Raw genomic sequence first — 144,179 nt, forward strand, 5'->3', positions numbered from 1 at the left:
CCCATGGAGAACAGAGAAAAGCAAGGTATGATGACAGCCCACCAAGGGGTGACACAGAGCCAAAGGAACCTCCCCTGTCCAGGGAAGTGTTGAGTGAATGTGCAACCCCAAAAATCCATGTTTCTCCCATGGATCTTTGAAACCCTTGGGTCAGGAGATGCCCCAGTGAACTCGCTCCACCAGGGCCTTCAGTCTGATACACAGAGCTATGTGGAGTCTTGGCAGAGCAGCTGCTGAGGCACATGAGGAAACCCAGGAGCTTTAGATAATCCAGCTCCAGGCTTCCTGGAAAAAGTAACTGTACTTTAGCCAGGTGTGGTGGCTCATGCCTGTAATCCCAGCACTTTGAGAGGCAGAGGTGGGCAGATCACCTGAGGTCAGGAGTTCGAGACCAGCTTGGCCAACATGGCAAAACCCCATCTCTACTAAAAACACAAAAAAATTAGCCAGGCGTGGTGGCACGCACCTGTAATCCCAGCTACTCGGGAGGCTAAGACAGGAGAATCCCCTGAACCCAGGAGGTGGAGGTTGCAGTGAGTTGAGATCATGCCACTGTACTCCAGCCTGGGAGACAGAGAAAGACTCTGTCAAGAAAGAAAGAAAGAGAGAGAGAGAGAGAGAGAGAGAGAGAGAGAGAGAGACAGAAAGAAAGAAAGAAAGAAAGAAAGAAAGAAAGAAAGAAAGAAAGAAGGAGAAAGGAAGCAAGGAAGGAAGGAAGGAAGGAAGGAAGGGAGGGAGGGAGGAAGGAAGGAAGGAAGGAAAGAAAGAAAGAAAGAACAAAGAGTAGGTGTAACTCCAGCAAAGTGGGAGGTTAAACATCCATACTTACCCCTAGGAAAGAGGCTGAATTCAGGGGACTGAGCAGCAATGGTGTTTAGGGCCCATATCCATGGCACCTCACAGGATAAGACCCACTCGCTTGGAATTCTTGCCAACCACAAGTAGTGATGTCTACCTGCCTGTGACAGAGCTCCCAGGGAGAGGGATGGGCTGTCATCTTTGCTGTTTAGGCAAGATAGTCATTCCAGCATGCAGGCTTTGGAAAGTGCAAACCAAACAGGGATGGAAGAGATCTCCTTGTACAGCGCAGCTGCTCCACCAAAATATGGCCAAACTGCTCCTTTAAACAGGTCCCCTATCTATTCCTCCTCACTGGGCAGGACCTCCCAACCAGGACCTCCAGCCACCCTCACCGGTATTCTCTGGCCCATAGAGATTTGAAAACTCCCTAGGACAGAGCTCCCAGAAGAAGGAGCAGGCCACCATCTTTGCTGTTTGGGTGACTTAGCAGTTCCAGTCTGCAGGCTTTTGAGAGCCCAAGTCAGCCAGGGCAGAAGTGGTACCTAGCACAACACAGTTGCTCTATGAAAGTGTGGCCACACTGCTTCTTTAAGTGGGTCCCCAATTCCTTTCCTCCTCACTAGGTAGGAACTCCTAACTGGGGTCTCTACCCACCCTCAACAGTGTTCTTTGGCCTACAGACATTTGAAAATTCCCTAGGTCAGAACTCCCAGAGGGATGGGTAGGCTTCTATCTTTGGTGTTTGTGTAGCTTGATAGTTGCAGCCCTCAGGCTTTGGAGAGCCCAAGCCAACTGGGGTGAAAGCAGTACCCCAGCACAGCACAGCACAGTGACCCCACACAAACATGGCCAGACTGCTTTTTAAAGTAGGTCCCTAAACTCATTCCTCATCATCAGGTGATCAGGTGGAGTCTCCCAACCAGAATCTCTGGCTACCCTCACCAGTGTTCACCAGCTGATAGAGGTTTCAGGCCTCCCTGGGATGGCGCTCCCAGGAGGAAGTTCAGGCTGTCATGTTGGCTGTTTGGGCGACTTAGCCATTCCAGCTTTCGGACTTCAGAGTGTCTGAGATGACCAGGGGCTGAAGTGAACCCATGGCACAGCACAACTGCTCATGAAGATATGGTCAGATTACTTTTCTAACTGAGTACTTGATCCCATTTCTCCTGGCGGAGCAAGACCTCTCATCTAGGGTCTCCAGCCACCTACAGCAGACGTACTTTGGCCAGCAACAGGTCCATACCTTCCTTGGATGGAGCTCCCATAAGAAGGAGCAGGCTGCCATCTTTGCTGTTTTGCAGGTGATACCTTCACTGGTGATACCACCAGGTACTGGAAAATCCAAGATTATTAGATACGGGTAAGATGGCCAGCATACCACAGCAGCCCTGTGGAAAAGTGGCCAGACTGTTAAAACAAATAAACAAATACCATCCAAAGGTAGGTAAGTCCACTAAGTTAAGAAAGAATCAGCATGAGAACACTGAACACTCAAAATGTCTGAGTGCCTTTTTTCCTACAAATGACTGCACCACCACTTCAGCAAGGGTTTAGAACTGGGTTGAGGCTGAGAGGACTGAAATAACAGAAGTAGAATTCAAAATATGGATAGGAATGCAGTTCACTGAGCTAAAGGAATAGGTTGTGACCAAATGCAAGGAAGCTAAAAATTTTAATAAAATATTGCAGGAGCTGACAGACAAAATAGCCAGTATAGAGAAAAATGTAACCAACCTGATAGAGCTGAAAAACACAGTACAAGAATTTTATAATGCAATCACAACTATACTAGCAGAATAGACTAAACACAGGAAAGAATCTCAGAGCTTGAAGATGACCTTTCTGAAATAAGATAGATAAGAATATAGAAAAAAGATTAAAAAGGAATGAACAGAACATCCAAGAAATATGGGATTATGTAAAGAGTCCAAATCTATGGGTGTTTGGTGTACCTAAAAGATGTGGGGAGAATGGAACCAACATTGAAAACAAATTTCAGGATATCATTCATAAGAACTTCCTCAACCTAGCTAGAGAGGCCAACATTCAATTTCAGGAAGTGCAGGGAACCCCAGTGATATGGTTTGGCTGTGTCCCCACCCAAATCTCATCTTGAATTCCCAAGTGTTGTGGGAGGGACCCTGTGGGAGATAATTGAATCATTGGGGCACATATTTCCCATGCTGTTCTCATGATAGTGAATACCGCTCATGAGATCTGATCATATTATAAAGGGGAGTTTTCCTGTACAAGTTCTTTCTCCTTGCCCACTGTAGGATGTAATTTGTAGGATGTAATTTGCTCCTCCTTGCTTTCTGCCATGATTGTGAGGCCCCCCTGGCAACCTGGAACTGTAAGCCCAATAAACCTCTTTCTTTTGTAAATTGCCCAGACTCAGGCATGTCTTTATCAGGAGTGTGAAAATGAACTAATACACCCAGTAAGATACTCCATGAGAAAATCCTCACCAGGACACATAACCACCAGATTCTCAAACATTGAAATGGAACAAAAAAATGTTAAAGGCAGCCAGCAAGAAAGGCCAGGTCACCTGCACAACTGAAAGACCATCAGACTAACAGTGGATCTCTCAGCTGAAACCTTACAAGGCAGAAGAAATCAGAGGCCAATATTCAACATTTTTAAGAATAAATAAATCCAACCCAGAATTTAATATTTGGCCAAAGTAAACTTCCTAAGCAAGGAGAAATAAGATCGTTTTCAGACAAGCAAATGATGAGGGAGTTCGTTACCACCAGACCTACCTTATGATAAAGGAAATACTTCCTGAAGGAAGCACTAAACATTGAAAGAAAAGACCATTACCAGTCACTACAAAAGCACACTGAAGCACACAGACCAGTGACACTATAAAGCAACCACATAAATAAGTCTGCAAAATAACCAGATAACATTATGATGACAGGATCAAATGTACATGTATCAATACTAACCTTAAATGTAAATGGGCTAAATGTCCCAATTAAAAGACACAGACTAGTAAGCTGGATAAAGAACCAAGACCCATCTCACATGCAGTGACACATATAGGCTCAATATAAAGGGATGGAGTAAAATCTACCAAAGAAATGGTAAACAGGAAAAAAATGGGGATTTCAATCCTAATTTCTGACAAAACAGAATTTAAACAAACAGATTTAAAAAAAGACAAAGAAAAGAATTACCTAATGGTAAAGGATCCAATTCAGTAAGAAGATCTAACTATCATAAATATACATCCACTGAAAGTAGGAGCACCCACATTCATAAAGTAAGTTCTTAGAGAACTTAAAAATTAACTTAGACTCTCATACAATAATAGTGGGAGACTTTAACACCCCACTGAAAATATTAGACATATCATTGAGACAGAAAGTTAACAAAGATATTCAGGTCCTGAACTAGGCATTGGATCAAATGCACCTCATAGATATTTACATAACTCCCCACACCAAAATAACAGAATATACATTCTTCTCATTGCTACATGGCACTTACTCTAAAATTGGTCACATATTCAGAAGTAAAACTTCTCAGCATATGCAAAAGAAGTGAAATAATAGCAAACAGTCTCTCAGACTACAGCATAATCAAATTCAAAATCAAGACTAAGAAATTCACTCAAAATTATACAACTACATGGAAATTGAATAACGTGCTCCTGACTGACTTTTGGATAAATAATGAAATTAAGGCAGAAATCAAGTTCTTTGAAACTAATGAGAAAAAAGATATACCAGAATCTCTGGGACACAGCTAAGACAGTGTTAAGAGGAAAATTTAGAGCACTAAATGCCCGCACAAAATCTTAGAAAGATCTCAAGTTTAAAGCCTACCATCACAACCAAAAGACTAGAGAACCAAGAGCAAAGAAATCCCAAAGCCAGCAAAAGATAATAAATAAATAAAATCATAAAATCAGAGTAGACTTGAAGAATATACAGACAAAAAAAAATTCAAAAGATCAACAAATCCAGGAGCTGTTTTTGAAAAAAAAAAAATAGTAAAAATAGATAGCTAGACTAATAAAAAAAAAAGAGAGGAGATTCAAATAAACACAATTAGAAATTAAAAAGGGACTATTACCTCCAACCCCACAGAAATATAAACAACTATCAGAGAATATTATGAACACCTCTATGCATGTGAACTAGAAAATCAAGAATAAGTGGATAAATTACTGGACATATATTCCCTTCCAAAGCTGAATCAGGAAAAAATTGAACAGACCAATGATGTTTTGAAATGGAGGCAGTAATGAATAGCCTACCAATGAAAAAAAATCCTTAGACCAGACCAATTTACAGCTGAATTCTACCAGATGTAGAAGGAAGAGCTGGTACCATTCCTACTGAAGCTATTCCAAAAAACTGAGAAGGAATTCCTCTCTAATGCATTGTATGAGGCCAGCATCATCCTGATACCACAACCTGGCAAACAACAAAGAAGAAAACTTCAGGCCAATATCTTTGATGAACATCGATGCAAAAATCCTCACCAAATACTGGCAAACCAAATCCACTAGCACATCAAAATGCTAATCACCATCAACAAGTAGGCTTCATTCCTGGGATGCAAGGTTGGTTAACATACTCAAATCAATAAATGTGATTTATCACATAAACAGAACTGAAGGCAAAAACCACATAATTGTCTCAATAGAAACAGAAAGGGCTTTTGATAAAATTCACCATTCATTCATGCCAAAAACTCTCAATAAACTAGATATTGAAGGGAACACACCTCAAACTAATGAGAGCTATATATAACAACCACATGGCCAGCATCATACTGAATGGGAAAAGCTGAAAGCATTCCCCTGAAAACTGGCACAAGACAAGGGTGCCCTCTCTCACCACTCCTATTTAACATAGCATTGGAAGTTCTGGCCAGACCAATCAGGCAAGAGAAATAAATAAATGACATTCAAATCGGAAGAGAGGAGGTCAAACTATCCCTATTTGAAAATGACATGATCCTACATATAGAAAACCCCACAGTCTTAGCACAAAAGCTTCTTAAGCTGATAAACAACTTCAGCAAAGTCTCAGGATACAAAATCAGTGTGCATGACCAACTACCATTCCTATACCCCAACAACAGTCAAGTTGAGAGTCAAATTAGGAACGAACTCCTATTCACAATTTCCAGGAAGAGAATAAAATACCTAGGAACACAGCTCACTAGGTAGGTGAAAGATCTCTACAAGGTGAACTACAAACTACTGCTCAAAGAAATCACAGATGACACAAACAAATGAAAAAAAAAATCATGCTCATGGATAGCAAGAATCAATATCATGAAAATAGCCATACTGCCCAAAGGAATTTATAGATTCAACGTTATTCCTATTAAACTACTATTGACAGTCTTCACAGAACTAGAGAAAACTATTTTAAAATTCATATAGAACTAAAAAGAAAAAGAGTCCGAATAGTCAAGGCAATCTTAAGCAAAAAGAACAAACCTAGAGGCATCATACTACCTGACAGCAAGCTATACTACAGTAACCAAAACAGCATAGAACTGGTACAAAAACAGACACATAGACCGATGGAACAGAATAGAGAACTCCGTAATAAGACCACACACCTACAACTATTTGATCTTTGACAGGATTCCCTATTCAATAAATGGTGCTGGGAGAACTGGCTAGCCAGCCATATGCAGAAGATTGAAACTGGATCCCTTCTTTACACCATATACAAAAATTAACTCAAGATAGATTAAGTACTTGAATGTAAGACCCAAAACTATAAAAACCTCAGAAGACAACTTAATCAATGTCATTCAGCACATAGGCACAGGCAAAGATTTCATAATGAAGATGCCAATAGCAATTGCAACAAAAGTAAAAATTGACAAATGGGATCTAATTAAACTAAAGAGCTTCTGCACAGCAAAATAAACTTTCAACAGAATGAACAGACACCCTACAGAATGGGAGAAATGTTTTGCAAACTATGCACCCAATGAAGGTCTGTTATACAGCACCTATAAGGAATTCAAATAAATTTACAATAAAAAAATCCAATAAAAAGGTGGGCAAAGGACATGAACAGATACTTCAAAAGATGACATACATGTGGCCAATAAGCATATGAAAGAAAGCTCAAGGTCACCGATCATTACAGAAATGTACTCCCAGCACTTTGGGAGGCCGAGACGGGCAGATCACAAGGTCAGGAGATCGAGACCATCCTGGCTAACACGGTGAAACTCCGTCTCTACTAAAAAATACAAAAAACTAGCCAGGCGAGGTGGTGGGCACCTATAGTCCCAGCTACTCAGGAGGCTGAGGCAGGAGAATGGCGTAAACCCAGGAGCCAGAGCTTGCAGTGAGCTGAGATCCGGCCACTGCACCCCAGCCTGGGCGACAGAGAGAGACTCAAAAAAAAAAAAACACACACACACAATAAGTTAACATCTCATGCCAGTCAGAGTGGCTATTTGAAAGGTCAGAAAATAATGGATACTGACAAGGTTATGGAGAAAAAGGAATGCTTATACACTGTTGGTGGGAGTGTAAGTTAGTTCAGCTATTGTGGAAGGCAGTGTGGTGATTCTTGAAAGACCTAAAGACAGAAATACCATTTGACCCAGCAGTCCCATTACTGAGAATGTACCTAAAGGAATATAATCATCCAGTTACAAAGATACATGCACATGTCTCCTCATTGCAGCAATGTTCACAATAGCAAGACATGGACTCAACCCAAATGCCCATCAATGATAGATTGGATAAGGAAATGTGGTGCATATACATTATGGAATACTATGAAGCTGTTAAAAAGAATGAGATCATGTCCTTTGCAGGGCCATGGATGGAGCTGGAGGCCATTATCCTTTGCAATTAACACAGGAACGGAAAACCAAATACTGCATGTTCTCATTTCTAAGTGGGAGAAAAATGATGAAAACACATGGACACAACGAGGGGAACAACAGACAATTGGGACTACTTGAGAGTGAAGGGAAGGAAGAGAGAGAGGATTAGGAAAAATAACTAATGGGTACCAGGCTTAATACCTGGCTGATGAAATAATCTGTACAACAAACCCCCATGACACAAGTTTACCTGTGTAACAAAACTGCATTTAGGCCCCTGACATTAAAATAAAAGTTGTAAAAAATGATGTACATTTCTTTATTTTTGGAAAAGTTCACTGGTAAACTTACCTGAGACTGGCTAATTCTTTGTAATGCTGATTCTTTAGTGTCTTTCATGTTTATCGCAAATGTCAGCTAGTATCTTGTTCAATAAACTTATCAAAATTGTCAAATTTCTTTGCAAAAAGTTGCTCCTTCCAAAAATTGTATAGGCTCTGTTATGGTGTTCTCTTTTCGTGTCCGCTATTGTTTTATCTCATGTTTTCATAAATTTTTAAACTTTTATATTTCAAAGTGTATTCAATTCATTAAATTTTGCTTTCATTTATTTTCAATATTTTTCTTTTGTTCATATTTTATTGTTTCTTCTCCTAGTTTTATTATGGCTATATTTCTAATTTTCTCAGACTTAATATGTTATTTTCCTGATTTCTTGACAAGAAAAGTTAAATCATTTTTTTTTCAGTATTTTTTTAACGTATATAAATGGCTATATATTTTCCTTAAACCACTGCTTTAGTTTAATCCTATGGTATTTACATATGTTGTGCATACTTAAACCTTAGTTAAAAAAATTCTGGTTTCCATTTTGATTTCTTCTTCACCTGTATATTAATTAGAAATGGAATCTGTCATTTCCAAGGAATTGGAAGCATTATCTTTAAAACTGTTGACTTACCACTTAATCTTATTGTAGACAGAAAAAACATTATTCATCATTTCAAGCTTACAAAATTTATTGAGACATATTTTGGCTCAATACATTGTTTATTGCATTAAACAGACCATATGAAGTTGAACTAAAGTGAGTTTTGTCTGTTTGTGGCACACTGATACGCCATATATGATCAAGTTCACAACTGTGAATACACACACGTGAAGGGTCTTCAAAAAGTTCATAAAAATTTGTGTTTTGAAAAAACTATGCATGGATTTCAAGATTGTTTGCACTAAAATACACTCTCATTAACTTGTTAGAACATGCCTTAACAGGATCTAGTTTGTAGCAATAAGACATCAGTATGTAAAGAGCCTCTATCAGGCCAACATGAATTCTGATAAAATTGAAGCAAGAATAAACTTCCAATTTATTGTGAAGCTTGAGTGTAAAAATGGTGAAATAATTGATGCTTTGTGAAAAGTTTATGGGGATGATGTCTTAAATATATCAACAGTTTACAAGTGGGCAAATGTATTTTAAGAAGGGAAAAGATGATGTAGAAGATGAAGCCCACAGCAGCAGACCATCCACATCAGTTTGCACGGAAAAATACCTCATTTTGTCCGTGCCCTAATTGAAAAGTATCAATGATTAACAGCAGAAAAAATAGCAAGCACTATAGACATCTCACTTTGTGCAGCTTATGCAAATCTGACTCAAACATTAAAACTGAGGAAATTTTACACTCCACTCAATGGCTGCCAAAACCATTGCATCCAGATGAACTGCAGACAAGAGCAGAACTTCCAATGGAAATTTGAAACAAAAAGAATGAAGAACCTGAAGCATTTTTTTGAATAATTGTAACAGAAGATGAAACAGTTTTACCAGTGTGATCCTGAAGACAAAGCACAAATCACTGGCTACCAAGAAGTGGAAGTGGTCCTGTCAAAGCAAAAGCAGATTGGTCAAGAGCAAAGGCCATGGCAATGGTTTTTCATTTTTTTCATTTTTTTTATTTTCGGAGTTGCTCAAGTCATTTTGCTTGTTGACCTTTTGTAGGGCCAAAGAACAATAGCATCTGCTTATTATGAGAGTGTTTTAATAAAGTTAGCCAAGACCTTAGCAGCAAACAACATCCAGAATAACTTCACCACAGAGTCCTTCTCCACCATGACAATGCTTTTACTCATTCTCATCGAACAAGGGCAAATTTCTGACAGTTTCAATAAGAAAGTTAGGCATCTACCTTATAGTCCTGATATGACTTCTACTGACTTGTTTTTGTTTCCTAATATTAACAAAATATTTAAGTGACACCCATTTTTCCTTCAGTTAATAATGTAAAACAGATTGCATTGACATGGTTAAAATCTCAGGACCTTCTGTTCTTTAGGGATGGACCACATGGCTGTTATCATCACTTACAAAACTGTCTTGACCTTGACAGAGCTTATGTTGAGAAATGAAGTTTATAATTTTTATCTTTTTATTCCATTTTCTGTGAACATTTTGGAGTCTTTTTGGACTATATATATAAGATGATCAAGTTTACAATTATATATTGAAGATCTCTTCTTGAGAGATTTTTGTCTGCTTCTTCAATCACTGTCGAGGTAGTGGGTTAAAAGTCTTCCTCGCTATGACTGTGGATTTGTCTATTTCCAAGTTTTCCTTATATGTTTTAAAGTTATGTTTGTAGATAAATACAGTAGACCTAGTTTGTCCACATGGGATATGTTCCAAAAGCCCCAGTGGGTGCCTGAAGTGGGGAAAGTATGGACCCAGGTATATACTATGTTTTTTTTTCCCTGTATGTATATACCTATAATAGTTTTAATGTATAAGTTACCACACTAACAGGTTGACAATAACAACTAATAATAAAATAGAACATTTTAACAATACGCTGTAATAAAAATTATGTGACTGTGGTCTCTTTCTCTCTCTCTCAAAATATCTTCTTACAATGTACTCATCTTTCTTCACCTGGTTAATGGTGGGTGAATGAATCACAGAAAGCAAAACCACAGAAAGTGACATATTGCAACATATTTTCTTACTTCTATTCTTACTTCTTTCCAAAAATTCTTTATTATCTAATATTAGTAGAACTCCATCTTCTTATGGTTAAAATTTGCAGGGCATAAAAATTTCCATACTCTACGTGCTCTGTGTCACTATTTTAAAATTGCATCTCTTACAAGCAGCAAAATTCTAGCATACTTACTTCATTGTGAAATATCTCAAAATTGTTTGCTTTATTTAGTCTATTTTACGTAGGTCTTATATCTACCAGTTATGTTTGCTTATTTTTACAAATGTATTGTTTGGTTCCCTTCTTTCTTGCCTGTATTTATAGTCATCAAATATTTATTATAATTTTTCTGTTTCTTATATTTATATTTTTTATTATTTTAATGGTCACAATTAGAAATTGAATCATGCATCCTCACATTAATATAATGTAATATATATCATGAATTCACCATTTCTTATTACTACTGGAAACTTAGAACCTTTTGTCTACTTACATGCCTCCCAACTTTTGTGGTATTTTGCTTTTTTTTTTAAATTTATTTATTATTATTATACTTTAAGTTGTAGGGTACATGTGCATAATGTGCAGGTTTGTTACATATGTATACTTGTTTTGTATATGTTTTAGAATCTGCAAGATACTATTAATATTGATTTTTGAAGGTAATTTTTATTACATATACCCACACATTTACTCTACTTTGTGTACTTCATTGCCACCTTCACGTTCACATTTCTTGATGATGTCTTGCTCTTTTTTTTTTTTTTCTTTTTTAAAATTTATTTATTATTATTATACTTTAAGTTGTAGGGTACATGTGCATAACATGCAGGTTTGTTACATATGTATTCTTGTGCCATGTTAGTCTGCTGCACCCATCAACTCGTCATTTACATCAGGTATAACTCCCAATGCAATCCCTCCCCCCTCCCCCCTCCCCATGATAGGCCCCGGTGTGTGATGTTCCCCTTCCTGAGTCCAAGTGATCTCGTTGTTCAGTTCCCACCTATGAGTGAGAACATGCGGTGTTTGGTTTTCTGTTCTTGTGATAGTTTGCTAAGAATGATGGTTTCCAGCTGCATCCATGTCCCTACAAAGGACGCAAACTCATCCTTTTTTATGGCTGCATAGTATTCCATGGTGTATATGTGCCACATTTTCTTAATCCAATCTGTCACTGATGGACAATTGGGTTGATTCCAAGTCTTTGCTATTGTGAATAGTGCTGCAATAAACATACGTGTGCATGTGTCTTTATAGCAGCATAATTTATAATCCTTTGGGTATATCCCCAGTAATGGGATGGCTGGGTCATATGGTACATCTAGTTCTAGATCCTTGAGGAATCTCCATACTGTTTTCCATAATGGTTGAACTAGTTTACAATCCCACCAACAGTGTAAAAGTGTTCCTATTTCTCCACATCCTCTCCAGCACCTGTTGTTTCCTGACTTTTTAATGATCGCCATTCTAACTGGTGTGAGATGGTATCTCATTGTGGTTTTGATTTGCATTTCTCTGATGGCCAGTGATGATGAGCATTTTTTCATATGTCTGTTGGCTGTATGAATGTCCTCTTTTGAGAAATGTCTGTTCATATCCTTTGCCCACTTTTTGATGGGGTTGTTTGTTTTTTTCTTGTAAATTTGTTGGAGTTCTTTGTAGGTTCTGGATATTAGCCCTTTGTCAGATGAGTAGATTGCAAAAATTTTCTCCCATTCTGTAGGTTGCCTGTTCGCTCTGATGGTAGTTTCTTTTGCTGTGCAGAAGCTCTTTAGTTTAATTAGATCCCATTTGTCAATTTTAGCTTTTGCTGCCGTTGCTTTTGGTGTTTTAGACATGAAGTCTTTGCCCATGCCTATGTCCTGAATGGTACTACCTAGGTTTTCCTCTAGGATTTTTATGGTATTAGGTCTAACATTTAAGTCTCTAATCCATCTTGAATTAATTTTCGTATAAGGAGTAAGGAAAGGATCCAGTTTCAGCTTTCTACTTATGGCTAGCCAATTTTCCCAGCACCATTTATTAAATAGGGAATCCTTTCCCCATTTCTTGTTTTTCTCAGGTTTGTCAAAGATCAGATGGCTGTAGATGTGTGGTATTATTTCTGAGGACTCTGTTCTGTTCCATTGGTCTATATCTCTATTTTGGTACCAGTACCATGCTGTTTTGGTTACTGTAGCCTTGTAGTATAGTTTGAAGTCAGGTAGCGTGATGTCTTGCTCTTAAATATAACTGCTGACCTAGTTACTTATTCTACCTGAAGAACAAGTAACTAGGTCAACAGTCCATATTTACGGCAAAAAATTGTTATTTTGTTGTCTTCTGCACTTCATTTTTTGAGGCCACCCATCAATCTTATTGTACTTTCTTTTAAAATATTGGCCTTCTTTCTATGCCTGCTCTTAAGGTTTCTCGGTGTCTCTGGTTTTCAACAGTCTTACTATGACCAGGTGTGTTTTCTTTGTGTTTATCCTATTGGAATTCAGTGAGCTGCTTGAATGGGATGATATCATTCCATACTTTTAGAAAATTCTCAGCCATTGTATGTTTTTATATAACTTTTATTCCATTCTCTTTCTTTTCCACAAATAGGTCCCTATTTTATGGGTTTTAGGTTTTTTAATATGGTGTAATTATTACTTATACTATTTTTTAAATGTTTTGTTCTCTACGTCAGTTGAGATGTTTATCATTATCTCTTCTTCTAGTTAACTAATCCAGTATTTTTAACTATGAGGTCTATAATTCAAACAATTTACTGATTTCTTTACATATTTTGTTATCAAATGTATACATAGCAAGTGAAATCTATAGAATCAAATTTTCTTGTGAAATGAATCTATCTCCCCTCATGTAGTTTGTGCATTTTTCTTTCATTTTCTCTAATAGTGGGATTTTTGTGTGTGTTATCAACTTTTCGACTCTCTAGATCATCTCTTAGCTTCTGGCTTCTTTTTCCAACTTCATTGTTTTTAATTTGTGTTATTGTCCATAACTTTTTGCTTTTGCTGTGTATAGTTTTTATTTTATACTTTATGTTAAATTTAATAAAGCAGTAGAAGCTTTGGGTGGTATTGCTTTCGACTTAGGAAGTTTCCATCTTATGTTTTGAAAATGGGCTGAGTAATTGAGAACTTCCGTACATTTTAAATTAAATTAGGCAAAAAAAGTGTAGTTTTAGTAAGACTCAGATACTCTACAGTATTTCTCTCAGGAGCCAGAATACCTCTATTCTCTCAGCTTTGAAAGACAATAAGTGATTGATTTCTGATACTCAGAGCTTCAAATCTCAGTCCTCTAGCCTATGTCCCAAGCTCATTCAAAACCAGGTAAATGTTTTAAAGGGGAGGCAGTACATGTGCTTGAGACAAACCTTCTTTCAATTCGATTTTTGTTTCCCAAGTACAACATGATTATAGAAATTTCTGCCTTAAGAGCTTCACCCTGCCTCCTCAGCCTCCCTCAAAGGATGTAAACTCAACAAATGTGGCATAAGAAAAACTGATATTGTTTGATATCCATAAATTTAAAATTTATCAATCTAATCTTGTCTAGGCACTAAGGGGTCTTCAGGTTTCTCTTTTCTCAATAGGAGAACTCTAACTGGGTTGGCCAAGACTGATATTTAACTTGTATTCAGAAACATCAGGTGTTCCAAGGAAAGAAAGTGCTGATAGTTCAGAATTGTTTTCCCTTCTCTGCAATTATGACGCCTTCTAAGTTCAGAATTGCTTTCCCTTCTCTGCAATTATGATGCCTTCTACTTTTCAATTAAATGCTCCCTCATCCATTTAAAATAATTTTTAATTGATTTGGCATGGTATAGTTTTCCCCTTAGGAGAATCACTTGCCTTTCTAGAGTTACTACAGTCTACTTAAAATATAAGTACCTTATTTATTTTATTTATTTATTTATTTATTTATTTATTTATTTATATCTTTCATTTTAGATTCAAGGGGTACATGTGCAGGTTTATGACATGGGTACATTGCATGATGCTGAGATTTGGGATATGATTGAACCTGTCATGCAGGTAGTGTGTATAATACCCAATAGGTAGTTTTTCAACTCTTGCCTTTCTTCCTCACTCCTTCCCCTTCTAGTCCCATGTCTTGTTCTCCACTTTGTGTGTACCCAATGTTTAGCTCCCACTTATAAGTGATAACATGCAATATTTGGTTTTCTTTTTTTGTATAAATTCACATAGAATAATGGCCTCCAACTGCATTCATGTGGCTGCAAAGGACATGACCTTGGTATTTTATATGGCTGTATATTATTCCATGGGGCATATTCAAAACATTTTTCTTTATCCATTTGTGATGGTTAATACTGAGTGTCAACTTGATCACATTGAAGGATACAAAGTATTCATCCTGGGTGTGTCTCTCAGAGTGTTGCCAAAGGAGATTAACACTTGAATCAGAGGGCTGGGAAAGGCAGAACCACCCTTAATCTGGGTGGACGCAATCTAATCAGCTGGCAGCATGGCTGGAATACAAGCAAGCAGAAAAATGTGAAAAGAGAGATTGGTCTAGCCTCCTAGCCTATATCTTTCTCCCATGCTGAATGCTTTCTGCCCTTGAACACCAGACTCCAGGTTCTTCAGTTTTGGAGTTCAGACTGGCTCTCCTTGCTCCTCAATCTGCAGACTGACCAATGTGGGACCTTGTGAATGTATGCCTTAATACTTAATAAACTCCCATATAAGTGTGATATATATGTGTGTGTGTATCTATCTATCTATCTATCTATCTATCTATCCATCCATCTGATATATATAGGAATATACATATATATAAAATGGAATATATATTCCATTAGTTCTGTTCTTCTAGAGAACCCTAACTAATATAGATTTTGGTACCAGAAGGGGTTCTAGAAGAACATAATATGATGGATGGAGTTCTTTCATTGGTTTGGGGGTTTCTGGACTTCACTGCTTAATATGATTAGATCCAAAAATGCTAAGGACTCTACTTGTAATAGTAGGGAGAACACTGATAGTCCTTGTCATGAACTGTTTAGAGAATTATGGAAAATAAATGCTGTGGCATTCTTGATTCATCACTTGTGAAAGGCGAGGAATTAGTGACACAATAACTTTGACCATATGTGGAGCACCAAGGAACATAATGATGTTGACTGGTTGCTCCTAAGTTCAGTGGACAAAGTGATGAAAGAAAATGATGAACTCAGAGATTTTATCTCCCAGCTTCAGTAGGGAAAGAGCTGCAATTATGGAACAACAAACACAAGTTCTTATCATGTAAGTGACTGACCTGCAATGAAAGGTGGATGCACAGCCTCACCAGGTGTCTACTGTTAAAGTGAGAGCATTGATTAGAAAAGAATGGGACCCTGCAACTTGGAATAAGAATGTGTAGGAGGACCACGTGGAAGCTGGGAACACTGAGTGTAAACTCTGATGAACACTTTTTGTCATAAGAAACAGCTTCCCTATCCTCAGTAGTGGCAACATCCCCTCTCCAACCCGTGCTGGCATCAGCTTTTTCACCTTTGTCTGAGGAGATAAACTCTGTGCTGCTTGAGGCAACAGTGGTGGCCTCCTCTGAGGCAGTTGCCAGGCAAGATAATGTTGATTCTCCTCAGGAGCCACTCCCAACACTCCTGTTTGCTTCTAGACCTATAACTAGACTAAAGTCCTGAAAGACTCCTAGAGGTGAGGTTAGAGTGTGACCCATGAGGAGGTGTGCTATACTTGAAAAGACCCGCTTGAGTTCTCTAATTTATATAAACAGAAACCTGGAGAACGGGCATGGGAATGGATATCAAGGGTGTGAAATAATGGTGGAAGGAACATAGAGTTGGATTAGGCTGAATTTATTTATTAATTTGGGCTCACTAAGCTGGGACTCTGCATTCAATGCTGCAGCTTGGGGAGTTAAAAAAAATTCTAATAGCTTATTTGTTTGGTGAGCTGAAACAGGGATTAAAAGATGGCCCACTGTAAGCAAGCTGGAAATGCCTGATCTCCCTTGGTTTAATGTGGAGGAAAGTATCCAAAGACTTATGGAGATTGAAATGGTGGAATGGATTAGTCACTTTAGATCTACTCATCCCAGCTGGGAGGATCCAGGAGACATACCCTTAACCGATGCCTTGTGATATAGATTTGTAAGGACAGCAGCTGCATCTTTGAAGTGCCCTGTAATTGCTCTTTTCTGTATGTCAGATCTAACAGTGGGAACTGCAGTCACTCAACTACAAAATTTAAATACAATGGGAATAAATGGATCCCGAGGTGCCAGGGGCCAAAATGTGGCACTCAACCATCATAGGCAAGGTGAGCATAGCTACCATAATGGACAGGAGAGACAAAACAGCAATCAGAATAGTCTGACTTGTGTAGAGCTCTAGCTTTGGCTAATTAATCATGGTGTTCCTAGAAGTGAAACTGATAGGAAACTTACTGCATTCCTACTTAATTTATATAAGCAGAAAATTTCTAGGTAGAAGGGATGAAAGAGTAATTTGAATTATAAAAACAGAGAATCATGGCCCCAATCAATTTCCAGACTCGGGGTTCCTGTTTACAGACCCGGAACCCCTTGAACGAAGGGGAGCCTGGGTCCCCTTGAGGAAAGGTCCCACTACATTACTGACAATTATTGCAGTGAATCTTTCTCCAATCATTTCCCAAGGAGACCTTCAATCATTTACCAGGGTAACTGTGCATTGGAGAATGGGAAGTGTTCAGACATTTTGAAGACTACTGGACACTGGCTCTGAGTTGACGTTGGTTCTGAGGGGTCCGCAAACGTCATTGTGGTCCTCCAGTTAAAGTACGGGCTCATGGAAGTCAGGTAATTAATGGAGTTTTAGCTCAGGTCCAACTTACAGTGGGTCCAGTGGGTCCCCAGACTCATCCTGTGGTCATTTCCCGAGTACCAGAATGCATAATTGGCATAGATATACTTAGCAGCTGGCAGAACCCCCACATTGACTCCCTGACTGGTAGAGTAAATTATATTATAGTTGAAAAGGCCATTAGAGCTTCTACCTAGAAAAATAGTAAATCAAAAACAATAACGCATCCCTGTAGGGATTGTGGAGATTAGCACCACCATCAAGGACTTGAAAGTCGCAGGGGTGGGGATTCCCAACACATCCCCATTCAACTCTCCTATTTGGCCTGTGCAGAAGACAGATGGATGTTGGAGAATCAGAGTGGATTATGGTAAGCTTAACCAAGTCGTGATTCCAACTGCAGCTGCTGTGCCAGATGTGGTTTCATTGCTTGAGAAAATTAAAACATCTCCTTGCTGGAAACAAGCCCTAAGCCTGTCATAAACAGGCCTTAAAGAAACTGGCCAAAAACAGGATTTCTGCAACAATGTGACATGCTCATGGTGGCTATCACGCACACTGCTAGAAGTGGTTGGTTTACTGGAGCAGGGCAAGGAACACCTGGCCCGCCCAGAACAGAAAACTACTCAAACTACAAACAATAGCAGGAGCAGCCTGTGCCTTAAAAATGTATTTTTGCTGCAGATAATCAGCCAGAGCCTCTCTAAGAATGCTTTGTTTCCCATAAGGAATGCTTTCAGTTAATCTATAATCTATACAAGCAATGCTTATCACTGCCTTGCTGTCAATAAATATGTGGGTCAAACTCTGTTCATGGCTCTCAGCTCTGAAGGCTGTCAGCCCCCTGATTCCACTTTGCACTCTATTTCTGCATCTTTGTCTTTAATTCCTTTAGCACCGCTGGTTTGGGGTCTCCACAACTGAACTGGTCTTGGTAAGTGGCATCCAACGATGCTCTGGAGCATCGCCAGAGCAATGGTTGGAGAACGTGGAACTATTCTGGAGGACACTCAAGTACTCTTAAGCAATCCCCATGGTGAGTAAGAAGGGGAGCTTGGAAGCATCAGGGTAACAATGGGACGAGGGTTGAGCAGACACAAGGCTTACTTGAGTCTGCTTCAGCAGCTCCTCAGAAAAGGGGAAGTGAAGGTTAGCACTAGCCGATTTATGCAACTTTTTAGTGCAGTAGAGAAATATTGCCCCTGGTTTCCGAAACTGAGGAACTATGAATGTAGCGGTCTGGGAAAATGTAGATAGCACACTGAAAAAGGCATATAAGGATGGTGCTGAGGATATTCCTATAACTATCTGGTCAGTGTGGGCCCTGGTTCATTCCACTTTGGAGCCTTTCCACACAGATGACAAGGAGAAGGAATCAGAGGAAGAAGGAGAGTATAACGAAGTTCCAGAGCAGGTTTGCTTGGCAGCTAAAGCGGCAAAGGAAGGAGAGGTTTGTCCCTACCCCTCTGCACACCCTCATTATTTTGAAGAAAAGGAGTGGTCTGACCCTCCAGATCTTTCTGTTCCAGAGGACACTGGACAGCAAGTAATTGTCCTAGTGACTGTTCGAGCAGTGCCTTGAGCGACCGCTCTCAATTCCATTCAGGTAGGAATCCAGCAAGTTAGACAAGAGGGTTATATGGATGTTTGACAGTTCCCTGTTAGAATACACAGACCTGATCAACAGGGGAATATTATAGTTAAGTTTGAGCCTTTTCCTTTTAAGATACTTCAATAATTTAAACAAGCTATTAATCTATATGGACCAGGTTCTCCTTTTGTAATGAGACTGTTGAAGAATGCTGCTGTCTCCAGTTGGATGATTCCTACAGACTGGGGTGCTCTTACTCAAGCTTGTCTAAGTCCTGCTCAGTTCTTACAATTTAAAACTTGGTTGGCAGATGAAGATTCCACTCAGGCTGCTCACAATGCCCAGGTCCAACCTCAAATTAATGTAACTGCAGACCAACTTTTGGGGGTCGGTAGTTGGGCTGGTTTAGATGCACAAGTGGTCGTGCAGGATGATGCCATAGAGCACCTTAGAATAGTGTGCATTAGAGCTTGGAAAAAAATCACTTCAGGAGGAGAACAATACTCTTCCTTTAGTGCTGTCAAACAGAGACCAAAAGAACCATATGCAGGTTTTATAGCCAGGTTACAGGAGTCTCTTAAAAAGGTGATTGCAGATTCAGCTGCTCAGGATATAGTGTTGCGGTTATTAGCTTTCGACAATGCCGATCCTGAGTGCCAAGCCACTCTGCAACCTGTTAGAGGAAAAGCTACATTTAGTTCACTGCATTAAAGTTTGTGATGATATTGGAGGTAATCTGCATTAAGGCTACTCTGCTAGCCTAGGCAATGGAAGGACTGAGAATGGGTAAAGGAAATACTCTGTTTCCTGGAGCTTGTTTTAACTGTGGGAAGCATGGTCATACTAAAAAAGAAAGTAGAAAAAAATCAGTAAGTCAGGCCGCCAACTGGGGGAAAAAAGAAAACTGCTGAGTCTGAACTATGTCCAAAATGTAGAAAAGGAAAACACTAGACTAATCAGTGTCACTCTAAGTTTGATAAAGAAGGGAACCCAATTTCAGGAAACACCATGAGGGGCCCGTCCGGGCCCCGTTTCAAACCCAGGGATTCCCAACTCAGGCCATTCCCTCACCCGGTACGATGCCTGTCCCCTGTCACTACCAGTAGTGTTGCAGTAGATTTATGCTGTGCAAAAGCTGTGAGCCTTCTGCCTGGGGAATCTCATCAAAATGTGCCAACAGGAGTCCACGGACCCTTGCCAGCAGGCACAGTAGGATTACTTCTAGGCAGGTCTAGTTTAAATTTAAAAGGGGTACAAGTACAAACAGGAGTCACTGATTCAGATTACATTGGGGAAATTTAGATTGTTATATCTACTTCTGTTCCCTGGAAAGCAGAGCCAGGAGAGCATATAACACAGCTCCAGATTGTGCCGTATGTTGAAATGGGGAAAAGTGAAACTAAATGAACAGGAGGATTTGGAAGCACTAATAAACAAGGCAAACCAGCTTATTGGGTAAATCAAATTACTGATAAACATCCTACCTGTGAAATAACTATTTAGGGAAAAAAATTAAAGGATTGGTAGATACAGGAGCGGACATTTCAATCATTTCTCTACAGCACTGGCCGTCCGCGTGGCCATTTCAACCCGCTTGATTTAACATAGTTGGAGTTGGCAAAGCCCCTGAAGTATATCAAAGCAGTTGTACTTTGCATTGTAAAGGACCCAATGGACAATCTGGGACTATGCAACCAATTGTAATTTCTGTACCTATAAATTTATGAGGAAGAGATTTATTACAGCAATGGGGAGCACAAGTGTTAATTCCAGAACAACTATATAGCCCTCAAAGTCAACATATGATGCATGAAATGGGGTATGTTCCTGGCATGTGATTAGGAAAAAATTTACAAGGATTAAAGAAACCACTTCAAGCAGAAGGGCAGAATTCTCATCAAGGTTTAGGATATCATTTTTGATGGAAGCCATTGTTAAGCCTCCAGAACCTATACCTTTAAAATGGTTAACAGATAAGCCAATTTGAACGAAACAATGGCCACTGAGTAAACAGAAACTGGAGGCTTTAGAGGACTTAGTTACTGAACAATTTAAAAAAGGACACATAGCTCCAACATTTTGCCCCTGGAATTCTCCAGTCTTTGTTATTTAAAAAAAAAAAAAAAAAATTAGGTAAATGGAGAATGTTGACAAATCTTAACGCCATTAATTCAATGATACAACCTACAGGCGCATTGCAGCCAGAATTGCCTTCTCTTGCTATTATTCCAAAAAATTGGCCTTTAATGGTTATAGATTTAAAATATTGTTTCCTTACTATCCCTTAGCTGAGCAAAACTGTGAATGGTTTGCATTTACAATTCCTGCAGTAAACAACTTGCAGTCTGATAAGCATTTTCACTGGAAAGTGTTGCCACAAGGCTTGTTAAACAGTCCAACAATTTGTCAGACTTATGTAGGACAAGCAATTGAACCTACTCATAAAAAATTTTCAGTGTTACATTATTCATTATGTAGATAATATTTTTTGTGCTGCCTCCACTCGGGAAATATTACTCCAATGTTATAACCACTTGCAAAACTCGATTTCCCATGATGGTTTAATTATAGCTGTTGACAAAATTCAGATTACTACCCCTTACTCCTACTTGGGGACCTTAGTAAATGGCACTACCATTGTGCCACAGAAAGTAACCATACATAGGGATCAATTGAAAACATTAAATGACTTTCAAAAATTACTAGGGGACATTAATTGGATACAATCTGCTGTAGGCATTCCTACCTATGCCATAAGTAATCTATTTTCTGTCCTTAGAGGAGATCCTTGTCTCACTAGCCCTTGGCAATTAAAGTAGGCTCAGGCAGAGTTATAGCTGATTGAGATGTGAGTGAATAAAGCTCAAATAAACAGAATAGATCCAGAAAAGACTTCAGACTTATTGATTTTTCCAACTCAGCATTCACCTACTGGTGTTACTGTCCAAGAGCAGGACTTCTTTTTCTTCCACATACTAATTCACAGACTCTAACTCCTTATTTGGATCAAATTGCTACTCTGATAGGAAATGGGAGTACTCGAATTGTTAAATTACATGAATATGACCATGGAAAAATTATTGACCATGGAAAAATTATGTCCCTCTTATGAAGGCACACATATACAACAGGGCTTTATAAATAGTCTTACTTGGCAAACCCATCTAGCTGATTTCTTAGGTGTTCTTGATAATCAGTTTCCGAAAACAAAATTATTTCAATTTTTGAAATTAACTAATTGGATTCTCCCTAGAATAATTAAATTTAAATCAATTGAAGGTGCTGAAAATGTTTTTACAGATGGGTCTAGTAATGGTAAAGCTTCTTATTCTGGGTCAAAAAGTAAAGTTTTCCAGACACTCTAAACTTCAGCTCAAAAAGCAGAGCTTGTAGCTGTAATTGAGGTGCTGACTGCTTTTGAGATATCTGTCAATGTAATTTCTGATTCTTCATATGTGGCTCATTCTACACAGTTAGTTGAAAATGCTCAGCAACAATTCGACACAGATGAGCAACTGATGACTTTATTTGCCCAATTTCAAACAGCAGTTAGGAGAAGAATGCACCCTTTTACATCACTCACATTACGGCTCATACACCTCTTCCAGGAACTTTGACTGCAGGGAATCAAGTAGCTGATCACCTAGTTACTATTGCATTATCTAATCCTAAATACTTTCACAATTTAACTCATGTTAACACCTCTGGTCTCAAATGCAGATACAGCATAACCTGGAAATAAGCTAAAGCTATTATCTAATGATGCCCAACTTGCCAAATGGTGCATTCCTCATCTTTTACAGGAGGAATTAATCCTCGAGGATTGGAACCTAATTCTCTTTGGCAAATGGATGTCACTTATGTTCCTTCTTTTGGTAAATTGGCTAATGTTCATATATGTATACATACATTTTCTCACTTTGTTTGGGCTCCTGTCAAATGGGAATCTTCTGCCTATGTTAAATGGCATCTTCTGCAATGCTTCACAGTTATGGGCATTCCAGATTCAGTTAAAATGGACAATGCCCCAGGCTATAGTAGCCAAGCTCTAGCTACGTTTTTCTCTGTTTGGAATATTAAACACATTACTGGCATCCCATATAATTCACAAGGATAAACCATTGTGGAAAGAATGAATCTCTCCCTAAAACAGCAGTTACAAAAACAAAAAGGGGGAAACAGTGACTATGGGATTCCACATATGCAACTGAATCTAGTATTATTGACTTTAAATTTTTTGAGCCTGCCTATAGGCAAGATGCTGAACGACATCTACAGAAACCAGTGCAAAGACAGAAGCAGAACAACTGGTTTGGTGGAGAGATCCAATAACAAAAACTTGGGAAATAGGTAAAATAATAACATGAGGTAGAGGCTATGCTTGTGTTTCTCCAGGCCAAAACCAGCGGCCAATTTGGATACCATCAATACACCTAAAACCTTATCATGAGCCAGATGCTGAGGAAGAGATTTTGGGAGGCACCCGAAGACTCCCCAGTTGCAGCCATGTCGAGACTGACAATAAGTCCCCTTTCCTGCTTGTAGTGGGTAATTCAAAACTTGATCTCCCTAATCATCATATTACTTGTCAATAATGTATATTGTCTTCTTGTGTGAATTCTTCCTTGTATAATACTGATCATTCTATTTTAGTGGTAAGAGCCCTAGAAGGAGTATGGATACCTGTAAGGCTTTCCCATCCTTGGGAAGCCTCTCCTTCTGTGCATATTATTACTGAAATTCTTCAAAAGATTTTGAGGCACTTTTGGTGTTTCATTGCTACTTTAATTTTAATCATTATGTGATTGATTGCTGTCACAGCTACTGCCACGATAGCTGGAGTTTCTTTGCATTCCACAGTACAAACAGCAGACTATGTAAATAATTGGCAGAAAAATTCTACTCTGCTGTGGAATTCCCAAACTAATATAGATCAGAAATTAGCTAATCAAATCAATGATCTCCGACAAATTATAATATGGCTAGGAGATCAAGTAACTAGTTTAGAATTTAGAATGCTGTTACAATGTGACTGGAATACTTCTGATTTTTTCATTACTCCTCATTTGTATAATGAAACAGAGCATGAGTGAGACAGAGTTGAGACATTTAAAGGGTCATACTGGAAGTTTATCTTTGGATATTGCAAAACTGAAGGAACAAGTATTTCAAGCCTCTCAGGCACATTGACACTAACGCCAGGAACTGAAGTGCTTGAAGAAGCTTCAGATGGATTACCTCCTATTAAAATGGATCAAGACACTTGGAGGCTCTGTGATTTCAGTGATGATTGTGCTTTTAATTGGTGTTGTCTTTGTGTAGTCTGCAGATGCGGATCCCGAATTCTGTGAGAAGTAGCCCACTGTAAAAAAAGCTGCCTTTGCCTTTATTGCTTTGCAAAAACAGAAAGGGAGACATGCAGGGAACAATCCCTAAGCCTGCCATAAACAGGCCTTAAAGAAACTGGCCATAAACAGGATTTCTGCAGCAATGTGACATGCTTATCGTGGCTATCATGCACACTACTAGAAGTTGTTGGTTTACTGGAGCAGGACAAGGAACATCTGGCCCTCCAGGAGTTGAAAACTGCTCAAAACACAAACAATAGTAGGAGTGGCCTGCACCTTAACAATATGTTTTTGCTGTAGATAATCTGCCAGAACTTGTTTCTCTGCTCCTCACTGAGAATGCTTTGTTTCCCATAAGGAATGCTTTCAGTTAATCTATAATCTACAGAAGCAATGCTTATCACTACCTTGCTGTCAATAAATATGTGGGTCAAACTCTGTTCGTGGCTTTCAGCTCTGAAGGCCGTTAGCTTCTGACTCCCACTTTGGACTCTATTTCTGTGTTTTTGTCTTCAATTCCTCTAGTGCTGCTGGGTTGGGGTCTCCATGACCGAGCTGGTCTTGGTGTCTCCTGGTACCTGATATGCAGCCATTGAATTGGCAAAATTGTTTTCTCCATTCCTGTCCAAAGCCCCATGAGAAGCAATTTGACTTCAGTTGGCGAGGCTCACAATATACCTTTACTATTATACCTAAGGGGTATATCAACTCTACAGCTTTATGTCATAATCTTATTTGGAGAGACCTTGATCACTTTTCACTCCCACAAGATATTGCACTGGAAAATTGCATTGGTGACATTATGCTGATTGGAGCGAGTGAGCAGGAAGTAGCAAACACATTGGACTTATTAGTGAGATATTTGCATGCCAGAGAATGGGAAATTAATCTAACTAAAATTCAGGGACCTTCTACCTCAGTAAAATTTCTAGGGGTCCTGTGGTGTTGGAACTGTCGAGATAACCCTTCCAAGGTGAAGGATAGGTTGCTGCATTTGGCCCCTCCTGCTATCAAAAAAGAGGCACCAAACCTAGTGGGCCTATTTGGATTTTGGAGGCATCGCATTCCTCATTTGGGTGTGTTACTCCAGCGTGCATTTATCAAGTGACCCGAAAAACTGCGTGTTTTAAGTGGGTTCCAGAACAGGAGAAGGTTCTGCAAGAGATCCTTGAAAAATGATGAAAGCTGCTCTGCCACTTGGGCCATATGACCCCACAGATCCAATGGTGCTTGAGGTGTCAGGGGCTGATCGGGATGCTGTTCGCAGCCTTTGGCAGGCGCCCATAGGTGAATCAGAGCAGAGGCCCCTAGGATTTTGGAACAAGGCCCTGCCATCTTCTGCAGATAACTACTCTTCTTTTGAGAGACAGCTCTTGGCCTGTTACTGGGCTTTGGTGGAAATTGAATGTTTGACTATGGGTCAGCAAGTCACCATGTGACCTGAACTGCCTTTCATGAGCTGGGTGTTTCCTGACCCATTTAGCCATAAATTAGGTCATGCACAGCAGCATTCCATTATCAAATGAAACTGGTATTTACGTGATCAGGCTCGAGTAGGTCCTGAAGGTGCAAGTAAGTTGCAAGAGGAAGTGGCTCAAATGCCCATGGTCTCCACTGTGGCAACCCTGCCTTCTCTTAACCAGCCTGCACCAATGGCCTCATGAGGAGTTATCTATGATCAGTCGACAGAGGAAGAGAAGACTAGGGCCTGATTCACAGATGGTTCTTTATGATATGCAAGCATCACTGGAAAGTGGACAGCTGCAGCACTACAAACCCTTTCTAGGACATCTCTGAAGGACAGGCGTGAAGGGAAATCTTCATTCCCGGTGCAGAGAACTTTGAGCAATGCACCTGGTTGTGCACTTTGCATAGAAGGAGAAATGGCCAGATGTGCAATTCTATACTAATTCACGGCTATAGCCAATGGTTTGGCTAGATGGTCTGGGACTTGGTACAAGTATGATTGAAAAATCAGTGACAAAGAATTTTGGGGAAGAGGTATGTGGATGGAACTCACTGAGTGGTCAAAAACTGTGAAGATATTTGTATTCCATGTGAGTGCTCACCAATAGGTGACCTCAGCAGAGGAAGATTTTAATAATCAAGTGGATAAGATTATCTTTTCTGTGGATACCACTCAGCCTCTTTCCCCAGCCACCCCATCATCACCCAGTGGGCCTATGAATAAATGGCCATGGTGGCAGGGACAGAAGTTATGCATGGGCTCAGCAACATGGACTTCCATTCACCAAGGCTGATTTGGCTAAGGCCACTGCTGGGTGCCCAGTTTGCCAGCAGCAGAGACCAAAACTGAGCCCTTGATTTAGCACCATTCTTCAGGGTAATCAGTCAGTGACCTGGTGGCATGTTGATTATATTGGACCTATTCCATCATGGGAAGAGTAGAGGTTTGCCCTCACTGAAATAGACACTTAATCTGGATATGGGTTTGCCTATCCTGCATGCAATGCTTCTGCCAGACTACCATCTGTGGACTCACAGAATGCCTTATCCACCATCATGGTATTCCACTCAGCATTGCCTCAGGCCAAGGCACTTACTTTACAGCTAAAGAAGGGTAGCAGTGGGCTCATGTTTATGGAATTCACTGGTCTTACCACGTTCCCCATCATTCTGAAGCAGCTGGATTGATAGAATGGTTGAATGGCCTTTTGAAGTCACAATTACAATGCCAACTAGGTGACTATACTTTTCGTGGTTGGGGCAAAGTTCTCTACAAGGCGGTATATGCTCTGAATCAGCATCTGATATAGGGTACTGTTACTCCCATAGCCAGGATTCATGGCTCCAGGGATCAAGGGGTGGAAGTGACACCAATCATCATTACCCATAGTGATCCACTAGCAACATTTTTGCTTCCTTCTTCCATGACATTATGTTCTGCTGGCCTAGAGGTCTTAGTTCCAGAGGGAGGAATGCTGGCACCAGGATACACAACAATGATTCCATGAAACTGGAAGTTAAGATTGCCACCTGGACACTTTGTGCTCCTCATACCTTTAAGTCAACAGGCTAAGAAGGGAGTTACAGTGTTCTCTGGGGTGATTTACCCAGATTATTAAGATGAAATCAGTCTATTACTCCACAAGGTAAGGAAGAGTATGCATGGAATACAGGGCATCCCTTAGTGTTGCCATGCCCTGTGATAAAGGTAAATGGGAAACTACAACAGCCCAATCCAGGCAAGACTACAAATGATCCAGACCCTTCAGGAATGAAGCTTTGGGTCACTCCACCAGGAGAAAAAAAAAAAGGACCTGCCGAGGTGCTTGCTGAAGGCAAAGGGAATACAGAATGGGTAGTAGAAGGTAATCATCAATACTAGCCATGACCACGTGATCAGCTGCAGAAACGAGGACTGAAATTGTCATCAGTATTTCCTCCTTCTTTTGTTAAAAACATTTTTGTGCATGTATACACTTGCACTAAGAAAATATCTTCATTTTATCTCCTTTCTCATTTATCATGTAACTAGATTTATTGACTTCATATCAGCATTTAAGTATTGTTAATTTTATGTAATAGTATTTGGGTTGGAGATTGGTGAGTTTCCAGTTGTACGAAGGATAGTTGTATTATTTTAGGCATAATCATGACCGTATTATTGTCTTTATTTGAAGATTATGCATGATCTCAGGAGAGGCGTATGGGTTCAAGTTGACAGAGGGTGGACTTGCGATGGTTAATATTGAGTGTCAGCTTGATTGGATTGAAGGATACAAAGTATTGATTCTGGGTGTGTCTGTGTGGGTGTGGCCAAAGGAGATTAACATTTGAGTCAGTGGGCTGGGAAAGGCAGACCCACCCTTAAACTGGGTTGCCACAATCTAATCAGCTGCCAGCACAGCTAGAATATATGCAGGCAGAAAAATGTGAAAAAGGAGACTGACCTAGCCTCCCAGTCTACGTCTTTCTCCTATGCTGGATGCTTCTTGCCTTCAAACATCAGACTCCAAGTTATTCAGTTTTGGAACTCGGACTGGCTTTCTTTGCTCCACAACCTGTAGATGGCCTATTGTGGAACCTTGTGATTGTGTGAGTTAATACTTAATAAACTCCCCTTTCGCTCTCTCTCTCTGTGTGGTGTGGGGTGTGTGTGTGTGTGTGTTTGTATTCTAGTAGTTCTGTCCCTCTAGAGAATCCTAATACACCATTTCACCATTGATGGGCACCTAGGTTGATTCCATGTCTTTGCTGCTGTGAATAGTGCTGTGCTTCATCTCATTTTATAACCAGAGGAACCCAGATGTTGAAAGAGAACTATTATTATTATCCCACCTTATTTTGAAGTAAACTGTCTATAAGTTTAAGTAATTTTCCAGAGACAGTGAAGGGCAATGGTAAAAAACAAACAAACAAACAAACAAAAACTCTGAAAATTAAAAGTAAATTAAAAAAATAAAGCATATGATGCCGCCTCACTTCTGCTTCATCCATGGCATCAAGATTAGTACTATAACAGAGCTCAGTCAGAAAAAGGGAAACCATATGAGTGATTTTGGAGGGATATAATTAAATATAAGTAATTGGGTAAACAGCAGTTGAAGAACAGAACAAGTTAAGGTAGACACCATGCTACTAATTGGCTATTAAATATGAACTACTAATTGCAAAAAAATGGTTACATTCATGAAGCTAAGTAGCAAGTGGAAAAGATTGGGGTTAGTTGAACCTAGAAGATGGTAGGACTGACCCAACGGATCTCATACTCAGAATTCTAACAATAGGTATTTCTCAGCTGGTGCTAGAAGTTTGGGACATTTGTATAGAGCTCAAAGAACTGAAATCCAGAACCCTGAGTGTAACACACCAGACAGCAGACAACGAAGTTTTTCTGGAGTGTGTTTTAAAAAAGTAGGGGAATATTAAAACCAAGTATTGTTACCAGTGTAAAATCTATTATTCAGGAAACACTGATAAACAGGAAGAAAAGAGATCTCCCAGATTTCTAATTTCCTATTCTTTCTCCCTGTTGCAAATCCCTATGGGATGAGGGCTGGTTTAGCAGAAATATGGTTCCTGCAAAGTAGAACGAAAGAGAAGAAAGGATTTGGAAGCTGAAAAACAACAAGTTAAAAATTGGTATGCCACACATATGCCATGGTTTTTTAAGGAAATATAAAGTGGCAAGGTTTTCAGAAAAATAAACTTTCAAATTATTTAAAACAATGAAGAGTAAGTAGAAACATACTAGGAATTATTTTTTTAATGTACCTTTTCCAGATACAGATTTTGGAAATGGTACTGATTGCTTTGGTTTCCCACTTTGACTCCGGGAAGGTGTCATATGAGGTTGACTCTGGGAGGGTGTCACCCAAGGTTGGCTCTGGGAGGGTGTCACAGGACGCTGACTCTGGGAAGGTGTCAACTGAGGTTGCCTCTGGGAGGGCATCACAGGAGGTTGACTCTGAGAAGGCATCACCCGAGGTTGACTCTGGGAGGGTGTCACAGGAGGTTGACTCTGGGAAGACGTCACAGGAGGTTGACGCTGGGAGGGTGTCACAGGAGGTTGACTCTGGGAAGATGTCACAGGAGGTTGACTCTGGGAAGGTAACTCATGAGGTGGATGCAGAATTTTTTCCTCTTCTTTTGCAGATCGAGTTTGAACATCTTGCTGCTTTTTTATTGGCTTATTTTTTTTACAAAGTCGATAAAGACAATATAATAAGATAAACAAAACAATAAGCAACAATAAACACAGATAACAAAACTTCTTTTTCTTCTTTCTCTTAGGGGGTGGGCCACTGTCAATACTACCTCCATAGCCTTGTATCAGGCAGTTGGGAGGGTCCCACAAATAATTGCAATGGCAGTGATGTTTATTGTTACAGATGCCCCTCTTGTTACAAAATGCAGGTGAGCAATTACTATTCAAGATGGTTATATGGACACAGTGCCTGTGGATGCATATATGATCTATCCCACACTCTGTTCCATCTTTCACTTCACCAATATCAGGTCCCTTCATCCCCAAATGGTAATCAGTACTCCAGCACATTATATCATTGAAGCGAGCCCAATGAATAGTAGTATGATCACTCAAACTGGGAATCTCTGTCACATTCTCACACTGAATTCTTCCACACTGGACATCTGAGATATTACACTTGATATATGAAGCATTTTTGATACCACAGTGACCAACACGTTCACCTAAGGTGTTCAATTGTTTGTAGCAAGTCTGACTCGCGGTATTTGCCCCTGCACCAAAAATCCTCCTACACTGTTCATTGCGGTCATGACAACTCTTTTCATAGCAGTAGGACCTCTCCTTACAGGGAATTCCGTCTTCCACATAAACGTCATCTGGGCACTTATGGGAAGTACCATTGCACCACTCTGGAAGATCACATTCATTGGCCTCCTTTCTACACACTTCCCCTGATGGTAGGAACTTGCAGTCTTTGCAACAAAGCCCAAAAGCACAAGTAGAACCATCGGTCAGAGTGCAGTTTGACAGACAGCAGGGATCTTTTGCACAATGCTTTAAAGGGCCACAGTCACACTCCTCTCCTTCTTCAACAACACCATTCCCACAGCGCTTCCTATTAAAGATGTCCTTTGTGTGTAGATTTTCAAGCAAACACTTTGTCTTCTCTACAGTGTGTGCCCAAAAATCACCATAACTACAATTGCTAAATTTAGTTATTGGTGGGTTAACTTCATGCATTATGCATAGATATTGTGAACAACGACATGTACCATAATCATGATTCATGCCCAAATTATGACCTAGATGATGAGCCACTGCAATTGAGAAAGTGCCCAAAGTTTTGTTCATGAAAGTAACAATTGCACAACTGCGGTCTAGTGTACACATTCCGCTAACAGCTCCTATGCCACTTAACCCTCTTAATCCTCGACTTGTGAAAATATGGGAGGTGTCATGTCGTAACCGGGGAGTCATGTTGTCCAACTTCCACTTGCAATATAGGTGCAAAGACTTCCTTACATCATCTATTACAATGAAGTTTTTATTAGTCCAGATCTCCAAACCAAATAATAACACCTTAACACCAATTACATCAAAAATGGAATCCACTATATTAAAAATAACATATAGATCCTCCAGCAACTGTGAGTCATTCCTTTTATAACGAATGTATAGATAATTATCAATGACAACTACCATTTCAATAATTCTAAAATGAATCCACCAGCCTACGTAAGAACTTTGCTTCAGAGTGGAATTATCAATTTCTTCAAATTCCATTCGGCATGTTATTTCATTTTGCATAAATCCGGATCTCATGGTTGAAAATTGTTTCTCCTGACTGTCCATCTTATATACCAGATGTTCAAATGTGGTAGAAAATGCTAAGGGCTTGATTTCATAAGCAATGTCATTTATCTGTAATATTCCTTGAAAGCCCCCAAAACAGGTACTGAGGGAAACCAGGGATTCTGGGTCCCCTTCCACATAACCATGATAGTAGCAGTTATTCTGGACAAAAGGTTGGTCCTCAAGGATAGCACCCTGGTCTGTGTAAGTGAACACAGGGAGGTGTTTGGAGAACAAAAACTTCTTGACCTTTATGTGGATAATGTGTTTCTGACCTCCAAAGGGAAGGATATAGGAGAGCCAGCCTGGAGGTTTCATGCCTCTGGCAGTGCCAGTTATCCTCACAGGAATCACCACATCCGGAGGGCTGTGATATTGGGGGTGCTCAACCTGGATGTGTCCAGAACAGGACAGAAACACCCCAAGCCAATGCAGCAGGAGTAACACCTTCATGTTCAACAGGGTTTCAAATCACAGTGATTTTGAAGTCCCTGTTATGGAAACACTGGTCCGGAGCAGAAGTCAGGGCTGGAGTCACAGGTGGTGCGGCTCCTTCTTCTGAGTTGGTCAGTGTGTAGTGCTAATCATTAAAGATCCATCTTCTGGGAGAATTGAACCATCAGAGCTGCAGCACTATAAATAAAATGAAAAGCAGCATGTGGATGAGTGTACAGAAATTTTTCTTATAAGAGAATCCAGTGGGGAAGAGCAGAAAGAGAAAAAAACATGAGATAAAAGTGATTAGTGCTTTGATCAAGAAATGACTCAAGAAATTGCCTAGAATTTCCTCTTAAATATTGACAGGGAAAAGGGAATAGGGAGTGTACAGAAAATAAAACTTGGCCATACACAGATAGTTATTGAATATAAGTGATGGGAAATGGATCCACTATACATTTCTTTAAATATGTAATTATTTGCAAATATTTCCACAATAATTAAAACAAAAAGTTTTAAGGGTAAGTTGAACTTATATGTTAAGTTTCTGAGACAGTTTCAATTTATACATGTTAAATTGTCATAAACATTAATAGCTTTTCTATTTGATTTCAGATGATAAATTAGTTGAAAACATTATCTAAGAGACATTTTAAAAAACCATTCTTATGTTATTTTAAATTTTTTTGGACTTACTGTATACCTTTCTGTGGCATGATATTTATTTAATTTTCTGTTTCTTCCCTAACTTCCTCTTCTTACTAGACTAGTCAGCAGAAAGATCCTCAACAGCATCATTTCAGTCTTTCACAAATATTAGTATCTCATATAATGCCTGGCTTAATTCTTTATGTAATAAATAATGGTTGACTTGAAGCTGATTGTTCTTGGAGTGAAATAAATATTACCCAAAATATGTTTACACTTTATTATGTTTTTAAAGAAGAACATTATTCAACATCTATGGTAAATGCATGCTCTGGAACAAAGTTGTATAGTTTCAGTTTTTCCTGATCTTTCCTTCTAAATACAATTTAATACTCTGAAACAAGTCAATGGAAAAAATAAAAAGATTCTGAAAACTCATGGATATAGAGAATAGAAGGATGGTTGATAAAAAGAAAAACTCTGACTAGTGACCTTTGGACTTGAGGAAGGTCAGTTATCTGAGTTTCTTCTTATCTTTCATGTATATCCCAAACTGGATTCTGGACAGATCTTTAACCCCAAACCTCCAACAGGCACAGACAATCAATCAATCAATCAATCAATCAATCACTAAGAGGTTTCCCTTTCTGGCCAAATGACTAAGAATGGAAAAGCTGAGCAAAGACATGGTGAAGTGCTCCAGCCCCTTTGTTAGAGTCAGGGAGTCGGGACACATGTGTGTGTTGATTCACCCACAGTGGCTGTTTCAGACTTGGCAGACCCACCAAAAACACACTCCATATTCAGTGCACTGGTGGGCTGTCCGTTCCACACATATTGGCAACATCACAGCACCGGATGACTAACTTAACCCTCATTCAATAACCAGGTAACTAGCTAACTGATCTGCCTTCAGAAGCATCAGTGAAGCCCTACCTCGCTGATATAACACTGCTGTAGAATTAGGCCAGTGAAATGGAGCCTGAATGAGCCACAGAAGTATTATCCATAAAGCCTGATATTTCCTAGCCCTCTGTCCAATGACACAGGAAGACCAAAGCCTGGTGGTTTCTGCTCCTTCCATCTTCAGGAGTGAAAGTGGCCCAGTGACATGAATGGCCTAGAAAGGGCCTTTTGTCCCAGACGGCACCAGCAATGATTGAGCTGAAACTCCTTCAGAATCAAAAAAGCAAAGTAAAGTATAATAATATTGAGAGAGCTATCAAAATTAAACATTTCTGGAACTCAGCCCACAAAAGCACACCAGAATATACACTCTAAACATAGAAAGGCAACTATCTTTTAAAATAGAAAATTTAAAAAGGATCAAGCATCTCCTACAGAGTGACATCAGCAAAATGGCAGAGTGGGTAGTTCTGCACCATCCTACTCCCCAGAACATATTTCAACAACAATTTTTGAACACATTATCTTTGTAAGAAATTCTGAAGCTAATTGAACGACTACCACACCCTGGGAAAAAGAAAAATCAGAGTTACCAAAGTTGGCAGGGAGATTCAGAATACCCTCTCAGTGGAGTCCCTGTCCTCAGTGTACTGCCATACAATCAGAAAGAGAACCCCTAGTGCCCAGCTTCACCCAGTCATTGGAAGAGATTGATTTGTGTCCAGTACTCCAAACTTTTTGAAGAGCCTTTATACACGAATTACTTATGTCAGTTGGAGCTCTGACTGGTCTACCACAATCTAGCTTTCTGCAGAGGATGGAGATGATGGTTTCATCTGGTGGATGCCACAGACCCCTGCTCCTAACCCAATTTCTTGGCATTGAGTAAGCAAATAAGAAATCCCAGCTTTCAGCTTCCTGCTATGGAGGAAGAGCACTGATCTTTGTATCTGACACTACAACTTTTTAATGGCTGCCTAAAGATCTAGCAGCTATCTAACTAGTTTTGGAGGTCAAATGGGTCTGGCACAGTCTAGACACCTGTGGGAGAATGGAGATGCAGCTCGAGCCAGTAGACAGCATAGATCCTCCCTACTTCTCAGTACTTAGAGAGCAGGCAAAAAATTCCAGCTTTCAACTTTCTCCTGGGATTGGGGAGGGTGTGGAAGACTTGATTAGTGCATGCAATGCCCAAATTTCTCCAGGGCTCTCCAAAGAACTGGCATCTTACTAACCAGTCTTAGGGCTCTGAGAGGCCTATCACAGTCTAGCTCCCAGGGAGGAAAATAGATGGAGGCTAGTGCTGGTGGACACCATAGATCCTCCCTCCTACTCAGCACAGAGCAAGCAGAAAAAACATCCAAAGTCTCAGCTTTCTTCTAGAGAAGAAAAGAATTGATCATGTGCCCAGGATCCAACCTCTCCAGGACTACAGAAAGAACTGGTATGAGACTTGCCACTCTTGGATTTCTGATGAGTCTGGTACAGTCTAGACACCTGGGATAAAATATTAATAGAAATGGTAGTTTGAACTGGTTGATACAATAGTTTCCCACCCCAGGTCAGCACAGAGGAGTAGACAAAAATCACACCTGTTTCTTTTCATGGAGAGAGAGAGAGTTATTAGAAGGACTAGAATCTCTGGCTTTGTTGGTTGGTGGAGATCTCCTCCTATACAAGAATAGTATGTAAAGACTGAGAGAGGGCTTTCTGTGTCTAATGTGCAAATATCAACACAGATAACTAAGGAAAATGTAGACACAGGCAAAGATGTTCCAAACAAAGAAGAGAGAAATCTTCAGAAACCAACCCTAATGAAACATCATTATATAATTTACCTGATTTAGAATGCAAAATATGATACACAGATGTTTATGGAGGTCAAGAAAACAACACAGAAACAAAGTTAGAATTTCAACAAAGCAATAGAAAATATTTTTAAAGTACCAAAACAGAAATCTTGAAGCTGAGGAATGCAATAACTGAATTAAATTATTTAATAGAGAGCTTCAACAATGGACTAGGAGAAGGAGAAGAAACAATCAGTGAACTTGAAAACATATCATTGGAAATGATTCAGTCAGTAGAGTAGAAAGAACAAAAATGAGAGGAGAAAACTTAAGAAACTGATAGGACCTCTTCAAGGACACCAATATAAGCATTAAGGAAGTGTCAGAGGAGAAAAAGGAAGGGGCCAGAAAGCCTATTTAAAGAAATAATGGCTGAACACTTCCCAAATCTGAGGAAGGCAATAGACTATCAGATCCATGAAGCCCAAAAGTTTCCAAATAAGATGAACTCAAATAAATCAACATTGTGGCACATTGTAATCAAATTGTAAAAAGTCAAAAACAAAGTGTATTTTGAGATAAAGAGAAAAGTGACTTGTCACATAAAAGAAAATGTCCATGAAACTATTTGTGAATTTTTCAGCATCAACTTTGCAGGCCACAGGGAGTGGGATGATACATTCAAAGTTCTAAAAGAAAAGAAACTGCCAACCAAGAACACTATACCTGGCCTTTAATAGTGGAGGAGAGATACAGACTATTTAAAATAAACAAAAGCTGAGAGAGATCATCACCAATAGCATATTACCTGCCTTAGAAAAATGTTAAAAGGAGTTCTTCAAGTTGAAATGATAGGATACTAAACTGCAACACCATAGCATAAGAAAGTACGAAACTTGATAATAAAAGTAAGTATAGGGACAGATACAGATATTGTATTACTGCAAAAGTGATGTATAAATGACTATTATTTTTTATTCATTACAAATATGTTATTGTATATATTTAAGGTATACAACATGATGTTTTCATATACATATACATAATAAAATGATTACTACAGTAATAATGACTTTTAATTCTAGTATAAAAGTCAAAAGACAAAAATATTAAAAAACTAAATAAAATATGTTAAAAGATACACAATATGAATAGATGTAAACTGCAGCAACAATAAAACAAAGTGTGGGGTAGGGTGTTAGAGCTCCTGTGTGTGACTGCAGAGATTATTCTAGAGTTTCTGTGTGCTATTGAACTTATCAGCTTAAACTAGACTATTAAGTAGTTTTTAAAATAAAGAGAAGCAAAATTAATAAACTTTGGCTAGACAAAGAAAAAGAGAAGACTGAATATCAGAAATGAAAGAGGCAACATCAATACAGATGCCACAGAAATAAAATGCAGCATAAGATAACACTATGAAAGGGATTTTCAGGGAATGTTTTGGCAACAATATAGATTTTAATACTACCATAGCATGCTTATTTTTCTTTTAGCTTTTCTGTTAGTTTCCTATGGCTGCTGTAACAAATTACCACAATCGCAGTGTCTTAAAGCAACACAAATGTATTACCTTATAGTTCTGCAGTTCTGAAGGCTAAAATGAGTTTCATTGGCCAAAACGAAAGTGTCAGCAGGACTGAGTTTCTTTTTGGAGGTTAAAAGGGAAAAATCTGTTTCTCATTCCCTTCCATCTTCTAGAAGCCACCCACATTAATGGCTCATAGACTTACTCCTTCAATTTTCAAGGGTGTTTAGAGGTAGCAGGTCAAATCATACTCATATCACTTCATTTTGACTCTGCCTCTTCTGCTTCCCTCCTTCACTTATAAGAACCTTTGGAATTGAATTGGACTCACAGCATAATACAGGGAAATCTCCTTATTTTAAGGTCATCTGATTAGCAACCTTGATTCCATCTGCAACCTTGATTACCTTTACCATGTAAATTGGAATCCTTGTCGGTTTCAGGGATTACGACAGGAACATTTCTGGGAGACAGTTATACCACCCACTTCATCCTGTTTATTGTATTCATCTTCCTAATAACTAATCCTATTGTCTTTTAATCAGTGTATATTGTTTTTTTGTGAATTTTTCTTCCAGGAATGTAGAGTCCATATATTTTTCTCTTGTACCTATCAAGGTGTTGTAATATAAACATGATATCATTTACAGTCAGTGAGGATGTGAGGAGACAGGTGCCTTCTAACACAGAATATAGAATGATAAATCAAGCCCCAGGCTGCAGAGAAAATGTGGCAAAATGGTCAAGATCCAGAGTTTCCTTTTAAGAAATTAATCAAGAGTAATATTAAGTAATTTAATCAAATATTTCAGTTTCTGTTAAGATTTTAGGTATTTGATAGCAAAATTATTCTGGGAAGAAATAACTTGTGAGTATTAAATCAGAAGGAAAGGCCATGAAATGAAGACATTCCAAGTAGTGGGTGTCTGTACTGGAGAAACCATATCTGTAGTGGAGAAAGCATATCAGTTTATGTGATTGTTTCATCTTAACCACCCAACAATTCAGTGTTGGTTTATGAAAATCAATAAGCATTAAATGAGTCCAAGCAGTTTCATGACAGGACTTAATTCTAGAGAACTGCATTACCTTCTTGGATGAGCCAAACTGTTTTAATACATAGGGATTGCATATAAATTGCTCTAGTTGCTACCAAACTCAGGAAATATCCAGTGCTTTTCCTTTCATACCATTTCTTGCTGTATGCAATGTTTCCCCTTTCATCATCAAATGCATTAAGGCGAGTCAAAAGCTTTTGAAGGAAATTAGCACATTTTGAAATATTACAGAGTTTTAAAGGATGTGAATTAAATGAAGCAATATATGAGAGCCTCTTTGTGAACAACTTAACAAATTTTGGAAAATAGCAAAAGAGGATAGACAGAATATAAATTAAGTATTCAGATATGTTTCTTAGAAACTCCAAGTACTAAAGCTAATTCAGGTAACCACCAAGTACCAAAGTTAATTCAGGTATTACTTTATTATTATTATTAAAGTAATAGTAATAATAAAATGAAAAGAAGAGATTATAAAAGAAAAATCTGGTTACCACAATGAGATGAACAAACTTACGTATACATTTAATTAGAATGTTGAGAGAATAAAATGAGAAAAATAAATTAACAGTTTGAAGCCCCTTTGATTCACTATTTCAAAACTTCAGATATGTGTTTCTGATTGAAAACAAACTCAAAAAGTGTTAGAAGTTCCATGGCTTTATTGAATTATCTTAGAAAGAGGTGAAGCTGCAATATGTTTTAATAAGGGAGGCACTAGCAAACTCATACAAATGCAAGCTAGCACAATTAAATTTTCTATGCAAATATGTACACAAAGTGTTTAGATGGGCAATATATACTGGAAAACATACATACAGGATTATATGAGCAGGTACACTGCCAGTTTGAACTGAAAGACAAAGTGATTACATGAAATGAAGGAAGGCTCTTGGATTTCTATTTTTTAGGACTGAATTATTTTGCTATTCTGCTACAAATATATGCTATTCTTCAAGAGAATGGAAGAATTATCCCAAAGGCAATTCAAAGATCATTTGGGATGCCTCTTTGGTCTCAAAGAGTGAGGGACATGACCTTGACTAACCCAGACCAGGTACTAGGCCCCATAAATCCTTGAGGGTATGACCCATGACCAGCAGAGCCATGGAGGCAGAAGTGCTGCCCCAGTGCTTCTGAAAGGCAGAGCATCAAACCAGACAGGATCAGCATGTTAATATTTAATGATATTTGCCTTGCTAGGTTTTGGACTATCTTGAGATAAATTATCATTCCTTTCTTCAGATTTTTACCTTTGGAATAGGATGTGTATCCTACTCCTGTCCCATATCTGTATTTTGAAATTGTATACCTTATCTAGTTTCACAGTTTCATAGCTGGAGGGATATTTAGTTTCAGGGTGGATTTTACTTGGAGTCTCACCTATATCTGATTTTTAAAAATGCTTAGAAGAGGCTTTGAATTTTAGACTTCAGAGTTGATGCTGAAATGAAATAAGGCTCTTAGGGCTGTTAAAATGGAATGAATATGCAGTCAGCCTTCCATATCTGTGGGTTCCACGTCCACAGATTCAACCAACTGTGAATCAAACATATTTGGAAAAAAAATTGCGTCTGTACTGAACATGGGCAGATTCGGTTTTCTTGTCATTTACTCCCTAAACAATACAGGACAGCAAATATTTACACAGTAGTTACATTGCATTAGGTAATACAAGTAATCTAGAGATGATATGAAAGGACCTGCATAAGTTATATGCAAATATTACACCATTTTAGAAACTTGAACTTCTGGGTTTTGGTATCTGCAAGAGGTCCTGGGACCTCCTTGGATATCAAGGGATGACTGCATTTTGCTTTTGAGAAAGACATGAATTTGTTGTACTAGGGCCCAATGCTATGGACCGAATTGTGTACCCACTCATTCATATGTTGAAGCCCTAATCTTCATTGTAACATTATTTGGAGTGGAGTCTGTGGATGTTAATCAGGTTTAAATGAGGTCATGAGAGCAAGGCCCCCATGATGAGATTCATGCCTTTATAAGAGGATGAAGACACCACATCTCTCTTCCTCTGAAATACGGACACAGAAAGACGGCAGTCGTAGGCAAACCATTTTTTTAAGAGCCAAAAAGGGCTCCCAACAGACATCAAATCTGCTGCTGCCTCTATCTTGGTATTTCAAGGCTCCATAATCACATGAGCCAGTTTCTTATAATTAACCTCATGTTTCTTACAATCATATATAGGTAGGTAGGTAGGTAGGTAGGTAGGTAGGTAGGTAGGTAGATAGATAGATAGATGATAGATAGATAGATAGATAGATAGATAGATAGATAGATAGATAGAGCTTGATGTGGTTTCTCCCCATGAAAACTCATATAAAAATTTGATCCCCGATGTAGTAGTATTGGAAAGTGGGGCCTGGTATGTGATGTTTAGGTCATGGGGGTAGACCTCTTACGAATATATTCATGCACTTATTTGGGGGAGTGAGTTCTCACTGTTGAGAGAATGGGTTATTTCTCATGAGAGCTGGTTGTTCAAAAAGAATCTGGCTTCCTTGGTTTCTCTCTCTGCTGCTTCCTCCCTTACCCTCTGATCTTTTTGCACCCTTCTGCTTTCTGCCACGAGAGGAAGCAGCATGAGGGAGTCCCTCACAAGATCTAGAATCATGAACCAAATAAACCTTTTTCTTTATAAAACATCCAGCCTCAAGTATTCTGTTATAGCAACACTAAATGGACTAATACATATATATAGTCCTCTTTTTCTCTGTAAAATGATTATTAAATATTTTGGTGGTGTGAGTCAGTAGCTAATAATTGCTAGAGTTGGCTCTAGAATCCAGTTCTCTTTGACTTTCATAAACCACCACCTCCTGTTCATTGATTTTCTGTGTTTTTTATTTTATTTTTTGCCTACTCACCTGGCCAAACACTTATGAACATGTACATAAAGAATTTTGCAAATACAAGAAACATTTCATAAATCATCTTTTAAAAAATAAGGTACCCATAATCTTGTGGTTAAATTCAACTTTCTATGTTGAGTTTTACTTGTACATATTTATATTTAATTTTTAATTAAATTTCTTAATTTATCTGACCCCCTGCATTCCATAAACTCAATTTTAACAAGGTACAGTACTGTATCAATGCATTTAAAGTTTGTCCTTGAGAATGTAAGATCTAGTCCAAAAAATATTAGTTACATAGTAAAATATTTTTAGTAAAATAGATAGATTATGGTCTCCTAAGAATCTGTTCTAATTTTCTTCATGTTTCATATTTTCTTAATTATTTTGAGGTTTCTTATCTTTACGCTTCTGTACTGTCTGCAATGCTGTGTTAGTTTAGAAGGGCTGCCAAAACGAAAGTATATTATCACAGACTGAGTGGCTTAAACAATTTATTTTCTCAGTTATGGTATCTAGAAGTCTGAGATCAAACTGTTGGCAGGTTTGGTTTCTCTTGGAACCTTCCCACTTGGCTTGTAGATGGCTGTCTTCTGACTGGGGCCTTATATGTTTTTTTCTCTGTACATATAATCTTTGATGCCTCTTGTGTGTACTAATTTTCTCTTCTTACAAGGACACTGGTCAAATTGGATTCGAGCCCACCCTAATTACTTCATTTAATCTTAATCATCTCTTTATAGAACCTATCTCCAAATGCAGTCACATTGTCAAGTACTGGGGGTTGGGCCTTCAAAACATACATAATTTATAGAAAAAAAATATTATCCTAGATGATACTATATTTAATCAACAAATGATCCATTAATGGAGTCAGAAAAGACAGATTAAGAGGAAATATAAATAAGATCAAACTATGTTTAAATTAACATTTACTAGGCCAGGCGCAGTGGGTCATGCCTGTAATCCCAGCACTTTGGGAGGCTGAGGTGGGCAGATCATGAGGTCAGAAGTTCGAGACCAGCCTGGAAACCCCATCTCTACTAAAAATGCAAAACTTAGCTGGGTGCGATGGTGGGCACCTATAATCCCAGCTACTCGAAGGCTGAGGCAGGAGAATTGCTTGAACCCAGGAGGCAGAAGTTGCAGTGAGCCGAGATTCTGCCACTGCACTCCAGCCTGGGTGACGGAGCAAGATTCCATCTCAGAAAAAAAATAAAAATAAACAACTTTTACTATTTGTTCTTCAACTTTTTCATTCTGCTTCTGTCAGTGAAAATATTATACTTTACAAAATTTTAATAAAACTTAAAATACGTATTTAAAGCAGTGAAGAAAGTACAGTGAATCTCTTTATTTCCCAACTTATCAGGATTTTGCTACATGTGGTTTATATGCCTCCCTTCATCGTTTTTTTGCTAAGGCCTTTAAAGCAAATTCCACATGTCATTTTACCACTGAATCTCTGAACAGAGGACACAGTCTTACTTAATAGTAAATACAGTATTTTTCAAGTAAAATTATCAAGTGTTTCCTTTATGTAAATTTACACCTCATCAAGAATCAAATTTGTCTGATATCATAAAAATTACACCATTTGTTTATGTGAATCAGGATCCATAAAGACCACCTATTGCATTTGTATTCGAGTGTGTCTCTTAAGTTTCTTGCAGTCTAGATTTGTCCCCCTCACCCTGTTAGCAGTCCATTTGAATGTACCATATCCTAACGTGTCTATTTTTTTAGTTGCATTTATATTTTTTCCTTTATTATGTGTTTTCCCACGTAAATGGAAGTTAATTTTAGAATTTTGATTAGATTCAGGGCAAGTATTTTAATGAGACTATCTCATAGACTGTCCTATGTACTTCATACTGAATTTCATCTGGAAGCACAAAACACTAATTGTCTTACTTTTTGAGATGCTAAAATTTTTCAGTGGATTCGGTTGGTAACAGCTTCATTTTTTCATTTGTAGAGTTTTCTAAAAATTTTTCATGCTATGTCATTGATAATTCATGCTTGACTCAATTATCAACACTAAATTACTCTTCACTATACTAGGAAATCATGATTAATTAATAAAAACAAATGTTGAATCCAGTAATTCAAAGTTTTTCTTTTACTTTCAAATTCATTTTTTCACCGACATGTACAAATGTATGTATTTACTGTGTACATCATGATGTTTTGAAGTACATATATATTGTGGGATGGTTAAATCTAGTTATTTAACAAATGTATAAACTAACATAGTTATCATGTTTGTGGTAAAAACACTTAAAATCCACTCTAGCATTTTCTGAGATTACAGCATATTGTCATTAATAATAGTCGTCACCCTGATGTACAATACCTTGAAAGTACTCCTACTCTCTAACTGTAAATCTTTTCCTTTTCTTTTTTTTTTTTTTTTTTTTTTTTGAGACGGAGTCTCGCTTTGTCTCCCAGGCTAGAGTGCAGTGGTGCAAACTCCGGCTCACTGCAAACTCCGGCTCACTGCAAACTCCAGCTCACTGCAAACTCTGATGCCGCTTCACGCCATTCTCCCTCCACAGCCTCCCGAGTAGCTGGGACTACAGGTGCCCGTCACCACGCCCAGCTAAATTTTTTTGGTATTTTTAGTAGAGACGGGGTTTCACCGTGTTAGCCAGGATGGTCTGGATCTCCCGACGGCAAGTTCTGCCGGCCTCGGCCTCCCAAAGTGCTGGGATTACAGGCGTGAGCCACCGCGCCCGGCCTCTAACTGTAAATCTTTTTAACATGATAGCTATAGAAAACATGAATTGATAATTTCAGATGCAAACTTTACATATGAAGTTAATAATCAGTATTTACTTTAAAAGTTTATGCAAATTTTACATATGAAGCTAATCAGTATTTACTTTAAAAGTTTACATATCAAATTATTAATTACTTTTATTTTATTTCTTTGTCTTTCTATTACAACATACGTACTACTTGCTATGAATGTTTCTATAAAAATGGCACCAGCTAAAATACAATAATTAATACAAAGAAAAAATACAGAACACTATATAATTCTTAATTGGAGAAGGTCATGATAGTTTTTAAAGAGAGAAAGTGTCTGAAGGAAAGATGAAGAAGCCAGTGAAATCTTTATGGAGTTGACAAGGTTTAAGCAAAGTGTGTGCTCTGACTGGATAGGCTGTATGGTAATACAGTAATCCCAAATTCATTATGATAATTAAAACAAGATAGAATTGTTGTTAGCATATAACTTATTTGAAAGCCAGTGATAAAAAAATATTTTTCTAATTCTTGTTTTATTTCTTATTATGAAATGGTTTAGGTCTTTTTTTCTTTGGTATGTTTGTCTTAAATTTGGAATGTGTCTAATGTAGTAATAACGAAAAATGATTTTTAAATATTTCTTTACAACTTAGTTTTTAAATTTTTAGCTTGGTATGGAATCTTTCTCATTTATACTAATGAGCACGAAATGATTGCTAAAGGCATTAGAATCACAAGATAGTCAAATGTAACTAATGTGGGTCATTATAATTTTAGACTTACTTCTTACTTCCTTATAATGAGTCATTAACTAAACCTGCAGTATAAAGTTTCATTGCGTAAACTCTCATATTTAATATTATCAATAATATATCAACTATATAACATATAATATATATTACAGATAAATATATGATAATATCAAGATTAGCTTCAGAGTAAAATGTATTACTAGATGTAAAAAGGGATATTTTCTAGCAATATAATGAGAAGTTTATTTTAAAAATCCATCACAAATATATCAAAGACAAAATTACAACTAATTTAACATAAAGATATAATTATTTTTTACTTTTAATTCTGGAATCTGGCACACCTCATTTTATAAAACAGAATGAATATTCCACAGAGCATGCCAGAATGGTTGGTTTTTGTAAGGTAGGAGCAAGAAGGGAGAACAATTTTAAAAAGCAGATTGGTTAACATCAAGTTACTACAGGTAACTTTTCTTGTAAGGCTGAAGCAAAGGAGGCATTTCTTATCACACTGACTCAGGTAGACTGGGCTCTTTTTGATTGGTTGCTATGAATCTCCTGTCTTCAGGGAAAACTGGTCTATTTGGGGATCTACCTACTTCCTTGCACATAGTATAAGTTATACCATTTTGGTTCGGCCTGGTTTTCTGGGACTTAGTTCAGGAAGTTAGTGCAAAACAATGCCCTCCTGTAAACCTTGTTTAACAAATATGTTTACACTTAATAACAGAGCTTCAAAATGCGCAAGAAAGATATTGAAAGAATCAAAGAGGCAGTCCAAAACAGCAGACGTGGAGATTTTAGCACTTCTTACAAAGCATCTGATAGAGCAATTAGAAAAAAAACTACTAAAGATGTAGGTATGCTTAGGTCCCTTCTCGTCCAGAATGATTTAATTGAGAATGGTGGAACGATATACCTAAAAAATACAGAAAACTCAATGCACATGATATATACACAGAGTTCACATAAGAAAAATCAAACAAATCTAAATATTTTTTTAAAAACTGAAATTATACAGTGAATATACTTTGATAATAATTAAATTAAATTTGTCATAAGTAATAAGATATTATAAGACTTAAAATTTGGAGATTAAACAACTTCTAAATAATCCATAATGATTGGAAGAATCACAAAGAAAATTAGTAATTATTTCATACTAAAAAGTGATGAAAATAATTAACAGACCAAAGTTTATTATTTCCAGCACCAGGAAAAGTGATAGTAGCCTGGGTATATTATTCAGGAAAAAACACTTAGTGAGCAAAAAATTATCAATATCAAGTATAGGATTATCACTATAAATCATACAGACACTTGAATGTTAATAAGAAAATATTATAAACAACTTAACACCTTTATGAATACTTAGGTGAAATGATAATTTAAAAAAAAAAAAACACATCACCAAACTCACAAAATAAAAAACAGAAAATGTTAATAGTCTTTTATTGGATTCATTGTAAAAATCATTGTTACAAAGAAAACTCAGCCCCAGGTAGTTTTCACACTGAATTCTATAAAATCACATAAGAACTATATAAACTGAATCTTACACCAACTACTTCAGGATGCACTGACATGGATACATTAAGAAACAGTAAAAAATAAAATGCAGAAAATTTTCTTAAAGCAACAGAAATGAATGTATTTAATGAACTTATCGGTAAACTCAACACTATTAAGAAAATAATAAATAAAGTTAGGGGCAATCTTGAAGATAGAAATTTACTGATTGAAGTACAAAGAGAAGAAAAAGATTTTTAAAAACAAATATTCAGGAACTGTGGAGAAATATTAAAAATTTATAAGAAAACACTAGAGAAAAAAGTAAACAAGAACTAAAATGGCCATGAACTTTACAAAATTAATAACAGCCACTAATCCACAAACCAAGAAGCTGAGAAAACAGCAAGCAGGGTAAATATTACATTCAGACACACACACACACACACACACACACACACAGTCTTTCTCATACACACAAAACACAATAAGAATATTTTATTTCAATTTCAGTAAAGCAAAAAAAAGGTCTTGAAGGAAGCTAGTAAGGGGCACCTTACTTACAGAAGACTTAGGCTTAGAATTACAGCTGACTTCTCCCCTAAAATAATGAAAACAAGAAGATTATCAAATCTCTAATGTATTGAGGGGGAATAAAAAATCCCTGCCAACCCAGAATTCTATATCCAGAAAAATTATTCTTCAAAAATAAAGGAGAAGTGATATTCTCAGACCAAAACTAATGGCATTCACAGCAGAACTAGCATACAGGAAACGTTAAAAGAAGTGTTTCTGGAAGAAGAAAACATTATATAAGTCAGAATCTTGAATCTACACTTTTAAAAGGGCATCAAAAAAGGAATAAAGAAAAATATTTTGTCTTATTTTTAACTGATCTAACAGTTAGTTGTTTAAAGCAAAAGTAATCACAATATACTTAAGTAATTCAAGAATATAAGTGAGTAAAATAATGACAACAACATCAGAAGTGACAGATGGGAGAATGTGGAACACTGTGTTACAAGGTACCTATACTACAAATAAAATATAGTTTGTTATTTGAAGCTGAACTAACTTTGTTTAACAATACATATTATAAAATCCAGTTCACCTACAGATATGTAAAAAACAAAGTGTAACTATTGCGCCAAATAAAATGGAATAGTATAAAGCAATTAAAACAAAAAAGGTAGAAAGAGAGGTAGAGACTAGTAACAAAGAACAAATGAAAGAAAGCAGTTACAAATATATTACATTTTAACACAAATATATGAGTAATCACCTTAGATATGTCTGATGACATCGGTAAAATAGCAATAATTATTACCTTAGATAAATTATAAGCCCCAGCTATATGCTGTCAGGAAGAAATTCGTTTTAAATGTAAAGATTATGACAAATTAAAGGAATGGAGGAAGATAGAATACTATCACTAACAGAAAGAAAGCCAAAGTATATTTCAGACAAGAAGACGTCAGGAAAGAGGAAATAAAAAGGGTAACTACATAATGATAAAAAAGGTCAATTCTCCAAGAAAACAACCCTAACTGGTATGTACCTAGCAACACAGTATCAAAATATTTGAGGGAAAACCTGATAGAACTGAAAAGAGAAAGGGACAAATTTGCTATTATAGTTGGATAATTCCCCACCTCCCTCATCAGTAATTGACATTGAGCAAGCAAAAAATCAATAAGGATATGGTTGAAACAAAGAGCAGTACTGATCCATTTTATCAAATTGACATTTATAGAACACTCTATTTAAAAACAGCAAAACACATATTCAAGCTTACACAGAATATTTACTAAGGTAGATCACATCGTGGATCTAGCTTAACAAATTTAAAAGAATATAAATCATACAATATATTTTCTCAGACGGCAATAGAATTAAACTATAACAGAAAGATAACTAGAAAATCTTCAAACATCTAGAATACTGGCAAAGCTGTGATCCACAAGCAGTGAATCTTGTAAAATCAAAAGCTCATAAAATGATATCCAGGCATCATCACCAAATGCCTTTTCAAAATATACAGAAACAAATATCTCACATTTTAAATCTTGTCCATTTAAATTCAGGTCAATTTAAACTCATTCTGATCTAATTATAGTTGTAGTAAGATAGATTCATATTAATTATAATACAGAGAGACTGAAAAATTCCAAAAATAACTCATAAGAAGTGTAAGAAAATAAATGTTGTGGGTACCCAAACAGTCCACTACCTATTAAAAATATTAATTAGCTGCCTGAATCTTCAGTGTAGGTATTTTCTTTTCACTAAGTTTCAGTTTAGATAAAGCAGAGAGCAGACCCAGAGTAGGAACTTGTTAGGGTTGCTTTATTTCTTATTCCTAGATAAACAGAAACTGGTGCAACAACTAATTTATTAACAGTTTGCCCCTGAAATGGTAAGTTTTAGAGCAGATGAACACTACAACTTAAAGCAGAAGGAGGAATCAGTTTAGCCATTAAAATTTGTGTGATTTTTAGCCAACTGGGTACAGGTCAGTGAGTGAAGAGGTAAAAGCTAACGTACCCAGATAAGAGTAACAGGAGGCAGTGAAATAAAACAATACCATTTGCAATAATATAATACTTAGCATTAAGCTCATTGCAGAGTGAATATTCGATAAATGTTGATTAATCTATATTTTGAAGGTATTCATAACACAAAAGAATAAACAGAACCGAAGTGAGGAAAGTTCTTTCATTGAACTGTTTGTCCAGATGTTGAGAGGGTCCTTGCCTTTCCTATAGCGTAAATGCAATTCATCTGGTGCTAATTTTAACTGTCATATATGAAGCAATTGTTGCTTTTATGTTTCATTGTTACTGATTTATAAAAGAAAATGGTTTAAGTATTATTTGCATGTTCGGATGCATGCAAAGAATGATAAAAATAACTTCAGGAAATAAACACTGAAAAGTGGATCAGTCTTTCATATTTGACTATGCTGATTTACAAAGCATTATGTTACATGTATGGAACAATGATTTCTAGGAATTGGACAGTTTATTTCCTGAAAAATTTGCTTATAGAAGCTTGAATGAGTAATTAATAAAATCAGCTATTTATGGAGAGTGCATAGTGTGATAACTATATAATCTACAGCCTGATATCCTAGGCTAATTACCGAGGACCTGTATGCAGCAGAGGTTTCATCTGTGTAATAGAGACGGTATGAGAATTCAGAGTTAACACATGAAGCATGCTCAGTGCAATGGCCAGAACAAATAAGTGTTTTCTGTTGCCAGAACTACTAATACTACCACCACAATGATTATATGCAAAGCACTGACAATACTGAGCACAAAGCCATGGTATGAGGGGAGTGATTCTATAGCTCTTATTTGTTACTCTTTTTTTTCCCTCTCTCTCTCACAAACACACACACACACACACACACACACACACCCTTTTTTAAAACAGGAATTTGAAGATATAGATATGGACATTTTTCATAGTTAGGGCTTATATGCCACAGCCACAATGAATAAAATTATCTCTAGAAATTTTGAATAAATATTTACTAAAAAATTTAACAGAAACACAAGTATAGATACATTAATGAAATTAAATTGATTATTGAATGGAATTTGTACAGATGTTGAGGAAGGGACAATCAAACAATGTAGCTGCAAAGAATTTCATGGAATGGGAAAGGTATGTGCTTAAGTTTGACAGATGGAATGCATTTTAAGGAATGAGATACCAAATATGGATGAGGAAGAAGATGGAAGAAAGTGTCTCAGTAAGAGATATGACTTCAAGTACCAAAGGGATAATGAAGAGAATGCTAAGGCTATTTTAGAGGTAACTGGCCATATAGCGTGAGGCTAGATTATTATGTGTCTTAATACATTTAGACAAAACTTATAGTCGAAAACATATAGTCTGTCCTGAGCACAATAGGAAAGAATGTAATGTTTTTAAGTAGAGGGTATTATAATCACAATGTATCTTACGGAAGTTCAGTTAGGCAATTACGTCTAACTTCAACTGTTGATTTGAAAATTGAAGGAAGGAAACCAATAAAGATGATGGTAGAATAATCAATTTCTGAAGTCAAAGCTTCCTCCTTTTGGCAATTTCCAAGGAAATTGTATATGGAAGGGTAGGAAATAAAGGGCTAGAAAAAGCTTATAATGAATTAAGTTTAACCTTTAGCTTTTGCAAATTTATACCTGATATACATATTTGATCTTTTCTCTTTTCATAAAGTACGTGCAGAATAAAATTGATCTGGGATCTTAAAATAAGTGTAATTACAAAATAGGACAATTTACAATGCATATCAAATTTTGAGATCTTATACAGCTGAAATTTTGAGTATTTATTTTTCTGTTTAACTTTACATTTGCTTTACTTTATTGCCCCTAATAATTTAAGAATATTTAAACATCTCAATAAAGCAGAACAATTGTTTTTTGACAGCAATAATAAGCTGATGAAAGCTACAATATTTATCTCCCCAAATCCTCTTTCCAGCCATATAATAACTGTGTGTCAGAGTATCCTCTCATATTCAAATATGAAAGAGTCTAGTGTTTTTTTTGTTTTGTTTTGTTTTTTATTCATGTCTTCTTCTTTTTAAAATCTTCCTAATAACACAGGATATGAATTATTTTAGGTCAGGAGTAGGGGTTGTTTTCTTCTCCTTTCCTGATCAGACAATTCATGATTCAATAAGCCAGATATTTGACATATTCAGCTCAAAAATATATCATACGATTTCATACCTTGTTTTTGGATTCATGTTTACAATAGCAGTTGTTTGCCAGATAAGCAAGACAACTTAGTTCTATTACTTAAGATATCTCTGATACTACATTTTGAAAAAAAAAATGCATTTAATACTATTACTAACATACATTTTATTAGTTTTATTTTCTGCCTTTTATTTTTTCATTTGAAATCTTTATGAAAGTAATCTAAAACATATGAATGAAATAGAAAATGCATCTCTACTGTCATATATTATGTGATTATAAAAAATGACTTATTTTTACTTTAAGTTTTCAAATAAGAGGAAAATTTCAGAATATACTAGAAATAGAGCATTTAAAAATAAACAGGCATAGGAGCAAAATGATTACATTCAATCCAAGCCCATTCATTCATTCATAAATATAAATATGTAACCTACCTGAGATGGATGATCATTTCAGTTTTTACAGCCACTACAGATCCAATCTTAGTTACTTACCTTTCTGACTGCCTGAGGTTTCAACTTGTTCTACAAATTAGTAGACTCTGAGTTTGGCATCAACTGGACATACACGTATGTATGCACGTACGTATGTATGTATGTTTTATTCTTAGGGATAACCACTTTTATATTGCAATACTTTCTCCTACCTGCTGTGAGCACTGGTTCTTTAACTTTTCTTTATCAACCATTGATCGTTTTCAATAAGCTTTCTTCTCTGAAGAAATTTTTTAAAATTTAAATTCGGTCTACTAATAGCATCTTCCCCCCACCCAGTTATTTAATGTTTTGTGTGGACATATTAAGTATGTAATAAATCCATAATGATATACAATAAATAGGTATTTGTTTTAATAGTGTGTGTTTTTAGCATGCCCTAAGTAAATGTCTTCAGTGACAGAGTCTACAACTTGCCTTGAAAGCTATTCTCTGAACTAAAGACCACTTTCTAACAGCTTAGTGAAACAAAATAGTTATTCAAATGTACAGGGTGCTTTGTCAAACAATGAGCAAAGACCCTGCCGGGCATGGTGGCTCACGCCTGTAATCCCAGCACTTTGGGAGGCCGAGGCGGGTGTATCACGAGGTCAGGAGATCGATACCATCCCGGCTAACACAGTGAAACCCCGTGTCTACTAAAAATACAAAAAACTAGCCAGGCGAGGTGGCAGCGCCTGTGGTCCCAGCTACTCCGGAAGCTGAGGCAGGAGAATGGCGGGAACCCGGGAAGCGGAGCTTACAGTGAACCGGAGATCGCGCCACTGCACTCCAGCCTGGGCGACAGAGTGAGACTCTGTCTCAAAAAAAAAAAAAAAAGAATCTAAGTCCCAACACAAAACAGTGTCAGGTTTACTGGAGAATTTATATATTTATATTTGACATTTGGATTGAATTGTCAAGAATAAACATCTGTTTCTAAAGTAAATTCTGGCCAGGCGTGGTGGTTCACGCCTGTAGTCCCAGCACTTTGGGAGACCGAGGCAGGTGGATCACGAGGTCAGGAGATTGAGACCATCCTGGTGAACACGGTGAAACCCCATCTCTATTAAAAATACAAAAAATTAGCCGGGCGTGGTGGCGGCGCCTGTAGTCCCAGCTACTCGGGAGGCTGAGGCAGGAGAATGGCGGGAACCTGGGAGGCGGAGCTTGCAGTGAGCCGAGATCGCTCCACTGCGCTCCAGCCTGGGCGACAGAGTGAGACTCCATCTCAAAAAAAATAAATAAATAAATAAATAAAAATAAAAATAAATTAGCTAGTGTGTGGTGCTGCGTGCCTGTAATTCCAGCTATTTGGGAGACTGAGGCAGGAGAATCGCTTGAACCCAAGAGGCAGAGTTTGCAGTGAGCCAAGATCGCACGACTGCACTCCAGCCTGGGCAACACAGTGAGACTCTGGCTGAAAAAAAAAAAAAAAAAAAGCAGTTCTGACATTCTGATTTGCAGAACTTTACTATTTTAACCCTACACAAATGAGAAATATGCTATGATTATGTATTTAATTGTTACAGAATATTTGAAATTTCAACATTATATTTTTCAAATGAGCTCCATTTTCATGTAGACATCTGTGAACTATAAAGTACAGTTTTTTAAATTTATAATTTTAAAATTTTCATAAAAGCTTGATTCTTCTTTAATTGCTACAAACACTTTGGAAAACTGGCAATATCTAATAAAGCTAAGTAAAAGCATGAATAATCACTTACATTCCTAGATTTATACCCAACAGAAATAAGCATATATGTTCACCAATGTACTAATATGCTCAGATCTGCACCATTCTTAATAACTCCACAAAAGAAAATTGCTTAAATGTCCATCAATGGTAGAATTAATAACAATAAACTGCGGTATAGTCACAAAATGTAATTAATACTATACAAAAAATGAAAATTAATCATTTGCTACTATGTAGAACAATGCATTAAATATCGAAAGAAGCCAGATACAAAACAGTGCATACTGTAAGATTATATTTACATAAAATACAAACTAGATAAAACTATCTATGCTGTTAAATGTCAGGAAACTGGTTACTCATAGTTGAGTAGTAACTAAATGAAGGGCAGAGACTTCTAGGATTCTGGTAAAGTTCAGTTCCTTGATGGGAGTACTGGTTACCATGATATATTCAGTTTGTGAAAATGTATTCTGTTGAACACATATATGAACATATCTGTATGTGTGTTATACTCCCATAAGAGTTTTTACAATTTTATGTGTAAATGGGGAAATTTGTTTCTCTTGATACTAGAGTGTTATCTTCCCAAATTAATTTTAATCTTCAACCAAAGTAATTTTAAACAGCTATGTTAGTCATCTTGGGCTGCCATAACAAAATACCATTGAATGGATTGGCTAAACAACAAAAACATACTTCTCATAGCTGTGTAAATAGAAAAGTCCAAGATCAGAGTCTCTCTTGCTGGTTTATAGATGGCCCCTTTCTTGCTGTGTCCTCATGTGGCACAGAGAGAAAGCAAAAGCACAGGTAGATATGGTTCCTTGTGGGGACCCTCTTCTTAGTTTGCAGACAGTTTCCCGTTCATTGTCTGGTCACATGGCAGATAAAGTGACCCCTGGTTTCTTCATTTCATTATAAGGGCATGAATTCCATGGTGGGGGTATCCCATCTGTGACTTCATTTAATTCTATTTGCCTTCCAAAGATCCCACCTCTAAATACCATCATATCGGGAATTAGGCTAAAACATATGAATTTAGGGGGACACAGTAATTCAGTGCATAGTACTCCTAGTGTTTTCACAGGCAAGTAAAAATTGAAATAAGACCAATAGTATATGTAAAATGTGAAGCACAGTGCCTGGCACTTAGTAATCACTCCTGTAGTGCCAAGAGTGTGAATTTACAAGCGTAACAGGGAGTGTGGAAAAGAAAAAGTCTAATTAACTATGTGTGTTCTAGAAGGACATATGTATGTTAAGGAAATTGAATAAGTAGACTATGCTTTAAATATATTATGTACTTTTGATTTGATTAAATGAAATTCAGGCATAGATAAGGTTTACCAACAAGAAAATGTCTAGAATACTTCTAATTTTACTCATGATAAGTTACTGTATGATGTTTAGAAAAAGCTTTTTTTGGAATTTTAAAAAAATTAGCTATTATATTTTAAAACTTTTTAATATACAGATTTTTTTTAAAATCAAGTGTCTATTCTACATGTGGTTACTCAGATAAAAATGAATTCATAGCAGTTTTGTGCCTGTTCTCCAAATTAAAACACTCTTCTACATGTAAAAAGTGTGTATAAGAAATATTTTATTTTATTTTAATTTTTTGACGAAGTGTCGCTCTGTCACCCAGGCTGGAGGGCAGTGGCGCGATCTCAGCTCACTGCAAGCTCCGCCTCCCAGGTTCCCGCCATTCTCCTGCCTCAGCCTCCCTCCCGAGTAGCTGGGACTACAGGCGCCGCCACCACGCCCGGCTAATTTTTAGTATTTTTAGTAGAGACGGGATTTCACCGTGTTAGCCAGGATGGTCTCGATCTCCTGACCACGTGATCTGCCCACCTCGGCCTCCCAAAGTGCTGGGATTATAGGCGTAAGCCACCGCGCCTGGCCCAAGAAGTATTTTTTAATTTTATAATCCAAATCCACAGAGATTTTTGTGGAGGCTTTTGGGTGTTTTTGTTGTTTTGTACAAGTTACAGAACTTCTCTATCATATAGTTAGGGTAATGGACTAGATGTTCTTCAGTTTTCACACAACTTTATATTTATTTTCATATATAAGAAATACATAGTCACCATAGTCAAGAAGCTTACAGATGCCTGAAGAACTTAGTAAATGCAAAATAGAGTATTAACTATAGGTTAGATAGTGAACTATAATCTAGAGATAGAAAAGAGCTCTACGATCTGTATTCTTTTAAGAACACAAGTGATAATCTGGCTAAAAAGTAAACTAACAATCAAAATGCAATGTAATTAGTGATGTCGTGCCCCCGGATTTTTCCCCTAAATTATTTATTTTATTTTACTTTATTATTATTTGTTTAAATTCAAGGTCTCTCTCTGTCACTCAGTGGCATGGTCATAACTCACGGCAGCCTCAGTCTCCTGGGCTCAAGGGATCCTCCTGATTCAGCCTCCTGAGTAGCTTGAACTACACTTGCATGTCCCAGCTAATTTTTTTTTTTTTTTTTTTTTTTTTTGTAAAGACAGGGTCTCTCTATGTTGCCCATACTGGTCTTGACCTCTTGGCCTTAAACAAAAATCCTCCCACCAAGGCTCAGCGCCTGGCCCAGATTTTCTATATAGGAGAAACTTAGGTTGGAAACAGGTGGTGGTGGGGAGCTAGGATACTCGTTTTAAGTGGCATTTCCCTAGTCATTGTGCACCTTTTTGTAGATTGTATTTGCTTTGGAATATTTTTGGATGCTAAGAGAATTTATTAAGATTCACTGACTGCCCGACCATCAACAAGCCACAATTCATCAAAATAGGAAACATACCATCATGAAAACAAACTTTATCAAAGAGAGTTATAGAGAACTTCAAAAGATATAAAGGTGACTTGTGTCCTAAAGTATGTGTAGAAGTGAATCACAAGAACCATGGTACCTCAATGGGCTTGGCACATGGAGAGCCACCATTATATGTTGATTGGTTTGATGAGTGAGGGAGAAGTAGAAGGAAGATTGAGTCATGCAGAGACAGCATGGTGTAGAAATCCAAGAGATATACGAAAATGTGCCACATTCTGCATTGAGTTTATGTTAGCGTTTGTATAGAAGTGGGAAAATATAAAGCCAGAATGTAGCTTGTGTGTGTTAGAAAGTTTACATTTTATTTCAAAGCCTATGAGAAAAAGTTGAGGGATTTTAAAGGGAGACGAGTTACATGAGCAGATTTATACTTTTACAATGTATGATTCTAGCCGTAGTAAAGAATAGACTGAGGATACTGAAGCCTGGAACAGAGATATGTGTAAAAGGCTAATGCAGTGACTCAGGTGTTAAATGAAAGGCAGAACAAGCTTGATAAAGTAACGGGAACGTGAATGCTTACAATTTCAATAACTGTTTCAATATGAAGGCAAAAGGAATTAAAAAATATATATATAAGACCATGTTTCTGTCTTACGGATAATTAGATAGACTTGGTGGTCACTTGCTGGAATACAATATTGAAAGTTTGGAGAAATATTGAGAAAAAAAAAAAAACCTCAATTTTAGCCTTAATGAGAATAAAGTATACCTGGAAAACTTCAGTGGAGAGACATCACAGTGTTAAAAATAAAATTATTGGATTCAAACATGTGTCTGGGTTGAAGATAAAAATCATTTGGCATCTTCAAAATATAAATGACAAAGATATGGGATTTGAGACAATACAGGAAATGAGAGGGAAAGGGACTGATGACAAGAATTTAGGGAATGGCAAGATCTAATATGAAATGAAGAAGCAATGATCATCTCAAGATAAATACAGAGGTATTTCAAAGAATGCATTTAAGGGTATATTGGGGCCATATTTTGAAATCCGTGGTGAGAATTTTATATTTTAAGATGGATTTTGAAAATGAGGGAAAGTTATATAATGGCAGAAAGGAAATGACAGCTGAAATGACATGATATAATAAAGATGGGGGCCAGGTATGGTGGCTCATGCCTGTAATCCTAGCACTTTGGGAGGTTGAGGCAGGAGGAGGATCATTGGAGGTCAGAAGTTCGAGTCTGACCTGAAAAACATGGTGAAACCGTGTCTCTACTAAAAATACAATAAAATTAGCTGGGCATGGTGGTGCATGCCTACAGTCCCAGCTACTCAGGAGGCTGAGGCAGAAGAATAGCTTGAACCCAGGAGTGGAGGTTGCAGTCAGTCTAGACTGTGCCACGGAACTCCAGCCTGGGTGACAGAGAAAAACCCCATCTCAGAAAAAAATATAATAAATAAAAAGGATGGGTCATAATGTACCTATTTTCCCTGCATATAAACTTTATTAAAATAAATATTTGTATTGTGTGTTTTAAAATATACTCTAAGTAATCTTCCAAAACAGTAATATACTAGGGAATAGGTCTAAAGTTTTGTTCTTTGAATGCTGTATATTTGGGCCAGTTTTGTGTCTTTATATTATGTGACTTTTAGCTATGAGTTTCGTGCTTTGTGTTGTTAGAAAATCTTTTGAAATCTGTAGGATATGAAAATTGAACAAATATCTGCTATTTTTGCTTATTTTATTCCAGGCCCTTTCATTCAATGAACCCAGTGAGTATTAAAGAAAATAGTATACTTTAGTAAAGAATAATTTCTTGAAAAGTAAGTAAAAGTAAACGTCTATTCACTAAGATATCAATTAACATATTAGCCTTTTTTTTTTTTTTTTAGATGGAGTCTCGCTCTGTTGCTCAGGCTGGAGTGCAGTGGTGTGATCTAGGCTCACTGCAAGCTCTGCCTCCTGGGTTCATGCCATTCTCCTGTCTCAGCTCTCAGGTTCCCAAGTAGCGCCAGCTACCACGCCTGACTAATCTTTTGTATTTTTAATAAAGACGGCGTTTCATCGTGTCAGTCAGGATGGTCTCAATCTCCTGACCTCATGATCCACCCTCCTTGGCCTCCCAAAGTGCTGGGATTACAGACCTGAGCCACCACGCCCGGCCTAGCATTCTTAATAATAAAATTGTTCAGTTATTTGCAACTACTGTTACAAATTTAGCACTGAAACTAGTTTTCATTCTTTAAAATAGCATTCAAGTGAAGTTTTTGAATCATATGTTTAACAGAACCAGAAAATGTTCAGCTTATCACTCAGATTATATTAAGATTATATTAATATTTTGCCCGCAGGTACTATACCCAGGGTAGTTGTCCTGACTCCATCTGCAGACAGTCTTTACACACTGCTCCTTAGTTCTAATCTGAAGCCTCTGTTTCCCATTCACACTGGAGGTGAATGACAGGATACCAGAAACGCATGTACAGATACTCAGTTTACATATTCTCATTTTGATTTCACCTCCCACTCTTTTTTTCTCTTTAAAATTTTCTGAAACTCGGAATGAAGTGTAGTTTCCATTGCCCATCTAGACTATTCCTATGGAAGATATGGTTGTAATATGATTCTAAAGGTGTTATTTAAAAATGATATTAACTGGATATCTGAAATCTTCTGGTCCTGACTAAGAGTACTGTTTCAAATATATTCTCACATGTTAGTATATACTGATATTCCCTTTACTTTGGGAAAGGTCTCAGTCATCCATTTTAAACTGCTGTAATTAAGGGGTGTGTGTGTGTGTGTGTGTGTGTGTGTGGTGGTTGCACTGTCATACTAAATTTTGACCTTCATGAGGGGAGAGACATATGTGACTTGTGGATTGTAACAGCCATCGTCGCAGAAGCTAGGAATAGAGATAAAGTTATCCAGGAAGAATCTGTGGAGAGCCCTCATGTCAAATGTTGGTTCTCTTGACATTCCAAAAGAAGTCAACAAGATTGTTTTCTTTTTAATTAATAAGTTAAAATGCATATATTTTTGTTACACAGTATGATGTTTTAATACATGTAGATACCATGGAATGGCTAAATCAAGCTAATTAGCATATGCATTACTTCACATACTTATCGTATTTATGTGGTAAAAACACTTAAAATCTACTCTCTTGGAAATTTTCAAGCATACAATATGTTGTTATTAATTCTAGTCACCATGATGCACAATAGATTTCTTGAACCAATTGCTCTTATCTAGCCGAAATTTTGCATCCTTTAACCAACATCTCTCCAAGCCCTTTGAAATAAAGGGGACAAATGTGGGATGAAATGAATAAAGACTTTCAGACTTCTGGGATTCTATAAGCAGGGAAAAGGCTACTCAAAAGGCATGAACATCACTGAAACACTGCTGATGGTTGAGAGCACAAGGCCCCTCAACAATATGATACTGCCTGTTTCCGAACCCCTCAGCTAATCATCCACTTTCTCTGCTCATTCAAAGCTTATTGTGTGCCTGGTATTACCTGTGCTCTTGATATATAAAGTAAGTGACATTAACACATACTATTGAACAGATTTTAAACATAGTTGCAAATACAATTTCATGCCTAAACAGGAATAATGTACAACTCGCCTCAAGTTGTGAAACATCATTTCAAACAAATAAACCATTATATAAAAGACTTCCTAAGAAAGAACATATTCATTCTTTGCTTTGAAACATACATAGGAATTTCCTAGTTAAATAATCAGAGAAGTTTATTTCTAAAGGAGAGATAACAAAATGCTCAAATGGAAAGAAGTGTGAAATAAGAAGTATCTTTAAAGAATAATTATCAATGCTATTTAGAACTGGCATATGTTTTGAAGAAAAGAATGGTAGGAAATACTGTCTGTGAAATAGATTAGAGTCAGGACAGCCCATCTCTTCATACAAAATGACCTGAGTGGAGACATTGACCAGTGGATAGAAACATTTTGGGTATCAAGTATTTTTCAAAACTCTAAGGAAATCTGTAATACATTTACCACCACAGGTGCGTATGTTTGTGTGTGGAGTATTGTATTACTCCATTTTCACACTACTATAAAGAACTACCTAAGACTGGGTAAATTATGAAGAAAAGAAGTTTAATCAACTCACAGTTCTTCAGGCTATACAGGAAGCATGGCTGGGCGGCCTCAGGAAACTTACAATCATGGTGAAAGGCAAAGGGGAAGCAAGCATGTCTTACCATGGTGGGGCAGGAGAGGGAGACAAAGAGAGAAAGAGGGAAGAGAAGGGGGAAGTGCTACACACTTTCCAACAATCGGATCTCATGAGAACTCTATCACACAAACAGAAGGCGGATGTCTGCCCCCATGATGTGGTCACTCACTTCCCACTAGGCCCCTCCTTCAACACTGAAGACTGCAATTCAGCATCAGATTTGGGTGGGAACAGAGATAAACCACATCAAGTATGTATATATACACATGCATGTGTGCATGATTTATAGTTCTAGAAGGACTTTTTATAGCTTATGAAATCTATGTTTATAGTCTTTTAAATTATGCACTTTAAATCATTACTTGTAAGCAATGTGTATGGAAGTTTTTTCAGAAATTCACATTAGAAGTGATATATAGCAATACTTATAAGAATGGAAAAGAGAAAGGATAGTCAATATAGGGTAAAAATGAATTTACTTATGTCTAATAGATAAGTCAGAGAATTCAAAAGTTTCTAGACTTATACTGGGAGACCAGGTTGTTAGTTATGCCACTAACAATATATAGGATTCTAGGTCTGAATGGAAACTTGCCAGGGAGAAGATGAGTTTAGTGTTGAATGCTTTAGTTGTAAGTCCTATGAGTTTCTCATACTGGAGACTTCCACTAAGTTGTGAAACATTCTATTCTGGTGCTTACCTATAAAGAATGGAATTGAGAGACATGAACATACAAATGATATTTAAATCATGGGCATGGAGGGGGGAATCAAAGGAGGGATAGGTAAAGAAAAGAAGAAGTTTGAAGAGAGAATCCTGGTAAAATCAATACTTATTTTATTTGTTTGCTTATTTGTTACTTATTAAAGGCTATGGTCACAGAATGAGATACTGACACTTTTAAGTTTCGAAGTTGAATATATCCAAGATAGGTTATTGGTTAAGTCATCCACAGTTATTCTGTGTTTTTTTAAACTCTCAAGAAAAATTTGGGGTTTATATATAGGAAATGTTAATAATCCATGGATAAGGATTTTAACAAATATGGGGAGTGATAATAAAGGACTATAATAAAGATGGGAAATTGAGGGAAAAGGGCAGGAAAGTGAGGGGAAAAGGATTAATTGTTTTAATTCAATTATTTTAAATGGGGATGGATGGATTTTTACATGAGGTGCAAGGATAATGTTGGTTCAGAAACAGAAATAGGAAAGGATTCAAGATGGCTGACTAGTTGCAGCCAGGAGGAACATCTCCCGCCAAGGGACTGTGATATGGGGCAGACTGGCATCCTACAAGCAGATCTTCAGAGGGAAGGAATTGAGAGTGGATGGGGTGGTGGGGCACAAATGCTGGGCTGAATGGGGAGAAAGCTGAGAACCGTGCATGGGGTGAATAAGCACCAGGACTCATTCCTGGCCCCCAGTGACTCCTGGGAAAGGAGTAATTCGAACAGGTGAGGAGTGGCCTACACTTATCATGGACCTCTGGAATCCTAGCAGAAGAAGACCTCATGACCCCCACAGACACTTGAGCTGGCGGAAAGATCTGCTTAGAGAAATGACAGGGCAGGGCTCTAGCCTGTGTGGTTCAGAGGATTTGGCATGGGAATGGCTTCAGTGGAGCATGGTTAGTGATGCTCATCCCCCAACGCTTGCCATGCTCCTCTAGGAACTCTAGGAGACTTTAATCTCAGGGTGACTGTAGGACCTGGACAGAGCAGAGCAGTCATGCCCATGGGATGAGGGCATGACTGAGTGCCCCTCCATCTACTGTCATCTCCTGGGGTCCCAGACTGACCATGCGGTGCAGCCTCGGTTGCCCAACCAGGGCAGTTCCTGGGGGCTCATGTTATAGCTCCTTTGCCAGAAGACCATGCCTGACTGTTGGAAAGCTCCAGCAGACGGACCCTTACCAATGCACAGCAGCCCACCCAGTTTCCTCTCGCTGAAGACTCCCCATGCTGCTTTTCCAGCATGCACTCACTCATGGCCTCCTTACCACTTTGCCAGCACAAGCTGACCCAGCCACCCCCTCCTTGTGATGCTGCTTTGCCGTCGCCAATGTGAACTCATGCACAGTTGCCAGGAAACTCATCCCCACAGTGCCATCACCACTGCTGGTACAAACTGTGCACAGGTGCCAACAACCTCAGCTCTGTCAGTGTCCCCATCACCACTGCCACCACCAGCACAAGTGCTAGCAAAGAGGCTGACAACCCTACCACTCTAGATGTCCTTGCCCAGTCAACGTGCATGCACCCCACCATGCTGCTGCAGCTGCTGGCACATGTGAACAAGCACAGACCCCAGTGCCTCTGTTCCAACAAAGCACTTTGGCTGGCAGCTCCTGAAAATTGGAGTGTTGTGGCTAATGTACCGGGAAAACTTCAGGCCCTTGAGTGCACCAGGTTCATAACCTCAAGGGGCCAAAAATCAAGCTGGAGGGCTCAATACCAGCTGATCAGAGTTAGAGCATCCATCCCAGGAGTGCCAAGTTGAGCTTTGGACTCCTAAAATCTTCCAGAAGTGAAGTCAGTGGACTGAACCCACCTTCTGCCACAATCAAACTCCAAGAGCATCAAAGAAGATAAAAGAAAAATACCCCATCCAGAGGCCAGTAGCTTCAAAGATGGAAGGGTCATCAGCCCAGACAGATAAGAAAGAACCAGCATGAGAACCTTGTGAACTCAAAAAGCCAGAGTGTCTTCTTACCTTCAGTTGATTGCAGTAGTTCCCAGCAATGGTTCTTAACCAAGCTGAAATGCTGAAATGACAGATACAGAATTCAGAAGGTAGATGGATCATCAAGATTTAGGAGGAAGTGCAAGCCCAAACAAGGAACCACAGGAATAAAAACAAACTACACAGGAAGTAAAAGATGAAATGTCCATCTTAAAAGTTAACTAAACTGATCTGATACAGCTGGAAAACTCACTTCAAGAATGTCATAATATGGTCATATATATTAACATCAAGATAGATAAACTGAGGAAAGAATCCCAGAGCTCAAAGACTAGTTCTCCAAATTGGCTCTGTCAGACAAAAATACGAAGAGACTTAGACAACTACACAATAACAGTGGGAAACTTCACACCCCAACTGACAGTATTAGACAGACCATAGAGGCAGAAAACTAACAAAGTTATTCAGGATATGATCTTGGTATGTGACCAAATGGACCTAACAAACATCTAGAGAACTCTCTACCCAAGTACAATACAGTGTATATTATTCTCATCTGCATATGGCACACACTCTAATATTGATCATACAATCAGCCATAAAATAATTCTCAGAAAATTAAAAAAATATATCATACTAACTATACTCTCGAATCACAACACAATAAAAATAGAAATCAATAGTAAGAAGATTGCTCAAAACCATACAATTACGAGGGATTTAAACAACCTGTTTCTGAATAGCTTTTGGGTAAACAATGAAATTAAGGCAGAAATTACTTGAAATGAATGAAAACTATGATACAACATACCGGAATCTCTGGACACAGCTAAAGCAGTGTTAAGGGAAAAGTTTTTAGTGCTACATGCCCACACCTAAAAGTTAGAAAGATCTCAAATTAGCAACCAACATGTTATCTAGAGGAACTAGGAAAATAACAGCAAACCAACCCCAAAGCTAGCAGAAGACAAGAAATAATCAAAATCAGAGTTGAACTGAGAGAGATTGAGAGATCCAAATAAGCCCAATGAGAAATGACAAAAGGGAAATTACCATTGACATCATAGAAATATGTAAAACCCTCAGAGACCATTAAAAACATCTCTATGCATACAAGATAGAAAACCCAGAAGAAATGTATAAACTGCTGAAAACATTCAACATCCCAAGACTGAACCAGGAAGAAATGGAACCCCTGAACAGACCAATAATAAGTTCCAAAATTGAATCAGTAATAAAAAGCCTACCAACCAGAAAAAGCTCAGGACCACAAAGAATTATGGACAAATTCTACCAGATGTATCATGAACAGCTGGTACCATTTCTAATGAAACTATTCCAAAAAAACTGAGGAGGGACTCCACCCTAACTCATTCTATGAGACCAGCATCTTCCTGATACCAAAACCTGGAAGATATACCACAAAAAAAGAAAACTTCAGGCCAATATCCTTGATGAATACACAATGCAAAAATCCTCAACAAAATACTAAGAACCATCTTTAAAAACCCATAGCCAGTATCACAGTGAATGGGCAAAACCTGGAAGCATTCCCCTTGAAAATCAGAAAAAGACAAGGATACCCTCTCTCACCAATTTCATTCTGACAAGGTACTGGAAGTCCTAGCTAGAGCAATCAGGCAAGTGAAAGAAATAAAGGGAATCTAAATAGCAAAAAAGGAAGTGAAATTATCTCACTTTACAGACAATATAATTCTATAACTAGAAAGCCCCACAGTCTCTGCCCCAAAGCTCCTAGATCTAATACAGTACTTAAGCAAAGTTTCAGGATACAAAACGGAGTACAAAAATCAATATCATTTCTATACAACAGCAGTGTCCTAGCTGAGAGCCAAATCAAGAACATAATCCCGTTCATAATAGCCACAAAAAGTATAAAGTATAAAATACCTAGTGATACAGCTAATGAGGGAGGTAAAATATCTCTTCGATGAGAATTACATAACACTGCTGAAAGAAGTAAAAAATGACACAAACAGATGGAAAAGTTTTCTGTGCTCATGAAGAGAAAGAATCGATATTCTTAAAATGGTCATACTACCCAAAGCAAAGTTCAGATTCAATGCTATTCCAATCAAACCACCAACGACATTCTTTACATAACTAGAAAAAAGGTTTTGAAAAATTCATATGGAATCAAAAAAGGCTCAAATAGTCAAGGCAATTCTAAGCAAAAAGAATAAATCTGAGGCATCATACTACCTGACTTCCAAATATACTACAAGACTACAGTAACAAAAATGGCATGGTACTGGTGCAAAAACAGACACATAGATTAAAGAAATGGAACAGAGCACTCAGAAATAAAGCCACACATGTAGGACCATCTGATCTTCAACAAAGCTGGCAAAAACAAGCAATAGGTAAATGACTCCCTATTCAATAAATGCTGCTGGAATTCTGGCTAGTCATATGCAGCATATTGAAACTGGTCCCCTTCCTTACACCATATACAAAAATCAACTCAAGATAGACTAAATAATTAAATGTAAAGCCTAAAACTATAAAAACCCTGGAAGATAACCTAGAAAACACAGTTCTAGACATAAGAATGGACAAAGATTTCATGATGAAGATGCCAAAAGAAATTGCAACAAAAATTGACAATTGGGACCAATGTAAACAAAAGACTTCTGCACAGCAAAAGAAACTATCAACAAAGTAAATTTTTAAGACAACCTACAGAAGGGGAGAAAATATTTGCAAACTATGCATCTGACAAAGGTCTAACATCCAGAATCTATATGGAAAGTAAGTAAATTAGCAAGTAAAAACAAACAACCCATTTAAAAGTGTGCAAATGACAAGAGCAGACACCTTTCAAAAGAAAACATACGTGTGGATAACAAGCATATGAAACACAGTTCAACAACACTAATTAGAAAAATGCAAATCAAAACCACAATAAGATACTGTATTCAGATTGGCTATTATTCAAAAGTAAAATAATAATAATAACAGATGCTGTCAAGGTTGTGAAGAAAAGGGAATGCTTATACATGTCTCATGGGATTGTAAATTAATTCTGGCATTGTGGAAAGCAGTTTTGCAAAACTACCACTTAATCCAGCAATCCTATTGGCTATATACTCATAGGAATATAAATTGTTCCACCATAGAAACACATGTACATGTATTTTCATCACAGCAATGTTCACCATAGCAAAGAATCAACTCAAGTACCCATGAATGACAGATTGGATAAAGAAAATGTGGTACATATACACCATGGAATACTATGCAGCCATTAAAAAGAACAAGATTATGTCCTTTGAGAACACATAGGCAGAGCTGGAGGCTATTATCCTTAGCAAACTAACACAGAAATAAAAAACAAAATACTACATGTTCTCACTTATAAGTGGGAGCTAAACATTGAGTACACATGGACACAAAGGATAGAACAACAGACATGAGGGCCTACTTGAGGGTGAAAGGTGGGAGAAGGATAAAGATTGAAAAACTACCTATCAGTTACTATGCTTACTACTTGAGTGACTAAATAATTGGTACATCAAACCCCCATAATACACAGTTTGCCTATATAACAAACTTACATGTGGGTCCCTGAAGCTAAAGAAAAGTTTAATTTACAAAAATCGAAATAAGGACACTAGAATGCTGACATTTCCTAACCATGTTTTGCATATGAAATGAAAATAAAACAAAAAGAAAAAAATAACACTCCACCCATGCATGGAAAGAAATGAAAGGACCTCAACAACTTGGGGAGTGAGATGGCAGAGTGCTGATTTTATTAGTTTACAAAAACAATTTAATTTTTTTAAACTATCTTTCCTTTCTTCCAATTCAGATTTTTGTTCTTAGGTTTTATTTCTTGAAATGAATGTGTTGCCGGGCGCGGTGGCTCACGCCTGTAATCCCAGCACTTTGGGAGGCCGAGGTGGGCGGATCACAAGGTCAGGAGATCGAGACCACGGTGAAACCCCGTTTCTACTAAAAATACAAAAAATTAGCCGGGCGCGGTGGCGGGCGCCTGTAGTCCCAGCTACTCAGGAGGCTGAGGCAGGAGAATGGCGTGAACCCGGGAGGCAGAGCTTGCAGTGAGCCGAGATCGCGCCACTGCACTCCAGCCTGGGCGACAGAGCGAGAATCTGTCTCAAAAAAAAAAAAAAAAAAGAAATGAATGTGTTTACTTCTTGAGATGGGTGATTTCTTTTTTTTTCTATTGCATGCCATTATACACATTTTGTTCTAAGTTCAACTTTAGCTGTATCTCATGATTTCTATGTGATATCTTATATTTCAAAATCTTTCAAACTTTTGCTATTAGTTTTTGATTCAGCATTATTTATAACTAAGTTAATTATAATTTTATATTAAGCAATATATAATTTATAATTGTATTTATAATTTTTTTTTCCTTGTTAATTGGCATTTTAATTAGTTATATGTTCTTTAGAAATAAACATTTTAAAAGGTAAATACTGGATGCATTACAAGTTATACAGTGAGAAATTTCAACGAAAGCCTGGCATACTAGTATATCTATATTTAGTCTGTACAAAGACTTTTGCATTTATTTTAAATTTCCTACCTGCCCATATGGTTTTTTTCCCTGAAACCCAAGACACTTTAAAAGGTAAAATTTTTCAAAAAATTATTTTAAGAAAAGATTCATTTTAGTTCATTTCATTTAGTAAATAATGTTAAAATGAGTTGTTCCATTTGCAACTTTATTTTAATAATTTTAATGTATTTATATTTACATGGCTGCTCATAATGTATATATTCTTGTTTAAACCTCATTATGTTTTTAATTGTTTTATCTTTGCTATTTCCACAGTTTCTTTCTGCATGTGTTAAATCTGGAGGTTTTGCCAAATGAAAAACCAAATAAAGAGAATGAGGTATATCAATTACAAAAAGAGTAATTAGTTTGTATATTTGTGCTGTGTGTAATTATCTATATTTTTTTAACGCTTCCTTGAAAATGCTGCTATATATTTTTTTTTCTTTTTTCATTTTTTTTTTTATTTATTTATTATTATTATACTTTAAGTTGTAGGGTACATGTGCATAATGTGCAGATTTGTTACATATGTGTTCTTGTGCCATGTTGGTGTGCTGCACCCATCAACTCGTCATTTACATCAGGTATAACTCCCAATGCAATCCCTCCCCCCTCCCCATAGGCCCCGGTGTGTGATGTTCCCCTTCCTGAGTCCAAGTGATCTCATTGTTCAGTTCCCACCTATGAGTGAGAACATGCGGTGTTTGGTTTTCTGTTCTTGTGATAGTTTGCTAAGAATGATGGTTTCCAGCTGCATCCATGTCCCTACAAAGGACACAAACTCATCCTTTTTTATGGCTGCATAGTATTCCATGGTGTATATGTGCCACATTTTCTTCATCCAGTCTGTCACTGATGGACATTTGGGTTGATTCCAAGTCTTTGCTATTGTGAATAGTGCCGCAATAAACATACGTGTGCATGTGTCTTTATAGCAGCATGATTTATAATCCTTTGGGTATATACCCAGTAATGGGATGGCTGAGTCATATGGTACATCTAGTTCTAGATCCTTGAGGAATCGCCATACTGTTTTCCATAATGGTTGAACTAGTTTACAATCCCACCAACAGTGTAAAAGTGTTCCTATTTCTCCACATCCTCTCCAGCACCTGTTGTTTCCTGACTTTTTAATGATCACCATTCTAACTGGTGTGAGATGGTATCTCATTGTGGTTTTGATTTGCATTTCTCTGATGGCCAGTGATGATGAGCATTTTTTCATGTGTCTGTTGGCTGTATGAATGTCTTCTTTTGAGAAATGTCTGTTCATATCCTTTGCCCACTTTTTGATGGGGTTGTTTGTTTTTTTCTTGTAAATTTGTTGGAGTTCTTTGTAGGTTCTGGATATTAGCCCTTTGTCAGATGAGTAGATTGCAAAAATTTTCTCCCATTCTGTAGGTTGCCTGTTCACTCTGATGGTAGTTTCTTTTGCTGTGCACAAGCTCTTTAGTTTAATGAGATCCCATTTGTCAATTTTGGTTTTTGCTGCCGTTGCTTTTGGAGGGGAAGGGGGAGGGATTGCATTGGGAGTTATACCTGATGTAAATGACGAGTTGATGGGTGCTGACGAGTTGATGGGTGCAGCACAGCAATATGGCACAAGTATACATATGTAACAAACCTGCACGTTATGCACATGTACCCTAGAACTTAAAGTATAATAATAATAAAAAATTTAAATTTTTTTTTTTTTTAAAAAAAAAAAGTGGCTAAATAAGCTGATGTGAACAAATCCTTGACCAGAGGAGGTACTGAGAAAGCAAAACTAGTATCTTGTTCTTCCACCATGAGGTGTGATCATGCACTTACTTCACTTCCCACAGCCCTGGAAGAAAACTAACCACCTTACCCTGAGATATTAAAAACAAGAGCAAAAACAGTGTACCTTGAAATATACTCTCTAACCATATGAAATCTATGCTTTATATATGTTTCTGATTCCTCAATAAAAGAAGGAGGGACGGAAGCAAGAATGGAGGGAGAAAGGTAGGAAGGTAAGGAGGGAAGGAAGGAAGGAGAGAGGAAGGGAGGGAGGAAAGAAGGAAGAGAGGGAGAAAAAGAAAAGATTATATTCATAAAATTTGCAACACTGACTTGTGATCAGACTTGTGTTTCTGATAATCATGTGAGAATAAGGCTATTTTTCCACCAGTTAACTATAAACTTGGTAGCCTCAGCCTTGTTTTTTTCTTTCCATCTAAATGCATATTGTGTCTTTTATTTGGATAATCCATCCTTGTGAAGTCTGATCTGCCTTTCAAGCTTTTGTAGTAGGTAAACTTTATTTTTTCCATGAGGTCCTGATTTTAGGAAATGTAAACAACTGTTGAACGTAACTCAAAATGAAATAATGATAAATTATTTTACATCTCTCAATTCTAATGAACAATTGCCAAAACCCATTTATTTTATTATTTTCATTCAAAGGTATGTGATAAAAATAATTTCTAAATTGTTTAAAAATGAAAATGACATTTATTTGCAAGTGTTGCCTTGGAGTGAAATCTATACTTGAAATATCAAAGGGGAAAATATCCAGTCATTTGATGATTCATTTCTCTGTCCTATTTTTAGAATATTCAAACCATAATAATAAAACTTTGACTATTTATTCTAGATGACTTCTGGAGTAGGTAATTAAAGTCTCTTCTCAGCCAACATCAGTACTTCATGAACTAGATGGTGTTTTGAGGTGGGCTCTTAGAAAAGCAAATGGAAAAGGAAGCATATATTTATGAGTACTATGATCAAAAAAAGAAGTGCTACTATCTGTGGTGGATTGGATGGTGGCTCCCAAAAAGATACGTCCCATGTCCTAACCCCAGGAACCTGTGAATGTTCTCTTATTTGGAAGAAAGACTCTTTGCAGATAAATAAGTTAAGGACTTGAGATGAGATCTTCCTGGATTATGGTGTGCCCTAAATCTAATGACAAGCACCTTTATCAGAAAGGAGAAGGAGAGAAGACACAGTCATTAATAGAGAAGGCCATGTGGAGACCCACATAACCATGGAGACAAAGACTGCAGTAATGCTGCCACAAGCCAAGGAATTCCCTGAGCCACCAAAAACTCAAAAGATTCAAAGAAGGATTCTGCCCCAGAGTCTCTTCAGAGGGAGCTTTTCCCTGCCAAAACCTGGATTTTAGACACTTCGAATCCAACATTTTGGGAGGATGAAATTTTGTTGTTTTAAGCCACCAATTTGTGGTGATTGTAATGGGAGTCCTAATAAAACATTATACCAACGATCCCCTGTTTTCTTATCCTGAGCCCAGTCAAGATATTCAGATGATCTCATGATCATCTTGTAATTCATATTTGGTACAAGCATCTCTTAAAACAAGGTCATCTGAGTAGCATAAGTTTATCTTTGTTTTGCTGTATATTTTATGAAAACATTATTTTATGAAACCTAAGCAAAGTCTGAATGTTTAAAAAAGGAAAGAAACATATAGCACTGTTGTATATACAGAATTTTTTCCTCCTCTTTCATAAAAATGAGATTATTACAAATAAAACCTTAAGAAACCACCATGCGTCCCTTTACTCTCAATTCTTCTTAATTGCTCATCTACTTCTCTAATATTTTGGTTTAGGGTAGCATTACTGGACTTAAGAACAGTATTTTCACATTCCATTCCATTTCCCTCTGTTTCATCCTTAGTTAACTTTCCCAAATTCTGTAGTTTTATATCTTACACGTAATTCATTCTACCTAGTAGACTTCTTGCCCCGCCACAAGATTTCTTGGTTTTTCAATATTTAAATCTTCCTTCTTATTTGTTATCTCCACTTTGAATTTTCCTTGTGGCCACATCCACATGCTGAAATGTTCATTTATATTTTGAGACCCTTCAAATAATCTATTGTCCCCGATGTCTTTTCAGATATAGCTATTTCCTCATATTCTTCGGTTGCAATCGTGAAAATCTTTTATCATCTCTAATACCTTTTATTGTCACAAGACCATGCAGCTGCCACCACACTTTTGTTGGACTACAAACAATGAAATATCATTAATTTCTGAAAAACTTGCCCTAACCTGTATCACTTGCTTCTTTCACTCCTGGCTTTTAACATTGCAATTTGTCATAATGTTTTAATACCTTATTCAAGTGGTGTGGAAGGCACTAATTAATTGCTATTCTGAGATCCTTCTTATGTGAAAAGTATAAAATGTGATTTGGATGAAGAATAGGAACTGCTTCAATCCGAGGCTCAGAAAATGCTTTCTGAGAAGAAAAATATTCTGAAATTTGAAATGCTTAGGAACTAGCCAGGTGAATAGGGTACGTAAAGAAATGAGGTAGCAGCATGTATGAACACATTCAGAGGAAAGGAAATATGATCTGTTTGAGAACCTTAAAGAATACTGCAGTTTTTGGTATAGAAATTCTGGTGAGTAATCACCTGATAAAATGGGAGAGATGAGTTGGTCTGACTACAGAGGATTAGGTTTATAAAAGGTTATTTTCACAATATAAAAGTCAGATGCTTTTGAACTTTGACAACTGAAAAAGAGTAAAATAACTTAGGATTCAACCGAAAGAATCTTTACAAATATATCAAAGTAATATGATTTTTTGAAATAGAATGGAAAATTGACGATAGCTGAGAAAATAGGAGTGTTTATAAATGAATACATCGTCATTTGCATAACTCTCTTTGGTGGCCTTCATGATGGCTAATGGCTTGACACAATTCATTCTAGCTTTAGGATGTGAAGTGAAGGAATTAGTGACCTCTTTCACTGAGGAAGAAGGCTCTATGGAAATTATTTGCAAATTGTGAGTAAAGATTTTACTGGTTCTCTACATAATGCAACAAGTAAGTATCAATGTGTACTGCATGACATCTATTTAATGTGTGTTTTATTATAATAGAAATTAAAACTCCCTTGCACTAAGAAGTGAAATTAATTTACCTGTAGTAACAGATTGTTTATTTTCAGAGGAAAGAACCTGGCATCGATTCTTGTTCCTGCTGTTCAGGAAAGTCACATTTTCTGGAATAAGAGGAACTCATATTTAAAATATTATCATAGATGATAAATCCTCATTGTTCCATATTGGCATAAAAATGTTCCTTTAAACTGAAAAAAATCACTCTCCAAAACATTTTCTCCTCCTAGGATAACATTTAGTGATATGAGCGTAATTGAAAAACAAATATAAGGATATCATGCTCGTGTCTTTTTGGTGATATGACATGAACTTTACGCTTCAACAGAAGGTAAATTTTAGTTGTAATGTGGGATAACAACGAAAAAAATGGTACTGTTTAGGAGGCTTTATTTTATCCTTGCCATTCAAATACAAGTGGGAGCAACTTAAAATAAATACATAGGTAGTTTTTAACTGCAATGTTTTGTCAATAAAATAAAATAACTTTTAAAAGTTATAATGAGTTGCCAGGGCAGGGGAGGAGTGAGGGTGAAGTTTACAGTGGAACATAAACTAAGTAAATTTAGGAGATGGTATATTCTGCTAAAGTAGTAAACTTTGTAAAATGTTGTTCCAAAAAAAAAAAAAAAAAACTGTCAATAAGTAACAAATTTATCTTTGTTAAGTAAAAATTAAGATAAATTAAAAATAATATTTTTTGACATTTCAAAATCTCATTTAGTTACTTTGCTCTACATGTTAAAAAAAACTGCTCAAAACCTTCTCTCACTTTTTTTCTTTTATTTGGGAATACAAGTCAAAATTACATTAATGTTGTAGAGACAGAATTTCCACAATGCAAGTTGATTTCTGGGCTTAGACTATCTACTCTCAGAGGAACACAATGAAAGAGACTGAGCTGCTGTTATTCAGGGTCTGCAATGTCATTATTTATTAAATTGACCTGCATCCCAATTTTGCCCTGGGCTGTTGTGGTTTGTACCGGTTGTCCTAGTGTACTTATTAATATTGACCTCGTTTTATTCTCAAAAGTATCCAGATTGGACAATAAGTTATATGGTCACTCTATTTAGTTAATATTTGAGGCATACTTTTTATATTTCTACCAGTGCAAACATAATTCTTGTAAGCAAACTTATAAAAGAAGTGCCCATTTTTCAAACGAAGAAACTAAGCCTTCACATCAATAAGTGATTCATGCAATCCAGGAGCAAACCCCAAATTGTTGACTCAGAAGTCTACATCTTTCTATTCACAGAGCCACACAGACTTTTCAGTAATTGCTAAACGAATAATGAAGTGAAACACTGTGTTAGGTATTTGAATGAAAGAGTAAATGGTAGGACTGCAGCACTGTGAATCTATTGAATCAAAACTTCTAAATAAATTAAGTCAACCAGATTAACTTGCCTATTTCATAAATATGGATAATTTTTGTATTGCTTCCTAAATACCTAAGCCTCAACTATATCAGAAAGCAGCAAAAGGCATAACAAAAAACAAACAAAATAAACAAACAAAAAAAATCTTTCTAGATGTTCACTATGAGTGGGGTAGTAGGTTTACTTTAAGATAGAACATTTTAACTCCATGAAGATCTCCAAGAATGGTTCCGTGTTCCCCAACCTCATAGTGTCCCAAAAGTGTCCTCTGTATACATGGGCTTATTGAGTTTATGTTGTTTTTCTTATTTACATATTTTAATCTAACAATAAATTCTGAATTCTACATGGGAAAGTACCTTGAGATTTAATAAGCATTGAATGCAATTCTAATGACATATCCTGTATTATATGTAAACCCTTCTATTGTTATATAACTTCATTTTATTTGAGAACTGACAACATAGAGATGTTATCTAAGGAGGCTGACTGGTTTTCCAGACAAGGACTCCTCAATTCTAAAACTAAGGCATTTCAGTAAAAAATCTGTAACACTGGCAGCTCACGCTCCTGATAGCTATGATACCTATAATATATGAACACAGGTACAACAATATGTACTATGTCTTTATCTCTATTCATTATCTATCTATCTATCTATCTATCTATCTATCTATCTATCTATCATCTGTGTATCCATTTTTCTTTCTATCTAGTCATTCAGGTAATATAACATGAACTAAAAGTACTAATTTTGCTTTAGTTCAGAGCTCTCTAAGAGACTAGAGAATTGTTTATATCTCTTTTAACCTATCTTTTTGCATCTACTTATAATATCAGGAAAGGTAGCTGTGGGCCAAATTGAAAGTCCCATTTCAGATTAAAAGACTTACTAGACAAAAGACTGACAGACCCTGAAAAGTTAACTACAACAGTGGTTTTCAATTCCATCTGTGCATCAGCATCTCCTGCAGAAGATGGGAAACCCCAGACCAGAGCCAGAATCTCTGGGAGGAAGCTCTGATATATTACCTTTAAATATATCACAACAGACATGTGGCTCATAGTGAAAAACTAATAAGATAAATTGAAAAAGAAGAGTTTTGGCTATAGAAAATTAAACTGCAGTATCAGCATTAAAATTTGTATCAAGTAAGATTATGATTGTAATCGACACCAGAAACGCCCAAGTAAGTGTTTTGAACTATAAGATTATACATTAAAAAATAGAAATAAAAACACAAAGAAAGAAAATGGTAAATATGGAGGAAATAGAGATTAAAATTAAAACTATTTGAGATTTTTGATATTGAAATTATCAGAAAATGAGAAACTACAAACTTTATGATATATGAATTATATCATAATAATGCTGGTATATCAAAGAGAAATATAAGGTAATAAACTTCATAATTAATTCACTAATGATATTTAAAAATAGACTGGGCATATGAAAAAAAGCTCAAAATTACTGATCATTAGAGAAATGCAAATCAAAACCACAATGAGATACCATCTCACACCAGTGAGAATGGCTACTATTAAAAAGTCAAAAAATAACAGATGCTGGCGATGTTGCAGAGAAAAAAAAACATTGTTGGTGGGAATGGAAATTAGTTCAACTATTGTGGAAAGCAGTGTGGCAACTCCTCAAAGAGCTAAAAACAGAAGCACCATTCAATCTAGCAGTCTTATTACTGGGTATATCCCCAGAGGAATATAAATCATTCTCCTATAAAGACACATGCACACCTATGTTCACTACAGCACTATTCACAATAGTAGAGACACAGAATTAACCTAAATGCCCATCAGTGGTAAACTGGATAAAGAAAATGTGGTACCTATGCACCATGGAATACTGTGCAGCCATAACAAAGAAAGAGATCATGTCTTTTGCAGGAACATGGATGGAGCAGGAGGCCATCATCCTTAGCAAATTAACACAGAAACAGAAAACCAAATACTGCATGTTCACAATTATAAGTTGGAGCTTAACGGTGAGAACATACGGACACAAAAAGGGAACAACAAACACTGGGGCCTCCTTAAGGATGGAGGAAGGAAGGAGGGAGAGGATTAGGAGAACTATTGGGTACTAGGCTTAATACTGGGGCGATGAAATATTCTGTACAACAAACTCTTGTCACATGAATTTACCTATATAGCATACCTGCTCATGTACCCCTGAACCTAACAGGTTAAAAAAAAAAATAGAGCTTGGTAGGCGTGTAACTTCTTGATTTTTCTATGATTTAACATATCACAAAAGCTCCTTTTCCACCTCATGTTAGATAGTCATAAGCAATTCAAGTTAAACTCAATTATTTCAGTATTCTTTGTCACTTCAAGTTTATGCTTAGGGAGATCAAGAAGTTTGCCTTTCACTTCTCTATAGAATTTTCTTTTCTAAGAGGTTGTATGACCGCTATATATAAGGAGAAAGGAGCAAAGCCCCTGGCCTGTGGATGTGCTCTGTCCTCTGCTGAGATCCTATTCTCCAAACTTTCAGGCAGAGAGCTTCTTGTTACCCCAAACCCCATTCTGGTCACTAGCTTTATGGTCCAATCTAATTTCTTCTCTAGATTCTTCTAATCACAATTATAAAACATCCTCAGAGCCATTTGCTTTCTGTTCCTTAACTTCCACTCTCTGCCAGTTAAGGAAATAGGAGATTGCTCCTCTTATCTGACCTATCTGTGAGGACATTCCAAATCTATGTTCCTTGCCCTAGGAGATTTGGGGAGATTTTTAGGTTTCCTAGATGATCAGGTATGAACACACAATAAGTCTTTCTTTGGTTCCTGACATCCTTTCTTTTCATTGCTCCATACTGTGGCTAATTTTGAGACGAAAGAGCTGCTTTGCCAGATCTCATTAGTGTCTAGCCCTTTGGTTTCCTCCTCAGACTTTCCCCATGTTTCACTGCAAAATTTTCATTTAGTTTGGACAAAGGGGAAAAGAAGGATGGGAAAAAATAGTCCCACTTCCTAAAAGATCATTCAAAATCTTTACTTGGTTTATACTATGGTCTGAATGTATGTGTCCCCCCCAAAATTCATATGTTGAAACTTAAACCCCAATGTGATAATATTAAGAGGTGTGACCTTTGGGGGTGATTGGGTCCTAAGGGCTGTGGCCCGATGAATGGGATTAATGTCTTTGTAAAAGAGGCCTGAGGGAGCTTGTGAGGCCTTCCTTTTTACCATGTGAGGATGCAGACTTGGTTACAGCAGCCCAAATAGACTGAGGTAGCTTACCACTAGATCTTAACATTTGAAGTTATAAACCAATAATTGTTACATCTTTAATCTCTGATTGTACTTTCTCACCATTCAGGAAAACATATATTGCCATTCCTTTTTAATTTTTTTTTCTTTTTTAAGACAGAGTTTCACTCTTGTCACCCAGGCTGGAGTGCAATGGCACGATCTTGGCTCACTGCAACCTCCACCTCCCGGGTTCAAGTGATTCTCCTGCCTCAGCCTCTCAAGTAGCTGGGATTACAAGTATGCACCACCACACCTAATTTTGAATTTTTAGTAGAGATGGGTTTCACCATGTTGATCAGGCTGGTCTCGAACTCCTGACCTCAAATGATCTACCTGCCTTGCCCTCCCAAAGTGCTGGCATTAGCCACCACACCTAGCCTCATGTATTGTCATTTCAATAAAAATAAACGTGGAAAAATATTTCATTTCAAAGAAAGTAAATATGAAAATTTAAATAAAATACAAATGAGAAAAATACATTACAGTTAATTAACCAAAACATTCAAAACAGTCTCTCCCACTCTCTCTCTCACTGTGCATATGTATGCATGTGTGCGTGTGTGTGTGTGTGTGACAGAGAGCGAGAGACAGAGAGAGAGAGAGACGGAGACTGGGTATAAATTATGGTAGGTACTAACCAGAAAGTTTTTTATTAATGAAAATAGAGACAGAATTAATTACAAAGTTTAAAAAATTAGCTTTTAAGGTATTCTCAGTGTAACACTGAATATGTGTGTGATCTTGGTTATGCCTGGTTGGTGGAAATACAATGTAAGAAATTAGTAGATATGCACAAACAATTTTTGTTAATAGAAAGTTATGTTTCTATCAACAAGATATTTGGAGACTCTGGAATGGAAAATATATAGATTCATGTGGCTACAAGAAAAAGGGAGAATCTGGTGCTGAGTTTGGGAGACATTTATCTAAAGGATATATTCGATAGAAGAGTTTGAATTTTGAATCACAAAGAAATTCAATGAATCTGAAAATTAACATTCAAAACCTTATTTTGAAATTGAGATATGCCTTTTGTTTTTAATTTGGATATGATAAGACCTAGTTCAATAAACCAAAAATGTATTTATCCACATTTTTTCACTTCTCACGCTTGTTGGCATTGCTGTTTAGAAGTAAATCTAGAGTAGAAAACGTCTGCACACATGCCAGTGTTGGCATTTCAGTGAGTCTGGTTTGGTGATGCTTTTGTGCCTCTGCTTGTTTTACCTGCTCCTTCCCACAGCGAAAGAGGTCTGATTCCACGCAAAGAGGACTGGATGGGGGCTCGATCAAATCTGTTTTCTTACTGATGGTTATACGATCACAGGACTATTGAAGAGTTATGCACTGGGGGTTTTCACTTCAGTTTTTGTTCACAAATCGTGAGACTGCAGGGAGAACATGTTTTGTACTCTACCTGAAATGAGAAATGAAGACTGTGAACTGCTGAAGAATATTGGAGGAGGAAATCAGACAGATAAAGCTTAAATTCAGCAGTTTGATGAACTAAAACTTGATAACTACACACAAAAAGGGAAGTCTGAAAAAAAATCCATAGCTTTCTGAAGAACATGGAAAAATAGTCAAGAGAAATGTGAATGCATAAATATAAAATTTCCCAGAAGAAAATAATTTTTTTTACAACAAAATTGTCAGTGTGTTAGTGGTCTATTTGAATTGTTAAATCTAGAGTACATTTTCAAAGTACAATTTCTGATTCTAGGAGAAAAGAAACCATTTTTAAAAAAGAATTGGCCATTTGTGAAAAACAAAATTAATAGTTGAAGGAAAACAGACATGGATACCTTTTAAACATAAAAACTGAAGCTTTTAATTCTTATGTAAATTTAATTTTTAAAGTCTTTAATATGTTATTCCAAGTTTTGATTAAAAATTGCTACTTTTCTGGAAAAATAACTTTGCTTTATAAAATATTATTACTCATCCACTTGTTCATTAAATTATCAGTAAGCAGCTGCCAGACAAGGTGCTAGGGACTTTTTCACAAGATGAATGAACTCAAGTTATTCAGAGACAAGAATGAAGAGAGATATATTATTAAAATTTTAACACAATGTGAAAATTGCTTTCATTATTCAATTTAAAGTATTTTTGAGTGCTTATTTAGCTTCAAGCTTTATATCAGTGGGGATAGAGTTTGATATATAGATATGTATGAGAGAGGCCGGGAGCAGTGGCTCACACCTGTAATCCCAGCACTTTGGGAGGGCGAAGTGGGCCGATTACTTGAGGTCAGGAGTTCAAGGCCAGCCTGGCCAACATAGTGAAAACCCATCTCTATAAAAATAAAAAAATTAGCCAGATGTGGTAGCATGCGCCTGTAATTCCAGTTCCTTGGGAGGGTGAGACAGAAGAATCGCTTGAAACCAGGAGACAGAGATTGCAGTGAACTGGGATCGCGCCACTGCACTCCATCCTGGGCAACAGAGTGAGACTCTGTCTCAACAACGACAACAAAATAAAAAATAAAAAAGAGAGAGATGTGCGAAAGAGTGAAGGAGAGATGTATAAACAATGAAATTACGTAAATCCTATGCAAAAATGAGGCAGGTGGGAAGGACTCCTTGGAAAAACTCCAGCTGACCTGCGCACCGGGTGGAGACTCAGCAAGTTCCCGTGGATTTTGCAGCAGGGAGGAGCCTGGCCCCTCCTCTTCCTGTGTGGAAGCTGGGATTCAAACTGCGAGGCGGGAATTGCACCAGCAGGGACTCTGGCTTTGTGGAGAGTCTATGTTTCCCCCCTTTTTTACTTTTTTTCCCCCAATAAATCCCATTTTTCTCACTCCTCAAATCATCTGCTAGCCTAACTCTGGCTGGTTTTTTGGGGTTTTTTTGTTTTTTTCCTTTTTTTTTTTTTTGGCAGTATGACTAGAGCACATGACAGGGAATTTGTAGAGACCGTAATGTTAGGGTCACCCCAACCAGACTGTTCCCTCTCCCTTCCCATGGGTCTTACAATGCAGCCCTTTGTGACATCCACACAGCTCTCCCAGGGCTAAAGACAAACCCCCATTCACTGACCCCTCCAGTAACTGTCCAGTTACAGGATGCGGTTAACATGTCTGTTCACCTCGCAAAACAAAGCTGGCAAAAAACTTCAGGATGCGGTCAAGACACCTGCACACCCAACTCAGCTCCTCGACCCTGACCCTGTTCCTCGCCCTATAAAGCCCTGCAATAGTCTGTAAGCAGGGCTGCCTCCTCTGCTTTTGTCAGGAGGTAGCCCGGCAGGACTGACAATAAATCAGCTTGCCTGAACTCGGCTGTCCTTCCAATTATCCCTTACAGGTAAAATCCAGAAAATCAAGGTTTTTGTATACCCTTAGGGGAAACGTTTTAAGCAGGGAAGAGGAAGACATACTGATCTGGAATCCTAGGACTGGAGGATAACCAAATTATAATGGCAGTTTGTCTTATATGCCCCCAACGAACAGACGAAGGCCACACAGGCCAAGTGTTTCCCAGCCCATAATCTAGCAAAAGAAGGTGGCTCAGAAAGGATTAAGCCTCCCTTGGATCAAATGCAAGTCCCTCCGAAAATACCAAGCAAGATTCCACCAGCAAGAGGAATCAATCAGGACCCAGTAAACAGAGGGGCCAGTAGAAGCACTCTCCCACTAGGCTCATCCTGAAACCCTACTCCCACATCCAGGAATACCCAGGTAGCTGTGCACCAACCAGCAAGGGGGACCTCACCATAACAGGTGCACAGCTACCTGAGTATTTCTGGATGTGGGGGTGGGGTTTCAGGATGTAGACTAGACCAAGAAATATATTATAAAATACTCCTAGAACCAGTAAGTGAGTTCACCAAGGCTGCGGGTTACAAGATCAACAAACAAAACTTAATCACAATTTGTATGCTAACAAGGAATATTTAGAAATTGAAATTAAAACTCAGCTACCATTTACAATCATTCCAAAGAAAATTTACTACTTAGATATTAATATAACAAAACATGTACAGAATTGGCATGGTGAAAACTACAAAATGTTAATAAGATAAATTTTTAAAAATCAAATACTGATAGATTAAAACATTCAACATAGTAAAGGTGCCAATTCTCCCCAAATTATTTTATATTAGTTCGCTGCAAAAGTCATTGCAGTTTTTACCATTAAAAGTAATGCCATTAAAAAAAAAAAACAAACAAAAGCGCAATTACTTTTGCACCAATAGGTGTAAGCTACTATAAATATTGATATGCAGGTTTTTGCATAAACATAAGTTTTTAGTTGTACAAACACCTAAAAGTAGAGTGGCTGGGTCGATAGTGAGTGTATAATGAACTGCCAAATAGTCCACATGGGCTGTACTATTTCCTAACACCTGTATTTGAATGTTCCAGTTTGTCTGCATTCTTGCCAGCACTTGGTATTTTGAGTAGTTTTTAGCCACTCTAAGAGATTTGTTGTGGTATCTAGTTGAGTTTAATTTGCATTTCACTAATGACTAATAATATTGAATATCTTTGATAAGCATATTTGACATTTATGTATATTCTTCGGTGGAATGTCTGCTGAAATATTTTGCCTAGTTTGTATTGTTTTTTGTATTTTTTACTGAATTTTAAGAGTTCTCAATATATGCCAAATACAAGTCAGAGAGAATTCATAAAGATAATAGAACTATTTATTAAAAAGGTGATAGCCATATAGATAGCATTGTAAAACTGCAAATGAGGATTTTTACATAATACAAATTGAAACTGGAGAAACAGTATTATCTTTTGTTGTTATGTTGCATTTTTTTTTTTTTTTTTTTTTTTTTGGATATGGTCTTGCTTTGTCACCTAGGCCAGAGAGCAGTGGTGTGATCATACCTCAGCCTCCTGAGTAGCAGGGATTATAGGCTTGCACCATGATACTCGCTAATGGTTTTTAATTTATTTGGTAAGATAGAGTCTCACTATATTGCCCAACCTGGTCTCGAACTCCTAGCTTCAAGCAATCCTCCCCTGTCAGCCTCCCAAATGTTGTTTTTAATACTGTTTTAGAGTGTCAATACTCTGAGTTTAAAAACTAGTATTTTAATGGAAAACATAACTCATCTGTCCTTATACTTTTACCTTATTAAATCTTCATAGTTAAATATATATCTTATTTTTAGAACTTGAGATAATTAAATAATATTTATATAATTTAATAATATTGACAACTAGGAGAAGTTTCTTTAGGCTAAGTAAACTTGTGTACTTATGACTAGAAGGCAGGGAAATGGTCTGAGCATCAGTCTGAAGCATCATCGATATGGTTTCTTCTTTCGTAAAATGGGAATGATAATAGTAATGTCTACCTCATATGGTGGTTTGGGAAGTTAAGTAGGATAAACCAGGTTAAATATTTAGGGTAATGACTACCATTTTTTTACTTATTTAATACATAATTGTTATTATCATTATTTTACAATACTTTAAGATACTTCAATGGTTTTGCAAATCTCCACTTTATCTGTATAAAGATCCATACTCCTTTTTTTACAACAAATAGGAAATAAAGGATATAATTTAAAAAAATGATTTGAGGGAAAGCTGACTTTCATTAGAGTGTGTCTGAAGCAGTGTTGTTATTGTGTGATCCCAAATCAGAAGCATCTGTACCTGATACTTTGTTTCTATTTGTCTTTCAGCAAGCAAGGAAAACAGAAAGCACCCACTGTGGTTTTCTAGTTATTTTTCTAAGCCTTCTCAAACAATTATTATCATCGATTTTCATCTAGCATCTTATATTCTGTCTGGTCCACTTCTTTGTTTCTCAGGAGCACAAGTCTTTACGTAACCACGTGGGTAGCCACTTCCTTTTTCCTTTGAAATGGATCCTTCTCCTGGCGTCTTAATTTTGGCACAAGTATAAGAGTTATGCAGACTCTCAGATTTAATAATGTAAAACAAATTCTGTCAGACAACATTTGAATTGGATGGTTCTGAAAGGGAAAACTGCATAGTTTAAAGTGACTTCCTCTATCACATTGTAAGGTATTTCCTTTCTTCCTTTCTTTAATAAAAGAACCATTTAATTACTCCTCTATGTCTTAGCCATGGAGGCGTGGCTATATGACAGAAGAGGCAGATGGTCATGACATTTTAAATATTTTTAACATAAACTTTGTTTTTTAAAAGCATTTTAATTTACAGAAAAAAAATGCAAAGATAGCACAGCGTTTCCATATATCTCCATACCCAGTTTCTCCTATTAGAAACATCTTACATTATATAATACATGTTTCACAATGAAAGAACCAATATTCACAACTCGTTATTAAATGCATGAATTTTGTCAGATTTCCTTAATTTTTTCCTAATGTCTATTTGTGGTTCCAAGGTCCCAGCCAGGACACCACATTACAATTAGTCATGTCTTGAATTTTCAGTTTCTTTGGCTACGACAGTTTTGCCCTTTCCTTGTTTTTAACGACCGTGACAATCTTGAGGAGCATTGGGAAGGTGTTTTGTAGAATGTTCCTCAATTAGTCTTTGAGGTTGCCTTTTTGCAATTTTTTATGGTTAGAATAATTTACACATATTTGGAAGGCCACAAAGGTAAAGTGCCTTTTATCATATCAAGGCAACTGCTATCAACATTCCTAGTCACAGTTAATGTTGGCCTTCATCATCGGGCTTAGGTAGTGTTTGTCCATTTCTCTAATGTAAAGTTACTCTTTCCGTTTTCCACATTGTAGCCTTTGAAAGGGTGTCACCTTGCATAGCCCACATGGAAGAAGTGGAGAATTATGCTTCTCCAGACTCCTAACATACAACAGTCTTTCAATGGTCTTTTAACTGCCTTTCTAAAATCTCATATAATTGAAATGATATACCAAGTAGACTTTTCAGACTGGCTTTTTTCACCTACTTAAGTTTCATCCATGTCTTTTGCACTTAAGTTTCATCCATGTCTTTTCATTGCTTAATGGTTCATTTCTTTTTATCACTAAACAGGATCCATTGTACTGATATATCATAGTTTGTTTATTCATTAGCATACTGAAACCCATCTTGTGACTTACACTTTCTGATGATTATGAATAAAGCTGCTATATACACTAACATGCAGGTTTTTGTGTAGACATAAGTTTTCAAATCAGTGCCATTAATATCCAAGAGTATAATTTCTGGATGTTGAGGTAAGACTATGTCTAACTTTGTAAGTAACTCCCAAGCTGTCTTCCAAAACTAGCGATGAATGAGAGTTCCTGTTGCACTGCATCCTTACCAGATATTGATATTGTCCAATTTTTTAAATGTTAACCTCTTTAGCAAGTGTGTAGCAGCATCTTGTCTTAACTTGCAATTTCCTAATGACAAATGTCTTGATAATATTTTCCTATGCTTATTTGCCATCTGTACATGTTCTTTGATGACGTGTCTGTCAGGTATGTTGCTCATTTTTCAATTGAGTTGTTAAGTATGATTTACAATAAAGTCATTTATTTTGTATGTTGCATATTTCCCTCAGTCTGTGACTACTTTGTTCATTCTCTTAACGGTATCTTCTATCCTGAAAATGAAGAAAATTGCCTTCTTCTCACAGAAGATTGAGCTCAAAGAATTCATGAAGATAGAGAAGCTGAGAAGAAGTGGTCTTGGGAAGAATGACTTCTTGCAGAGCTGCTCTTCTAGCCTGTTAGCCCCCTGAAGAAGCACTTGTCAAGCAGAGTGTGAGAACTTAGACACAGAAACCAGTAGTAGTGAAACATCAGATGACCATGCCTGGAGGTAGGCATATAAATACTCACAGTTACATCCGACCCAGTAGACTGGGATTGTGTGTTTAGCAAGGATGCACAAGAAAGGTTCTTCTTTTCTCTTTCTTATGTTGCTGAATACTTCATGAACAAGGAAAAAAAAAATCATATCCCAAAGAGAGAGTGATTGGTTTGTTCAGATTTTGTTGCTGTTCTTCCCTGCTATCTGATTAATAAAAAGAAGTATGTGTGGTGGAAAATATTTTTTAAAGAGAGAGAGAGAGATACATATATCTCATGCACAGTATATAGGGAGTGATGCAAATGTAGGAGCTGGCAGTGCAGAGAGGAGACATTGGTCTGAAGAAACAGCTCCTAATAGCTTATGGGGCACTCACCCTGTGCTCAAGCAATCATCGTCATTGACAAAGTGGCCATTTAAGTTATAATTGTATTAAATTAGGCCGGGCACGGTGGCTCATGCCTGTAATCCCAGCACTTTGGGAGGCCGGGATAGGTGGATCACGAGGTCAGGAGTTCAAGATCAACCTGGCCAACATGGTGAAATCCTGTCTGTACTAAAAATACAAAAATTAGCTGGGTGTGGTGGGGCAGGCCTGTAATCCCAGTTACAATGGGTGGCTGAGCCAGGAGAATCACTTGAACTCGGGAGGCAGAGGTTGCAGTGAGCCGAGATCGCGCCACTGCACTCCAGACTAGGCAACAGAGCGAGACTACAACTCAAAAAAATAATAATAATAAATTAATTAATTAACTAATGCTGATAATTTGAATACTTTATTTGGGGAGTTTGAGTAACTTTAACTCCTCACCAAGCATATGTGTTTTTTTGGTTTTGGTTTTGTTTCTTTTTTCTTTTGGGTTGATCTGTAACATATTTGAGTATAGGAAATAGTGGGTTATTCTTTTGGCCTTGCTATTCAGGGTGAATTATAAAATATAAATTTTTGTGAGATTTCAAAGATTATATTTCAAAGATTATATTCAAAGATAACATTGCTTACAGATTTAAAAGATGTGATTATCACAAGAATGTGATAGTGGGGGGATAAAATAACTAAGAGAATAAATATTTTCAAGATAAAAATATTTGTTTTATAAAAATAAAATTAAAATGGTTTCAAATATTTCAAATGGTAACTTTCTCTACCCACTGTCACAGCCATGAGGGTCTCTCTCTTACCTCTTCACAATGATAACTTGGTGGGGTTCCCAGAAGTAAAAACCCACAAAAGTATGGAAGCCTCCATAAATGGCACCTCTGAGTCTCTTATGCTCGTGCTAATTGACACTCAGCCTCATCAAAAAGCTTCAGCAGTTTAGAAGAATTACCTTATAAATGTTATTACCAGTTTATGGCTTCAGAAACTTCTGCTCCAAATAAGCAGACTCCAGTTATGACCCTCTGTATTTGCCTGTCTCCAGATTTCAGGATGATTATTTGCTTTATGACTTCAGTTCTCTAATGAGTCCAAGAAAATTCATTGATTTCAGTTTGTTCAGCTTTTTTTTCTCTTGTTGAAAGAGTGTGTATAACATTCAAGTTGATAAGATATTCTCATCAACACAATTTTTAAAAAATGTATTTTGTTTACAACTTGTTTATTAAGAGTTTATAGTGGCAGTTACATTATGCTTCTTAATGTTCCTGCTGACAGACCTTTATTTCAATTTTATATATGATTTAAATTTGTCTTCATATTGGAAATGTTTAAGGAATTTTGATACTTATATTCACTTTCATAAAACCAAGATCTCAAAGGTTAAAAAGAATCATCAACTAATTTAGTAGTTAGAGACTCAATAGAGCGATTTCAATTGAGTCTGAACACTAAATTAATTGTTATAATATCTGATGAGTCTGACTTCCTAATGTCTCATTTCTTTATCTTATCATTCCACATTTTGAACTACATACAACAATGAAAATCATTTGAACATTTACCTATAGCTTGGAAGAAATTGTAAAATTTAACCACACACGTGTGTGTGCGTACATGTGCACACACACACAACTTATTCCCACAGGTATTTCCTGTAGCAGTTAATAATACACCTTCCATATATTACATATTTAGTAAAGCTTTTAAAAATGATTCAATTTATGTAAATTATGTACACAATTATGTACACAGAAAGCATATAAACCTTTTACTGAGATGGGAAACTGATGGATCAAAATGTATACGAGTTGACATTATTAGCCACTATCCTTAAGGTGTACATCAGTCTAACCTGGTAACATATCCCTGTCTACTTTTTGGATAATAGGCAGTGGGCTTTTGTGCATCCATCTGGAAATTGGTTGTTGGGGACCATTCAACGATCTGGTTTTAGCCAAAATGCCCTTATGGGTTTGTCAGATAATATTATAATTCTTTGGCACCATGTACCAAGAGTAATCCAGCAACAGGAAATGAAATTCATTTTCTCGCTAATGTTGGTTGAGTACAGAGGCCAGTTTGTCCTACATGTGTGGGTAATGTCACATACCTTTTAAAAAAGATTTCACTTGGGGCCACCAGAAGCCATTTTAAGTGGATCAGAGGTGATTTTCATATTATGGCTTTTATTTCTCTTGTTGAAAAATTATATGTAACGTTTGGGTTGATTGGCTGTTTTCATAAATACAGGTTTTTAAAAATGTGTTTTGTTTACATCTTGTTTCTTAATCTTGTTTACACTCATCTTGTTTATACTCTCAGGTGACAATTCCATTGTACTTATTATTCTATTTTTCTTACTCTGGAACCAAAGACTGGCATCGTATAATATTCTCTTTGAACTTCTTCAAAGATGTGGTCTCTGAGTGTTGTGGGTTAAGGATCTTGGTGAGAACTACCTGTTGGTGTAATGATCAATCGACATTTTCTTTTGCTTTGATGATGTCCCTTTTTGAATTGATATCCACCTTGATAATAATCAACTTCTTAGGAACCATTAGAGTTATTAAAATACCTTTAATCTGCTAATCATTCTAAATTAGGGTTTCTACTTATGTTAAACACCTTTATTTTCTCTGAAGCTTTCCAAAATCATGAGCTATCCCAAAACATTTCTACTATGAGTCTATAAACCACCTTCCCTTTATTCATCCAGCAAGCTATGGGAATAAAGCAATTCTGTCATCTAGGCATATTTTTATCTCTGGAAAGGGGTCAAAATGGTGAGTTAAATTTTTTTCCAGTGTATCCTGCCTGATATTTTCTGGTTTCATTCTTAGGATATGACCTACAAACAAATCAAGATTAAATCTGGATTTCTGGGCATGCTTTAATAAATTTATTAGGGGGGGTTAATAAATCTACTAGATATTTAGGAAGCAGCGGTTAGAGGTCCATGAACTTCCCTCTTCTAATGGAAGAAGAGTAATAGTATTTAAAGTATTACAGTGATGAACGGAAACGTGGAAAGAAGAAAACAATACAATTTTAGAAAGCAAGACTACTTTGTTAGGAAATACTGCATATTTTTAAAGGGCAGCAAAGACTGGCAAAATAAGGAACCATTAATTTTAAGGTAGAAAATAAAACTATGTTAATAGAGGCCTCCATCAAGTTTCAACTCCTGCTTTCAGCTTAAGAAAGTAGGATTTTGACATTGGGTTAGTAGAAAAATAGTTGCATGATACTGGTTTGTGATGATTCCATGAAGTTGAGTTGAAAGAGATATTTGACTTGTTCAGATCTTTTATGAATGAATAGGTAACATGATTCACAATGACACAGAGGTTGTTGAAGGGCTAATTTTTAAAGCGTTAAATGCCTATATATCCATAAATTCTCAGATAAGAGATTTGGTTAACAAAGATTTGGTCAAGTGATACAGTACTGTGTCAATTTCTGAAAATCAACGTGGCAGACGGAATAAGAAAATGGCTCCTAAAATGCTCAGGTGTGCATGTACTTGTATAATCCTCCTCCCTTGAATGTAAGTAGGATCTTTGAATATGATAAATGTCACTTGAGTGATTGGATTATGTAACACAGAAAAGGTGAAAGGGTTTTGCCGCTGTAGCTGAGATCTCTGATTAGTTGACTTTGATTCAAAAGGGACATTATTCTGGATGGGAACTGATTTAATTGGGGGAAAGCTATAAAAGTAAAAGAATCTCTAGCTAGCCTTAAAGAGAAAGAGCTGTACTGAAAGCTTCCAGTAAAGATGGGGAGCCTCTAAAAGGAGATGACCTCAATGCTACAACCACAAGTAACTAAATTCTACCAACAACGTTAATGAGCTTGGAAGAGGAATTTGAGCTCCAGAGGAGAATTGCAACATGGCTAATACCCTGATTTGAGCTTGTGAGACCCTGAACAAAGGACCTAGTTAAGCCTTACCCAAACTCCTCATCCTCAGAAACTGTGGTGTGGTAACTGCATGTTGGTTTATGCATCTAACTCTGTGCTAATTTAATATCTAGCAAGAGAAAATGAATACACTTGGAAACCCATTGTTGGCTATAGTGAGTGAGACCCAAAGAATCATCTCTAAAATCTCTTAGTTACTAACTGGAAAAATTCTGAATGGTTATGATCTTTCAGGAGAGAGAAATTTACCTCCTTGGGATATATTATACTGTAGATGATACACTTTACTTTGAGAAAAAAAAAAATTGGTTCCCATCAGAAAGTTTATAGACTATTAGAGATAAAACCAGTAATTAGATAGATGGAGTCAGTCCTAGAGCTCAGCTAAACTTCAGAATACCACAAATTATGGTAGAATATAGGGAAATGTAAGTTCCTCGAGGCCCTGGTTAAAGACTTTTACAAATTAAGACAATGTCTCAATAAACCCTAAGTCATAACTACCAGTGTACATTATTGATTTTCTCAGGAGAAAGCAAACAGATGACTGTGAATTAAACAGATGCTAAAGGAACAGAAAACAGATTTACAGCTGTAAAATATGCAACTTCATTATCCACCGAAGATAAAAGAATATTTGAATTTGTTACTCCAGAGAAGTGGGAGATTATTAATACATGTATACTCCTGAGATTCGGAACAAATTTATATCACTGCCCTGTGTTTTTTTTTTTTTTTTTCCTTTTTTTTTTTCTTTTAACTTAGAGAAGTACTACAAGGAATGGTACAAAGTTTCATTTTCATTTCTCAATTCAGTTTTCATCTATTGATTTTAGTGCTTTGTTAGGCCTTGGTTTTAGAGGATATAGTGCAAGTTTGGGCAGATATTTGGAGGGTTTAGTCTGAAACTGATAGGTTCAGCCTAAATAGTATTACAAAATCAGCTTAATCTATGCCCAGAAGCATGACTACTTCTTTGACCTTCAATTTGTGTAAAGAGTACAGGTAAGGCAAAGTTTAAATAGCTATAACCTGCTTGTGATCGAGGGCATCCTCAGGAAATGTGCAGGAACAGGCCATCAGGAGAGCTTTTATTTTACAGGAGATACTCACACCACCCCATTTGGTTAGTGGATGTGATGTCACAAAGGAGGAAAGAATGTTTCTCAATTAAGAATGTGAGGGCGACAGTTATGTGCTGGGGCATGCAAAGTGTTTGAGGGTTATTTAGAGGTACCTGGCACCTGATAGTTATTCAGTCCCAAGGAGAAGTCGGGTAACAATGTCAAGATGTATGACAGATGTCACAGGGCCTATCAACCAAAATGTTGACATTTTTTTCTTTAATAATTAGAGAACGTTGCCTTTATTCAATGAAGGGACATTGAGCTCTTTATTACCCCTTGCAGAAATTTCATTAATTACCCCATTTGTATTTGTTCCCTTTTGTTTCCTAGCTGAAAGAGTGAAATTATTTTTCCTATACTCTTTCAGTTTAAAGTGTATAAAACTGTCTTTTTCAAGAATAATCTAGGGTTTAACAACTATAGTGTTTTTACTTGAATCCCAAAGCAAACAGCATCTTTAGAAATTCTCAACATAGAGACCATTGTTGCAGTTGTTTTTTCATTTATTTTTAATTGTTTAATAATTAAATCTTTAAAGAATAGTTGCAAAGATTGTAGTGTTTTCATATATGCTTCATTTAGGTTCCCCTAATGTTAACATTTTGAATAACCGTGATACATTTATTAAAAGTAAAAATTACCATCAGTATAATACTATTAACTAAGTTACAGACTTCATTAGGATTTCCCTGTATTTTCCACTATCTTTTTTTTTTTGTTTTTTCATTTCCGGGATCCAGTCCAGGTTAATCAGATTACTAAGTCATCTTATCTCCTTCGTTTCCTCCAGTTTGTGACAGTTCCTCAGTTTTTCCTTGTTTTCATTACCAATACACTTTGGAAGGCATTTTGCAGAAAGACCCTCGATACAGGTTTCTGTGCTTTCTCGTAATGCAACGGAGGTATGGATTTTGTGAAGAATATCATTTAAAGCCTTTTTCTAATATATCAAGGAAACTTGACATCAACATGATTTATTATTAGAGATGGCTTGCTTTGACACCACGGTTAAGTTAGCGACTGATTGATTTCTCCACTAGAAAGCTGCCTTTTGTCTCTTTCCTGCGCTATTCATTAGAAGCTTCTTGGTAAGTCTAGTCCACCCTCAAGCTCCACCATGGGGAGAAGAGTGTCAAAGAATTTACAGGCATATGTTTAAACCATCATAGTACTTAATAAATATTTTGGGGAGATATTTTCAGGCTCTGAAAAAATCCTGTTGACTTATTTCTGCCATTCTTCTACGTTCACCATTTGTAAAGAAGCTTTTTTCTTTCTTCATCAATTAATTTATTTGATTATTTGTATCAGTATGGACACGTGTTTATTTCATCTAACGGGTAGTAATTCAATAATAACATTGCTTCTTTTGTTACTCAAGTTGTTCTAGGGTTGCCTTTGGGAGACTTTTGAAGTTTCAGGTTAACTCTTGGATTACTTTGACATGCCCTATGTATTTATCTATATGTTTATTTATTTCTCAGCCCTTGCTTGTTTTCTAGCACTACAGGATGCTCCAGAATCGTTTGTATTTTTCCCACTCCAGCCCTAGGATCAGTCATTTCTCCAAATATGACCAAAGAAATCAGTCATTCCTCTAAATATGATTGCAGAATCATATATAGAATCCATGATATAAGCCATAGTGGTGCTCATTGCTATAGAACTCTTATTGCTTATTTACTTTTTCTGGAAAGAGAAAGTTACATGTATATATGCACACATATCTATATGTATTTCTATATTTACTTATATTTATACATTTTAAAATAAGCAAGAACTCAATCTTTTATTTCCAGTTCTAAGTCATCACCACAGGGGTCATTCTAGCCTCTCCTAATTGCTCATTTGTAATTCCCTTTTTCGATATAAAGAATTTGGTCCCCACTCCATTCCATGTAGTGAACTATTTACATTTTGTTTACTTACTTGTACAACTTTAGGAGTTGTATTTACAGAATGGCTATATTTACCCTGTGAGATCAAAATTACCAGCTAAAATAAAGTGCTTATGTAAAGTTCTTTCTGTCTTTAATTTTATGATCTAGTCAAAACATTGTTCTCAACGTTATTGTGAACTCTTTCTTGTTTCCCTCACAGACTTCAGTGAGATTAAATCCTATACTTAGATTTATTTGGCGCAGTCTTCATTTCATCCTTGGATTTCAAAAGCTTAGTTTTTATTTTACTATGAGTACATTTAATTTACTATTTTGTATGGTTTCTGAAATTTTGAAAAATGCATCGTGTCATGTGTACATCACTGCAGAACCATATAAGACAGCTGCATCACTCTAAATTTCCATTGTGTGCTCTCTAGTGATCAAAACTAAATGTCCTGATCAACAACTGATTTTTTTTTTCTTCAGTTAGCAAAATGTCATATAAATGAAATTATACATTATACAGCCCTTTGGGTCTTGCTGCTTTCATTTGGCAAAATGAAATCAAGATTTCTTCATATTGTTGTATGAATCAGCAGTTTCTTTTTTAGTGCTGAGTAATGTTTCTTTGTATAGGTATATTGCAGCATGTCAATCTACTAATATATTAAAGGGAATCCTGTTTATTTTCGGTTTGTGGTGATTATAAAGCTTTTATTAAAATTTGCATACAGGTTTCAGGTTTTGTGCGCACAGGGTTTTACTAATTCATGTAGGTTAAAAACTATACGTGATATTGTTGGTTCACATGGTGAAGATATGTTTAACTTTTTGAGAAACTGTCAGTTGCCAAAGAGACTGTACATACTATTTAGCAGTCCCACTAGCAGTGAAGGAGAGTTTCTGTTTCCTGCATCCTCACCAGCATTTGCTATTATCAATTTTTGTATGTTTGTTTTGTTCTATTTTGTTTTTGCCATTCTGATATGTGTGTAGAGGTAATTCAATATGGTTTTGATTGTCATCTGTTTATTTTTTTTCCCAAAATGTTTGAGATCTTTCCTGTCTTGATTAGGTAGTTTGTTCTTATGATTGTTAAATGATAAATGTTCTCTGCATTTCTGGATACAAGTTCTTTATCTCTAATGTAATTTGCAAATATTTTCTACCAGTCTGTTGTTTGTATTTTCATTTTCATTAGAATATATGTTGAAGAGCAAAATGTTTTAATTTTGATAAACTCTATTTATCAAACATAAAGGAAAACTGTATTTATAAAACATATGGCTCATGCTTTTGCACCATATCTAAGAATTCATTACTAAGGTTATGCAATCTTCCTTCTCCTAGAACTTTTATAGTTTATGTTTCTATTTGGGTCTATAATCCATTTTGAATTAATTTTTATATTAGGCATGAAGTGTTTGCCAAGGTGTCATTTATTTATTTTGCATATGGATGTTCAATTGCTTCAGTACCATTTGCTAAAAAGACTGTGCTTTTCTATTTCTATTTTTGTGAGAAATCTGCTGGCTACATTTTGTGGGACTATTTCTAAGATATTTATTCTGCTCCACTGGTTTATGACTTGATCCTTTCATTAACATTATAGTCTTGAATGCTGTAGTTTTAGAATAGTATTATAATGTAGTAGTGTCAGATCTCCCCCACACACATTTTTTTCCTTATAAAAATGGTTCATTAATCTGGTTCCTTTGCCTTTCCATATACATTTTGAATCTGTTGTCAATATTTACAGAAGTTAGTTGGGATTTTTGTTGAGATAAAAAACAGTTTGGTAAGAATTGACATCTCAAATATTAAGTGTTTCAAACACTTAATGAATCCTGTGTAGCTTTCCATTTATTTAGATTGTCTTTGATTTTTTTCCATCAGGTTTATTTCCTTTACAGCATACAGATTCTCCACACGTTCTGTTATATTTAATTACACCAAAGCATTTCATTTTAAGTGCTACTATAGATTATATAACCCCCATACCAGCTACCTTAAGATTCTCTCTCTCTCTCTCATGTGTGCGTGTGTGTGTGTGTGTGTGTGTGTGTGTGTGCGCTTCTTTGGTTGCTCACTTGCTTGGTCTTCAAGAGTTTGAATATGATATATGTAGATGTGTTTTCTTGGAATTTGTCCTGCTTGTTGTTCTCTCAGCTCTTTGGATCTGTGGATTGGTGTCTGTCACTAATATCAGAAAATTCTTAGGCACATTTTAAAAAATATTTATTCTGCTCATTATTTCTTCTCCCTTTGATATTCAAATTACACTAGTGTTAGACCAGATGATATTTCGTCATAGCTTTTTGTTGCTCTGCTCTCTTTTTCCCACTCCTTTATCTCTTTACATTTATTTGTGGGAATCTCTATTGACCATTCTAGAAATCCACTGATCATTTTCCTCAGGCTGGGTTGATTTTACAGGAATACCTCACGTTATTAGGATTTGCTTTCTTAAACTTTACCAATATTTCATTTTTTATAAATAGAAGATTTGTGATAACCATCTATTGAGCAAGTCTCTCAGCATCATTTTTCCAAGAGTATGTGCTCACTTCACATCTCTGTGTCGCATTTTTGTAATTCTTGCAATATTTCAAACTTTTTCATTATTATTATATCTGTTATGGCAACCTGTGATCAGTGATTTTTCATGTTACTGTTGTAATTGTTTTGGGGCATTACAAACTAAGCCCATATTAGATGGTAAACTTAATTGGTAAATGTGAGTTCTAACTACTCCACCAACCAGCCACTTCCCTGTCTCTCTTCCTCTCTTCAGGCTTCCCTATTCCCTGAGACACAATATTGAAATGAGGCCAATTACTAACCCTATAATGGTCTCTGAATGTGAAAGTAAAAGGAAGAATCACATGTCTCTCACTTTAAATCAAAAACTAGAAATGATTAAGCTAAGTAAGAATGTACCATTCAGGACATAGGCATGGGCAAAGACTTCATGTCTAAAACACCAAAAGCAACGGCAGCAAAAGCCAAAATTGACAAATGGGATCTAATTAAACTAAAGAGCTTGTGCACAGCAAAAGAAACTACCATCAGAGTGAACAGGCAACCTATAGAATGGGAGAAAATTTTTCCAATCTACTCATCTGACAAAGGGCTAATATCCAGAACCTACAAAGAACTCAAACAAATTTACAAGAAAAAAACAAACAACCCCATCAAAAAGTGGGCAAAGGATATGAACAGACATTTCTCAAAAGAAGACATTCATATAGCCAACAGACACATGAAAAAATGCTCATCATCACTGGCCATCAGAGAAATGCAAATCAAAACCACAATGAGATACCATCTCACACCAGTTAGAATGGCGATCATTAAAAAGTCAGGAAACAACAGCTGCTTGAGAGGCTGTGGAGAAATAGGAACACTTTTACACTGTTGGTGGGATTGTAAACTAGTTCAACCATTATGGAAAACAGTATGGAGATTCCTCAAGGATCTAGAACTAGATGTACCATACGACCCAGCCATCCCATTACTGGGTATATACCCAAAGGATTATAAATCATGCTGCTATAAAGACACATGCACACGTATGTTTATTGCAGCACTATTCACAATAGCAAAGACTTGGAATCAACCCAAATGTCCATCAGTGACAGACTGGATTAAGAAAATGTGGCACATATACACCATGGAATACTATGCAGCCATAAAAAAGGATGAGTTTGTGTCCTTTGTAGGGACATGGATGCAGCTGGAAACCATCATTCTTAGCAAACTATCGCAAGAACAGAAAACCAAACACCGCATGTTCTCACTCATAGGTGGGAACTGAACAATGAGATCACTTGGACTCGGGAAGGGGAACATCACACACCGGGGCCTATCATGGGGAGTGGGGAGTGGGGAGGGATTGCATTGGGAGTTATACCTGATGTAAATGACGAGTTGATGGGTGCTGACGAGTTGATGGGTGCAGCACAGCAACATGGCACAAGTATACATATGTAACAAACCTGCACATTATGCACATGTACCCTAGAACTTAAAGTATAATAATAATAATAAATAAATTATTTAAAAAAAAAGAAAGGCATGATGAAAGCCAAGATCAACCAAAAGCTAGGCCTTTTACATCAAACATATAATCAAATTGTGAATTCAAAGGAAAAGTTCTTGAAGAAAGTTAAAGTGCTGCTCCAAAGAACACAGAAATAATAAGAAAACCAGCAGTATTATTGCTGACATGGAGAATATTTTTATCATATGTATAGATCAAAACAGCCACAACATTTCCTTAAGCCAAAGCCAAATCCAGAAGAAGGCTCTAACTCTTTTCAATTCTATGAAGGCTGAGAGAGGTGAGGAAGATGGAGAAGAACAGTTTGAAGCTAGCGAAGGTTTATTCGTGAGATTTAAGGAAAGAAGCCATCTCCATAACATGAAATGACAAGGTGAAGCCTCAAGTACTGATGTAGAGTCTATAACAAGTTACCCAGAATATTTCACTAAGATCACTGATGAAGGTGGCTACAGTAAACAGCAGATTTTTAATGTAGACAAAATGCCTTGTATTAGAAAAGGATGCCATCTAAAACTTCAACACAAGAGAAGAGATGGCAATGCCTGGTTTTAAATCTTTCAAGGATAGGATGGGTTACTTGATAGAAGCTACCATACCTGGTTATCTTAAGTTGAATCCAATGTTCATTTACTATTCTGAAAATCCTAGAACCCTTATACATAGTAAATCTACTCTGTCTGTGCTCTATCAAAGCAAAAAAACAGCATGAATGACAGTACTTCTATTTATAATATGTGTTACTTAATATTTCAAGCCCACTGTTGAAACCTACTACTCAGAAGAAAAAAATTCCATCAAAATATTAGTGTTCATTGACAATGCACTTAGTCACCCAAGAGCTGTGATGGAGATGTACAAGATTAATTTTGTTTTTCAGCCTGTTAACACAACATCCACTCTACAGTCCATGGATCAATGAGGAATTTTGACTTTCAATTCCTGTTATGTAAGAGACACATTTCATAAGGCTAGAGCCATCCATTGTGATTCCTCTGAAATATATTTCTTTCAAAGTCAATTGAAAATCTTCTGGAAAAGATTCAGCATTTTAGATGTCATTAAGAACGTTTGTCAAAATATCAATGCTAACCAGAGTTCAGAAGTTGATTCCAACCTTCATGGGTGACATTGAAGAGTTTAATACTTCAGTGGAAGAAGTAACTACAGATGTGGTGGAAATAGCAAGATAACAAGAATTAGAAGTGAAGCCTGAAGATGTGACTGAATTGCTGAAATCTCGTAATAAACCTTGAACAGATAAGGATTTTCTTCTTCTGGATGAACCAAAAAAAAGTAATTTCTTGAGATGAAATCTTCTCTCTGTGAAGATGCTGTGACATTATTGAAATGACAAGCAATGGTTTAGAATATTGCATAAAGTTAGTTGATAAAGCAGCAGCAGGAGTTGACAAGATTGATTCCAGTTTGGAAAGAAGTTCTATTGTGGGTAAAATGTTATCAAAGAGCATCATGCACTACAGAGAAATCTTTCATGAAATCAAGAGTAAATCAATGTGGCAAAGTTTACTGTTGTCTTGTTTTTTAACAAATTGCTACAGCCACCCCAACCTTCAGTAACTACCACCCTATTCTGTTAGCAGCCATCAACATTGAGGCAAGATCCTCCACTAGTAAAAAGATTATGACTTGCTTAAGACTCAAAAGATCAATAGTATATTTTAGCAACAAAGTATTTTCAAATTAAAGTATGTACAGTGTCCCTTTTAGACATATGCTATTGCACAATTCATATACTACAGTGTAGTGTAAATATAACATTTATATGGGAAACAAAAAATTATGTTACTAACTTTATTGCAATATTCATTTTATTGTAGTGGTCTGGAACTGAACCCACAATATCTCCAAAGTTTGCCTATACTACTGAGCCTGTCAAAGATGGGCTTCTTTATATCCATTATGATATTTTCAATTTCTAGTATTTCAATTTTTTTCTTATAGTTTCAATTTCTCTGCTAAATTTCTATATAATCTTCCATATTTTCTACATTTTCCATTAACCTTTAAAATATTAATTACAGTTATTTTTAATTATTATAATCTTAACATATGTATAATATTTGAGACTGGTTTTGATGATTATGTTTTCTCTGCAGGCTTTGTTTTTGAAAGGTAGTCCTGTTGTGTAGGACAGTAGATACTATGGTTTTATGCTTTTTTATGCTTGAAAATGAATATACCTTACCTGTTGCTAGGCCTTATTTTGTTACGTTTAATCTAGTTGAGAGTTGAAATGGGTTGACACTTGTTGTTGACACCAAAACTTTCAACTTCTTCTAGTGATAACCTAAGTTCATATCATTGACTAATTTACTGAAGGCTTTTTTCTGTATAAATGTTTCCTGATGGACTTTGTTCCCTCACTGACTTTAGATCTCCACTTTGTGCTGCTCACAAGAAAGGATTATTTCTCTCTTGCTGCTCTCCCAGCTATATTCCATTGTTATTTTCACGGGCATCTTGAGAGTATTTTGTTTGGGAGGAAATGAGGGGGAGTCATTCTCTGAAGTTTTCTTTGAGTCGTAGTCCTAGGCAGGTACTACAAACATGAGTACCAGGTTAAAGGCCTTCACAGATATCCCTGCCCCACTTCCAGACATAATGATTGGCTAAATATTCTCCGCTTCCCTAAGAAGTAACATTTTCTTCTTGTTCTCTTCCCAGAGTTGCTGGGGATTTCCATATGTGTCCTCAGGCCACAGATTTTGAAGACTTCTGCTTTGCCTATGAAGCCTTTTTATCATTAGCAGAGGTGGGGAAGATGAGACTGGGCAGATGAGACTGACACCGGGCCGGGGAAGTGTTACTCACCGTCCAGCCAGCACCATGAGGGAGGCTTTCTCAGTATTCTCAGCAGTATTCCCTGTGAGTACCTGGTGTGGTTGCTAGAGGAAAACCTTGCAAGAGGGTACAAACCTAACATTTGCCAGTGTCTTGTTGTGGCTTCCAATTTTCATGCTTAACTACACTCAGACATTAGCATTTAGTGAAAAACTTCTAATTGACTCTGCATACCAACTCAAATGACATTCGGCATCTTTTGTCTCAGGTAAACAAATTCCCGGATCTTGTTTGTTCCTTAGAGCACATTTGTCACTCTGGATTTACTTTTTTTGCCCTGCAACACTCGTTGTCTTATGGTAAAAGTAATCAATTTTTAAGCTTTTTTAAAAAACTGTTTTTTCTTATTGTGAAGGAGGGAGAAACACTATCCAGTTCTCTTTATCTCTTAAATGACATAAGAACCCAGAAGCTGACTTTTATGTAAATGTTTAACCATTGTGGTTGAAATAAATATAACGTATTTTCCAATTCTAGGTCTTAAATAAAGCCATTTTCTCTGGAAAGTCATCCTATCCACTAGCTGTGTAGAATCGTTAGGAGACTATAATAAATCATAGAGTAAATTAGGAAATAATGCTAAATTCTAAGTGTCTGTTTCCATTTTTGCATGATTATTGTAATCAGTTTTAAGAACAGAATGCTTATAAATCCAAATAATAACTCATCTTTTTATTAATTGTTTAAGTCATAACAATAATTTCAAAAGCAATAGGATAATTTTGCATATCAGTTTTATTTTTAATATTTGGTATTGGGTTATTTGTCAACAATGGCTCTCTGTATCAGGATATTAAGCTATATAATAAATAAAGGTATAAAATTAATAACACTATAATATTCACAGAGATTACCAACATAACCCAACCTGAATAATATATGTTCATACCAGAGGGGTAAATGTCATTGTAGGTTAAAATCATTGGCAAGACACTGAGAGATATTCCCAGATTCCACCAGTGAATCAAATTTATATATATACACGATAGATAGATAGATAGATAGATAGATAGAAATATCACTTTATGTTTTTCTGGGTCATTATATGGGTTATACTCAATTTGAACACATAGTAATCCAAATATGCTTATATTTCCCTTTTCTTACATAATTCAAAGTGCAAGAAATAGTCCCCAAAATACTAAACTTTGTCATTTCCATTCTCCACGTTGATTAGTCCACAAGCTTTTCTTAAAAATCTAAGAGACACCACGGGCACCATCAGGACTCATCTGCCCCACCCAGAGGCCAGGAGATCCACCCACACATACCACTGCAGACACCACTGGTACCAGCATATCCATGTCATGTACCAGTGGAATGGCACATCTGCCTCATTGTGAACACCTCTAGCATCCATGTACCCCATTTAGAGTTCTAGGAACTGGTCCATTCACCCCACTGTGAACACTGCTAATGCCATGTGCCCCACTCAGAGGCCTAGGGACTAAGATGCCTCCCCTACTGTGGACACAACTGGCACTAATGTTACCTTCTCAGGTGGCTGAAGTCTGATCTGCTATTGCCACCACTGGTACCCATGGATCCCACTAGGACCTGAAGACTGGCCCATCCAGGGCCAGAAGTCACCAGTGCTGATGCCCCCTTCACATCATCTTGGGGCCTGAGGACTGGTCTGTTCCATTCCCCAATCCCCAGCAAACCCTCATTATAGCCTCCAAAAACAGTTGCAGCCTAAGCCACTTAGTAACTTGCAGACACCAATAATATTGATTACAGCAGAAGTAATCATATAGAGACTACACTAAAATGGTCATCCAGAATCAAAACCAAAGCATCCTACCCAACTAACAGAATAGATACATCTACAGGAGCAACACTTTTCATATGGAAACTACTCCATAAAACTAGAAGAAGGGACAGCTACATCAGATGTACAGACATCGACATTAGAATACAAGAAACATAAAAAAACAAGGAAACAAGACAACTCCAAAGGAGCACAATAGCTCTTTAGTTACAGGCCCCAAGAAAAGAAAATATGTAGGATACCTGAAAAGGAATTGAAAATAATAACCTTAAGGAAACTAGTGAGATACAGAAAATCATAGATAAATAATACAAAGAAATAAGGAAAAAAATTCATAATCTGAGAAATAATTCAACAGAAATATAGATGTCATTTAAAAGAACCAAACACACATTCTGGAACTAGAGAATTCAATGAATTATGTTTTTAAACAAAACAAGACCTTTAATAATACACTAAACCAAGTAGAAGAAAGAATTCCTGAACTTGAATATATAAATATATTCTTTTGAAATAATACAGTCAGACAAAAAAATAGAAAAAAAAGAATAAAAAAGGAAGAAAGCCTACATGACATATGGAATAACACCAAACAAACAAATATATGATTTTTGGGAGCTCCAGAAGGAGAAAAGATGAAAAAGAGGCATAGAAAATCTATTCAATTAAATAATAACTAAAATCTTTCCAAGTTCTACAAAAAATATTGACATCCAGATAAAGAAAGCTCAAAGATCCCCAAATATTATACGTCCTATAACAAAAATTATTCTCCCCAAGGCACATTTTAGTCAATCTGTCCAAAGTCAAAGACAAAGAAAGACTTCTAAAAATAGAAAAAATGTGAAGTCACATGGAATTCCCATAAGACTAACAGCAGATTTCTCAGCCAAAAACTCACACACCAGGAGAGAATGGAATGATATGTTCAAATTCTGAAACAACGAAACTATCAGTCAAGAATACTATTTCCAGCAAAGCTATACTTCAGAAATTTTTTATAAAAAATGTCTTTCCCAAACAAACAAAAATTGAGGAAATTTATCAAAAAATGGACTGGTCTTAAAATAAATGCTTAAGGGAGTCCTATACGTGGATGTAACAGGATAATATTTGCCATCAGGAAAATACACTGAAGTGCGTAACTCAAAAAAGAGCAGATGCACAAATGAGAAAGAGAAAAGAATCAAATGTTATCACTACCAGAATGCCACCAAGTCACAAAAATAAGCAATAGGAGAAGAAGAAAGGAAGAAAAGATATGCAAAATAATCAGAAAACAATTTACAAAATGACAGGAATATGTTCTTATCTATCAATAACAACCTGGAATATAAACACTTTAAATTTCTCAGTTGAAAGATTTAGACTGTTTAGATACATTTTAAAAAGACAAGACTCACCTGTATGCTGCCTACAGAAATTCACTTCACTCTAAAGGCATGCATAGCCTGAAAGTGAATGGTGGGAAAAGATAATTCAAGCAAATGGAAACCAAAAGCATACAGAAGTACCTATGTTTATATCATACAAAGTAGACTTTAAGTCTAAAATCACTTTAAAAAGATGCAAATAAGGTCATTATATAATGATAAAGGAATATATTCAGCAATTTCTAACAATTAGAAATATGTATGCACCAAATGGTAAAGTGTCCAGGTACCTATAGCAAATATCATTAGCGATAAAGAGAGAGACAGACCATAAAAAAGTAGCGACTTTAACACCCCACTTTCAGCATTGGACATGTTATCTAGACAAAATTAAAAAAAAACAAACAAACTTATACTGCACTGTAGGCCAAATAGAACTAACAGACATTTGCAGAACATTTTATCCAAAAGCTGCAGAATACACATTCTCATCAGTATATGAAACATTCTCCAGCATAGACCACATATTGGGCCATAAAAGTAGTCTCAACAAATAAAAAAAGTAGAAATTATGTCAAGTATTTCTTCTCACCACAATGGGATAACTAGAAACTGGTAATAAGAGGAACACTGGAAGCTGTACTAATGCATGGAAACTAAATAACATGCTCCTGAATGACCACTGGGTCAATGAAAAAATTAAAAAGAAAATTTAAAAATTTCATGAAACAAATGAAAAATGGAAACAAAACATTAAAATTTATGGGATGCAGCAAAAGCAGTACAATGAGGTAAGTTTGGAACAATAAATACCTACATCAAAACAGTAGAAAAACACCAAATAAACAACCTAACTATGTGCATCAAGGAACTAGAAAAGCAAGAATAAATCAAACCTAAAATTAGCAGAAGAAAATAAAAAATAAAGAGTGGAGAAGAACTAAATGAGATAGAGTCTCCAAAATAAAAAAAGATCCACAAAATGAAAAGTTGGGTTTTTGAAAAGAAAATGATATTGACAAACTATTCACTAGATTAAAAAAAAAAGAGATAATCCCCAAACAACTAAAATCAGAAACATAAAAGAGACATTACATCTAATACTACAAAAATACAAATGATCACTAGAGACTCCTATGAATATCTATACACCAATGAATTGAAAAACCTAGAGGCAATGGGCAAATTCCTGGAGTATAACCTACTAATATTGAACCACCAAGAAATAGAAAACTTGAATAGACCAATAGTAACAGGTAAGATTGAATCTGTAATAAAAAGCCTCTCAACAAAGAAAAGTCCAGCACTGAATGGTTTTGCTGCTGAATTCCACTAAATCTTTAAAGAATAACTAATATAAATCCTTCTCAAACGGTTTAAAAAATTTCAAGAGGAAGGAATTCTTCCTGACTCATTCTGTGATGCAAGTACTATCCACAAGCCAAAATCAAAGACACAACAAAGATTGAAAACACTATATAGGCCAACATCCCTGATGACCATAAGTGCAAATATCCTTAAAAATATACTAACAAACCAAATTTAACAACACATTAAAAAGATAATACACCATGATCAAGTAGGATTTATCTCAGGAATACAAGGTTGGTTCAACATATGCAAAACAGTAAATGTCATACACTGCATCAACAGAATAAAGGAAAATAAAACCTTACAATCATCTTACTAGAGTCAGAGAAAGCATTTGGTAAAAATCCCCATTGCTTCATAATAAAACTCTAAACAAACTCTATATAGAAGTAACATGCCACAAAACAATAGACAGCATTGTATTAGTCCATTCTCACACTGCTATAAAAAATAGCCAAGACTGAGTAATTTATAAAGGAAAGAGGTTTAATTGACTCACATTTTTCACATGGCTGGGAAGGCCTTAGGAAACTTAACAATCACGATGGAAGGGGAAGGAGGCATATCTTACATGGTGACAGGCAAGAGAAGAGTGAGCAAAGAAGGAACTTGCCAAACACTTATAAAATCATCAGATCTCGTGAGAACTCACTTTCATGAGAATGGCATGGAGGAAACTACCCCCATGATCCAATCACTTCTCACCAGTTTCTTCCCTCAACACCTAGGAATTACAATTCAAGATGAGATCTGGGTGGGGACACAAAGCCTAACCATATCAACCACATATAACAAACGCACAGCGAACATCGTACTACATGGGGAAGAATTGGAAGCCTTTCCTCTAAGATCTAGGAGAAGACAGGGATGCCCACTTTTGTCACTTTTGTTTTACATAATACTGGGAGTCAGCCAGAGCAATCAGGCAAAAGGAATAAATAAAGAGCATCCAGATTGGAAAGGAAGAAGTTAAATTGTCCTTGTTTGGAGAAGAAGCAATCTATGATCTTACATTTAGAAAAACATAGACTTTGCTGGAAAAAAAAAAAAAACAAACAAAACAAAACAAAACAAAACAAAACAAAACCCCTGTTAGAATTGATAAGCAAATTCAGTTAAGTTACAGGATACAAAATCAATGTACAAAAATCAGTAGCATTTCTACTTGAAAAAAAATAATCAAGCAGTTCATTTTACAATAGTTACAAAATATCTAGAAATAAATGTAACCAAAGAAATAAAATTTCTCTACAATAAAAACTATAAACCCCCGATGAAATAAATTGACAAGGACCCAAAAATGGGGGGATAATTTATGTTCATGGACTAGCAGAATTAGTATTGTTAAAATGTCAATATTTCTCAATGTGATCTACAGATTTAATGCAATCATTACCAAAATGTCAACGACAATCTTCCAGAAATAGGAAAAATTCTCCTAAAGTTTGCATGGAATGACAAAAGACTCCAAATAGCAGTCCTGAGAATAAAGAACAAAGCTGGAGGCATCACACTACTTGACTTCAAAATATACTACAAAACTACAGTAACCAAAACAGCATGGTACTGGCATAAAAACAGACACATCGACCAATGGAACAGAATAGAGACTAGTGGAACAGAAAAGAGAACACAGAAATAAATCTTTGTATTTATGGTTGACTCATTTCAGACTAAGTTGCCAAGAACATACATTGCAGAAAAGACAGTCTCTTCAATAAATGGGACTGGGAAACTGGATATGCACAGGCAGAAGAATGAAACTAGACCCCTCTCACCATATACAAAAATAAACTCAAAATGGATTAAATACTTAAATTTAAGACACAAAACTATGAAACTAATAGAAGAAAACTTAGGGGAAATGGTTCAGGACATTGGTGTGGGCAAAGAATTTTTGGGATAAGACCTAAAAAGCACAGGCCACAAAAGCAGAAATAGATAGATGGTATTACATCAACCTAAAACGTTTCTGCATAGCAAAGAAAACAATCATAGAGTGAGGAGACAACCTACAAAATGAGAAAAATATCTGCAAACTATCGATTCAACATGGGCTTAATAATCAAGATATATAAGGAGCTCAACCAATTCAGCAGAGAAAAAAAAAAATCCAATTTTAAAATGGGCAAATGATATCCACAGATATTTTTCAAAAGAAGACATACAAATGAGAAACAGGTATTTAAAAAATGCTCAACATTACTGATAATCATAAAAATGCAAATCGAAACTGCAATGAGATATCATGTCACCCCAGTAATAAGGACCATTATCAAATAGACAAAAAGTGACAGAAACTGGTAAAGATGTGGAAGAAGGGGAATTTTCACACACTATTTGTGAGACTATAAAGACTATGTAAAAACCTAAAAAAGAACTGCCATATGATTCAGTAATCCCACTGCTGGATATATACCAAAAAGAACAGAAATCAGTATATCAAAAAGCTATCTACACTGCCATGTTTATTACAGCGCTTTTCACAGTAGTCAAGACATGGAATGAACCTAAGTGTCCATCAGTCAATGAAGAGATAAAGTGTGGTATATAAACACACAATAAAACATTATTCAGTCATAAAAAATAATGAAATATTTTTGTTTTGGCAACATATATTTGCCTGGATGACAATATATTAAGTAAAATAAGCTAGGCATATAAACACATATATCATTCACACATATGTGAAGGCTTAAAAAAACATTGACTCATGGAGATAGAGAATAGAACGATGGTTACCACAGGCTGGGAACATGGGGGAAGGGGGATAGAGAGAGATTGGTTAATGGACACAAAAATACACTTAGATAGAAGGAATAATTTCTAGTGTTCAATAGCATAGTAGTATGTATATACTTCTTAATAATTTATTATATATTTTTAAATAGCTAGAAAAGAAGATTTGGCATATTTTCAACACAAGTAAAGGATACATTTTTGAGATGATGGTTATCTGAATTACTCTGGTTTGATTATTACACACTATATATGTATCAAAATATCACGTGTGCCCCATAAATATGTACAATTATTATATAACAATAAGAAAATTCACATGTAATATTTGGAATTTGTAGCCAAAATAAGCCTCAGAGAAACAGGAGTATTCGTGTGTGTGTGTGTGTGTGTGTGTGTTTGGGTGCGTGTGTGTGTGTGTGATATCACCTTCCTTAAATTATTGAAACACAAATATTAACTTTAAATGCTTTACTGTAACCAGGTCCTACATGAGGCACTTTATATATCCATCATCCTCCATCCCTGCAACAATCTTATGTTATCTGCTATCTTCATTTTTTACCTGTGAAGAAACTGAGGCTTGGAGCATTATAATATGTAAGTCAAAATCAAACTGAAGGGCAGAGACAGAGCTGAGTTTTTGAATTAAAATGTGGTTGAATAAAGTATTCCTTCTATTTCCAGTTTTTCACTCTATTCCACATAATTATCATCATATAATATGTTAATTGTATGTAGAAGAAATTCAACCACATAAAACAATGTACCTTTAAACAATAAGAGAGTTGGCCATATTTTCAAATGAGAACATAAAAGCATAAAAACTGAATTAGTTTATATATGTGTGATGATTGTAGATAATTTAATACTAGGTTGCTAGAACTAGCCTTTGATCTTTAGTCAGGGCTTTAAGAAATCCCTTAGCTACTAAACTATAACTAAAACTATGTAGACCACTAAAAGATAAGGGAATAAAAACATTCTGATAATACAAAAAGCTACTAAGGCTTATTTAATTTGTATTACAAATACAATGAATCACAGGTATGATACTTGGTGAGTTAGAATTGGACCACTTTTATTAATATCTACCTTAAGGAAGAATTGTTGCTCACTTAGCTAGTTATTTCTATAATGTGTGCCACCCAGTACCAAGCATAGGTTGTGGAACACAGTAGACTCCTAAAAATTATATTGAACTATGTAGCTGTTGAATTGTTTTGTTTTGCTTCTTAAAAATTAAAATCAGGAAATTACATAACTTCAATCTAAGTTTCAGTTGTGAATATAACTGAAACTTAGTAGATTACAATATAACCAAGCTGTACTAACCTATTTTTCCTTGACATCAGATTCTTTATGGGTTAATAAAACACTGTAAAATAAATCCATTTGTAGGAGATAAAAATATCAACTATACTTACAAAATGTTTCTTAATTAGGTACCAAGATTCCAGAAAGAACATAACATCAAATAAATGATCTACCTTTTTTGAAGAGCTTTTTCACTAAAAAAAAATAATATTAATATTAGTGTGCGGAGTCAAAAACATGTAGAATTCCAAAAGCATGACAAAATAACATAAAAATAGAACACAGTAGAAAAATATTTACAGGTCAGACCATTTCCAAGAAAATCCCAAAGCTACAGAAGTATTAGATTTCAGTAAGTTAAACAGTTAAAAATGGATGTTGCAGTTTTTAGAATAACTACGAAATGAAAGAATATACAATTAAAAGTCAATTGATGGGTCTATTAGTTTTTATGGCTGCTATAACAAATTATGGCAAATTTGATATCTTAAAAGAGCAAAGATTTATTCTTTCACAGTCCTAAAGGCCAGAAGTCTGAAATCCAGGAGTTGAAAAGGCTATATCCTTTCTGGAAACTCTGAGGAAGAACTTTTTCCTTGTCTTGTTCATCTGCTGGCGGCTGTCAACTCTCCTTGTCTTGTGGCCACATCTCTCCTGCTCTGTCTTCATGTTACTTTCTCCTTTGTACATGTGTGTCTAATCTCCATGTGTCTCTCTTTTATAAGGACACTTGAGATAACATTCAAGACCTACCTGATAATTAGGATAATCTCCTCATCTCAAGTTCCATGACTTAATTAGATCTGCAAAGAACCTTTTCCGAGTAACGAAATATTCACAGTTTTCAGGGATTAGGAGGTAGACACATCTTTTTACGAACCCACAGTAAGCCGTCTACAATGGGGGTAATGCATTAATAAAAATAATTTATTAATACAAAAGAAGAGAAAAAGAAATGAGAGGATGTGGAACATAAAATAGTTTAGACAAATAGAAAATACATAGGAAAATGACAGATGCAAATAGATCAATAATCCATCAAATGTTAGTGGAGCTAACAGTAAAATTAAATGTAAATGTGGTGATGCTGGTTTAAAAATATTCCTAGTTATGAAACCACTTTAATTAAAACAGAAGCTAAAATGTTAGAAAAGTTATATAAATTTCACGACTTAAGAAAGATATCCTCCTTTAATCTATTAGGATATATGACTTTATTTTCTATCAAAGCACCAATGGATCCCCAGTAATTGATGGAGTTACCTGGGACAGTGTGGGCATTCAATAAATATTTTCTATTGAAAAAATGAATGATTAGGGAATGTGTGTTTCCTGAGAAACAGACATCACCAAGGCATGGATATATTAGATATACAGTGATCTTATTATATTGAATGATATCCGGAAATGCTTTATAAAGGAGAGATTTGAACTGTCAGGATGAATGAATCAGAGATAAATTGGCAGAAGTGGATTGAGAGAAGAAAATGTGGTAGAAGATTAATTTAAAACAAGTAAGAAAGTATAAGGACTGCTTTGAAAAAAAAGGTGATTGAAGAGTTTGCTGTCACAAAGGTTTACACTGGTGAGCAGAGTGATATCATTTTGGGAAATGGTTTGCAGCCATGTTGTGAAGATATTCAAGTGCAAGACTGACATTAAATTTAAGTAAGATTTCTGAACAATGCAATAGCATTAAATGATGAAGTAGTGCTTTGAAGAAAATGGGTCTAGTGTTGTATTGTGTAGCATACACTCAGGACGGCATTCTTATGGACCTCCTCCCTTCCTGAACCTACCCTGATATTAACTTAATAGGCATTAAAAGTGTAGAGCTGCAGAGGCATGTTAAATGGCGAAATTTATATAACCTTTCTAACGTTTTAGCTTTCGTTTTAATTAAAGTGGTTTCGTAACTAGGAATATTTTTAAACCAGCATCACCACATTTACCTTTAATGTGTTAGTTCTACTGTTAGTTTCACTAATATTTGATGGATTACTGATCTATTTGTATCTGTCATTTTATTATATATTTTCTATTTGTCTGAACTGTTTTATGTTCCACATCCTCTCATTTCTTCCCTTCTTTTGTATTAATACATTATTTTTACTAATGCATTTCCCTCATCATAGAGGGCTTAATGGTGGTTCCCAAAAAGATATGTCTGCAACTTTACACTTTTAATCTAAGGAATTTCTGAGCATTCTGGTTATTTGTGCTGTACTTTCCTGCACACTGGCTTTCACAATTCAGAATCTTTTTAAATTTCGTTCTTGGCCCTTTTTACTTGAACTGCTTAGCCTGACCCAGGACTCCAGTCCACGACTGACTCATAATTCCTCATTGGGAATTGAAGCTAGTTTGGGCCTCTATGCTACTTATTCTAAGGAACAGCATGAAGAGCTACGTACACCCAGATCAAGCTCCTTGTAACATGTCACACCAGACCCTCATAACCTCTTCAAGTTTCAGAGGAATAATCAGATAAATGAGGTTGATGTTGAAAGAACAGTAAACACGCAATTTCAATTGCTAAAGAAGTGGTTACAAAAGCTGAAAAAAAAATGAATGAATATCAGCTGGCATTGGGGGAAATTGCAGGAGCGGAAAAAACCAACAACGAACCCTCAGAGAGGAAACAGAAAACAAGGAGCTCCAGTGATGACCTCAAATGTGACAAATCAACAATAAAGACAGAGACAAGAAAAACGGAGTTAGTTTTATCTGGGATTAAAGGAAACATCACAAATTGAATGCCTAAATGCCTGATGAAGAAGAAGAATCCGAAATCAGAAGCACTTATAAACACATCTATTAGTACAATTTTATTCTTCAAATTATAATGTGAAAACACTTTATTTGATATTTTGAGGTTTATTAAAAGATTGACTATAAAATATATTTGATGGCAGCAAAGAAAAAATTGGTCTGTTATTTTATATAGACTAGGAAAAATATATAATGCTGTTTTTCACTATCTTTAAACTTGATATTTGACCTCCACATTTAGGGACCTAAAAAGAATCAGAAAGAGATGTATGCTCCTTTATTCAGCAAAGAGATTAGTTGAAACAGTACGGTAATGAAATGTGTTATCTCATGCTATAGTTCATCCAATTATTTTTACCTCCCAAATGGCAAAATTGCAATTTCAAAAGCCTATAATCCAACCTCTTAACATGATTCCAAGGGGAAAGCATGAGAAATGAAAATGCCTGGGCTTTGTAGCATTATAGTGATCCTATTAGATTGAATTATATCCAGAAATGCTATAATTTTTGTGATGTATCACAATATTAGTAAGATGACCTGGGAAGCGAAAAATCATTGAAGTGGGGAATTTGGCTAAAACGAAGCCAACAGATGATGTCCCAAAATAGACTGCTTTAAAGTCGGTGGTGAATACGTTTAGGCTGACACAGAAAGCATTAATGAAGATGCACAGATTCTTGAATTCCACAAGGGTATCTTCTATCATTGCTGTAAGTGACAGCGTTTGCTTTTACACACACACACACACACACACACAATTGCACACTCCTGCTCCACTCTGCTTTCTTTGCTACTAGTTGCTAATCCAAAATTAGAAACGAGGGAGCTAATTTAGATGAATATGAAACATTGAAGTTATTTGCATCTCTAAAAATGAAGAATTTTGTTGTGTAGTCAGTATATGTAGGGAAAAGACTATTCATCTTTCTTAAAGGACACTGAAAGAACACCAAATGCCTGCAGTTTCTTCATGTATTACTGGGGCATTTTCCTTCAAATTATATAGTGAAAAAAAAAAGCTCTGTTATTGGCTGGGCACAGTGGCTCACGCCTGTAATCCCGGCACTTTGGGTGGCCTAGCGGGGTGGATCACGAGGTCAGGAGTTCAAGACCAGCCTGACCAACACAGTGAAACCCCGTCTCTACTAAAAATCCAAAAATTAGCAGGGCATGATGGCGGGTGCCTGTAATCCCAGCTACTCAGGAGGCTGATGCAGGAGAATCTTTCAATCGTGCACTCCATCCTGGGCAACAGAGCAAGACTTCATTTAAAAAAAAAAAAAAAAAGCTCTGGTATAACTATGAAAGACTAAATAATGTGTTCCCAAATATGTCCACATTCCAATCTCTAAAACCGGTGAATATGGCTACTCTATATGACAAAAGGGATTTACTGATGTGACTATCTTAAGGATCTTGGAATTGGGAGATCATCTTGGCTTCCTGGATGGCTCCAAACAAAGCAGTTGGTTAAAGAGAAAAAAAGATGCTACCCAGCTGGCTTGCAGAAATAGGAAGGGGCCACAAGCTACCTCTAGAAGCTGGACAAGGTGAGGACAAGTGCCATCCTCTGGAGCCTCCAGAAGCAATCACTCCTGCTGACATCTTGATTTTAGCCTTGTAACACTTACTTCAGACTTAACTCCAGAACTGTAGGAAAGTAAACAATTGTGTTATTTTAAACTGCTGTGTGCTAACTTGTTACAGCAGAAATAGAAACTAATATAATCATATTCTTCATTTTGCAACTCTGATTACAGTAAATGTATACAATATCACTTTTAGTGTGAAAAACCACCATTCCCAAAGCTTTTTCTCCCTTAAAGGAATTGTTACATTTCAATGTCAATCATTTCACCTCCAGATGTTGCGGGTCTGGGAAGCAAAAACATCTATATGGAGACATTGGTTTTCTTTGCTGATGTATGCTTGTTTGTGTGAGGGTGAATATATATCTCTGTTTTCTAAAGGGAAGGCAACTAACGTGTTTAAGTATTTATCCTATGCCAATCACTTTCATGTAAGATAATTTTAAGCCTACTTTAAGTCTAAAAATAACCCTAAATTCATATAGATGAGGAAGCTAATGCTATTAGAAGTAACATTTTAAATGTCTCTGTCTCTGTGATCCCAAATAGACAAAATTGCAAACACTTTTATATTTAATGCTCATTTCTATTTACTTAAATCTTCAGAATTTGGTAAACATGAAAGTTGAAAATTTTTAATATAGGACAGACATTTACAAATCATTATATAGTTATTACTGAAGATTTGCTTGTATGTTCCATAAAACATGTTTTTAAAACATCACACTATGTTATAGTCTGCTTTGGCTGCTACAACAAATGACCACAAACTGGGTGGTTTAAATAACAAGCATTTGTTTCTCACAGTTCTGAAAGTTGGGAAGTCTAAGACCGAGCAGCCCACAGATTCCATACTTGGGGAGGCCCCTCTTCCTGGTTTGCAGATAGTCCTCTTCTCCATATATCCTCACATGGCCAAGAGTAGAAAGAGGAAGCAAGTTCTCTTCCCCTCTCTTCCTATCAGGGCAGTGATCCCATCATGAGGACTCCACCCTAATGACATCATTACTTCCCCAAATCTCCATCTCCAAATAACATCACATTGAAGATTAGGGTTTCAGCAAGATGAGGGTTTCAGCATATGAATGTTGTGGTACAGGAACATTCAGTCCATCACACACTGATAAGAACGTATAAATGCATTAGATTTTGGATGCAAACCAAAAAGACAGTGTCACAAATTTGTTGCATGTTTCTGAACATTAAATGGAGTATTTACTAAAGTTGTTAAGAAATTTTTAAAATATGGTCATATAATTGTCTATTTACTCCCAATAAACATTGGTTTGTTGTACAAATTATTTCATTACCTAGGTATTAAGCCTACTAATCCTTAGTTATTTATCCTGATCTCCCTCCACCTTCTACCCCCAGTAGGCCCCAGTGTGTGTTGTTATCTTTTATGTGTCCATGTGTCATTTAGTTCTCACTTTTAAGTGAGAAAATACGGTATTTGGTTTTCTGTTCCTGTGTGAGTTTGCTAAGGATAATGGCCTGCAGCTCCATTCATGTCCCTGCAAAATACATGATCCTATTCTTTTATATGGCTGCATAGTATTCCATATACACTGCAATAATTTAAAACAAAAATAAGTGAATATTTACTTACAGGGTATAAAGTAATACCCAAGAAATTCAGTTATTTTGGTGCAAGTCTATAATAAATTCTATATTCTACCTGGTTATTAAACAGAAAGAAGTTATTAGTTGTTGTAACACAATTAATATTATTAAAATTTGTTCACATTGATTCTGAGTAGAAACCCTTTATTTAAAACAACAAACTCTCCTCATGAAGCTAAAATATATTGGCTATCTGAAACTGTCTTATGGTATTTCATGCTGCTCTGAATAACCTTGTGTAAAATTTGTGCACCAAAAATACCCGAGTGATAGCATTTATTGGTTCAAACATTAGAAATAAATGCAGAGAAATTCTACCAAAAAGAGAGTTGTGTTACCTAAACAAATTATATCTCTAATCATGAATAATGTAGGTAAAAGCCAGTAGGGCAATGCCCTAAACTTTTAACTGGATCTTTTGCAAAATAAAGTTTTCTTTTCTTTTTCTATTTTGAGGTGGAATTTATGAAAGTTTCTTTTAATTGATTACACTTTTAATGTTAAGTCTAAAATCTCTGCCCAATCCTAGATCCAAAAGAGTTTCCCATTTTATCCTAAATTTTTTATACTTTTAAATTTAACATTTAAGTATTTGGTCCACTTTGAGATAATGATAAGATAGAAGGTTTAAACCGAAGTTCATTTTATTATCCTATCATTGTTCAATTGTTTCAGTACCGCTTATTAAAAATGCTCTTCTTACTTCATTAAATAACTTTCGCTCCTTAGTCAAAATTTAACTGGGCATCTTGATGTGAGTATATTTTTAGATTCTCTAATTTACTCCAATTTATCTATGTTTATATCTACTCCAGTAATATACTCTCCTCATTAGGAAGAGTTATAAATAGCCAAAAAATTTGAAAAAGAACAATACAAATGATTAACTCTTCCCAATGTTAAAGGGAATGTTATGTAAAATTGGTATAATTTCCCTTTAACACTGAGAAGAGTTAATTAATCATTTTGTTCTTTTTCAAACTGTTTTGGCTATTTATAGATCTTTCCTTTCCACATATGTTTTAGAATAAGCTTATCTACATCTGTACAATTCTTGCTGAGATTTTGATAGGAATAGCATTAAATACATAGATCAACTTGTAGACAACTGACATGATTAATATGTTGTTTTCTCTTTGATAAATGCTGTATATTTGTATTTATTTAGATCTTTTTCATTTCTTCCATCAGTATTCTGGAATTTTCAGCACACAGTCCTGGGACATGTTTTGCCAACTGTATACCTACATATTTCATTTTCTTTGGAGTAATTATAAACAGTACTATATTGTGTTTTTAATTTTAGAAATTAAAGAAATGTGATTTATTTCAGTGGTTGATTTGCATGTGTTCTGTGATTCACTAAACTCAATATTTATGAGATTTCTTAGGGTATTTAATGTTGATAATTTTGATATTTGCAAATAAAGACAATTTTATTTCTGCCTTTTCAATCTGTGTGTTTTTAAATTATTTTCCTGCCTATTGCAGAGGCTAGAACTTTCAATACCATGTTCAATAGGCATGCTGAGAGTAGGTATTTTTGCCTTATTCACAATCTTAGAGGAAAATGTGCAGTTTTTCACCATTAGCTATGATGTCAGCTGTAGGGTTTTTGAAATCATGAGGTTTAAGAAATTCATCTGTTCCTTGTTTGTTGACTTTTTGCATGAATGGTTGTTGAATTTTTTAAAAATGGTTTTTCTGTGTCAATTTATGATCCTATGATTATTCTTCTTGAGCATATTGATAGGTAAATTACATTGATCCATTTTCAAATGTTGATTCAGGCTTGAATAACTGCAATAATCTCATTTGATCATAATATATAATACTTTTAAGCATCCATTCTTGGATGTGATTTCTAATATTTTGTTGAGGATTGGTGTGTCTACGTTCCTGAGCGATATTGGCCTATGGTTTTATACTTTTGTGCTGTCTTTACTTGCTTTTAGTATCAGGATAGTATTGACCCCATAAAATAACTCGAGAAGTATTAGCTCCTAAATTTTTGTCTTTAAGAGATTATGTAAAATTGGTATAAATTCTTAAATGTTTGTAAATTCTTAAGTGTTTCTTTTATCTCTTTCGCCTGGGTGATTTCTGCTAGTGTTTAGTTTTTGAATAATTTGTTCATTTCTTCTAAAGAGTTAAGTTGATGAGTGTAAAGTTCATGGTATTCCCTTATCTGTTTAATAGTTGCCAGATATTTCATAATATCCCTGCTTAGTGCCTGATACTAATAATGTGTTTTCTCTGTTTTTATTTTTGTCAGTCTTGCTGAAGGTTTATCAGTTGTACTGATTGATTTCATTTGAAGAATGAGCTTTTTGTATCATCTTCTTTACTGTTTTTCTGTTTCAATGTCATTTATTTCTGCTTTTATCTTTATTATTTCCTTACTTTTGTCTGCTTGGGCTTATTTTGCTCTTTTTAACTCATTTCCTGAGACAAAAATAGATCATAGTTATGAGATCTCTGTTCTAATGTAAGTGTATTATGTAGAGATTTCCAAAGAAACAGAATCAATACAAAAAGAGATTTACTATGAGGTATTGGCTCACACAATTATGGAGGCTGAGAAGTCTCACTATCTTTTCTCTGCAAGCTGGAGGCCCAGGAAAGCCAGTGTTGTCATTGCGACCCAAACCCATAGGCCTGAGAACCAGGAAGAGCCAATGGTATAAGATTCAGTTGGAGTTGAAAGAGCTGAAAAAACACGAAGGCTGATGGTGTAGGTTCCTGTCCAAGTGCAAAGGCTTGAGAACCAAGAGCACCAGGAGTCCAAAGGCAGAAGAAGATGATTTGAACAATTTGTCCCTGTGGATCAAATTCCTCATTTGTGGTGCATCAAATTACTCAATTGTGATCAACCCCTGTGGGTCAAATTCAAAATTTTTTAGTGTTTTTAATTTGTTATATGTGGCTCCTGAATGTTCTTTTTGTCACTAACCTTCATGGTAGATAGTATGATATCAGTGCAAAGATGGCTATTTAGGAAGCGTATTCTCTGAAATTGACAATTGTCGTGGGTCTCTCTTTGAAAGGAATCTTTTTCACAAAATTCACCGGTGCTTTGAAAATGTGACTTCATCATCTATTCTTATGGTGAATGAAAGTCACACACAAAATGGCTATTGCTATTACTGGAATTTCAGCCCATACTCTGGTTGATAACTACAATTTCTATAGCGAAGTATACAAGTATTATTAATGACATCTGATACAGATTGGTGGTCCAGGTCCTTACTTACAAATTGACAAGTATTGTTTTAGCTGTAAACTCAACTATTATTATGGCCGTGTTCTGGAGAGGGAGACACGGGGTTTTGGTATCACAAATACTAACCATCAGCTAGCTGTTGGTTACTTGACCATTCTGCCCAACCTTGCTGCTTATTTTGCAATGCATAGTTCAACCTGGTTCTCCGATTTAATCTGATTTATGGGTTTCCCATAGTAACATTCAGTTTCTCATTTGTTTCTAACATGCTCAGTCTATACATAATGATCCCAGCTTCCATTTCATTTCACCTCTTGGTGTGCGTACCCCAAATATCAAGTCCTATTGGAACAAATATAAAAGCAATTGCAAGACCATCAGAGTTCATCACAATATGATAGACTCGTATTTGATCAAATTTATGTTGTGTGATTGATTTGAAAATAAAGCTTTCCATTTCCTTTTACTGTATATATCAGAACAATTTCCTGTTAACTAACATGATGTGCAGACTCTTGGCTTTAACATGTTTTAGTACAAATATCCAGGGACAAATTATACAATTGAATGCATCAGAGAGACAAATTGTTCAGTTGATCAAGAGAATATAGATGTTTTAGCTCAAGTGGAGGGAGTGAATTCACTCTTTCTCCACCTTGTTGTACTCTTCGGGCCCTCAATGGAATGCATGATGACCATCCACATTAGTAAAGATGACATTCTCTTTCAATTTACTGATACAATTGGTAATCTCTTCTGGAAACGCCCTCACAAACAAGCCCAGAAATAATATTTTATGAACTATCTGTCATCCCTTATCCTAGTCAAGTTGACACAAAAAATAAACCATAACAGTAAAAATTTAGTGTTTCAAATTTGTTTCTTAGCATTGCTCTAACTGTATCCTACAAATTTTGATATTTTGTACTTAATTTTATTTTAATGTGTATAAAGACATCTTTATCCATGAAATATTAAATATTGTGCTGTTTAATTTCCACGTTTATAAAGATTTTTCTGATGTCTCTCTAATACTTGTTTCTAATGGGTTCCATTATGGTAAGATAACCTATCTCAAATATTTTAATTCTTTTAAATTGATTGAGGTTTGTTTTATGAACCAGATATGATTACTTTGAATAATGTGCTGTGGGCACTGGAGAAGAATGAAGATTCAGTTGTTGCCATGTGGAGTGTTCTATAAATGTTAATTCATTGGTATTCTTAGTTGGTAGTTGGTAGTGGGTTTTTTTTGTTTGTTTGTTTGTTTTTTGAGACAGATCTCACTCTGTCGCCAAAGCCGGAGTACAGTGGCATCATGTCAGCTCACTGCAACCTCCGTCTGGGTTCAAGCAATTCTCCTGCCTCAGGCTCTCCAGCAGCTGGGATTACAGGCTCCCAGCACCACGCCTGGCTAGTTTTTATATTTTTAGTAAAGCCAGAGTTTCACTATGTTGGCCAGGCTGATCTTGAACTCCTGACCTCAGGTAATCCACCCACCTCGGCCTCCCAAAGTGTTGGGATTACAGACGTGAGCCACCGTGCCTGAACACAGTTCTTAACTATAAGTAGGTTTGTCTAGTCCTCCTTTAACTCTATTAGGTTTTGCTTCTCGTATTTTTAAGCCTTGTCTTTTTCTATTTTTCTTAGTCTGTTTGAACTGCTATAACAAAATGCCATAGACTGTGTGAGTAAAAAAATATGTATCTTCTCACAATTCTAGAGGCTGGTAAGTCCAAGATGAAGTTGCTAGCCAATTTGGTTTGTGATGAGGGCTCTCTTACTGGCTTGTAGATAGCAACCTTCTCACTATTTCCTCATATGGGAGAGAGAGAGAGACAGCTCTCTGGTTTCTCCTCTTGTGAGGCCACTAATCCTATCAAATCAGAGCCCTACATTAATGATTTCATTTAACTTTGTTTATTTACTTATTCCGAATACCACCACATTGAAGATGGGTCTTTAACACCACCGTTTCAGGCAACACCATTTGGTCAATAACAGTATTGATACACTTAACATTTCTACATGTATTTGGTGAATTAATCATTTTATCATCTTGTGATGTCTCTTTTTCCTAGTAATTTTCTTACATCTGAAGTCTGATTTATCTGATATTAATATATTTACTCATTCCGTTTTAGTTAATGTTTGCATTTGCATGATAAATCATTTTTCATTCCTTATTTTCTGCCTACATTTGTCAGTATGTTTGCACATGAGTTTTTTAAATAAAGTATGTAGTTGGGTCAAAAAAATTTTTACCTGTTCTGCCAATTTCTGCTTTTGCTATATTTAAGCTCATGTTAATATATTAACCAGTTAAATAATTATTTATCAAGTAGTTATTAATAACTAGGGATTAAGTCTTTCATTTTATTATTTATTTTCTTTTTATTCCCCAGGGTTCTCATTCCTGTTTCTTCTGCTTCTGACCCTGATTGATTTCAGATCTAAATAGCAAAGGTAAATCAATAAAACACTTGGAGGAAAACATGGAAAACCATGTTAGGACCTTAGAGTAGGCAAATAATTTTGTTAAACAAAATGAAAAACTGCTAAATTTGAAAGAAAAGCTTAATAAACTGGACTACATTTAAACTGAAAGATTCTCTTCATCAAAGCAAAATCTTAAAATAATAAAAGCCAAAAATGTGGACAAAATACTTACAAAACACATATATGAAGTACTAAGCAAACAAGCAATAAAAAGGGGTATGGGGCATGGTAGTGTTTGAATATGCTTTCTTGTTGCTCTAATTCTGTGCCTCTGTGCATTAATATTTGAATGCATGCAATGCCAGCAAGGAAATTGGTCTTCACACATACTGCAGTTTTCCAGAACACTCACAAACCAATGTAGCCAACTAAAAAAAAAAAGAAAAAGAAAAAAGAAAAGAACTCATATCCAGAACAGATAGTTCTCCTTCAAATCAGTGAAAAAGAACAGAAAATTAGGCTAAGTACTTGCATGGCCGTTTCTCAAAAGAGAATATCCAATGGCCATAAAACCAAAGAGTACTCATATCGATTAGTTATTAGTAACACTTCATTAAGTCTTGTACCTTTTCACTTTCAGGAACAGATCTGTCACTTATGCATTTGTCTTCAAGAATAGAAATCCTCAGACTGTCATATATTCTTTGAACATTTTGTGACTTATACCTATTTGGCTTATGGCCAACAAAATAAAACCTAAAGTATTAATTGGCATTTAAGGACACTCTCCATTATCTCCCTGTTTGTTTTTTGTTTGTTTGTTTGTTTGTTTTTTTGAGACATAGTCTTGCTCTGTCACTCAGACTGGCATCCAGGCTGGAGTGCAGTGTTGTGATCTTGACTCACTGCAACCTGCACCTCAAGCAATTCTCCTGCCTCAGCAATTCTCTGGGATTGAGCAATTCTCCTGCCTCAGTCTCCCAAGTGGCTGGGACTGCAGGCGTCCACCACCATGCATGGCTAGTTTTTCTGTATTTGTAGTAGAGATGGATTTTCACCATTTTGGCCAGGCTGGTCTCGAAACCCTGACCTCAAGTGATCTGCTCGCCTCCGCCTCCCAAAGTGCTGGGATTTCAGGCGTGAGCCACCACTGGGCCCGGCCCCTGTTTGTATTCTTATCACTCAAATAGTATCTTCATAAATACTAAATTACCTTTCAACAGCACTTCAATCTGTTTCTGTTTCCCCAAATCCTTAACTTTTTTCTCACAATTTTTTTCTTTAGAATTCATTCCCATATCTCTTAAAATCCTTCCAATCTTTCAAAACTCATCACAAAAAAATCATTTAACACAGGACGTTTATTCAAATTCCCAAATTAAGTTTCTATTTAATTCTTTAATGTTTCAGTAGCATCTATATATAATATATGATATATATGTTTCTGTATATAATTTTTTTCTGTATACACACACACATACACACCCACACAAAGAGACTAATACAGTTCTCAATAGCTTTAAAATTGACTTTCTTTCAGAAGCTTGGCCCAAGTGAATTCCAAACGAAACTGCTCTCCCTTTCTAAAAATTCCTTCGTAGTTCTTTTATGTACTCATTTTGTTTCTTATTCCATAACGTATATCACTCACAGTGTGCAGCACCCTAATGTGAAGCAAGCAGAACCGAGTCTTTGACAACAGGTCACTCAGAAAAGACATAGAAAAACAGTAGAGAAAATCAGTAAAATAAAAAGCTTGTTGTTTGAAAAAAAAAGTAATAAACCTCTGGCAAGACTGACATAAAAAAAGAAGACAGAAATAAGCAACATCAGGAATGAAATAAGGGATTATTACAGATCCTATGGCCTTTAAAAAGATAATTATCAAATACTACAAACAAGCTTATGCTCATAAATTTGACAACTTAGAAAAATGAAACAATTTCTCATAAACCACACACCAAAAATCAACCACAATGAAATCATGTGAATAATTTCTATTACCATTCATGAAATTTAATTTGTAATTTGAAAGAGCCAAAAAATAAACTTCCAGGTTTAAATAATTTAACTGAATAATTTTATCAACTCTTTAAAGAATTAACAGCAATTTTATATGTATCTTCCAGAAAAAATGAAAGAGGAAGGAACATTTTCAAACTAATTTTATGAGCCAGTATTATTCTGATACCAAAGCCAGAAAAAGGCAGTACAAAAGAAGAAAACTACACGCCAACACGTTTCATGAGGTTAGATGGAAATATTTTCCACAAAATACTAGCAACAAAAATGCAACAGTGTGAAAACGAATTACACACCATGACTAAGTGGGATTTACCAGGTATACGAGGCTGGTTCAGCATTTAAAAATCAATTATAATCCAAAAAGCTAAAGGAAAAAGATCCTATGCTCATCTCAATTGATGTAGAAAAAGTATCTGACAAAATCCAATACTCATTCATAATAAAAACTCTCAAAAAGTTAGGCAACATATCTCAACTTGATAAAGAGAATGTATACAAATATATATAGTGAATATAATAATTAAAACTGCATGGTTTTTCCCTAGGATAGAAACAAAGAAGTGATATTATCTCGCACTGCTCTTATTTGGCATAGAAGTTGTAGCCACAGGAATAAGCAGGACATAGAAATAAAAGGCATACTGACTGAAAAGAGAAAAAATAAAACTGTTTCTATTTGCAGATAACAAGAATATCTACATAGACTAACCCACAGTAAATTCCAAATTAAAAAAAAAATCCTTCTATAACTAATATGTGAGTCTAGCAAGGTCACAAAATATAAGATCAACACACAAAGATCAATCATATCTCTATATATTCACAATGAACAGAGCCAGGCAAAAATGAAAACCACAATACTATTTACAACTGCTCTAAAAATGAACTTGATAGATATATAATTAATAAAACATGTAGAAGATCTGTATGCCAAAAATTATAATACATTGGTAAATTAATAAAAACATTTAAACAAAGGGAGAGACATACCATGTTTATGGATTGAAAGACTCAACATAATAAAGATGTCAATTCTTCTCAAACTGATTTATAGGTATAATGCAATTCTTAACAAAATCCCAGCAAGGATTTCTTTTTTAAGACATAGAAAAACTTATTCTAAAATTTATTTGGAAAGTCACAGGCCCTTGAATGCAATTTTGACAAGGAAGAATGAAATGGGAAGAATAACTCTCCCCAATATTAAAGCTTACTATATAGCTACAGTAAGCGAGGTAGTGTGGACTGGGAAGAAAGAGACCTATTGAACAACAGAAGAGAAAAGAGAATTAAAAAAATAGACTCACACAAAAATGCCTAAGTGATTTGCCACAAAGGAGCAACAGCAATTCAGTGAAGAAAGAATAGCTCTTTTAATAAACAGTGCTGGAGAAATTTGACATAGATAGGCAAAAAATTTTTGAAAAAGAAAATTTCACTCATAATTTGGCTCTCTGTTTGTCTATTATTAGTGTATAGGAATGCTTATGATTTTTGCACATTGATTTTGTATCCTGAGACTTTCCTGAAGTTGCTTATCAGTTTAAGGAGATTTTGGGCTGAGACGATGGGGTTTTCTAAATATGCAATCATGTCATCTTCATATAGGGACAATTTGACTTCCTCTTTTCCTAATTGAATACCCTTTATTTCTTTCTTCTGCCTGATTGCCCTGGCCAGAACTTCCAACACTATGTTGAATAGGAGTGGTGAGAGAGGGCATTCCTCTTTTGTGCCAGTTTTCAAAGGGAATACTTCCAGTTTTTGCCCATTCAGCATGATTTTGGCTTGTCATAAATAGCTCTTATTATTTTGAGATACATCCCGTCAATACCTAATACCTAGTTTGAGGTAAAATTTCTATTGAAAGGAAAAATATATTTTAAAAACGTAGAGGCCGTCTCTAAAGTCTTATGCTATTTTCAGCTGTAGCATCTCCCAAAGTATCAATGTTACAAATTTACACAAAACTCACTTGAAACTTAATTATAGATATTTATTTTTCACTTATTTGATTTTGTAAATTAAAAGAAATTTTACCCTTATTTTTTCAGCCCTTTAAATCAAAGCTGACAGTTGTTTGAAAATAAACATTATTATTTAAAGTTTACAAAATTAATTGTGTTTATAAAATACAATTTTTAAAAAGTTTGAATTGTAGCATTCACATTTTTTAAGTTACTAAGGTTTAAAGCTTAACTTCTGGCAAACAGAAATTTCACTACATAACTCTATAAGAGTTATGTAAGCTGGGGCATGGTGGCAGGCACCTGTAATCCCAACTACTCGGGAGGCTAAGGCAGGAGAATTGCTCAAATCCAGGAGGCAGAGGTTGCAATGAACCAAGATCATACCATTGCACTCCAGTCTGGGTAACAAGAGTGAAACTCTTTCTAAAAAAAAAAAAAAAGAATTTTGTAAGCTGAACAATTTGAGATGTCTATGATGTCACCTATTGTTTCTGTTATCAATCGTCAGTCCTTTTCAAGCAGGGCACACATAAGGTGAATTTGTTTTCTCACGAATTGATATGGATGGTCTGCTGCTGCAGGCTTCCTCTTCAACATCATCTCGTCCCTTCTTAAAATGAGTTATCTATTTATAAGCTGCTGATATCTTTGTGCCCCTAAACTTTTCATAAAGCATCAGTAATTTCTCCCTTCTTCCACTCAAGCCTCACTATAAATTGGATGTTTGTTCTTGCTTCAATGCTACCAGAATTTGTGTTGCTAAGATAGGAGTTCCGGGGCTCTTTTCACACTGATGCCATAACCTTCTTAGTGCCTCAAACTAGATTCTACTCAGATGTGTTATAACAAGTTACTAGAAGTTTATTTGGGTACAAAACATTTTTGAAATCTATGCATAGTTTTCTCCTCATATATATTTTCCATAAACTTTTTGCAGACACTTCATATAATGTCCATTGCCTGTACCTTTATGTTGCTTATTTTCATTAATATCTTAAAAAGGATGCACTATAACGTGGTAATTAGCTATTATAGACACAAAATAACAAATAACATTAACACAATTCAATATTTTATTGAATCGTTATATGTTGAATTTGTGGAGTTTTAGCCTAACATCTTGTACCACAAAGTATTTTATTCATAAAACTCATGATCAACTATTTCATTAAAATGATTTACAATAGCAAGATTTAGAAAGATTTCTTTTTTAAACAAAGCCCTTTGAAAGATAGTGATTCTAATCAAGTGATCTGACGTTAGCAAAAGTTCCTCACTTTGAAGAAGTGTCCAAGTTAACAAACTTCCAACTACAGTATTTAATACTGAACAGTGTTTGGTGTTTAATAATATTAATTCTGTGATGTATCTGTTTATTTCTCAATTTGTTTTTTTATAGTCTTTCACAGGAACAGCGGAAGTGGTTCTTGAATGTAGTTGTTTCAACTCTTCAATAAGGTTTTGTGGAAAAAAATGCATTGATATCCAAGGCATGTAACTGAGGGAAAGCACTGAAAGATTACCAACAAAAATATCTGGCAATCTTACCAAAGTAAAAAACAACTTTGCATACACAAAATAATATTTCAATTATGATATTTAATATTGTTTTTGCAGAATTACATTATATAATTATGGCACTTGGTTTGTGTCTTTTCAAAATTAATAAAAATATGTTTGAATTAAAATTATGAAATACGAATAATATATAGAAAACAAAAGTGACATAGTTCAGAAAGAACACTAATCAAATAACCAGACTAAAAATCAATATTTTAGATGTTTTCAGTTTTTTTAAAGATATAGTATCAAAATGAAACCAATAAAATTCACAAGACAAACGGCAAACCAACCAATCATTAGATGCAATTTTAGAAAATTAAATTTACCTGGTTTCTTAAATTTCAATGAATAGACAAAACTGTTAGGAACAAAAATGAAATTCCTTTAATTTTTTATCACTATGTGTTAGGCCTGAGGAAAGAGATTATGATGTATTCTGTGTTCTCATGAGAAAAAAGTCATCAGAAATCTGCAGGATTAAACATACTACATTTTGCAAGGCTTTCAATACACAGTGAATGCTCACTAAAGGGCACATAATCATCACTACAGTAATGACCATACTATCATAACTCAGCCTGACACACGTTTATAGAACATATGTAAATGCTAATTTAAATTCATTTAAATTTGAAATTGGAACTTTCCCTTTTTTCAAAATGAAATATTCCCTTAACAGTTCCTCATCAGTGGAATTTTAATGAACAGAATAGTCTTGAATTATGATTAAATCTTTGTTTTGTACTGAATAGAGTTCAGTGTTGATGCTAAACAACTGTTACATAACAGGAAGACTTTCAGAAATTACCTTAACTTCCAAATGCTGTAAACTTGCAAAGCTTTCAATGTTTGTCTGTATACTTTGTCAAAAATGTGAGATAAATTTTAAATATATACACATGCAAAGATACTAATAGTATTTGCAGGTTTGGTAGAAGAACGAAGCACCTAGCAACCTTATTTGTGTTTTTCAGGTTCTTAAAAAACACATAACTTAACACAGTGTTTATAAATTATCCTGATAATGTGACTGAGGTCACTATCTCTGTCTATGCATGTAGGTGTCGCTTTTAAGAGCAGATAAAATAATGAAAAACCTATTAACAGTAGCAGATTAGGTGGTAATTTTCAGTTTCCTTGCTTTAAAGCATCTGAATGAAAACTTACTATTGTCTATATAGTAACTATGACATACCTTACATACTTATTTGGATAATTTTATGCCACACTATTTCAAATTATATTGCCTTTCTAAAAATTTCATGTCTTTTCCTTTCTGGGAAACTGATATGTTGATTGCTATCCTATGGAACACATTAAACACAAAAGGAGCAAATCTACTTCTTTTAAGTTAATCCATGCTTATGTGAATCTTAATGTATACTAGGCACTGTTTTAACTGCTTTGAAAGTATTATCTCATTTGATCCCTATAATAGCTCTGTGAGGGATCCTATAAATCCACATTTTATAGATGAAGAATAAATAGGTTAAATAATTTTTCCAGGATCATACATTAATAGGTGCTTAAACAGAGATCAGAAGTGTGAGACTGGCTCTTGGGGCCATGCTCTGTAACAGCATGCTGTGCTGCTCTCAGAGCACCATGTGGGAGCCAAAGCATCCCACAAAACCCACCCCCATCATCCAGGACACATTTACCTTCGTTAGGTCTGAGCCATCCGGTAAAATCCAAAGCTGAGATGAGGACTTGGAATAAACAATGAGGGGAAATGTGTGATTTTTTTTTAGAAAGATTGCTTAGTAACTTAAAAAAAATTCCCTCCTACATTCCTGTTTGCAGCTACATGTTTGAGAATTAGTGTGATAATCTCCATCTTGTTCATTTAGGGATTATTTTAAATGCCAAATGATTCAAGCCCCTCATTAAACATATATTCCAACACATATTCTTAAATGATTTTATCTCTTGTTTGTACCCAGTTTGTTCTCTTTTTTCACAAAAGTTAATAAGCTGTTCATTTTCTCTGAACTTTTAGTTATTAACCCATCTGTGCCTTCATAAATGGCATATTTTCCACTTTGAATGTCTTCTCTTTCAATCACTTTCAACTCAATTCTATTACTTACCAACACGGTATATGTAAAAATGTTCAGTCACATGAATTCTAACCTCAGACACGTCAACACACACACACACACAGACACATCAGCACACACACACACACAGACATACACACACACAGACACACACACACACAAGCACTTGCTTATATCTGTATTTCCATCTAAGTACATTCTGGACAAGAAAGGACACTAATTCAGATGAAGAAAGAAACGTCTATATGCAATGAATGAGCAGGATGATGAATTAGAGGCTATGAAGGACACTCCATATAATTAATGTTTAATATTTCTGAGTTTCCAGAACACCTCGGATATTTCACAGGATGTGGTCTGATTGACAGGTTTTACTTGGAAGCTCTAAATTTTGTTTTTATCTTGTTTTGTTTTGCTGTGTTTTACATCAGCATTGCAATTTCCAAAGGACCTTTTCTTTTATGTAGCATGTTAGCTTTCAAGAGCAGGTAAGTGAATTTTCTCTGGCGTTCGTTTGCTTTCTATAAATATCTACACGTTTTTTAAATATCTGAAAAAAATGCTGCCAATGTGGTATAGAGTTAGTGAGCTATGTTTCAGACGACCCGGTTCTCCCATTTATTGTGCTACTTGGCAGGTCACCTGCATTAGTTATTACTCCTATCATCACCAGGTGGGAGATTAGGAGGTCGAAGCCAACAATTGCAGTGGAAGCCTATAAATTTCATATCAATTGTTGGCTAAAAATTTTTAAATAGGTAAGAAAAACAGTTGAAAAGTAAAGTTTTATGTAAAAGCAAGCAAAATAAAACAGCAAATACATCTAAATAGAGTATAGAATGAAAACTATATCTATAAATCGGTATAAATAGAATATCATATATTTATTTATAAACTTAGAACCAATAACATGATACTAGGTTTTCTTTGAACTAAGCTGTAACAATTGAGAAGGAAAAATATTTTCCTTGAAACAAAATGTAAATAGACATTTTTATCTCAAAATCATAATTGAGCATAAGTATAAAAGATTATACTCAATATGCAATAAAATACTGGTAATTAAAATACAAATAGATCTTCAGACATTATTACTTCAATAAATATGCATCAGAATAAAGTGTATCAAAATAGAAACCAAGTATTTCACATGCTCATAAAGACCACCACAAAGAAGTGCCAAGATTGAATTGATTATGATAATCATAATTAAATTTCTCATAAATAGAAAATAAATGAAAATGCGATACACACATTCTTAACCCCAAACAGACAAGCACACTGTCTTCTAATTGATTTTGTCCAAATAAAGTCATACACAAAATATCAGATCTATTTTGGTTAATTTTAGCAGAGCTTTTTATAATGCTTTGTTTAGTTCATTGGCAAGAATATTATAAATACTTGCTAAATGTACAAATGTGTATTAGCTTTCTATTTCTGAATAACACACTACTACAAACTTAATATATTAACACAAATTTCTGTGTGTTAGGAGTCCAGGCGTGGATTCCTTGGGCCCACTGCTCAGGGCCTCACCAGACCAAACTCCAGGTGTTTGCTAGGACTCAATAGGATCTAGAGGTCCTCATCTAAACTCATGCAAAGTGTTGACAGAATTTAGTTCCCTGTGATTGTGGAACTGACATCCTATTTTCTTGACTGCTCAATCAGGGGTTGCTCCTAGTTCTCAAGGCTGCCCTCGGGACCAAGCTAACCGGGCCTCTCCATGGGGCCTCCCACATTTCCAATCTCTTAGACTGCAGGAAGGTTCCAGTCCCTTTTAAGGGGTCACCGCTAGATTAAGCCCACTCAGATAATCTCCCTTTTGATTAATTCAAAGTTGGCTGATTAGTGACCTATTCAGAAGTGTGAAATCCTATCATATTCACAGGTTCTGCCCACATTAAGGAGGAAGGAAACAAGCAAGGGTATATACAGCAGGGGGCAGGAATCTTAGAATCCTACCTGCCACAATGTACATAGTTAACAGTGTGTTCGGTATTACTCATATCTCCATAGAGAAATACTTTTCATGACAAAGCAGGTATATCTCCTTTTCAGAAATTTTATTAACAAAGATTGGAAGCTAAATCAGATCCTTATATTGAAAGATCCTGATGCCACCACAAGTATATGTAGGAGTAGTTCCCTCTATTGTTCTCATAATCCCTGCCTGTGCTAACACTGATATACTTAACAGAACCCTCGCATTGGTTCTCTGCTCTGTGGTATAAGAAACATTATCGGATGCAGCTGGAAACGATCATTCTCAGCAAACTATCGCAAGAACAGAAAACCAAACACCACATGTTTTCACTCATAGGTGGGAAGTGAACAATGAGATCACTTGGACCCAGGAAGGGGAACATCACACATCGGGGTCTATTATGGGGAGGGGGGAGGGGGCAGGGATTGCATTAGGAGTTATACCTGATGTAAATGATGAGTTGATTGGTGCTGACGAGTTGATGGGTGCAGCACACCAACATGGCACAAGTATACATATGAAACAAACCCGCACGTTGTGCACATGTACCCTAGAACTTAAAGTATAATAATAAAAATAAATTAATTAAAAAATAAAATAAAAAGAAACATTATTATAGAAAAAATAAGCAGATGTCTCTGATACTGCCTCTTCATCCTACCCAGGATAGAAAATCAGAAACACTACTGCATTACATGCCAAATGGTAGAAATTGATGACAAGCTCAAAGACTTTGAAAAAATAAGTTTTGCGATCAGAATTCATATCCTCATTTAATTCACCAATATGGGTCTATAAAAAATTAGATAACTCATGGCAATTGAAAGTGAAGTTTCATATCTTTAACCAAGTGGCATATCCATTTTCACAGCTGCTGTAGTATATTTCCTACAAGAGGGCGACACAGACTCTATACTTGATATGTAGTTGTGGCAGACATAGTAATAGCACTACAAAGATGTCTACGTCCTGCTCTCTGAAACCTGTGGATATGTTAGGTTACATGGCAAAGGAAAATTAACGATGTAGATGGAATTAAAGTTACTAAACATCAGACCTTAAAATAGGAAGACTATCTTGAATTATCTGTGCGTGCCTAATATAATTTCAAGGGTCCTTAAATGCAGAAGAGTGAATAGGGAGAGAGAACCAAAGAGACGGCATTGTGAGAACTGGTCAAACATTGCTGGCTCTAATGATGGAGAAATAGGCCGTGTGCCAAGTAAAGTGGGTGGAAAAGGCATCGTAAAGGAGTCTTCCCTAGAGACTCCAGAAAAGAATGCACCTTGCCAACTCTTTGATCTTAGCTCAGAGAGATCTATACCAGACTTCTGATCTACAGAATCATGAGATGAGAAATTTGTGTAGTTTTAAGCTACTGTTTGCCATAGTCACAGCAGCAGCAGAAAATTAATACAGTAGCTATTAATTTAGTGAATGAATTTAATTTTATTCTCTGTAAGAAAAAGACTCAGAAGCATTCAGTGGGATGGAAAGTAAATAGTACATGATCTCGCCTTAGGATGGTATTAACTCTGCTACATCGTCACACTGTGTAGTCTGAAAAGATCTTGATTATCTGGACATTCTATGGGCAATTTTTCTGATTCTTTTTGAAGACCTTGGTAGGCAGGAAGTAACAGATACTCTGTATGCCTTTGTTGTTGTTGTTGTTGTTGTTGTTATTGTCGTCGTCGTCAAGACAGCATCTGTCTCTCTCGCCCAGGCTGGAGTGCAGTGGCACAATCTTGGCTCACTGCAACCTCACCTCCTGAGTTCAAGCGATTCTCCTGCCTCAGCCTCCCGAGTAACTGTGATTACAGGCACCTGCCACCATGCCCAGCTAATTTTTGCATTTTTAGTAGAGATGGGTTTTCACCAGGTTGGCCAGGCTGTTCTTGAACCCCTGACCTCAGGTGATCCAACACACTTCGGCCTTCCAAAGTGCTGGAATTACAGGTGTGAGTAACTGTGCCATGTATGCCTTTTTAAGTTGATTGCTTGCTAGAGCATGGGACCTGCCATATTAATGAAACTTTTAAGGATCCAATGATATGGTGCGTGCCAAGACATCAGAACTTCCTGCTACTAAAAGATTGCAACGCTTGGCAGACATTTGTGGATTTTTGAAATAACACATACTGTACTAGGGGGTACTGCTTTGATTCATTTATCAGGTGACTTAGAATACTGCCAATTTTGAGTGTGGCCTAAAGCAGAAGTCAGCTTAGCAGCAGGTGTATGCTGTTGTAGAAACAGCCTTGCCACTTGGGTGACATGATCTGGCAGACCCAACAAGTTATAGAACAGGAGTCAGCAGACTGTTTCTGTAAATGGCCAGGTGGTAAATATTTTAGGCTTTGAAGGCCTTAGGGTCTTTGGTGCAATGACTACACTCTGCTGATGTAGTACAACTCTTCAATGCTACCATTATCCCATAATTACTCAACTCTGCCTTGGTAGTGCAAATGGAACCATAGACAATATGTAAACAAATAAGTGTGTCTATATTCCAATAAAATCTTAATTACAAAACCAGGCCCTGAGTCAGATTTGTCCCATGGGCTATAATATTCTCAGCTCTGCTGTAGAAAAGAACATTGTATGGAGTCCTTAGAATATTCTAATAAGAAAGTTACAGCACAGGCCACTAGGGTTTGGAATAAGACCTTCCTCTTCAGCAGGGAATTGTAAACCACTTGCCGTACAATTTCTGGATTGGGGGCCTTACTGGAAACTGAATGTCTGATTGTAAGGCATCAAACGATCATATGATTAAAGCTGCCCATCATACACTAATCATTGTCAGACCCATCATGTCATAAATTTAGGCCACCTAGCAACAAACCAGGATAAATAGAAAGTGGTATATGTGGGATTAAGCCCAAGTAGATCCCGATGGCACAAGTAAATTAAATAAACAAGTAGGAACCCCCCTCCACCACTACTGTTACCTACTCTATCTCCACCTACACCTGTGCCCTTGTGTGATACTCCAGTGACCAGCTAATAGAAGAATGAAAAAGGAAGAAGGAAACTAAAGCCAGGTTCACAAAAGGGTTGGCTGAACACTCCAACTTCACTGAGGGGTGGCCTTGAAAGACAGTGGAGAGGGGAAATCTTCCCCTTGGAAATACCTTCAGGTAGTACATGTGGTTGCTAACTTTTGTAACATATTTATCAGTAAGTATTATCATGGGCCTCTGGAAAACATCTTGAAAGTTCTAGATGAGAAGTTCAGGACAAGGAAATCGGGGCAAGAAGCTACCAGACGGACCTGAAGTAGTGAGCATGAACTTGTTCAGCTTTAGTGAAATTTTATACTTAACATTTCTTTCACAGATTAATGAGAAATTTATCTAAAGTTTAGCAAAACCAAATATGAACTTTGAACTCTAGACAGCGGAAGAGGAAACAGAGTGAAAAGAAGTTAATTTAAAAATAGTGGAATTGACCTGCTATTGATTCCTTTATTTATTTATTTATTCATTAAATTATCCTTTTTATGTCCACTCTTCAATATTAATTAGCAAGTATATTAATTCCAAGTATATATGGAGTGTCTTGTAGTGAGTGACAAGCATAAGAATAAGTACGTATCTAAACAGACAAATACATTATTTAAATTATCATAAGTGCTATGAAAGAAAACAGAATACTAAGAACTACAAGAGTAGATCACCTTAGAACCAGGTTTCTCTGAAAAGGTAACATTTAAGGAAATGTTAAGAAATATCACAAAAAATTAGAGGAAGTCAGCAGTACAAAGACTGACATTAGAAAAGACCTTAAGGTTAGAAAGAGCTTTTCATGTTCAAGAAATTGAAAGAAGGTGAAAATGATTGGAGTGCAGTGATAAATGGGAACCTTAAGAGAGGAAAGAGAGGTGGGCAGGAGAGGCAACACATCTTAGCATCATTCTGGGCACCTGTTCTCAAGTCAGTCAATTGCGCCCTCAAGGGGCAAAAAAAAAAAAAAAAAAAAAAAGATTCTTCTGGTATGGAGGGAGAATAGCTCTCTTTTTCTGTATAATGCAAGATACACATATAAGACATAAACAGACAGTAAAATTCAATAAAAGTTGATTACTAAAAAAAAGTCTGAAAAGGCTCTTTAGAGGCTGAAAATGAATACTAATTTGAGAATCACCAACTAAGGGTAACACTAGTCCTTTAAGAAACAAACCTGCAAATTTCAGTGGCTTAACACAATAGAATTTTACACTATCATAACTTGTGGATATTACTTTCTTCCACTTGATGATTCAGGCACTAGGATTGTTTCTAAATTTTTGTGCAAATAGTTCCCAAGGATTCAGGGACTTCTGTTCCCAGCTCAGAATCCAGGATTGCACTCCTGGATCCTGTATTCTAGCAACTCCAGCACAGATCCTACACTGTCATGATCCTTCATTTCAATAACTAGCAGACAACTATATGCCCTTATCTCCTCCCCCATCCATTATATAGTTACAGAGCGGGGACAAGATATCCATGATAAAAAGCAAAACAAATATGCCACTTGAACATTCAGAGAAGGGAAGAATAAGAAAACACACGAACTCCAGTTCAAGGCAAAGGGGCAATCCTATAGGAGGGCATCATGAAGCCCTGCTCTGGCAGTGGTGGAAGTTCCTGACTAGACAGTAATTCTGGTCTCTGAAAGGATCATTGTTCTCTGTGAGCCTTCATTAAACTATGAGTCGATTTCCTAGTTCGTGTTCCTGTTAGAGTCATAGGTGAGGTGGATGCTGGCAGTATTCCCTCTGTGATGGCCGTGGGGCTTTACTAGCATGCTTTTTGCTTGTGTGTGTTTTGGGATCTGATAGCAGTTGAAGAACAAATATAAAAGGCTTTCTACTTCAGGGGTTTTGATTTTTTTGGTGTGCTACTGTTCTCCAGAGAAACAGAATCATTAGGACATATATAGAGCGATATACACAAAAAGGTTTTTTTATGAGGGATTGGTTCACATTATTCTGGAGGCTGAGAAGTCACACAGTCTGTCCTCTGCAAGCTAGAGGCTCAGAAAAGCTGCTGGTATACTTGCAATCCAAGAACTGAATGGAGGGCCTTAGATTAACTGGGAAACTTTACTGGGTATTTGTTGCCCTTAACTTGTTCTCTGTCTTGTTTTACCCTTCTTCTCTGTAGATTTTCTTAATCTTGCTAAGCTGTAAATTTCTCTATTCTTTCCCATTTCAGTTATCAAAGCAAACCATTATTGCCTGAACTGTTATTTCTTAAAGTCCCATTTTATAGGGAGAGGGAGTAAAGCCAACATACACAAATGTTTTTAATATTTACAACAAAATTTCCCAAGAAATACAGGTAGGGTAAAATCTTGGTCTGCTTTTCACATTACGGCACACAGCAATTTTACGAAATATTTGCCACATAATAAGTTATCCAACCTACTATACTGCAGTGTTTACTGTTTCTTAGCCTGTTGCTCAACTGCTGATAAAGTGACACATTTGTTCATAAGTAGTGGGAGTGGCTTCCATCATCCAATACTGTTTCTATGTTGATAGAGTAATTCTAGAAATGTGTGAAATAGTAAGTGAACAAAGGTGAATGCCCAGACAGCAGATATATTAGACCAACAGGAACAACATCTACTAGAAAAGACTTAAAACCAATGGTAGCTAGACAAGTCTTCCATTGATCATCACTTACCAGAATAATGCTCAGAGACCTAGCAGAGCAAGACAAACTCAGAACACCTCTAATTATGGGGTTGTGAGGCTTGTAGGCCTTGAAGTTGAAGTTTAATACCATAGCAGATGAGTAATGGAATCACCACCTGTGCTGCCTACTAATACGTACTGCCGTAAGTGTTCATCTACAGTTGGTTCCACAGACATTTTCAGAAGGTGTGATGTGTGTGACTTCTGGCTACTCACATTTGTTAGTCTGTCATTCTTGGTCAAATTAATGCACAAGCCGGGCGCGGTGGCTCAAGCCTGTAATCCCAGCACTTTGGGAGGCCGAGACGGGCGGATCACGAGGTCAGGAGATCGAGACCATCCTGGCTAACACGGTGAAACCCCGTCTCTACTAAAAAATACAAAAATCTAGCCAGGTGAGGTGGTGGGCGCCTGTAGTCCCAGCTACTCGGGAGGCTGAGGCAGGAGAATGGCGTGAACCCGGGAGGCGGAGCTTGCAGTGAGCTGAGATCGGCCACAGCACTCCAGCCTGGGTGACAGACCCAGACTCCGTCTCAAAAAAACAAAAAAACAAAACAAAACAAAACAAAATTAATGCACAAACCTCCCATCATGGTAGCAAATAAACCCCACTTCAGTAAGTTAGCTTTCTAAAAAATGATTGCTGTCTTACCTAATAGAACAACCAGTTTTTCCTGTTATGCAGGGGGCTGTCTGAGAAACAACTCTTCGTTGTGGGCTTCCATCCAATAGCAGTTTAAAAGGGGGATGGGAGGTGATGGGAACCATACACACTTTTTCTCCGCCTTGGCCTAAATGTGGCATATACCACTTTATTAAGAATTGTGAAAGGTCTGAAGTTCTACCCTATTTGTAACTTAACAAGTTAGACTGATCCATCTTCAAGGTTGGTAGCAGAAGACATGAGACTCCTGAGTCATAGACAAAGGACAGGTTATTACTTAAGCTAATTCCAGTAGCCAGAATATCAACATATATTTTGCACCTGTTCCCAGGTCCCCATTTCTATAAGGAGACACTAGGAGGACAGATGATTCATGCACATTTAGTGGGTTGTACTCCACAGGAAAGAGACACTGAGCTTAAGAAACATGAATCTTTAGTAATGAGCAGGAAGCATGTCTGCTTTTTGCTCTCAGAGAAACATTATCTGGGCAGTAAGCATGCATGCTCTTTGCTCCCATGAAGACACTACCTCTATGCAAATATGACTTAAAAGATAGTCCAGGACAAACAGCAGTCAGCGCTCCTGCTTGAAAGACATGGAGATATCAAAGATTCATAGAGAATTGTTTCCCCAAAACAGCAATCCCTCTAATCAACATCATCTTGGTTTCTGGCAAGTTTTCCCATTAGATTATGCCATGTCAGCAGCTACCCTGAATAATCTCAACAGCTACCCTGAATGATTAATCTGGCCATGAGGCTACAATCTCTAGTACTCTAAACAAGTAGATCTGGTCAATCTGCAGTATTAACGCTCAACCATGTCCTTCAAGGTACCTATAGAATAATTCCTATACATCAATAAGGTCGAGTTTAGAAAACCAAGAAGTATCTTTCACAAGTTTCTGCATTGAAATGGTCCATGGCATTAATCCAGCAGGATATATTTTCAATTACACAGACTAATCCTTGACCCTCAAGGATACAAATCTAAGGCAATCCTTACCAGTGAGTTGAGGCTGACCTGAATACCATTTTTTTTTTCCCAGATGGAGTTTTGCTTTTGTTGCCCAGACTGGAGTACAATGGTGCAATCTTGGCTCACTGTAACCTTTGCCTCCCATGTTCAACTGATTCTCCTGTCTCAGCTCCTGAGTAGCTGGGATTACAGGTGCATGCCACCATGCCTGGGTCACTTTTGTATTTTTAGTAGAGACTAAAAATTCATCATATTGGTCAGGCTGGTCTCGAACTCCTGACCTCAGGTGGTCCACTCACCTTGGCCTCCCAAAGTGCTGGGATTACAGATGTGAGCCACTGTACCCGGCTGACCTGAATACCTTTCAAGGGTCAGATGGCATCACTGATGACTTTAGATATAGTTGGACTCATATTTTGTACTACGCTTTATAACTGGATGATTCCCATTTTAGGGAAACTGCCCACATTTGTGACAATGTAATGAGTCAGTTACATTCCCAGGAAGTTCCCATGAGTAAACAAGGGTAGACACCTTCGTGACAGATCTCTACAGTTGTGTTATGGATACATGATCTATGGTAATGTCCCCCAAAACACTCTGAACTTCCCTAATAACCACATTTCAAGTTTTTAAGCAAACACGTTTGAGTTGGAGGGAAATAAATAGCTAGCTTCTGTATGAGAAGTACAGTCTTAGGGCATAAATAATGGCCCTAAAATGAAAGAGCTGTTTAAAATTCTTCGATCCCTTCCTCCAGGTGAGGCCTATATCTTTTAGGAGCCTAGCTTGATAGGACCTCCAACATGACTTCCCAATTTGCTGGTAAGCCTTAGAATTTCCTATTAATTTTGAATAACTGAGTCTAGCCATTGAGTTGGAGGGACTACCTGAGAGCAGGTAGTCTGACCTGTCCTGTTGACCAGGAACATCTTTGGCCACATGCAATTATCTGTCTTGTGAAGCGATTGAGTTACAACTGTGCCCATGGTGATTGGAAAGATCTTTGGAGGTGATGACACGTGTTTCGAGTGGGAGGTGCAGGAGCTAGAGCCATCTTCTGCTGTTCCAATAGAATTATCAGTAGCATCAATGAGACTTGATGATCAAACTGTGTTCAGAGCCATCTGGTGAGGAATTGTAGATCCAGCAGTCAATAAAATTTGGGATGCTTGCAACAGTTTGTGAGAGCATATGAGGGCATTTTTCTACATAAGAAGGCGCATTGGGTAATCTGAAAGACAAAAAAAAATCACTATCCTTTCTTCTCCCTACCTCCTGGGTTTTGAGGTGATGAGGCTGTTCTCCCTTCATCATTCCTGCATTAGGTTTCTATGTTGAGTAACAAATTCTTAAAAACAGCATCCTAAAACAACTATCATTTATTATTTCATTGTTACTATAGGTCAGGAATCTGTGCATGGCTTAACTGGGTCCTCTGCTAAGGGTTTCACCAGGCTACAATCCAGGTGTTGCCAGGGTTGCAGTCTCATCAGAGGCTCGACTGGGGGAAATATGGTCCCAAGGGTCTCTCAAGTTGTTGGCTGAATTTCTTTCTTTCTGGCTGAAAGACTGAGGCTTCAGTTTCTTATGAGAGACTATCTCAGGAACTAGACGCTCCATCCATAGTTATTGCAACTACTGTATCTCAACACATAAATGTTGCTTTAAGGCCAGCAACACAGAGAAGTTCCCTAAACTAAGTTTGCTGGAATGTTGCACATCATAATGTAATCTCAGGAGTCACGCCCCATCACCTTCACTGAATTATATTGGTTATAAGTAAGTCAAATGTCCAGCCCATGATCAATGGAAAGAGATTATATGAGGGAGTATACACCAGGAGACAGGAATCTGGGGGTGCCATCCCATGATCTACCTACCATAGTCCATAGTGTACCCTCTGTCCTCCAATGACTCATGTCCCTTCTACCTGCAACACACATTTACTACCTTCCAAAGTTCTCAAGAGTGTCGTTCATTATAGCATCAAGTTCAAAGTTCAAAATTTCATCATCTAAACCAGGCCCAGGTGCAGATAAGGCGTCTGGTTGTAATCTTTTAAGTACAGTTCCCAGGAGACAATTACTGTGTAACTGTGGATCTAAAAAACCAAAGAGACAAATTTTCAACCCCTAGTATACTAATATAAAGTGGTAAGACTAGGCTGGGCATGGTGGCTCACGCCTGTAATCCCAGCACTTTGGGAGACTGAGACGGGTGGATCACGAGGTCAGGAGATGGAGACCATCCTGGCTAACACAGTGAAACCGTCTCTACTAAAAATACAAAAAAACTAGCCGAGTGTAGTGGCGGGCGCCTGTAGTTTCAGCTACTCGGGAGGGTGAGACAGGAAAATGACGTGAACCCGGGAGGCGGAGCTTGCAGTGAGCTGAGATCGCGCCAGCGCACTCCAACCTGGGCGACAGAGCAGGACTCCATCTCAAAAAAGAAAAAAAAAAGTGGTAAGACTAAAATAGAATAACAGCTGTAGGCATTCCCAGTCAAAAATAAGGTAAAATGGAAAGCAGAAGAACAGTGGTTCAGTTAGAACTTAAATACAAATAGGTAAATGTTTGTCATTTCTTCATTACTGTTTAAGACCTGGAATTCCCCTCCATGGCGTTAAGATCTACCCTATGGAGTCTTCCTTTTTCATGGAAGGTAGAACTTTTGCTGCTAAATGGTTTTATCAGCCTGCTTCCTATAAGTAGAATTTTAGAGATCTAACAACTTTCTTTCATTTTAAACTCTCTCTGTCCCTTTCAGTCTATGGAGCAGTGTTTTTAATGAAATAAATTTCACAAAAACTTTGTAGGTCTCCCATGGATTTTAAGTGGGGTTTACTCGATTTGACAAAACCTACCTCTACAGATCTTTTCAAGTTAATCCGTTCTCTCTTTTAACCTCCTGCTGAGATGGGTAAGGGTCAATGCCCTTAAGCCTCCTGTAGGTCTTATGATTTGATTAAGAGGAGCTATGAGACACACCTTTAAACTGTTCAAAGGGTCTTTGTGACGGAAAACTTTAACTTTTTTTTTTCTTAAGTTTTAGCAAGAATTAACACAGCCACATCTTTGGTTTTTTCTCTATGTCAAGATTTCAGAAGTGATATCTGAATTTTAGCATCTTTTGCCATTCTGATATGATGAGAATTTTCAAATTCATCAAGTCCTGGTTCCTGGCTCCTTTTTGCTTCATAGTTTTCTACTCAAGTCTCTCTCTCTCTCTCTCTCTCTCTCTCTCTCTCACACACACACACACACACACACACACACACATTTTACTATAAGCAGGAGTAAGAAACCAGATGGTACCTTCAACACTTTGTTTGGAAATCTCTTTAGCTAAGTAAATAAGTCTATCATTAGAAGTTCTGCTTCCCACAAACATTAGGAGACAATTTTTCCAGGCTTTCAAGCATTATATAATAAACAAGTGGGGGTCCCCAGGGACCACTCTATGGTCTGTCTGCTACAATCTTAAAGTCTCTTCCGGTAGCTATCACTGTATTTGTTTTTTCAAAACATTCCCAACTCACATTCAGACCTTTGATTTGGGAAGCCCAAGTTTAAGAGAGACAAAGGAATTTTCATAAAACTTACAAAAACCTTCTACATGACCCAATTTGGCTCACATGGGCCACTACTGTGGGACTTAACAAGCAGTGAACTCAACTAAGTGGTCATTTCAATCAATGACTATGCATATCTAATAAGAGAATTCAAGTGTCTAAATAAGAATTAATTCTGAATCAGCTAGGTTCTATTTTCACTGGACTGCCCCTAATAGTATACCATCAAGAACAGACTGGGGTTGTTGCTAGAGGAAAGAAAGAAACATCATACTTGGGAAGGATCATAGCAATATCCTGAATTTTCAAAATATGTCTACATGGCTCCCAATCATTTTTCTCCCAATCATTACCCAGGAAGCACGTGAAAGGAAATCCCTTTCTGGAGATAGCCACATTAATTGACTACAGTGCCCTTCTTTCTAAGGTATGTTGATCAGGGTGAGACAAAGGATGTAGGGTTAGAAATATTTTTGAGTCAATTTTTGAAGAGGTCATGCCAATGTCTAGCATGTTAGATGGTTGTGAATAGTAGGGAGTGTGAAAGGTCTATCAAATACCTTTATCTATGATTGCAGTGTTGATTCCAGTTGGTATCATCAGTAAACAGGCCCTCACCATGAATATCTACATGAATGAACCAGGCAGTTTGAACAGTAGCTGCAATTTGTTTCCATAGGCCACAGTAACAAAAGAAGGATATCTTTAATCTGACAGTCTGTAATGTTTAAAACGACATTCCACATAACTATGTTATTTGCAACTGTTCATGAATCTGTAAAATAAAATGTTTTACTAAGTGGGGGTATTGACCAGAAAGAGAGATGAGAAAAGGCTTTAGCTCTGCCTACTTGGTGGCATGACCACCTGTGCTTTTGCTTCTGTATAGTCAGTGCAGAGCTTGAACAGCTACAGAATCCCAATGAATACCCTTAGTGATCCAGAACCAGGCATTGAAGAAACCCTGTGTGCATTGTAGGCCCCATTGAGCTGGCAGTTTTGCTTTAAGCAATGGAATGCTTCCCCCAAAGGAACAGCTGCCACTTTTTCATCTAAACAAAGATTCCAATGGGACAGGCTGGCTGCATTCTTGAATATACCATTTATATTTAACAAGTGAGACTTGTTAGGTCATTCTCACACTGTTAGGCATTGAGTCCAAGTTGGACTACCCTAAAATGGAAATAACAGTTTGTAGTCACAATGACTCCATAAGTGAGGTGTCTAGTTTTGACAAGAGCCCAGTAGCAAGCTAATAACTGCTTTTCCCTAAGAGTCATGTCAGAGAAGACATGAATCCAAAACTCCAAGCGGCAACTCTATGTGGAAAACAGAGGCTCTGTATTAGTTCTCTAAGATTTCCACAACAAAGTACCACAAACTGAGAGGCTTACAACAACAGCAGTTTGTGTCCTCACAGCTCTGAATGGTCAAAGTCTGAAATCAAAGTGTTGGCAGGGTCATGTTCCCTCTGAAGATATAGGGAAAGATCCTTCCTTGCCTCTTCCTACCTTCTAGTAATTGCCAAAAAATATTTGGCTTTCCTTTGCTTGCAACTATATCACTCCAATCTTAGCCTCAATCATCGCATGTTCTTTTTCCTTGTGTGTCTCTGTGCCTTCAAATTGGGATCTTCCTATGTGTGTCCAAATTTCTTTCTTCTTGTAAGGACACCAGATATTGGATTAAGGTCCGCTCTAATTCTATGATTTCATCTTAACTTCAATACATCTGCAAATATTTTATTTCCAAGTAATGTTACATTTAGAAGTGGGATAGTGGTCAGGCTTCAAAATAAATTTTTGTGGGGGGACACATTTCAACCCATGACAGGGCTCCAACCAGAAAAATTATCAGTCATTGAGATTTAACAATGACATTAGGGTTTCAGTACTCCCAACGGTAGAAGGACTTCTCTACACCAACTCCTGAAAGCATATGCTCTGACATTATTGGGATGGGAATTACAAGTATGTAACATATTAATTTTTACTCTACATTTAGTTGTAGGAGCAACCAAAAAAGGACATTGAATTGGTCTAAGGCTCACACACAAGGTCACATTAGCCTTGTTCCCTGCTGTGAACCATATGAACCCTAGCTAAGCTACATTAACTGTTTATAAGCATCTGCTGTCTTCATGGGAGTGGGTACTTTGGTGACTTTTGTGCCTGATCCAATAGACAAAAAGTTTGAATACCTCTTTATTCCAAAGTTCAGTATGTTTATGACTTTTGGTCCTCCTTGGAACTAAAGAAATCTTGACTTTACCATTAGTCTTGTTTATCCTTAAAGCAGATTAAATTAGAATAGAGGATAAATAAGGGAACTGTAGGTGAAGAGGAAGAGAGTGGCTCCATGTTCATAAGCAAGCCACATTCGGTTTCAGTTGTCAGTCACTCATGGCACAACCAAATGAACTTCTAATGCTTTCAGCACCACCAAGCTTTATACTGATAGCAAGGTCTTCATTGCCAATACTGCTTCATCTTCAGAACTCTGACTCAGTAGGCACAACTACATTGCCTTTCAGATGGGACCTTGAAGTTTGCTGCCCCCTCTTTCTGATGCTGCTGCTTCCTTTGCTTGCCCTAACAAGAGTGAGAATGACAAAGACACCATTTGTGTAGTTTATTTCCATCTTACTTCTCACCACTCACCCTCCAGACTTTCATTTACAGGCAGGATTGTGTCGTTCCTTACTTCCTCCTTGCTATCTAACACTTAGGTGACAGAATTCACTACCAAATTCCAGGAAGTCTTCTCATATCACTGATCCAAGAACACAAAGCCTTTGTCTTTCTTTCCAAAATGTTGTGTCTCTTTCAGGACCCCAATTTCATAGCCAAAACCATCAAGAATTCTGAAGGATTAAAGATTCATGCCACTTACCAACTAACATACCAGAACTTCATGAGTGCTTGCAGAAGGCACCAGACTTCCAGGTCAGAGACAAAAAAATAGTGAATTATTACAGCAATTCGAGTAGCCAGAGTATCAACTTTTGTGTCTGTGCCACTTTTCCAAGTCACAGTTCCTACAGTGCAATGTGAAGGAGGCCAGATGAGTCCTGAACACACAATGAATTCCATTACATTAGAGGATCTTTGAGCTTACAGAACAAGAGTCTTTGGTACAAGGCAATAATCATCCATGCCTTCTGCTTCAGAGACAGCATTGGGAGTCAAGATCAAGAGGTTCAGAAAGGAAGTCTATCAAGTAGGAAGGTTACCTATTATGTAGTTTAGGTACAACAACTAAAGCCCACTGCTTATTTGAAAATATTTTGGTGCTAAATTTATCTCCAACACAGGTCATAGGAGTGGTAGACTTTTATTATCAAGGGCTCATTAAAGGGAAGGAGACTCTGGTTGCTACCATGCAGTGTTCTAATTTGTTTGAGGATTTGGTATGTTAAAAATTCCACTTCATCTAGGTACTCTTAAGCAGACAGTACTCTTATTATGGAAATATAATCTGTCCAAACTTCTAACACCAGAGGAAGGCCATACAGATCACGTTTGCCAATTTGTTTCCTTTATCTGTTCAGGCTCATTACTCGGTTAATTGAGGGGGAAACATATAGCAGTCTTTCAGTGTGTTAAAGAAGTAGCTGTTACTGTAGATGGCAATACATGGCAGTCCTCAAGCTAAACAACCTATGATGTAAACAGCATATGATCATTTATTTATACTTCAATTGTGACTGTATTATACTAAAAAATATTGCTATGCACATAAATATTAATTCACTTATTTCTGTGATTTTTATTTGATGCCCTCATATTGTAATATTATGTTACCATATTTGATCTAAAAGTTGAAAACATTTATATAAGAAAATGTTATACCAAATAGTATGAGAAAAAGTTAAAGCAGCTTAAAGATTCATTATTTTAATATGAGTGTAGCTGAAAGGAAAGATAACAAGTGCTTAAATATCTGCTATTTATATAATTTATGAAATATTTTTGAATAAGAAACATCATTTTATGTTTAAAATATCATTTCTAAGTTAAAAAAGTCATTCTTATTTCTTAAATATAGTAGAAGCTACTCCTGTAGACAGTTTCACAAGAATGTAAAATATATCATAAATTGGAGAGAATCTAATAACAACTCTAATATGCTCACACACACACACATGCACACACACACATACACCTAGAGCAACACTGAGGCAAAGAAAATGGCTAAAAAGTAAAGCATCATCTTTTTATTGACCTTCGGACTTGATCTCTAATTTCAGAAATGCCCTTGAGCTATTTCTAAAGTGAATGTCCTCTTGAATAAATGTCAAGATTCAACAATGAATCTGATTTTTAATGTACATCTATAAACATAAAGATAATTTTACTTGAAATCATTTCAAGGTTTTGTCAGTCTCTGAATGCTCTAAGGAAAGATTCCATTTTAATATAATTTAGGTACAGGTATAATACTTGGATGAAAAATTTATGTTCTATGTCATGGGACCCTAAGCCTTAAAGGTAGTACATAATTTTCTCGTACTGTCGCAGTAAATAGGAAAAAATAGTAGAGCATACTACCACTAAAGTTATTGTGAAGTGGAATATCTTCTATATGCTACAAGTTAGAGAAAGACATAGGAAATTTCCTCACGTTATTAGTCACCTGATATGGTTTGGCTGTATCCACACCCAGAATCTCATCTTGAATTGTAATCCCCATAATTCCCATAATTCCCACGTTTCAAGGGACACACCCAGTGGAGGTCATTGAATCATGGGGACAGTTTCTTCCATGCTGTTCTTGTGACAGTGAGTTCTCACGAGATCTGATGTTTTCCTAAGTGCCTG

The 144,179-nt window shown here is 36.4% G+C and overlaps 1 protein-coding gene and 1 long non-coding RNA gene across 3 annotated transcripts; one reads left to right on the forward strand and one right to left on the reverse strand.

The window, feature by feature from the left end:
- Positions 1–29,602: 29,602 nt before the first annotated feature.
- ADAM29 (ADAM metallopeptidase domain 29) lies at positions 29,603–89,815 on the reverse strand. The gene is made up of 3 exons (XM_009207892.2): positions 89,718–89,815; positions 77,881–78,070; positions 29,603–32,326 (listed from the first exon to the last, which is right to left on the reverse strand). The coding sequence occupies exon 3, from the start codon at positions 32,144–32,146 to the stop codon at positions 29,609–29,611; it is 2,538 nt and encodes an 845-aa protein (XP_009206156.1). The 5' UTR covers positions 32,147–32,326; positions 77,881–78,070; positions 89,718–89,815; the 3' UTR covers positions 29,603–29,608.
- A 53-nt stretch (positions 89,816–89,868) lies between these two features.
- On the forward strand, positions 89,869–119,727 carry LOC103884794. 2 transcript variants are annotated; one of them, XR_001903061.3, is made up of 5 exons: positions 89,869–89,918; positions 90,603–90,900; positions 98,447–98,647; positions 106,362–106,477; positions 118,810–119,727. It is a non-coding gene; the product is annotated as an uncharacterized LOC103884794 (long non-coding RNA). The 2 variants fall into 2 exon arrangements; XR_647560.4 differs by having other exon boundaries at positions 89,881–89,961.
- Positions 119,728–144,179: the final 24,452 nt, after the last annotated feature.

The sequence above is a fragment of the Papio anubis genome, chromosome 3 (assembly GCF_008728515.1).
Source record: "Papio anubis isolate 15944 chromosome 3, Panubis1.0, whole genome shotgun sequence".
NCBI lineage: Eukaryota > Metazoa > Chordata > Mammalia > Primates > Cercopithecidae > Papio > Papio anubis.

Coding starts and splice junctions, on each gene's coding strand:
- ADAM29 (XM_009207892.2), bottom strand. CDS start 32,146: ATGAAGGTGTTACTCCTGCTGCATTGGCTTGGGGTGTTTCTGTCCTGT.